This window comes from Colletotrichum chrysophilum (assembly GCF_026319265.1).
Source record: "Colletotrichum chrysophilum strain AFK26 chromosome Unknown scaffold_22, whole genome shotgun sequence".
NCBI classification, from domain to species: domain Eukaryota; kingdom Fungi; phylum Ascomycota; class Sordariomycetes; order Glomerellales; family Glomerellaceae; genus Colletotrichum; species Colletotrichum chrysophilum.
Window position 1 is genome coordinate 386,635 of NW_026517309.1, and position 123,227 is coordinate 509,861.

The 123,227-nt window shown below is 53.6% G+C and overlaps 37 protein-coding genes across 37 annotated transcripts; 19 read left to right on the forward strand and 18 right to left on the reverse strand.

Annotated features, from left to right (window-relative positions):
• Nucleotides 1-1,235: 1,235 nt before the first annotated feature.
• Nucleotides 1,236-2,867, reverse strand: ERG6_1 (Delta(24)-sterol C-methyltransferase; the record flags this gene model as incomplete). Its single annotated transcript, XM_053176760.1, has 4 exons — nt 1,236-1,352; nt 1,445-1,606; nt 1,675-2,734; nt 2,812-2,867. The coding sequence occupies 4 exons, from the start codon at nt 2,865-2,867 to the stop codon at nt 1,236-1,238; spliced, it is 1,395 nt and encodes a 464-aa protein (XP_053039370.1).
• A 2,490-nt stretch (nt 2,868-5,357) lies between these two features.
• COL26b_003876 (uncharacterized protein) lies at nt 5,358-6,302 on the forward strand (the record flags this gene model as incomplete). Its single annotated transcript, XM_053176761.1, has 2 exons — nt 5,358-5,801; nt 5,853-6,302. The coding sequence occupies 2 exons, from the start codon at nt 5,358-5,360 to the stop codon at nt 6,300-6,302; spliced, it is 894 nt and encodes a 297-aa protein (XP_053039371.1).
• Nucleotides 6,303-7,483: 1,181 nt separating this feature from the next.
• Nucleotides 7,484-9,102, forward strand: COL26b_003877 (uncharacterized protein; the record flags this gene model as incomplete). The annotated part of the gene is made up of 2 exons (XM_053176762.1): nt 7,484-7,589; nt 7,658-9,102. The coding sequence occupies 2 exons, from the start codon at nt 7,484-7,486 to the stop codon at nt 9,100-9,102; spliced, it is 1,551 nt and encodes a 516-aa protein (XP_053039372.1).
• A 4,070-nt stretch (nt 9,103-13,172) lies between these two features.
• Nucleotides 13,173-13,471, forward strand: COL26b_003878 (uncharacterized protein; the record flags this gene model as incomplete). The annotated part of the gene is made up of 2 exons (XM_053176763.1): nt 13,173-13,239; nt 13,290-13,471. The coding sequence occupies 2 exons, from the start codon at nt 13,173-13,175 to the stop codon at nt 13,469-13,471; spliced, it is 249 nt and encodes an 82-aa protein (XP_053039373.1).
• A 712-nt stretch (nt 13,472-14,183) lies between these two features.
• On the forward strand, nt 14,184-14,475 carry COL26b_003879 (uncharacterized protein; the record flags this gene model as incomplete). Its single annotated transcript, XM_053176764.1, has 2 exons — nt 14,184-14,256; nt 14,315-14,475. The coding sequence occupies 2 exons, from the start codon at nt 14,184-14,186 to the stop codon at nt 14,473-14,475; spliced, it is 234 nt and encodes a 77-aa protein (XP_053039374.1).
• Nucleotides 14,476-15,015: 540 nt separating this feature from the next.
• On the forward strand, nt 15,016-15,816 carry COL26b_003880 (uncharacterized protein; the record flags this gene model as incomplete). The annotated part of the gene is made up of 1 exon (XM_053176765.1): nt 15,016-15,816. The coding sequence occupies one exon, from the start codon at nt 15,016-15,018 to the stop codon at nt 15,814-15,816; it is 801 nt and encodes a 266-aa protein (XP_053039375.1).
• A 228-nt stretch (nt 15,817-16,044) lies between these two features.
• Nucleotides 16,045-17,418, reverse strand: COL26b_003881 (uncharacterized protein; the record flags this gene model as incomplete). Its single annotated transcript, XM_053176766.1, has 3 exons — nt 16,045-16,562; nt 16,615-16,743; nt 16,800-17,418. 3 exons carry the CDS (start codon nt 17,416-17,418, stop codon nt 16,045-16,047), a joined length of 1,266 nt encoding a protein of 421 aa, XP_053039376.1.
• A 631-nt stretch (nt 17,419-18,049) lies between these two features.
• Nucleotides 18,050-18,805, reverse strand: COL26b_003882 (uncharacterized protein; the record flags this gene model as incomplete). Its single annotated transcript, XM_053176767.1, has 2 exons — nt 18,050-18,400; nt 18,467-18,805. 2 exons carry the CDS (start codon nt 18,803-18,805, stop codon nt 18,050-18,052), a joined length of 690 nt encoding a protein of 229 aa, XP_053039377.1.
• A 5,190-nt stretch (nt 18,806-23,995) lies between these two features.
• On the reverse strand, nt 23,996-24,640 carry COL26b_003883 (uncharacterized protein; the record flags this gene model as incomplete). The annotated part of the gene is made up of 1 exon (XM_053176768.1): nt 23,996-24,640. The coding sequence occupies one exon, from the start codon at nt 24,638-24,640 to the stop codon at nt 23,996-23,998; it is 645 nt and encodes a 214-aa protein (XP_053039378.1).
• Nucleotides 24,641-25,348: 708 nt separating this feature from the next.
• Nucleotides 25,349-26,400, forward strand: COL26b_003884 (uncharacterized protein; the record flags this gene model as incomplete). Its single annotated transcript, XM_053176769.1, has 2 exons — nt 25,349-26,246; nt 26,300-26,400. 2 exons carry the CDS (start codon nt 25,349-25,351, stop codon nt 26,398-26,400), a joined length of 999 nt encoding a protein of 332 aa, XP_053039379.1.
• Nucleotides 26,401-26,966: 566 nt separating this feature from the next.
• On the reverse strand, nt 26,967-27,408 carry COL26b_003885 (uncharacterized protein; the record flags this gene model as incomplete). The annotated part of the gene is made up of 2 exons (XM_053176770.1): nt 26,967-27,142; nt 27,207-27,408. The coding sequence occupies 2 exons, from the start codon at nt 27,406-27,408 to the stop codon at nt 26,967-26,969; spliced, it is 378 nt and encodes a 125-aa protein (XP_053039380.1).
• A 1,729-nt stretch (nt 27,409-29,137) lies between these two features.
• On the forward strand, nt 29,138-29,767 carry COL26b_003886 (uncharacterized protein; the record flags this gene model as incomplete). Its single annotated transcript, XM_053176771.1, has 1 exon — nt 29,138-29,767. One exon carries the CDS (start codon nt 29,138-29,140, stop codon nt 29,765-29,767), a length of 630 nt encoding a protein of 209 aa, XP_053039381.1.
• A 1,368-nt stretch (nt 29,768-31,135) lies between these two features.
• Nucleotides 31,136-33,427, reverse strand: COL26b_003887 (uncharacterized protein; the record flags this gene model as incomplete). The annotated part of the gene is made up of 2 exons (XM_053176772.1): nt 31,136-33,149; nt 33,192-33,427. 2 exons carry the CDS (start codon nt 33,425-33,427, stop codon nt 31,136-31,138), a joined length of 2,250 nt encoding a protein of 749 aa, XP_053039382.1.
• A 2,051-nt stretch (nt 33,428-35,478) lies between these two features.
• Nucleotides 35,479-36,515, forward strand: COL26b_003888 (uncharacterized protein; the record flags this gene model as incomplete). The annotated part of the gene is made up of 2 exons (XM_053176773.1): nt 35,479-35,689; nt 35,806-36,515. 2 exons carry the CDS (start codon nt 35,479-35,481, stop codon nt 36,513-36,515), a joined length of 921 nt encoding a protein of 306 aa, XP_053039383.1.
• Nucleotides 36,516-37,381: 866 nt separating this feature from the next.
• On the forward strand, nt 37,382-39,164 carry NMT1_1 (glycylpeptide N-tetradecanoyltransferase; the record flags this gene model as incomplete). The annotated part of the gene is made up of 3 exons (XM_053176774.1): nt 37,382-38,082; nt 38,133-38,715; nt 38,766-39,164. 3 exons carry the CDS (start codon nt 37,382-37,384, stop codon nt 39,162-39,164), a joined length of 1,683 nt encoding a protein of 560 aa, XP_053039384.1.
• Nucleotides 39,165-39,348: 184 nt separating this feature from the next.
• On the reverse strand, nt 39,349-40,227 carry COL26b_003890 (uncharacterized protein; the record flags this gene model as incomplete). Its single annotated transcript, XM_053176775.1, has 1 exon — nt 39,349-40,227. The coding sequence occupies one exon, from the start codon at nt 40,225-40,227 to the stop codon at nt 39,349-39,351; it is 879 nt and encodes a 292-aa protein (XP_053039385.1).
• A 1,525-nt stretch (nt 40,228-41,752) lies between these two features.
• On the forward strand, nt 41,753-44,557 carry COL26b_003891 (uncharacterized protein; the record flags this gene model as incomplete). Its single annotated transcript, XM_053176776.1, has 1 exon — nt 41,753-44,557. One exon carries the CDS (start codon nt 41,753-41,755, stop codon nt 44,555-44,557), a length of 2,805 nt encoding a protein of 934 aa, XP_053039386.1.
• A 407-nt stretch (nt 44,558-44,964) lies between these two features.
• On the reverse strand, nt 44,965-45,738 carry COL26b_003892 (uncharacterized protein; the record flags this gene model as incomplete). Its single annotated transcript, XM_053176777.1, has 1 exon — nt 44,965-45,738. One exon carries the CDS (start codon nt 45,736-45,738, stop codon nt 44,965-44,967), a length of 774 nt encoding a protein of 257 aa, XP_053039387.1.
• Nucleotides 45,739-48,328: 2,590 nt separating this feature from the next.
• Nucleotides 48,329-50,218, reverse strand: COL26b_003893 (uncharacterized protein; the record flags this gene model as incomplete). Its single annotated transcript, XM_053176778.1, has 5 exons — nt 48,329-48,480; nt 48,543-48,746; nt 48,807-49,759; nt 49,810-49,972; nt 50,029-50,218. 5 exons carry the CDS (start codon nt 50,216-50,218, stop codon nt 48,329-48,331), a joined length of 1,662 nt encoding a protein of 553 aa, XP_053039388.1.
• Nucleotides 50,219-51,783: 1,565 nt separating this feature from the next.
• COL26b_003894 (uncharacterized protein) lies at nt 51,784-53,149 on the reverse strand (the record flags this gene model as incomplete). The annotated part of the gene is made up of 3 exons (XM_053176779.1): nt 51,784-52,125; nt 52,181-52,643; nt 52,770-53,149. The coding sequence occupies 3 exons, from the start codon at nt 53,147-53,149 to the stop codon at nt 51,784-51,786; spliced, it is 1,185 nt and encodes a 394-aa protein (XP_053039389.1).
• Nucleotides 53,150-54,175: 1,026 nt separating this feature from the next.
• Nucleotides 54,176-56,086, reverse strand: COL26b_003895 (uncharacterized protein; the record flags this gene model as incomplete). The annotated part of the gene is made up of 1 exon (XM_053176780.1): nt 54,176-56,086. The coding sequence occupies one exon, from the start codon at nt 56,084-56,086 to the stop codon at nt 54,176-54,178; it is 1,911 nt and encodes a 636-aa protein (XP_053039390.1).
• A 2,028-nt stretch (nt 56,087-58,114) lies between these two features.
• COL26b_003896 (uncharacterized protein) lies at nt 58,115-62,245 on the forward strand (the record flags this gene model as incomplete). The annotated part of the gene is made up of 7 exons (XM_053176781.1): nt 58,115-58,429; nt 58,461-60,350; nt 60,399-60,768; nt 60,831-61,246; nt 61,329-61,585; nt 61,801-61,953; nt 62,098-62,245. The coding sequence occupies 7 exons, from the start codon at nt 58,115-58,117 to the stop codon at nt 62,243-62,245; spliced, it is 3,549 nt and encodes a 1,182-aa protein (XP_053039391.1).
• A 4,121-nt stretch (nt 62,246-66,366) lies between these two features.
• Nucleotides 66,367-67,732, forward strand: COL26b_003897 (uncharacterized protein; the record flags this gene model as incomplete). The annotated part of the gene is made up of 3 exons (XM_053176782.1): nt 66,367-67,032; nt 67,086-67,205; nt 67,262-67,732. The coding sequence occupies 3 exons, from the start codon at nt 66,367-66,369 to the stop codon at nt 67,730-67,732; spliced, it is 1,257 nt and encodes a 418-aa protein (XP_053039392.1).
• Nucleotides 67,733-68,075: 343 nt separating this feature from the next.
• Nucleotides 68,076-69,976, reverse strand: RTC5 (Restriction of telomere capping protein 5; the record flags this gene model as incomplete). The annotated part of the gene is made up of 2 exons (XM_053176783.1): nt 68,076-69,833; nt 69,911-69,976. 2 exons carry the CDS (start codon nt 69,974-69,976, stop codon nt 68,076-68,078), a joined length of 1,824 nt encoding a protein of 607 aa, XP_053039393.1.
• Nucleotides 69,977-70,712: 736 nt separating this feature from the next.
• RCF1 (Respiratory supercomplex factor 1, mitochondrial) lies at nt 70,713-71,511 on the reverse strand (the record flags this gene model as incomplete). Its single annotated transcript, XM_053176784.1, has 3 exons — nt 70,713-71,257; nt 71,308-71,378; nt 71,447-71,511. 3 exons carry the CDS (start codon nt 71,509-71,511, stop codon nt 70,713-70,715), a joined length of 681 nt encoding a protein of 226 aa, XP_053039394.1.
• Nucleotides 71,512-72,421: 910 nt separating this feature from the next.
• Nucleotides 72,422-74,231, forward strand: COL26b_003900 (uncharacterized protein; the record flags this gene model as incomplete). The annotated part of the gene is made up of 2 exons (XM_053176785.1): nt 72,422-72,640; nt 72,705-74,231. 2 exons carry the CDS (start codon nt 72,422-72,424, stop codon nt 74,229-74,231), a joined length of 1,746 nt encoding a protein of 581 aa, XP_053039395.1.
• A 666-nt stretch (nt 74,232-74,897) lies between these two features.
• Nucleotides 74,898-75,397, forward strand: COL26b_003901 (uncharacterized protein; the record flags this gene model as incomplete). The annotated part of the gene is made up of 2 exons (XM_053176786.1): nt 74,898-75,164; nt 75,308-75,397. The coding sequence occupies 2 exons, from the start codon at nt 74,898-74,900 to the stop codon at nt 75,395-75,397; spliced, it is 357 nt and encodes a 118-aa protein (XP_053039396.1).
• Nucleotides 75,398-75,626: 229 nt separating this feature from the next.
• Nucleotides 75,627-76,119, reverse strand: COL26b_003902 (uncharacterized protein; the record flags this gene model as incomplete). Its single annotated transcript, XM_053176787.1, has 3 exons — nt 75,627-75,701; nt 75,792-75,932; nt 76,027-76,119. The coding sequence occupies 3 exons, from the start codon at nt 76,117-76,119 to the stop codon at nt 75,627-75,629; spliced, it is 309 nt and encodes a 102-aa protein (XP_053039397.1).
• A 398-nt stretch (nt 76,120-76,517) lies between these two features.
• On the forward strand, nt 76,518-77,389 carry COL26b_003903 (uncharacterized protein; the record flags this gene model as incomplete). Its single annotated transcript, XM_053176788.1, has 3 exons — nt 76,518-76,615; nt 76,678-77,004; nt 77,068-77,389. The coding sequence occupies 3 exons, from the start codon at nt 76,518-76,520 to the stop codon at nt 77,387-77,389; spliced, it is 747 nt and encodes a 248-aa protein (XP_053039398.1).
• A 1,543-nt stretch (nt 77,390-78,932) lies between these two features.
• COL26b_003904 (uncharacterized protein) lies at nt 78,933-79,559 on the forward strand (the record flags this gene model as incomplete). Its single annotated transcript, XM_053176789.1, has 2 exons — nt 78,933-79,140; nt 79,231-79,559. 2 exons carry the CDS (start codon nt 78,933-78,935, stop codon nt 79,557-79,559), a joined length of 537 nt encoding a protein of 178 aa, XP_053039399.1.
• A 948-nt stretch (nt 79,560-80,507) lies between these two features.
• Nucleotides 80,508-81,910, forward strand: COL26b_003905 (uncharacterized protein; the record flags this gene model as incomplete). The annotated part of the gene is made up of 4 exons (XM_053176790.1): nt 80,508-80,971; nt 81,135-81,165; nt 81,216-81,520; nt 81,772-81,910. The coding sequence occupies 4 exons, from the start codon at nt 80,508-80,510 to the stop codon at nt 81,908-81,910; spliced, it is 939 nt and encodes a 312-aa protein (XP_053039400.1).
• Nucleotides 81,911-82,326: 416 nt separating this feature from the next.
• COL26b_003906 (uncharacterized protein) lies at nt 82,327-83,773 on the reverse strand (the record flags this gene model as incomplete). Its single annotated transcript, XM_053176791.1, has 2 exons — nt 82,327-83,445; nt 83,492-83,773. The coding sequence occupies 2 exons, from the start codon at nt 83,771-83,773 to the stop codon at nt 82,327-82,329; spliced, it is 1,401 nt and encodes a 466-aa protein (XP_053039401.1).
• A 55-nt stretch (nt 83,774-83,828) lies between these two features.
• COL26b_003907 (uncharacterized protein) lies at nt 83,829-84,710 on the reverse strand (the record flags this gene model as incomplete). Its single annotated transcript, XM_053176792.1, has 2 exons — nt 83,829-84,135; nt 84,184-84,710. 2 exons carry the CDS (start codon nt 84,708-84,710, stop codon nt 83,829-83,831), a joined length of 834 nt encoding a protein of 277 aa, XP_053039402.1.
• Nucleotides 84,711-87,479: 2,769 nt separating this feature from the next.
• On the reverse strand, nt 87,480-88,180 carry COL26b_003908 (uncharacterized protein; the record flags this gene model as incomplete). Its single annotated transcript, XM_053176793.1, has 2 exons — nt 87,480-87,660; nt 87,744-88,180. The coding sequence occupies 2 exons, from the start codon at nt 88,178-88,180 to the stop codon at nt 87,480-87,482; spliced, it is 618 nt and encodes a 205-aa protein (XP_053039403.1).
• A 13,801-nt stretch (nt 88,181-101,981) lies between these two features.
• On the forward strand, nt 101,982-103,644 carry COL26b_003909 (uncharacterized protein; the record flags this gene model as incomplete). Its single annotated transcript, XM_053176794.1, has 4 exons — nt 101,982-102,038; nt 102,110-102,212; nt 102,312-103,252; nt 103,318-103,644. 4 exons carry the CDS (start codon nt 101,982-101,984, stop codon nt 103,642-103,644), a joined length of 1,428 nt encoding a protein of 475 aa, XP_053039404.1.
• Nucleotides 103,645-113,794: 10,150 nt separating this feature from the next.
• On the forward strand, nt 113,795-116,512 carry COL26b_003910 (uncharacterized protein; the record flags this gene model as incomplete). Its single annotated transcript, XM_053176795.1, has 3 exons — nt 113,795-114,075; nt 114,160-114,678; nt 115,552-116,512. 3 exons carry the CDS (start codon nt 113,795-113,797, stop codon nt 116,510-116,512), a joined length of 1,761 nt encoding a protein of 586 aa, XP_053039405.1.
• A 3,439-nt stretch (nt 116,513-119,951) lies between these two features.
• On the reverse strand, nt 119,952-122,693 carry COL26b_003911 (uncharacterized protein; the record flags this gene model as incomplete). The annotated part of the gene is made up of 3 exons (XM_053176796.1): nt 119,952-121,205; nt 121,340-122,044; nt 122,106-122,693. 3 exons carry the CDS (start codon nt 122,691-122,693, stop codon nt 119,952-119,954), a joined length of 2,547 nt encoding a protein of 848 aa, XP_053039406.1.
• Nucleotides 122,694-123,227: the final 534 nt, after the last annotated feature.

The following is a 123,227-nucleotide window of genomic DNA, read 5'->3' on the forward strand; positions in this document are numbered from 1 at the left end:
CGGGAGTACTCTTCAGAATGACTCGGCTTCGAGACCTCAGCAAGAAGCAAAATGGCAGAAGGATGGCAGAAGGCGAGACGACTTCCAACGACGATGGCAGTCTACCGTGAACGCGATCCATCGCAGCAAATGCAGAAACGGCTATTCGTAGGGGAACAGAAAGCACCTCGATAACGGGTGTCAGCTGCGTCGCCGCACGGGCAAAGGCAGCTCCCCAGCCGGCGCGCATGAACGCCGAGAAGCCTTCCAGGAGCCGCATCCAGCGTGCCTGCCTCCCCCAGGTTCTCCCCTTCTCCCCCCTCCCTTTCGCTTCGCAGCTCGCGGCGCGCGGGAAAGACGGGACGGTCAAAGGTACAGACTTTCGGTCCGGCCAGCCCAAGGCTAAAGTCCGGGGGGAAGGGGGCCGGACGAGTGCGAGACAGAGACTTTTCATCCGATATGCAAAAGAAAGAGCCAAGTGTCGCGAGGGCGGCCACCGCGCGCATTACCTTAACTCGTCTTAGCTAAGCTCTGCCCTACGACATGGTCTTCAACTCTTATGACAAGAACATATCCGCATGCTTCCCCTGCTTGACGAAATTTGGGATTTGGGTTTACTTTTGGATTCGCGCCTTCCCTGACATTTGGGGAACCGAAGGAGATATAGATATGGGAGGCTTGTCATTCCTTCCCACGTTGCTTTATATGACTGCGTCGGTGGCAGTCTTGTCACCCGATGGGAGGATGCCCGTGGATCAGACGACGACGATGGTGACGACGATGGGCAGTCGCGACATTGAGAAATCCAAACTATCGGCGCCGAACATATAACGGCAGGGACATTTCAAGTATGTTTGCAAGCCGAAGCAAAAGAGCGCATCCTTGGAACAGTGGAAGACACGCCCGCCCCGTACTCGCCGCTGTGGACGAGGTCTTTGCCGGTGGGTTTGATATCAGCACTTCTTCGGCACAACCACAGTCATGACCACCAAAAGGTGGGACTGAATTGCAATTTGACATCCGTGCTTGGGTTCGTTGGAAAAAAAGTCATCTCAATGGCGTGGGTTCAAAAGGCGACGAACAGCAGGCTTGGCGCACAAAAACCATCGTAGATGATGGTGTGTATTAGCAAGATTAGTATGGGCTCAATATTCGTGACCGGAACCGGCAGAGCAACCGCAAAACTCCTCATCAATATGTACCGTCAACAAGTCAGATGAAGCGTAAGAACAACTTTTGTTCTCGTCTGTCTGGTGTTACAGCTCCTTGTGCTCCAACGGCTTGGCCGCGTTGGGCTCCATGCCGGGCCAGTAGACGCTGTCCGACTTCCAGAGCGTGTCGAAGCGCGCACCAAAGAACCACGCCGTTCCAATCTGAGCCGTGTCAGTTGCGGTGTCGAGGTTTAGGGTTGAGAAGAGGTTGGTGAAGGAAGAGAAAACAAGCGAGAAGAAATTTTTGGACTGACCATAAGAGCAGAGACAAAAAAGAGGGTCAGCAGGACCATGCCGCCCAATATGAAGGCTTCGCCTGGGTCCATGCCCGGCTCGCCCCGCTGTTTTTGTTTCGCCGCATCTCCGAGCTTCTTGGGGTCCTGTCTCGGGAACAATGAGTCGATGAATTGCTCAATCTGTGCATTGTGTTAGCAATTGACTTTTTTTGACGCGAACAAAGGCGCGGGACAAAGCCGTCGCGTACCTTGGCGCACTGCACACTGATCTGCACGTAGTTGGGGTCGCGCGGGTCGTTCTTCTTGTGTATCCGGCGGACGTATCTCCTGAAGACGTCGCAGACTACCATCAGGTTTTGCGTTGACTCGGACATGAGCTGGCATGCGTCGCCCTTGGTGATCTTGATGTGGCTGTTGAAGATGGCGGGGTTGCGGAAGACGAGTTCGAGGGTGGCGATGGCCATGCTTTGGGGGATGGCGACGAAGTTGAAGACACTCTGATCGCGGATGCCGGCCATGTAGAAGATGCAATCCTCGGCGTGCTTGAGCGCGTTGAGGACCATCTCTGAGCTGCACTCGAGGGCTTGGCGCTGGTACTCGGGCTTGAAGAGGTCCTCCCACTTGTCTACGTGCTTGCTCCAGATCTCCTTGGGCCACCACGCGCGCTTGTCGAGGTAGTCCTCGTGGATATCACGGATGATGTTTGTCTTTTGCAGGAACTGGCCCATGGACTCGGTGAGCTCGGGACGCTCGAGGAGCTTCGGGTTGGCCAGGTCGCCCTCAACGAAGAGGCGGGTCAGACCGTCGCCGACCAGACCGGCCACGTAGTGGCAGTACAGCTCATATTCCTTGATGGTGTTGGTACCGTTCGCGTTGAGCTCGGTGTCGAGGGCGTAGTCGGCCATGCCGTTGCCCATCTTGATTGTGATATCCTTAATGATCTCGTAGTAGGGCTTCTTGAGCTTCTTCAGCTCGACAATGATGTCGTCAAAGTGCACCAGAAGTTCGCGATCCTTCTCATTGGGGCCATTGCCGGTGAATGTCCATCCGTCCGTCTCCATCAGGGTGTCAAACTTTCGCAGCAAAGGCTCCTTCTCCTTGATGTCGATCGTCATATCATCTTCGATGGTGTCGAGTCCGCGCAGGACGAGGTAGAATAGAGCAACGGGGACGAGCAGCTCGGGGTTGAGCTCCTGAATGACGGCGGAGAAGGAACGGCTGGTCTTGTTCAGGAATTCGAAGCATGATCTCAGTGTCGGGTCTTCCTTGGAGGGGTCGCGGCGGTGGACAGGCTCGTGCCAGACCTTCCTGGAGGCTAATTAGCATACAGATTGCAGAATGAGCGCATGGCATGCGCGCATCGGCAAAAGGGAGGTAGACGGTACCATTGAATGATGGAGCGAAGCTGGTTCGGGTGGAGGACATAGTAGAGGGCGCCCATGATGGCAAGCGGTCGTCGCGACGGACGGTGGGCAAAGGCAAGACTTGCAGAGGAGACGACACGGTGAGGTCTGTCAGAACGTGCGGCGACGGGCGGTCAAGGCGAGCAAAGGGCCGGGTCAGACTGTCGTCGCGGTGGTAGTGACGTAGAATCGAGAATCGCCAGTTGCTTCGTGGCCGCAAGTTCGCGCAGTGCAGACGGTTGCGGGTGTCGTTGCAGTCGCAGTTGCAATTTTCTCCAGGTACCGAGTGGTTGGATCAGATCAGTTCGCGAGGGACACGGACGCTTCTTATGCTCAGGGACGGGATTGCAAATTGCAGATTGCAGCAGGCGATCTGGGTAACCGGTGACGACGGGAACTGGAGATCAACAACACACGACGGGAGCGAAGCAGTCGACGGGGAACTGGAATAGGAGGAAAGATTTCTCCGCTGTCATCAGCATGAGCCAATCCCATGCGCCGGGTAAGGTAGGTATGTATGAACTGGGCAGCTCCTCCCCAAATTTGCCAAAATGCAACGATCTGCCAAGCTCCGGCGGTGGTGTGGTCCCCGTCCAGTGAGGTGCCCGCGCTGTGCCACCGACGGCGCTGTGGTTGCCCGCCTTTTCAGTTGACAGCTCACGCGGTGGTTGGCTGCTGTGGGCGGTGGACCGGCGCGGATGGGCGGCGAGCGGCGCCATGCTACAGTGACACACGGCGTACCTTGCCTGTGTGCGAGCCTGCCACGGGTCCAGCAGCGCAGTGGAAGCTCGCAGTCGAAGGCCCTATTGGGGAAGGCTCCAAAGGCCCCCAACTGCATCGCACTCGTAGCTCCCATTTGGCAGGCGACGGGACCAACTGGAGCACCGATTCGGCTAAACCTAAGCGAGCCAATGAGACGGACGGCGCGGCGTGATTGGCCACCGAAAGGTGCTGACTGTCAGCGATGCAGGTCCCTTTTTTTTTGTCCATCCAAGCGGGGCACGGATCACGACCCTGTTGGTACTGCCTGAGAAGGAAGGTATTGCCCATATTTCAGGGTCTTCCATCCGCGACTGCGTCGTTGAGTTGGTTCTCGCTTCCGAGTCTTCTTTTCCCTCTCTTTCTCCGTGGGCTCAGCTCGCATCAAGTGTCACTTGCACCTCGGGCGTCTTGGCGGCACCCAAGAGGCCGAGACTGATGGTCTATAAGTACCAGGCCTGCGTCCCTTCCTTCACCTGTTGACACGCCAAATGAGGTGTGGGTGGGGAGAGCAGTCGACTTATTTCACGCATGCAGTCACCTCCCAATAAACGCAGCAGCTCAGCCTCCCCCTCGCGACCCGACTATCCGAACCCTTAGCACGCGTGCGTGCGCAATCGTCTGGTCCTTGGGATATTATCTCAAGTCTCCAGCCCATCGTCCACCACGCAACTCGACAGAGATCCTTGGCTTCTATACCAGCCGTGAGGCTCTGTTTCTCCACCATTCCTTGCGAATGGCATGACGCTGGAACAAGAACAGAGACAGAAACGGAGAGCTTCTTCTCCAAGTCTCAAGTCTCAACCGTCTTCCCCTCCACCGCCACCCGACTCAAGGGAGCACGATGCGGTGTGCACCTCGTCGGCGCATGTCTCACTCGTTGCATCTCCAAGGGAGCATACTGAGCACATCTAGCCCCCTTCATCATAGGCCCACGTATCCGCGATACATGTCGTTGAGGCTCCCAACGACGGCGGTAGCAAGTAGCTACTTGTCTTTCAAGTCTCCCACTAACAATACTTTGTCGTCCCGTTGCTGTCTTCGGCTTCCGTGGCGCTGCTTACATATCCATAGCCTTGCCAAAGCTCCGCCGACTATTGACTGAAAATAGGCACGATAGGCCCGTCTGATAACACGCGCCCATCAACATGGAACGTAGCTCCTGGCAAGCTTCGTACTCGAGGTACGTAAGTTGCGCTACAGGGTCGCGCGGTGAAGGCGGTACCTCCACGCTTCCATTCCTCTGCCAGCACCAAATGTGTGCAAGCCCGCCCACGTCCAGAGTGTCAAGGACCAGTGCAGTTCCCGGAGGTGGGGGTGGGAACGACATTGAACACCTGCTGTCCAGTGCCGGTGGCAGCTGCTTGCTGTGAACGGTCCAAATGGGACAATGGGACATGGAGTCTCGACCATGGGCTGAAATGCAGATACGACTCGTACCTGAACTGAAAGTTTCCGCCTTCTCTCCCTTGGGTCACACCTGCGCTGCCATGCTTACCCCAGATAAATAATCCCGTCTCACGCCTTCCCTTTTCTCTGCTGATTGCTATCTTGTCTTACAAATTACTCAATTTGTCCTTTTCCCATCCCCTTCCCATCCCACCCCACGACTCCATCCCTTGCCGGCGAACGACATATAAGACCGCCATCAGCTACATACCGCCGCTTGCCAACTTACACCATCCCAGCGAGCCGATACAAACCCAATTCGAAACTTTCCGTCCCCGACGAACGCACCCGATAACAACCCTTTCATCAACATCATCACAATGGCCACCAACGGGCACTCCGCGAACCGCTTCCTCATCTGGGGAGGTGAGGGTTGGGTTGCCAACCACCTCAAGGTTCTCCTCGAGAAGGACGGCAAGGAGGTCTACACCACCACTGTCCGCATGGAGAACCGCGAGGGCGTCATTGCCGAGCTGGAGAAGGTCAAGCCTACCCACGTCCTCAACTGCGCCGGCTGCACTGGTCGCCCCAACGTCGACTGGTGTGAGGACAACAAGGAGGCTACGATGCGATCAAACGTTATCGGCACCTTGAACCTCACCGACGCCTGCTTCCTCAAGGGCATCCACTGCACCGTCTTCGCCACCGGCTGCATCTACCAATACGACGATGCCCACCCCATTGGCGGCCCCGGCTACCTCGAGACCGACCCTGCCAACTTCAAGGGCAGCTTCTACTCCGACACCAAGGGCCACGTTGAGGAGGTAAGTCATCAACTCTCTGTGCTTGCGACGGCAAAGCTAACCCTATCACAGATCATGAAGCACTACAAGAACTGCCTCATCCTCCGTCTCCGCATGCCCGTCAGCGACGACCTGCACCCCCGTAACTTCGTTACCAAGATTGCCAAGTACGACCGCGTCGTCGATATCCCCAACAGCAACACCCTCCTCACCGACCTGCTCCCTGCCTCCATCCTCATGGCCGAGCACAAGGATACCGGCATCTACAACTTCACAAACCCCGGCGCCATCTCTCACAACGAGGTGCTTGCCCTGTTCAAGGAGATTGTCCGCCCCGACTACACATGGAAGAACTTCTCCCTCGAGGAGCAGGCCAAGGTCATCAAGGCCGGTCGCAGCAACTGCAAGCTCGACACCACCAAGCTGGAGAAGAAGCTCAAGGAGTACGGCTACACTGTGCCCGAGGTTCACGACGCCTACAGGGCGTGCTTCCAGCGCATGAAGGCCAACGGTGTTGTTTAAATGAAATAGATTTGGAATTGGCGTATCGGGAGCTGTTTGCTTTGGAAGGAATCATGAGGCGGAAAAAATGACATAGGAATGTGGACATTGAAATGGGATAACAGTTCAAGCCAAAATGGGAGCAGCATAGCATGAATCCAAAGCAATCGGGCAAATGTCAGCGCAGAGCTCCAGTGCAGAGTGAGAGTACATCGCGAGTCGGTATGGCCGGTGCAACGAGCAATTTGCCGGCATTGGCTGGTCCCACTGGTAGTGTATGCAATAGAAGCTGGCGGAAGCTATGCCGAAGATCTGGCATTGTTCTGGAAGCTGGATGACTCGCGGCGTTGAGCAGCCTTATTAGGGTCGTTGATCGTCGAATGTGTCGGGAGAACTCCATCGCAACATCCACGTGTAGATGGTGGCTTGCCGTTTATAGGTGCTGTATCACTCCGACAAGCTTGCTGCAATCGGTTGCAACCATGTTTGCACGGCAAGTTGGAACTCTACGGTCGCGATGCAGGACGGTCGCAACATGATCGTGATGCCGTGCAACGTCATCCCTGTCAGCAGGACCCTGTCCGCGTAATCTTCAAGGCCGCAGTGGACTTCGCCAGCAACAGTCGCCTGAAGTATGACTGGCATCGCTGAGCAGTCAGCCCAACAGATGCCACCTTGCTGGGGAAGTGGCGGGCCGTCAGCGGGCTGGGCACCGGTGGACGTTGCCTCAGCCCACCAAGGCCTAGAGCACAGTTGGGAGTGCAGTGCACCTCCAACGACGTAATTTGGCGGGGCACCACCGCAAAAACGAAAATCCACCCAAAATTCAGCCCAGCAGCGTTGCTGAGTTGCGGCTTCCCGTCCGGTCGGGTGCACCTGCTGTCACCGTCACCGATATTGGGCCAATGTGTGCGTGCGTCGCCTAGTTTTCCTTGTGATTTTCTACGAGGATATTGCGTACCTGACCTACCTACCTCGCCAACCTTACCTCATCGCCAACCTACCTTGTCCACCGCTTGAATCATAATCGCTGGCATCCCTACCCGCCACCACCCCGCGATCTCTGATCTCTGCCGCGCCGACCGTATTTTTCTCTTTTTCTTCCCCTTTTCCCGGTGCGACTCTTCCATAGATCTCTAGCTGTCATCGCTATACCTTGATACCCCCTTCCAAACTTTACCCCTCCTAAAATTACCTCGACCATGGTCGTCGACACGGCCTACTACGACACGCTGGGCGTGAAGCCCGCCGCCACCGATATCGAAATCAAGAAGGCGTACAGGAAGCTAGCTATTGTTCACCATCCCGGTAAGCACCCTGTCACGAGCATCGCAGGTCTTTTCGTGGGCGCGCATCACTGACGCCAAGCATAACAGACAAGAACCCCAACGACCCCACCGCCCACGAAAAGTTCCAAGAGATCGGAGAAGCATACCAAGTCCTGTCCGACAAGGACCTCAGAGCAGCCTACGACAAGTATGGAAAGGACCATGCCAAACCGCAGGAGGGCTTCGCCGACCCCGCCGAGTTCTTCACCTCCATCTTTGGCGGCGACGCCTTCGTCGACTGGATCGGCGAGATCAGCTTGATGAAGGATCTGACCGCAACGATGGACATCACGATGCAAGAGGGCGAGGAGGGAGCCGAGGGTGCTGAGGGCGCCGAGGGCGAGTTCCCCGGCACCGAGGAGGCTAAGAAGGAGAGTATGAAGGCTGCGGCCGAAGGCGAGAAGAAGGATGCAGAGAAGCCCACCGCCAGCGGCACCGCCGCCGCACCGCCCCCTGCCGTCGTCGTCGAGGACGAGAAGGAAAAACTCAAGGCGCGCGACGCCGCCGAGGCCGCCGCCGCATCCTCCGGCACTGCTACCGACGCTCCACCCCCTGCCTACCAGAGGGAACCCTCGCCCAGCCCCTCCGGCACCTCAGGCTCGAAACGCACACAGATCCCCCTTCGCCCGGCTCTTATGGATCGTCCGTCGGACGAGGTCGGCGGCGTCGAGACCGAGGAGTCGCTGCGCAAGAAGGAGAAGAAGAAGGGCCTGACTAAGGAACAGCGCGAGCAGCTCGCCGCCTACGACAAGGAGCGCGCCCGGGTCCGCCAGGAGCGTGTCGACACCCTCGCCCGCAAGCTCCTCGACCGCCTAAGCGTATGGACCGAGACCGACAAGGGGCCCGACGTCACCAAGTCGTTCCAGGAGAAGACGCGCCTCGAGGTGGAGAACATGAAGATGGAGTCGTTCGGCCTTGATATCCTGCACGCCATCGGCCAGACCTATCTGGCCAAGGCCACCGCGTTGCTCCGGAGCCAGAAGTTCTTGGGGATCGGTGGCTTCTTCAGCCGCGTCAAGGACAAGGGCACTATCGTGAAGGAGACGTGGAACACCATTAGCAGTGCAATCGACGCTCAGCAGACCATCGAGGAGATGGCACGCATGGAGGAGAAGGGCGGCGCCGACTGGTCCGAGGAGGCCAAGGCCGAGTACGAAAGGCGGGTCACGGGCAAGATCCTGACGGCGGCGTGGCGCGGGAGCAAGTTTGAGATTCAGAGCGTGTTGCGCGAGGTGTGCGACTCCGTTCTCAACGACAAGAAGGTGCCGCTGGCCAAGCGCCTGGAGCGCGCCGAAGCCATGGTACTGATCGCGGAGATTTTCTCCAAGGCACAGCGCACGCCCGAGGAGGAGGGCGACTACCTCGTGTTCGAGCAGCTCGTCGCCGAAGCGGCCGTCAAGAAGGAGAAGAAGAAGGGCAAGAAGCACGAACACGCGGCGGCGGCAGACGTGGCGGAAGATGCGCCAAACGTTCCCAAGGCCGAGAAGGCGTAGGCATGGTGTTTTTCTGTTGAGCTTTAGATAACCGATCCCCTCCGTGTTTTTAGCCTATTTTTATATTCAACGCTGACGAGCACCCACTGCTGGGTACTCTTTTTTCATGTACTGCCGTGTAATACTCTTCAATACCATACGGCCACCGCACACGGGTCTGTGATGTCTGAGATCCCCGAGATGTCGCCCTTGCGCTCCGTCACGGATTCCACTACCCAAGTGATGATGGATGCCGCTGAGTTTAAAATCGATCTCGGCCCTGTCACTTTAAGGCGCGTGGGCCGCAGACGAGTTTAGGCATGCTTCGCTTTCATGATCGTAGCATTTCTGTCCATGACCATGATGTTCGGGCTTCACATGGTGATGGGGCACTGGCTTGAATCTCGTGGTCTACGAGTCTAACCGATGACAACTAGAACGAGGGTCGTTGAGAGCCAGTCAAGGATAGATACTTCGAATGGGGTTCTGGCGAAGGAATTCGGGGTATGTGCTGCAACCTATCTAGTCTCTGCCTCTCAACACAGCACAGAAAACCTGCTCCATCCAGGAAAGTGAAGGAGCCCCCTCCCCTCCGGCCCACGCCTTCCTTCCGCGGACGTAAATATTCTCAGCCCGCAAAACGAATACCTCAGCAGCCAACTTGAAAAGACGAGAAGAGGCAGATGGACACGACGAGGAGAGCCGGGCTAGAGAAAACAGGACGGTTGTTAAAAAAAAAGAGGAGAGAAAAAGACACAAAAAAGCTCGGGTTCGATGTTGAACCCTACAAAAAACCGACGGTCTTTACAATGTCTTTTTTTCCTCGGTCGGTCTTGACCGTTCGACCACGCGGTCTTGCGTGCTTTCTTTGGGGGGCTCTTCCCCCCGACGACTGCTGCTAGAACTCTTTTCTCCATCTCTCAGGACTTTTCGATAGGCTCTATCGGCGCTGATCATATGCACCGCCGTGCGACATACGTAACGTGCGATGATCACACCGGCCGCGGCCAAGGGCCCGACGATGGCGAAGACAGTGAACCCGTATGAAGCGGAGTGAAAAAGAGCGTTTTTCTTCCAGAGCTTTGGTGGCCAGGCCCAGCTGCATAGCCGTCAGGACAATCGCGATGTACACCGTGGCAGACGCCAGCCAGGCAAAGTTGTCACGGAAGAATTTTCCGTGTCGATACCACCGCGGAACATACGTGCTTTCCCTGAAGTTTGACCGTATGGATAGAAGTTTGTTCAGCCGGCCCCGGCGGAGTTCGCCGTACATGAACCTCTCGTGGATTTGACCATCCGTGTGTTTTGTGTTGAGCTCTGCGACGAAGCGTTTCCAGTCTGCCCATTCGATATGTTCTGGTAACAAGTAGTTGTCTTGCGCAAGGCGGAAGTCGCTTTCGTGTCGTATCAGAGCGCGGTAGGAGTACAGGAAGCCCAGGGCGGACTTCCAGAGCGTGCGACGTGAGCACGACCTTGAGGGGTTGTCGGAGCAGTCACAGCCGTCTCTGCAAGATAGATGCCGAGTCCAGAAGGCAGGCTCTAGCAAGAAGGGCGGGATCGGCTTGGCGTAGAACTGCGTGTGGGAGCAAACGAGGTGGAGGTCCATCGATTCGACGACGATGATGTCTCCGCCTAGGACGCGCTGGAAGTGCAGCGCGTTGGGTGACTTGGGCTTTCCCGCGATCCAGAGCCTGTCGACGAGTTCGTGGAGCCTGCCCTGGCCCAAATCTGCGTTGAGGGATTCCTCCGCGTCTAGTTTGGGTGGCGAGATGATATCTTTTTGGAGTGCGTCTCGTAATGCTGCGTGTTTGGCGAAATACGAGGCAGGCAAGAGGGAATCAAGATGTTCCTCTATTTTGAGCATTCGATTTTGGAAGGGAACGATCGATTGGTTGGTTGCATGTGTTAGCATATGATCTAAGTGTGACATAATTAATCAAGTACCCATTGTGTTCGTGACATGACACATCGCCTTTTTGGGTGGATTTCCTTGGGTTCATCTGTCAGGATTGCACGAGGACGAGGGCCTTAGATCTGTACATTTTCCTTCCACAGACTTTCTGCGTTGGCAGAACATGGCCTGGGGCCTCATTGGCTTCCTTCAGCTGAGGAAGTTGCTTGTGTTGTTCAGCCACCTCGTCGGGCCTTGCTCTCTCCATTCGTTTCCTCTGAAAAATCTACCCCGCTTCATACAACAGTAAGTGATATCAAGCCATTGGCTGGCTATGCATCCTGCCCTGGGTGATGCAGCTATGCACACAGCGGATTTCGGCTCAGCTCTTTCAGCCCCGGTACATCCCAAGTATTGGCTCCTTTGGAGAGTAGCTTTATGTCTTGCGGTAGTTGGACTCCAAATACAATTTGTGATATCCACCTGAGATAATTGGTCAATGTTTAAATTTAGTGATGGAATGGGGACTGGGAGACAAAAGGAGATCGAACGAGAGAAAGGAAAAGGAGAAGCTCAGGTTCTTATTTGAGCCTCAAGACAAAACGATGGACTTTTCGACTGCAGTTCTTGGCTTGAGCCGTCTGATCCCATTTTCCGTGGAGCAGAAATGGTAGATATAGCAATCCGCTTAAGCGAAGCATATATGCCTGGACATGTCAGCTTCGTTTCTGATGCCAGCCACAGAGCGAAGCATCTGATGGGAGCTTGGCTTGTGTCCTTGGTCAATGATATTTCCCCGACCCGACAAGTCATCCATGCAACTTGTCGTCATGAGAGCTGCAAACACTAACACGAGAAATACGAGACCCTCGCGGGCAAGCTCAGCCGAGGTAAAATGAAGGCTCCGTGTTGTCGAAGGAACAGAAGCCGAATCATGCCTCCCAGATCCCCATGGTTCACGGAAACTCCCGTCTGGGCACATAATCACGGCATAAACCAGCGTTGCAACGCGTCTCGGAAGAGCCCCGTAAAGATCGGCGACGGAACGATCTCGTCATGTCGTTGTGGTTGATGTACTCGGTATTAGTGCGACGTGGTGGGAACTGGAGTTGTCAGCGGCGGTCCGGACTTTTGGAGTGTCCGATATCCCGTGTCTCTGTCGTTTTATGAGGTGCTGGCTTGTAGACGAGATTGATGATGTCGAATTAAGAAGTTTCCTTCTTGGGAATGTGAAGGCTTGTATTTAAATGATTGTTGATTAAAATACGACAGCAGTTCGCGGCAACTCAAACTCAAATCATTCACTTTTTGATCGACGTTTAGTCTCCCGCTAGCCCCACCTGTCAACTCAATTGCTCTCTACAATGTCCAGACCCTTGAAAGTCGGCGTCATCGGTCCCAAAGGCCAGGCGGGAAGCTGTGTGGTCGATGAGCTCTTGGCGCGAGGCCATTCTGTGGTTGGCATCTCGCGAAGTCCTCCCATGCAATGGCCCAACTCCGATAAGGGCACTTGGTCGTCAGTGTCTGTGGACATCCACAAAGAGCATACGAAACTGGTTGAAATATTTTCGTCTGGTTTCGACGCCATTGTCTCTTGCTACGGACCGAGTCTCAAAGTTATATCGAATATTTACTCGGAGGCTGTCGAGGGCCACGGGCGGATCAAGACGGCTTTGTTGGCTTCGACGCACGACGGCCCGTTCATCATCGTTGGTGAGACGTCCTCCTCCCATTGGGACATCGAGCAAGGGCTAAAGAGCTGAATAGGTGGCGCGGGCTCGATTCACGTATCCAATCGCCATCAGCTTACCGACCAGGAGGGCTTTGCGTTTAGTTGGTGGTAAGGAATCTCATCTTCCCTGTTTACAGCGGCTTTACTCACTGGATTTCAGGTGGAACTGGCCTGATGAGCATCTCGACTACATGACGGCGCGTGGGCTGGATCACGGAAGCCGGTTCATCAGCTTGGTGGCCACGCTTGTGAAATGGAGCAGGTCTCACATTCAACGGCCGAGATGTAAGTTCTGCCCTTTCAGTCGTATGGGGTCAGCCTTGGGCAGGATCTGACGACTTTTACCAATATCAAGTCTATTCTTGGATTCTAAGCCCCTTCGTCTATTGGGCGCGGGCTTGGGTGAAAGGCGCTCTGATGAATAAGCACACCCTGGGGTTAATCACTGGTAGTCGGATCGCCTTTACCATGTGGAATGGCGTCCAGGAGAAGTCGTGGTCATTCTTGTCGCCGCCTGGTCTATTGCGTGATAAAGGTTAGTGTTCTGAGAAATTCTGATAAATGCTTTCTGACCTATTTGTCCAGGAGTGCGAACGGGAGAGTACAAGGTCTTTGTGGACAGTCCCGAGGACCCTGCGGTTGAGGCAGCGAACGGCGGTATCTACAACGAGGACATGGCCGTTGCTATCGTCGATGAGGTTGAGAACAACAAATTAGCGTATAAGCACTGGAGTTGCACCGGTTCCATCGGGCTGGGCAAGTGGTAGTTGTCGAGGGCATGCAGAGCTCATCGATAACATACAGCTCAAAATCCAAACCTCATGGCCTATAAACATTTGAGTTATACTTTGTCGGTGACAAGTCCATAAGTCCGGCGGCATTTTACTTTGGATGGACACTTCGCGGTCCGGATTTATAATCCACAAAGCTCCGACTGGAGATGGTGCCAGGGAGAGCACCGCGTCCGACCCCTCGCGGTCCGAAACCCACCGGCTCGCTCCGCGTCGAGACTCTGTCCATCTCACGCCGAGCTGCCAATGCCTACCGCATAGCATAAGCAGGAGACTTGATGACCAACCGGAGGTCCGATATTGCCAAAGAAGGTTCAATAATGCTGCGACGTGAGTCGGTAAAATCGGCGTGTTGGTGTGAGGATGGCGAGCTACCCCTCATTTTGAAAGATGGTCACTTCATTTCCCCGAATCCTAATGAAGATGGTTGAAACACTCTGGACGGGACGAACGAATAGGAATGGTTGGAGGTAAACCTTACCCTGGGTTATGGCAGCGGCGGAATCACGAGGTCCTTGCCGGTGTATTGGGCTGGATGATACATAAGAACGATCTACCCCTCTTTCAGGTGCACTCGCGTCGTGGTAATCATTTCTTTATATCATAGTGCTCACAGATCGCATTGATTAACATCAAGAAAGAACTACAATCTCATTCAAAGACCAAGAACCGAGGATTTGCATTCAACATGGCGCCCGGTGACAAGGCTAAGGCAAAGTTCTTTGCTATTATTGAAGACCCGAAGAGATATGATACCACATGTAATACGCTCCTTATTGAAGAGCGAAAAGACCGCGAGACTGATGCAAACCTTCGCAGGCTACAAGAATAGACCCATGGCGACGAGGACCCCGTCCGGGGGATCCGAGCTGACCAATGTTGTCAGCCGCCGCGAGAGCTCGAGCAGTACCGGTTCGAACCACCAACAAAGCCGCATCAGGGGCATGTTGAAAGAGTGGATGAATCGGCCGGCGTACTAAGGCAGAAGGGGGGTAGGTGTGTGTAAACAAGACCCATGAGCGGGAGATTGACGAATGGTCAGAGGAAACGGGGGTAACAAGAAATTGCAAATAAATACCAAGATTCCCCAAATGTTATGTTTTGTTGCAGATATGAGAGATATTGATGCAATGCCCCGGACAAACATCTGGCCACTGAATGGAGGCGGTCGGAATAGCGCTTGAGAGATACCGTGTCCGCTTTCCATCGATCATCCTGATGGAGACTCAACGTTTTGCTCTCAGATTTGTTTTTGTGTTGCAATATTGCGGCAGCGCAAGCGATGACCACCGACCGCAGGATATTTGGATGAGTGCATAGTAAGATAACTTGGGGTAATCTGAGTAACACCGCCACCTTCGATAGGCAACAACGTATGGCTGCCTGGAGTCGACACTGCCGCCAAGCTGACTGCACCTGCATCAGTCACACAAATAAAGACCACCCTACTCTAAAAGGAGTCAGTAGATCGACGGTAACGTTCCCAAATGTCATCGCAAACTCTCGAATCACCTACCAAGATGTCGTTGTCTACCGTGACCATCCCGCCTTTGACAGCCCACACGCACACCATCATATTTCTCCACGGTCGCGGGGATAATGCGCAAACCTTTTCGCAATCTCTGGCATACTTCACAGACTCCCGAAACCGTACTCTGGCAGACGAGTTCCCGTCATTCCGCTGGGTCTTTCCCCAAGCCGAGCTGAGCGTGCCCGTCGCCTTTCCAAGGGACAAGGTGTCGCAGTGGTTGGACGTCTGGAATGTGTCCGACTTCTCTGAGCGGGAGGAGTTACAGGCCGAGGGTCTGAAAGAAAGCGTTTCTAGGATCCGAGAGATCATCAATCGAGAGGCGGAGCTGGTCGGGGGAAGGTACGACCGCATCATTCTTGCGGGCATCAGCCAAGGCTCCGCGACGAGTGTACATACGCTCCTCAACCTGAAGTTACCAGAGGGTCAAGAGAGGTTGGGCGCATTCCTGGGATTTTCTTGTCGCATGCCGTTCCCTGGGAGAAACCTCGCCGACACCCGCGCAATATTGGGACTAGAAGACGTCCCGGGAGATGACCGGCTGCTGCGAAACACGCCGATGTTACTTGAGCATTGCGTGGACGATCCTTTGGTACTCATCAAAAATGGTCGCATTCTGCGAGACACATTGAGGGGATTTGGAAGTCAAGTGGAATGGAAAGAATACAAGGATGGAGGGCATTGGTTCAACTCACCTACTGGTATGGACGATGTGATACGGTTTCTGAAGGCACTAGGGTTTGATGAGAACAAGAAGATAGATCAAGCAAACGGTGCCATGGACCTCTCATAGACACAACGTTATGAGACGTATAGAATCATCACCGAGGCAATGTACATAGAACGAATCTTGAACGTATTGAGAGCTTCTTCTTAATCTGTATTGCAATAGCACTAATTCTCAGCTAAGCTGAGTTCCTGCCACTCAACTAAACCGAATACTCTACGGCCCACGAGGCGTCAAATCTGCGGACACACTGTTCAACGCCTTTCGCATCTCCTCGCAAAGACACCGTCGCGCTTACTGACCAAGGAAAGTGTCAGCAACATACAGCTCGCGGACGTTGGTCATGTTCACTCCGACGAGCTTCCAAGCCATGATGCCCTCGGCGATGTCCTTGTCCTCCTGGTCGAGCAGGACGTAGCTCATGACGGGGTCGGTGAACTCGGCCTCCTGGCGGAAGTAGGCGTCGTCCTTGTTCTCGATGAATTGCTGCTTGTTCTTGCCGTAGCGCTCGTGCTTGCGCATCTTCTCGACGAGCTTCTGGTCGAAGAACATCTGGCCGGCGTGGGTAGCGACGTTGTTCTGGACGGTGTCGTTGGCGAGGGCCTCTGTTCCGGCGGCGTGGGTCATGATGTGGACGTGCGGGGTGCGGCCGGCGTAGTGGCCCGGGAAGTTGGTGCCAAACCAGACGGCGCCGTCGGCGTTGGTCTTCTGGAGGCCGCGGTGGAAAGTCTTGAAGGCGTTGTCGGGATCGGAGTCGCCGGCACCGTTGGCGTTGGTGACGACGCCGGAGTAGACGCCGGTGGCGTTCGCGTCTGGGTGATGTTAGTGGGATGTTTTTGAGATGGAGGGAGTGGGAGGGCTTACGCCAGACTTCAACCCAAACGTCAGGAGCGGGCTCGCAGGTCTCGGTGTCGATGACCTGAAGGTCGAGGTACATGGGAATGCCAAACTCGTCGTCCCAGAGGGCCCAGCGGACAAACTCTCCCTCGACGTCTGTCACCATGGAGTCAGCAAGGGTAGCTTGGACTTTCTGAGTATGGGGCACTCACAGAAGGGACCCTCGGTGGTCTCGATGCTCAGAACGCAGCCGTCGTCGCGGGTAGCAAAGACCTCGGCATCAGTCGAATCCATGGTGATGCTGCCGTCGGTGATCTCATGGTCGGTCTTGAGGACGTTGTCGACGGTGCGGCGGATGAGCTGAGCGTGCTCGTTGTATTTGGCAATGCGGCGAGCGACAGCCTGATCGAGAATTCCACGCTGCTGAAGCTTGGGGATGCAGTGGGCAAGGTTGATGGTGTTGTTGATGGAGTACTCCTGGCGAGCAGCGACCTCGCCCGTCAGGCCAAGGGATCCGTGAGCAGCAGCAAGACGAGGCATCACAACCAGGACGAGCATGGCGACGACGTAGACGGCGAAGCCAACAGGGGCGATCTTCCATCCAACCTTCAGACCCTCCATGACAGCGTACTGAAGTCTGGGGAGGTCAATCACCTGATTGATGCTGTGGTAGCACTTGCTGGAGAGAGAGGCAGTCTGGTCATCGATAACGATTAAATCGCCAGAAGTGATATTGCTCTGAAGCTTGATCTTCTCGTCGGTGATTGCCATGTAACCCTTCTCGAGATTGAGATCGGTGCCGGCGGCTTGGTCGTGGGTGATGGAAGCCATTATGAAAGGAGCAAATGAGACAAGGACGTCGGAAAGTATGACCGTAAAAGAACTGTTCGAAAGAATGAATGAAGAAACGTCAGAGCGTCGAAAAGACAAGCAATCAAGCCCAAAAAGCCAAAAGTCGCGTGAAGAAGCGATTTGGTAGCGTTGTTGTTGGGACGGTCTCGTGAGGTCGGGTTGGTGGGTGGTGAGGTTATTTTTGCATTTTGAGAATGGAATAAAAACCTCTTGTGCCCAAGCTGTGGTCCGAGCTCAGTGATGAAATCTCAGGTGAGAAACTGAAGCAAATTGTGAAAGGAAGGAGCGAAGGTGGGCGAGGAAGGCAGGTGAAGTAGGTGTGTGGGGCTTTGCATTTCATGCAGGATGTTGAAATGGAAAGAGCATGAGTCTGAGGAGTATTCACCTAAGAACAAGTTAAGCGAGCTTTCTTAGTATCACAAAGCTCAAAAAGATGATGCCTGGAAGATAGAAGACAGTGAAATTCAGCAGTCCAAACCAGTTTGTGGTTTAAAGACTACTTTTAGCTGACATATTACTTCAATCATCGTAGGGCACATATGAATTTAGGAAGACAGAGTACTAATGTGGCCGTTCTTTTCCTTCACCTTTCATGATATTTGGCTTTGCCTTAGATCTTGACCTCAAACGACGGATTCTCCTTAATCTGAGAAAACCACTCCCAAGCTTTCTTGGCGATATTCGGCGGATTCCAGGTCTCATGGTCAGGGAAGACTTGACCTCCAACATTGATCAGTCCGATATGAACCCCTTCAGACTCATAAGACATGCGGAGAGTCTGTGCCAAGTTGCGCTGGGCGGCCTTCACCAGAGAAAGCGCAAAGAAGGCAGGGTGCGGGCTGTACGGGAGAACGGAGCTGGTGATGATCAAGGCTGGCGTTGATTCTGGGCTGGACTTGGCGAGTTCAATGAGATGAGGGACGTATCGCTGCGCCACGGCGTACAATGCAGAGACGTTGATCTGGAAAGGACGTTAGTCTGCCACTCGTCTCATGTAGTTTCGAAATGGCGAGAATTCCGGAATCACCTTGAAGTCATATTCCATTTCCTTCACGTCATGAACCAGCATCTCCGACATTTGTACTCTGGCAGCGTTGAAGAAGACGCACGATGGTTTGCCCAGATCCGCATCCGCTTGGTCGAGTACTTTGGTGAAGGCATCTGGGTCGGTAATGTCTGCGGTGTAGGTCTTGACGGTCGCGCTCGGGGCAGCTTCTTCTACAGCCTTTTTCTCAATCCGTAGCTGCTCCTCGCGTCTCGCGATGAGGGCAACATTGCTGTAGCGCTTTGAGGCGAACAAAGTGGCCACAGAACGCCCGATCAGCGGGCCCGCTCCGATGACGAGGAGTGTTTGGTTCGTCGCCATCTTTTCAGGGATGATACGACGACGGGGTGATTGCTTTCGGGGGGGTTTTCTTCGGAGTGCGGTACGGTGAGCGAAAGAAGGAGGTACGGCGAAGAAGAGGAGACGGGCCACGGCATTTATGATGGCTCAGAGTTCATGATGAAGTAATCCCGCCAGCCCAATTCAGACCCCGAAATCAGCGTGGTGGGAAGCGGGCGATCAGCACTAGTGCCATGCGGCTTTGATGGCTTTAGGCACGGTATGGCATGTCCAATCATGAGACGCCTTAGATCCGATTAGGAGACTGACGTAAGATATGCATGTGCGGAGAAAGCAATACATTCCTGAAAGCTGACACCGCTATGCGAGAAAGATCCCTGGGTACGACATTCCTTTCTGGTATTCAAACAGCAGCAGCACACAATCTTATAGGTCTGGTTCGGCGAGGGGACACTCAAGAAACGAGAGCTAACTTACCGTAGAACGTGAAGTAGATTAAAAGACTCATGACCACCGCAAGACGACTAAGACACTCGACTTTCAAACATCGATCAGCAAATCTCATATTAAAATTCTCTTTGAAAATGTTACCAGGGCTTGCTAATTCAGAGGCCAACCCTATTCCATTCCCGGCTCTTTCCACCATTTTGACTTATATAAAACCAGCCTGGCTGAAGTTTCCCTCGCAAATCGATCCCTCCATCCTACTGGCATATCGCCATGAAACCTGACGACTTGAAGATTCTTTAAATCTGAAATAATTCTAAAGAATTCGTCGTGTTTCCTCTCCGTTAACTTTGCCTCCCACACCTTAGTGTTGCCGTTGCTCGGCCTCGGCTCCCAATCGACGACCAACTCATTCAGATTCGTTGCCCGCCGCGTGACTTCGCCGAGCATGCCCAGCCAACGATTCCAATTGGGATACTCCATGGCGACGAGCACATACAGCCGGCGCAGACGTTCGAAGCGGAGCTTCCCATGCACGGCGAAGCCGATGCGCCGGTCGCCCCAGCCCGCTGTGTGTACCCGCATGACCGCATCCGAATGGACTCTTTGATGAAGCTCTCGATACGCGCGCTTGGACGTGAGCATCAGCGGAGGGATTGGTTTTGAGTAACCTCCCTGCTCGATGTAAAGATGCAGAGGCCGAAGGGTGTCTCCGAAGTCATCATGGTCGAATGAAAGGTAGTACTCGTAGATACGTTCCCTGATTTCCCAGGGTAGTTCGAATAGCCTGGAGCTTTCTTGGTTGGTCGGAGAAGTCATCTCGACGCCACTGAAGGATGTCAGACTCGCTTCACACATTGAGCACAGGGGCTGGTAGTGGCTGAACTTACACTTGATTGGTTGACTGATAGTTGGGACGGTTAATATCAGCCGCTTGAGAAGTTTGGATCTGCGTCGTCTCTTTTCTATCTACTTCAATATGGCAGCCTGCTGTGAAGATGTTGCTGCCTGCTTGGTGCCGCAAGTTCCGTCCGAAAGTGTCGGATGTTGCGGTTGACCCGCTTCCGGGTGCTTACGCGACGGGATTGGCCACTCGCCCTCGGCACCGATGCGGGGCTGGCCGAATGTGCCGAACACGGCTCCGTAGGTATGGAGAAATGGGGGTCAGTCTCGGTGCGTTGGGAGAGATACCTCGAACCACTTGAATTCATGCTTCAAATACCCAAGGGTTTTACTTGAAGTATTTTAAAGACAACCTCAAGTTTTTTCTACTTTGCTAAATCAATCAAGCATGATATCTGGACCGACTCCCGGACCAAATTCGTACGCCCGAATGACGGACGAGCTTCCGCATCAACCCTGTCGTAAGCCCGGTTTTGACCCACCACAAAACTAGGTACAATGACCAGGCTTCAGCTTCTGTATCTTGGTCTTTCCTCCAATGTGCCTGGCAGATTCCACAACGTCGCAACGTCTTCAGCTTCCTTAGCACGTAGGATTCCCTCGGTCTTCAGTTTGTCTGCGGAGTACACTCCGAAACGGAAGAAGCTGAATCCATTCAACGAATCCGCCAACCTGCGTCTGAATCCAAACAAGATCCCGAGTACACTAGACCCAAGGGCCCAAATGCCAAAAGGAATCACCGCCACTAACGGTGGAAGCTCCCCTTTCGTCAAGACTTTGCCTTTCTTGGACGAAGTCAAGTTTGCGTAGGGCCAGCTAGTTTCGAAACCGTAATAGTTGTCGTACATTTGGTTGAGAACCTCGTGGCCCCATGCCAAGTAGGCCGACTTCTGCAGTTCCCTTGAGCTTACAAACTTGGAAACTTGAACTGAGTTGGACTCAGTGGTCATGGCCCGGACGTTGATTGACTTGAAAATGGCCTCCAAACTGGCCGTTGTTACCACTGCCTCCACATTGGTGCCTAGCCGGCTCATTGGTCCTTCTGCATTCACTTTTCCATACGGAGTTGGTTCTTCAATTTTGAAGTCGGAAAAGCTGGATGTTTCTGCGTGGATCATTGCTGAGCCGAGGACTGACCTGACGACACAACGAACCCCGATGGCAGCAGCAACCTCGATGGTATCCTTGCCCCTACCTTCTATTTTGCGCTGTACATCCTGAGATGTGTTGCCAAAGGTAGCATACTCCTTCTCTTCGAAGAATGTCGTATTTATAACCCAGGACCTGTCGCTGACTTGCATGAAAGGGGACCCGATGCCTTGGACAATGGTGCCGATGGTATTGTTGAAGCTTTTCACTTCGACATAAGAAGCCTCTGTTCTTACCTGCCAGACAGCCCATTCAAGAACATTGGCTTGGTTGATAGTTGAGGTGAGTGGCTCTTGCTTGCCGCCAACAGTATCGTGGGAATTTTGTAATTCCATTACGTTCAGCCTGGTCCCTACCTCCGAGTATGACCATAGGTTAGTAACTTCGTCAAACATCCCAACTGTGGCACAGGCCCCTGATGATTTTGATTGAAAGGCTTGGCAAGGCCCACCCTTATGGTGACCGAGAATAGTGAAATCAGAAACGTCTTGAACGATTGAACAATCGTATGCTACTCGAAGGCCCCACGATCGGCCAGAAATCGGTCCAAGCGCCTGTGGAACGATGAACATCTCAGGAATCCCTCGGTCAGTTGGGAGAAGATTTGGACTCTCGCCTAGAGAATCGTGACCCTCGCGGTCGAAGTAGTCTGGCGTATATATAATTCCAATCCCAGGTAGCGTTGCTGGAGATCCCATTTCCCATGCAGCCTGGGCCGCGTTGGTTTTCTGGTTGGATAGTTTGTATCTCTTGTGAAAGGTTGTCGAATTACGACCGACTACCATAGGAGCCTCGTTGAGACGAACGTATCCATCGGATAGCTCCATAGTCAGACCAGAGAGAGGCATTCCGACGTACAAAGACAGGCTGATGAAGGCAAGGATGTACCAGAGTTTGTAAGTCTTTAAAGAAACACCCAAGCTGGTTCTGATACCGCTTTGGTTATGTTTGAAGGCTTTTGTGATGCATTTGAACCAGCCGCCAGGTCCGCTCCAGGTCCCTTCGCTGTGGCTCAAAAGTGCGACGAGGTGAGGCGCGCCAAATGTCTTCGTCTCTAACATAGCAACTTCAACCCCGACGAGGCCATGCTTAGACCATTCCAGGGCAAAAACACCGATGATGAACCAGGAGTAGTACACCCAAATCTCGGTTGCTGATCCAAACTTGATTATGTCGTCGTGGGGTCGGGACAGGAGGTATAACCATATCCAGTAGTAGTAGCCCGTAATGATGAGGGGTACAAGAAGAAGAATGAGTGTTCGCGCCCAATATCGACTTCTTGGGGCGGTGGGAGGTGCGACCGATGATAAGTTGCCAGTACTAATGTCCGAGTTTGGGGTAGTTGGAGAGATCAAGTGATAACTATCGTTTCCCTTGCCGAGCCAATTGTTGTGGGCCATTGCGGCGGAGAAAACAGGGGGTTGTTGAAATTGATTCTGAAGATCTGATGCCCAGGATGGTGGCAGCGTTTCCCTCAAGGCTATATGTATAATGCTGCCCAGTCACACTGACACCAATGCTATAGCTAGAAATCATTCATGCTTGTCACGCAGTCCTGATAACCTCTGCCAGCTGGCACTTTACAGCGCCAACTCGTATTTCCTGCTTATGGCTTGGGTGGCACTTTCTTCAGGCAGGTAAGCTGAGCAATCAAGGCAATCCATTTGATGCAGCCAAGACCAACTAAACCCCACCCTGCCGACACACACCAACTTATATACCAACTCTGGGAGAAAGATGGGTGGCCAAAGCCTGGTGTCTTCTTAAGCATTTCGGGAAAGGCCCGATTTGAGGCTCACCAAGAAGCGCAGATTTTCTATCGCAAGCGACATAGTGTGACAATATGCCTCTCAAGTAGACTCAAGCTTGATACCCTATCGTCACTCTTCTTACTCCAAAATCCATTTCTCTACATAACGCCACGACTTCTGCCATAGTATTTTGTTTCATAGGAATAGAGTAGAAGCTACAGATGAAGCTGGGACAGTCAGGCTCGATCGATCATAGGGAGAGCTGAGAGCGGGTTGCCGAAATAAGAATCAGGCTGCGGCTTGCGCCACCCCCACCAAATCCTTCATTGAAGCTCGGGTTGCACTTGTGACGGCAGTGAGCCTATCTTATTGATGACTCAGCCCACATGCTAGCTATGTGTATTAAGCAGGATAAATGGCGATCGGGGTCTCGCTTCTCAGGTGACACGGATAAAGCCTCGTCCGCCGCGGCCAATTCATTCAATCAGCCCGTCTTTGCCAGAATGCGCTTGGGTACAACATTTTGATTCTCTGTCTGGTGTTCAATCTCGCCACGTTCATTTTCGTACTTAGGTATGAGATATTATCAAGTCTTGTTAAAGTCTTTTCTCTTCACTAAGCTTATATACAGGAAGAATGCTGCCTTGCCCGCTCATGAGAGAGAAACATACTGGCCATGATGTCGGTACCACAGATGCCAAACCAGCTTTCGTAGGGATGAGAGGAGTTTTCGGCTTTTTTATGCTGGTTAAAAGCGCTCAGCACACTTATCCGTCCAGATGATGAACACAGCCAGCCAAGATTATACTGATGTGAAGCCGGGAGAGCGAGGCTACTCTCAAATCGGACAAAGCCCAAGTAGAGGGCAAAACTAGACAGAGATCCAGGGCAAGTAAATACGGAATAAGATCTCCCACCACACGCTCGCTGTAATCATGAAATCGCATGATCAACGCTGACATCAGGCTTTCTCCGTCGGCGCCTGCACGGCGACAAGCTCAGGAGACCCAAGCTTCATCTCCCTCACGCTGGTCAACAACTCCTCCACGGTATCGACGTCTGTCAGCCACCACTCGCTACCAGTTGGCGGTTCCAACATCAAGGCGTCGAACTCTCTCGCCGCTTCGGAGGGACATGGGTGTCCCCGAGCTACCCTCTCCGCCAGCCGCGACATCGCTGCCGGTGCCCAGATCGCCAGCAACGGCTCGCAACTTCCATCCATCGACTGGTAGCAGGTGACCGGCACAGAATCGCGCTTGTACATGAGATGATAAATGGCGTCGGGTGGGAGGAGAGGGTATTCGCAGGTGACCACGACCCAGTTAGCCCACGGGTCGTAGCGGTACGCCGAAAGGAGGCCGGCGGCCGGTCCGGCTGCATATCGAGGCTTCTCCGCTGGCGGTTCGTCGCGCAAGATCTTCACTCTCGGCTCTTTGGGCGAGTCCCCATTTTCACAGGTTTCGTCCGATTCAGCCGAGAGCAAACCATCCAGACACTCGTCCGTCTCAGACTCGGGCGCCAAAGAGATGTATATCGTCTGCGGCTCCGGGAAGATGGCGCGGAGGAGTTGTAGCTGGCGTTGATACAGGGGTGTCCCGTCGGGCATGCGGAGGAGGTGTGTTGGTGTGCCCATCCGAGTCGATTTGCCCCCTGCTAGCAGCAGCGGTCGCATGGCTGGCAGTCCCATCTCCGCGCTGGTCTTATCTCACCACCGCGAACCGCGGCAACCCGAAATCAAAAAACACCAGATTGACGAGGACAGCTTGGAGATCGCTTCCTCGGAAAATGTCCACTCGTCTTTTCTTTGGAAACCCAACGGGTACGTCGGCATAGCCATGCTGTCTTTTTGAATAGTGCTAGCCCCAAGGCCCCCTTGCATCTATGACTTCTTGATTCTCGGACGTCATGATTACGCCATGACAGCCATGTCAATGCGACTAAGCCTGACAAAGCCACTCCCAAAACATGCACTAAGTGAAGAAACCGTTTGTTTGAAGGACAGAAGGTCCGAGTGACATAACCTAGCGGCATGGCAGTTTAAACTTACAAACTCACAACGCGGCCCAGGGCCGATCCGGGCCGGCGACAGATCTTGGATCTCCTCGGAGATGCGATCCGGAGCGATGAGATCAGCGCGCCCCCGCTTCCCCGGCCTGTTGTCTCTTGTCTCTTCAGTCCAAGGGTCCGGATTATTGCCAAGAAAACAATTACCGCATTTGTAAAGCCCTTGTTGGTGACAAGAATTCAACCTCTACGATACAACAAATAACTGCTGTTGCTCAAGCTGCATGTCATCTTACACCGGAATGCAACCATGCCAATGGCTTCAAAGTCTCAAGGTCTCCCTCCACCAAGCACAAATCATGAAAGATCATGCTTTCGCACGAGCATACGCAATTTTAGCTCACAATGGTTCCTCATACCTCAGGGAACCACCATTCTCGCCGCGGTCTTGCAGCAGCTCGACTACCGCTTCAACGGCCTCGCAACCATCTCCTACGTCTTGTTAGTAATGGCTATGGTCCTTCTTCTGTGCATGGTCAGCATCTACCTGCTCCGCATCGTCTTGTACCCACGAAAAGTCATACAAGCGCTCAAACATGACGAGTCCGAGCTTGCGGGGCTCTCGAGCGTCTCAATCGCCTTCACGTCCATCATCCAGATGGTCTCCCTTGCTCTCGTCCCAGCCTGGGGCGAGCGGTGGAGCAAGACCATCTACGTTCTGTGGTGGATCGCCTTCAGCTTTGCCGTGGCTATCAGTATCGTCCTCCCGTTCATCACAGTTAAGATCTATCCCTCAGGTGTCTCACGCCTCTCTCCAGCGACGCAGCTCCCTCTCACCGCAGCGCTGACGGCAGCCGCCGCTGGCGGAGCTATGTGCAACTCGGCCGCACTCGCCAGTGACCAGCAAGTGCCCGTCATCATCGTGTCGTATTTGCTCATTGGCATGGCTCTGCCCCTGACGTTTGCTCTGGACGTGCTTTTCTGGGCGAGGTTACTGGGCAACTACCAGCCGCCGAAGAAGAAAGCGTTCCAGGACATGATCCTCTGCGGGCCGTGGGGACAGTCCAGCTTCGCGCTGCAGATGCTGGGTAGATCGGTCCTCAAGGGAAGTTTTGCTTCGTACGCGAGCGGCGTGTTCCTAACTGCGGACGCAGCGGCGCCCGTCGGGTACAGCAGCATTTTTGCCGGACTTGCGGCCTGGGGTTTGGGTACGTTTTGGTGGTTATTCGCGATCCTGGGTGTTTTGCACGCGTTGTTTGAGGGTTTACGGCCGAGACCGATGCCGTACACGTTGGCCGCTTGGGCATTGGTGTTTCCCTGGGTAAGAAGCCAGTGCATGCAAAGATGGCGAGTTTGTACTAATGAATGTTCACATGACAGGGAGTTTACACAAACGCGGCGATACAACTCGGCAAGCTACTGGATTCGAAGGCGTTCAAAGTGTGGTCTACATGCTTGGCACTCATGCTAGTTGTGATTTGGTTCTTTAATATTCTGATGACAGTGCGAATGCTTGTATTTAAACGTCGATCTTGCGTGAGAATATGACCTGTTGATCGACCTTGACCCCCACCCAACTCAGTGGCTACCTCATTCAAACAGTATTTTTAGCGTTCAAAATAGACTATGTATTTATTTCAAAAGATCCTCGCCTGATAGAGCACTAGCTAAATGCTGTCATTGAGTTCATCATGCTGTGAATTCTCTTGCTGAGTTTGCTATGAAGCTCGCTCGATAGAGATTATTCTTGCTATGCCGAATATGGGTTTGATTTTCTAGTTTAAACTCGTATAATACTACTGTTACATCTGAGTGAGGAAGCTTAACTAAGTCTCAACGCTGACATGTTTTTCGAGAGAACAAAGGGTGTGAGCGAGTGCCAAGAATAAAAGGTCTGTAGTTAGACCTTGGATAGAGCCATCTCCTCATCAGACAGATTGGTCCTCTGGGGCCTTGAATAGGGTCATCTCCTTATCAGACAGACCAGCCCACTGGATGCAGGCCGTGCCACAGGAGGTAGGGCGGACGGTGATGACGTTGCAAGAACCTCCGAGAATGGTATAAAGGTCCAAACAAGCGGGAGGAACGTTTTCAAGCCGGGCAACTGGACACAAGTTAATCGTTTCCTCTGCCATGCTTGAACCTTGCTGTTGGCATGCGATACTCACCACCGCTGGCGGGGAAGGAGTGGACAATCTCGACGCCCTTTTTCTGCTGACTCTCCTCCTGGCGGTCGCACGACTCAAAGACGTACGAAGGGACGTTACAAGAACCGAACTTCTCGACCTCAAGCTTAGGGACCTCCTTGAGACCGAGAAGATCGCTGAACACGGGGCCATTGACGGCACGACCACTTAGAACAGCGGGCATGGTTGGCTTGGGGAAATCAACAGGTGTTCGGTAATTGCAAATTGGCATTTTGGTGGCTGAGAGACCAAGGTCTAAAAGATTCTAGGAAGACGGTATTGAAAGTGATGAGGTGAGGTGAAGCTCGACGAAGGGTTGTGGTGTTGCGGGCAAGGTACTAGGTAGCTAGCTGCCTTTACAAAGCGAGCGGCTTCTTCATTTGTACTATGGGGTTCTCATAGAGGTTCCTCTGTGAAGCCAATGATATTGTGGCGCCGGCAAGTGTCTTCGACAAAGCTGTACGGCAATCAATAATTTATGCCCGCAGGCAATAAACTGCCGTACAAAAGCGTAAATAAAAAGTCAGAAGGTCAGGGTGGGGGGAACCAAATCTCAGAGAAACTCTGCGCATGATAGGTAAGACCTTGATGTGGGAGGATTGACTCTTTGTACAGTACAGGAGAAGTCTCACTTGTAGATAGCTATCGGGTCATTATATCCACGATCACCTGTATGCCAAGAAGCTGAAGGTAAACGGTCGGGCTGAAAAAAGGCAGCAAAATCAACCTTGACGCGAATGAGACAAGCTCTAATAACCGTCACACAGATCTGCAAGTTCTCTGTCTGAATAATGCATCTGGCTGTGGCATCCGGCTGACGCGCATATGGCTTTGCGTTCATAGGCCCCTTCGATCACAACCCACTGCTGAGGAATTCGATATTGATCAACATGTTTCTCATCCAGGCAAAGCCAGATGGTCGATCGATACTGCGACTTGAGCATAATTCGCCATGGTCGTCACAATGCATTCTTTTGGTCATCAACACCCCCTTCCGTGGTGTCTCTTGTCCACTGCTCTATTTTACGTGGCTACACAATGGCAGATTGGCCGACGTCGTCTGAATGAGGCCGTTGGCTTTTCAATGACGCGCAGTCGCAGATCGCGGCAGTACTATATGCATGATGTCTGCTTTGACCCCAATACTTGGTAACAAGTGGCACTAGCCAAAAGTTACACATAATTTGGTATCTATCGCATATTCAATCAATTTTCCGCCGTGAGAGACTAACACGGAAATCCCATCATGTTGATGCTATCCAGGTCTTTGATCTTACTACAACTACCTTGCAAGTTGTAACAATTGATATGCTGTGCTTGGCTTCTAACGCCGATCTTCCGATTGGAATACATCGCAATACAGTCAGATTTCCACTCCATCCACGTGTCGAGGGATACACGGCTATATTAACACGAGTGGCCGAGAAGACTCGTGTTGGAACACACTTTCCAGTCAAGTATCCACTCAATTCACATGTCAAGGAATTGACCGCCAACACGAGGAGCTGAATAGATTCGCTGGCGCGGTTTCTGCAACAGATCACTGACTAAGTGCTCAGTACCCATTGATAGACGTTCTTCCGTATCAGGCCGTTGATCGATTCTTATCGCGGAAGACCAGTATAGGCCATACCTGCCAACCAAGATACAAGCGAACAATTGTCTGTCATCCATCGTCTCTTTGTCCGCTCTATCACTTAGTGGTATTGCGTATGCATTGGCCATCATCTGAAAGACTGATCCAAGTGCGCCAGCCCCCAATGATGGAAGAGGGACATCCAAAAGCCCCAGCTTATAGCTAAGATCCCTAAGACCCTCTGCTCTAGGATGTCCAGGCTCCGCCATCATACTAAGAATTAGTACCTACGCGCACCTCTTTGTCCTTTTTTCCAATAAGAAACGGATGTTGCTACATGACAGGGATCAAGACGTTCTACTTGTGCGGTGACTTCCGCGATGACCGCTTATTCATCATTGAGATACACACAGGCTTCAGCAGAAAATCGCGTCTTGGTTCACGACCCGGAATATTGCTGCGCAACGGGACCGATTCCAAGGATCTCATCATCGCAACTGCCGGCGGCGAGTCAGAATTTGCTGCTAGAGCCTTCGCTGTCAACTCCACCACCAATATCTTCCTGCCGCCATTGGAGCCCCGCGCAAACCTCCATGACATGGACACCGAGACTATGCGCGCCTCAGTATCAGCGGAAAAGGTGGCGTTTCTGTTTTCCATTGAGGTTGGTGAGAAGCAGCAACGCGAACGTTTCGAGTGGAGGAAGCTGAAGAAAGGGGAAGGCAATGAGGCAAAGTCGGGTGGCTTCAGACTCGTGCAGGTCTCCAAAAGACACGGTAGGCCGCAGACGAGCTCCGAGATTGCTTCTGAGTCTGCCGATGGGGTACCTTCGTCTTCTCGGGCGGCAGATGAGAACCACGAGTCTCTTGCGCTGCTATCGTGGTCCTCGGGCCTGTCCAAGATGACTCGCCGATTTCTGCTACGATTGCAGACCAGTGCCGCGTCCATGGGGCATCTTTGTCTTTGAGCGCTCATGGCCGTCATAACTGATTTGAGGCTTGTAGAGATGAACGTGCAAGGAAGGACAAGTAAGGTTGGAGTATTGCTCGAAGAAAAAATTAGAGGAGATTGAAAAGACCAGACTCGCCAGCTGAGCCGGCATCTCTTGGTGTTCAAAAACAATCGGGCAGCGTTTTAAACTCCTGATTGCTGCGTGAGAGCTCTTGTGACTAAAATTCGGTGTTTATTTGCCATAACTAAAGACTCTATTCCGGACCAAAAGCTTCGGTTCGAATGATAGTGGTTCATGGTTGACTTGCCAACATCATTCGATGCTTGAGCCAGGGGAAAGGCAAGGAGCAAGAGAGCTACAAACATGATATGTTCAACGGCAACAAGTGTCAGCCAGTGCAAGTAAGATATCATCGCAATACAGTCTTAATAGCCCCGCGCATCCCCGTATTACCCTAAAGTGACCTCGCTGAAGTTAAACCAGTTCAGGTACCTTCAGAATGAGGATATAACTCGCACATTTGTCATATTCGGCGGTTGGCGGAAGCAGCGAGGCCTCCCTCGTGGCTAATTAGTTTCACATCAACCACAACGCCTTAGTTCTCAGGACTCAGCCACGACTCTGAAAACACAGAAATGTTCCTGCGTTTTCAACAAAATAGACGAAATGGCACCAACATGGCACCGTGCAATGAATGAGCTTTAACGCGAAGCAGTGCCCATGCTTACTGGCTGCGCGGTCTTCAGCCGGCAGATAATCTTCCCGCAGCTGAAAGACGTGTTGGCAACGATACGTCAACTTCCTGTCCACAGGAGACCAGCCATGCGATCCGAAGGTGTACATCATAGACCAACATATCCATCCCACAGGATATGCAATAGTCACTAGCAAAGCAGTAGGAATAATTCTTCTTAATTCTCTGTCCGGTCTGTCTGTCGGGTTGCCAACCACCCCCCCTTCCCTTATCTCCAAAAGCACACAACTCTTTGTGGGAATAAAAATTTGCTGGAATCGAGCCACCACCCCTTTGCTGTATCCTCATTGCCCGAGGAAAAGTTACATACTCTCTGAACACCAATGGATGAAAAGTAGACGAAAAAAATGAAAAAAATGAAGGGAGAAGAAACACCCCGACAAACCCACTCCGGTTTCCTTTTCCCACCCAGACCTGTTTTCTAGGCCAGGCCAAGAAGTAAAAAATGAAGTAGAACCACAATGTAGGGGCCCAAGAATGCAACAACAGCTGACCCTATGCATACAACACGTGCTACCCAACCCACCCGCTCGCCAGTGCCCCCTTTCAGAATGATGTCTAGGTTACACAAGTGCCGCAGCACTCAAAACGGTGTGTGCTTTCTCTTCTAGCTTGCTGGAATTTTGCTTTCAAGAGGATGACGACTCCGAGTCCTTTGCTGCCAGGAGCTCAATCATCTTCTCGTACTCTATATCCTTGTCCAGAGGATCGCGGCCAATCGCCTGGCAAGCCTCTCTGAAGATTTCGTCAGACTTTGTCGTGCCGGCTGGCTGCTTCTCTCGCTTCCTCCACTCTTCAAACCACTTTTTGTTGAATTTTTGAATAAACTTGGACGTGATGGGGCCCCACATCACCGACTGCTGCTTAGGGGCCGGGGCATCAGGAGCCGTGGACTCGGGTCTTGATGGTGGCGCGGCGATTTCCTTGCCGTTGTCGTCCTTCTCGGGTTCACGCTCGCCTCGAGGCAGGCGCATGGCCAAGAGCACGTATTCTGCCCGCGTCATGTTGTCCATAACATCATCCATGTACCGTCTGACCTCGTCAGGGGGTGCGACGACTCTCTGAAGATAGTCGAGGTTTCGTCCAGAGGGGGAAAATATTCTGATGGTGACGGGTTGGTAGTAGTCGAGCTTGGCGTCTCCTCCGTACTCCAGTTGGCTGCCCTTGCGGACAATCAAGAATGAGGCAACCACCTGCTGACCACCTGGCAGATACTCCAGGATGCTGTACTTTGGGAATAGGTAACGATCGCCATTCCCGCCGGTGAAGTCCAGACAGACGCCTGAGATCTCAGGTCGCACTGGCTGCGGTGGACCCTTGGAACGCAAAGCCTGCTGCGGAGGATGCTGTAATTGAGGTGCGGGCGATGCCGCCGGCGCTGGCTTCGGCGAAGGCACAGGGGCTGTGGCCGGTTTTGGGGGATGCCCGTTCGGGACGCCGTTCACTGGAGTCTGCGGGGTTGATGGTTGAGGCTGGGGAGTTTGACCGCCCTTGAGTTCCTTGTGCAATTTGTCAAGCACTGCCTTCAGGTCTGTCGCGTCGGTGAACCCCGGCTGGTTCTCGGCTATCCGTCGTATCATCGTGCGTACTTTGTTATCGTCCAAGGCCGATCTCACCAACGCAACTACCAAAGGATCACTGCCCCGAGGGGGAAGCAACTCGCTCGACTTCTGGCGCGGGTTCGTTGAGAGCACGATGTCCAGGATGGTGCGCACCTCATCAGCAAAGTACTTGACGGTCCTTCCGTCGACAAGTAATCTGTCTGCTGAAGGTCCCTGCTGGCCTCCCTTTCTCTTATACTCAACCGTAATTTGGTCAATAATCTTTTGGAAATTAGTAAGCTCATCGGGCTTTGCTTCTCCTGCCGCAACTCGCTTCATTAGATCGCGGAGCATAGGATCCTCTGACGCCTTTTCGGCCAACGTCATAATGATAGGGTCGGTGCCTTGAGGCTTGGGAGCCGCAGGTTTTGCAGCTCCTGCTGCCGGCGTCGGAGTTGCGCTTGCTGGTCGTGAGTTTGGCATAGAATGTGACGGGCCAGGCTGACCGGGAAGGTGTGACGGAGTGCCTGGCGCAGGCACTGGTCCTTGCCCAGGCGCTGCAACTGGTGCTCCGGGAGCCATTGGCCTGGGAGGAGGTGGTGTCGCGACTGCAGGTCGTGCAGCGTCCAAAGTCCTTGGTGAAGGAATTGGCTTGGGGGGCTCAGTTGCCGGCGCAGACGGTGCTCTCGATGGCGCTTGCTGGGGTGCAGGCGAGTGAGAAGCTGGTGTCGGGGCTGGCGGCGTCGGCTTCGACTCGGCTGGCGCAATAGGAGGGTTTGCATTCGTTGTCGCTGGGGTGGGAGGAGGCGGCATGGCACCATTTGGGGGCCCATACTGCAGAATTGGCCGGAACGTTGCCTGGGCAGTGGGCGCAGGCGGCTTCGGGTCCTTAATAGCCCACATGGTGGCCTCAAAGACGTGCGGCTCAATGGTAATTTGCACCTGGCCGATCTTGCTCATGGTATCTTTGGCCGGGTTCTTGGGATCCTCGGTCGCGCCCTTCCTCCTCAACGGCTTGGTCCAGTACTTCTCGAACATGCCCTCGGCCATCCATCTATGCCGCGACCGTGCAAGGGACTCGGCCATAACACCGCTGTAGCATCTGTTAGTAGGAGAACTCGGCCTGCGCAGACTGACGACGTACCTCTCCTGAAACGACTGGTAGTCCTTATTGGGAAGATCATCAGGTTGGGGGTCCTCGACGGTGGGCAAAGGCTTTCCGGGCTGGATCGATTTGGGCAGTGCCGGCGGCGGGGGCTCCTCGACGGGAGCTGCAACTGGGGTGACGGATCGATGCTCGGGAGGGGTGACGGTGCGCTTCTTCGCAATGTGCTCGACGCGCGCAGCAGCCCTTGCGGGCAGTTTCCTCTTCCTCTCCATGACTGTGTACGTCTTCGCCTTTTCCGTCTCCCTGTCGCGAGAAGTTCAGGGTATCACGGGTCGATTTCCGAGCGTGTCGGAATGGTCATCATAAGCGAGGGAATACACAGCCCTCGACTGCGCGCGTGCTCGTCGGGTTCGGTCTCGAGATGAGAGGGAGAGGGACAGTCGACAGCGGCGTGCGTGAGAGGGCGGAAGAGCGAGTCGGTGGGTTACAGCTTTCGATTTCGGGGGTCGTCGCGGAAGCAGGCTGGGGATGTGGTGGAGGAAGAGATTTGGAGACTCGGGGACGGGCAGGTTCGTGGGAATTGAATTGGGGTGGATGGGATATAGTATTATGGGAGCTCTGTCTCTGTATGGATCGGAGAAAGGTACAGGGCAGATACATGGGCGCGGTATTGAGCCCGCGCAGGACGGTTGTACCTTTGAGGCGTGGTGCGGCAGCTGAATGGTTCGGAGAGGTGAAAAGATACATGCGGCATGTACCTGAGGCTCCCAAGTCTCCGTCGTTGTTGGCGTTGCTTCGCCTGACTGGCTGGGGACCTGGAGTGGACGGGAACACGCCTTACCAAACTTAAGGCGCTGCGGGTACACGCTGCCGCTGCTGCTGCGCTGGACGTCCACTGGCCGGAGCGTCTTTCTTTCTCTCTGTGTTGCTGACACGGGGTGCAGTCAGTCTGGACTTCCTTCCATTGCAGTGTTCTCCGGCGCCGTCCAGTCGTAGCCGACGACAGAAACACAGGCGGGCTGCAAGTTTAACAAGGATATGGTCGTCTGATTGGCCGGGAAGAGGGGGGAAAACTGGGCACTTGCCGCGCCCTGACTGGACGAAGGGCTTGGCTCAGCTCCGCCTGCCACTTAAATCGCGCCAAAATCCGTCTCTCAGACGGGATGTACCTTTGTACCGCGGCACCCTTGCAGCTGGCGTACCCACCATTACTCCATATTACGTGATTACCTAAGGCAGGAATGCGTGCCGTTTTCCATGACCTTCCCATCCCAGTCGGTCCCTCTCGTTGGTCTCGCCCTCGCCCTCACCCTGCAGGCTTTCTCCCATCAATTGCCAATCTGGCTCGCTCCGGGTGTCATCGCTGCCGACCTGCTCTGGCGCCAGCGTTTGTCCAGTGAGGAGCGGGAAGGCAAACGCGGGTGGGTAGAGCGGTGTGGCTGTGAAAGCTTGGGGGCAGTGACAACCTGTGATCTGGGCAGATTCCTCTCGCATTTCGCAACACGCCTCTGCACCAGTAAATTACCTACCACCGCTGCAACCAATCCCAGGGCAGCGCCAAATGAAGTCTTGACGTCCAGCAATGCCGAAAATATTGAACCAGATACTGCACTTTCTCCAAAAAAAAAAAACCGGTTGGCTCAGTAGTCAGTCGATTTACTGGCCATGGTCAGCACAAAGAATTCAGTTTTATACCGAGGCCCGTCTGCTGTCGTCAGAGTGCGGCTGATACCGCAAATGTGGAAGGCCGCCGCATCTTGGGGACATCCTACCTCTAGTGCAGAGTACCTCCAGATGGATGTGCGATGCAACCAAACAGAAAGTACCGAATGATAAGGCACCCGGTGACACCATCCCTGCGGACCGCAGACAATTCCAACCTCAACCAAGCAACCAGTTCCATTAGGCATCCCCGAGGGTGGCCACGACATCGCCTCCCGTTGCCTGTATATAGCCCGGAACCATCACGACAACCTCCCCCAAAGCGATTCTCTCTCCTCGCCTGAAGAAACTGTTCCACCGCCCACGCCATGACGGTTCCGCTGTCTCCGATCCTGCGATCCGCCGTCTGGGTGGTCGCAGCTCCCCTAGGTCTTTACTTCACTTTTTTGGCTCTCGGCGCAACACCATTTTTTCAACGACAGTGAGGTTTTACCATTTGATTCGCTTCTCAGTACTTTATCTGACTCTCTCCTGCAGTTTTCTGTACGCGCACAAGATAAACACACTTTGGTGGCGCGGCATCAATGAACCTGAGCGGTTTGGCTTTGCTAGTCAGTCCACGTACCATCACCGCCACTGGCGACGCGCAATTAGCTGACCCATGTCTTGCATAGAGGGCCAAGTCACACCCTTCTCCCTTAACACCCCAGATGGAGTGAACTTGTATGCTTGGCATGTCATGCCCTTGCCAGCCTATCTGAAGCAGGAAGAGAGATTCTCAGCACAGAGGCCCGGCTTTTGCGAGGACTTCACCCAGACCGAGTCTTTCAAGGCGCTTAAGGAGGACCCTGAAGCCCGCGTTGTTCTATCATGTAAGCCATGCTGTCCTGTCTAAGGCTCACTCATACTAATATGCTGCAGTTCATGGTGTAAGGGGTATCCATCTGAAGCGCATTTTGACATTGCTGACAAGAACAGAACGCCGGAGATATCGCGCAAAACCACCGTCCTGACAGTTACCATGTCATCACCGACACCTCTTCCTACCACGTGTTGGCAATCGATTATCGCGGATTCGGCCACTCCACAGGCACTCCCTCTGAAGACGGCCTCATCCAAGATGCGGCTACTCTGATTGACTGGGTCATTAATGTTGCCGGCGTCTCGTCAGACCGTATCGTCCTTCTCGGCCAGAGCTTGGGTACTGCCGTGACCAGCGGCGTCGCAGAGCTTTACGCCTCCCAGGGCATCGAATTTGGTGGAGTTATTCTCGTAGCAGGCTTCAGTAACTTGCCCAAGATGCTCAGTGGCTACAAGATCGGCGGACTGTTCCCCGTTCTGGGCCCTCTGAAGGTCTGGCCTGGATTCTTAGAGTACATGGAGACCTTCATCTACGACAAGTGGCCGTCCGCTGACAGGCTTGAGAGCCTGGTGAAGCTGACCAAGCGAAGGCTACGCCTGACTCTGATATCTGCCAAGGACGACTCGGATATTCCCTGCGAGGAGAGCAGCAAGCTGTTCCGCGCTGCGGCCAATGCCACCGTTGATGGTGGGCTGAGCGACCACGCCTTTGAGTCTTGGAAGGAGGTACGGACGATCCACAAGGGCAAGAACGCATTCGTCACGACATGGCATGCGGACCACAATATCATTATTCGACAAGAAATGTTCCCATACGGAGGTAAGCGACTGGCATAAAATGGTGCTTCGGCGGGCAGTAACTGATAAGACTAGGACACAACGACATCATGGGATATGCGCCCGTAATCCTCGCAGTAATGCGGTCTTTCGATCTTGTAGGCACTGCGTATGATACTGCTGGCTCTGACACCAGCAGCCGAACATTGTAAATATGCGCCTTCACTTTCAAGACTTCAGAGAAGGAGTTGTACTAGACTTTGGAGGTGCTTTTGATAGACTTTAGTAGCGTAGACATCTGGCGCGATGCTATAGATTTAGTAATGATGAACCGATTCTCAGAAAAGCTCAGCGTCCTTGTCCTTTCGGCCGACAGGGACTGAGAGTTGGTAAGGTAATGAATCTGATGAATCTGGCGCGAAGTCCCATAGGCCGATATATGGACCTAATTTTGAACCGACCTACCGAGCTCACTTTAGGCACGAAGTCGATTTCCGCAAGACGCAGACACTAGAAGAGCGGATAAGGACACATAAATCCAAACCACAATGCCGTCATTGAATTAAGGTGAGATACGTGGCTGATCAAACGCACATCAGCAGGCAGCGACAGCGTCTTCGGACCCCTAACTGGAGACCACGCGATCGCTAAGGCGCCCTAGCGCCAGGTGGGATGGCTGCCCCGCAGTGCCCGCACACAGCACCCCAGCAGCTAACCCCGCCATGATGCAGTCACAGCTGGAAACTGCCCGGGCACATGAAACTGTCCTCTCGCCCGCCAAAACTTCTTCCCCCGCCATTCCCACCTTCCAAGCTTGTCCAGAGCTCCAAAAGCTCGAACCACGACACCACCGCCACCACCCCGCCTGCGATTGCCGCAAACAACACCCCACGAACCCGCGCGAACGAATCGACCAAGCAGCAAACATGCCTGCCGAGGAGTCCAAGCCCCTCGACCCTGCCGTCAAGCAGGCCGAGGACGCCGTCGCCGAGGCGGAGAACAAGGGCAAGGGCAAGGAGCCCGAGGTCGAGTCGGAGGAGGAGGACGATGCGCCCGAGGAGGCCGGCGCTCCTGCCTCCGGCGGCGCCAAGAAGAAGAAGAAGAAGTCCAAGAGAAAGAAGGTCAAGGAAGCTCTGACCGGCAAGCCCAGCGACCCCGAGCAGCAGATCCGCGATGCGATCGGCGGGCTCACGCCCCAGCAGCTCACCGAGCTCCTGGCGCTGAACCCCGCCCTCGCGAACGAGATTGGCGCCAGCGGCTCCGGCAACCAGTCGGCGGAGCAGACGGCCAACGCGCTCAAGCAGCTTAACCTGCAGGACATCATGACCGGCCTGGCCTCGGCTGGCAAGAACGCGAAGGACATGGCGAGCTACAAGTTCTGGGCCACGCAGCCCGTGCCCAAGTTCGGCGACGGCGACAAGAAGATCGAGGAGGGCCCGATTCGCGTCCAGAAGGTCGAGGACGTCCCCAAGGAGCCGGCGCCGATGGTCAGCGGCTTTGAGTGGGTGACAATGAACCTTGAGGACGAGGGCGAGATGAAGGAGGTGTACGAGCTGCTGAACGGACACTATGTCGAGGACGACGAGGCCATGTTCCGTTTCAACTACTCTCCTGCCATGCTGCAGTGGTAAGGATGGGTATTTTCTTTGATAGACAAGTGGAAGCTGACTTTTGCAGGGCCCTGATGGCTCCTGGCTGGCGCAAGGAGTGGCACGTTGGTGTGCGCGCTTCTCAGTCCCGCAAGTTGGTCGCCTTTATCTCAGCCATCCCCGTTAACCTGCGCGTGCGCAAGAACGTCATCACCTGCTCCGAGGTCAACTTCATGGTTGTCCACAAGAAGCTCCGCGGCAAGCGTCTGGCGCCTGTCTTGATTAAGGAGATTACCCGCCGCAGCAACCTGCGCGAGATCTGGCAGGGTCTGTACACTGGTGGTGTCGTTCTGCCCAAGCCCGTCAGCACCTGTCGCTACTTCCACCGTGCCATCAACTGGCAGAAGCTGTACGAGGTCGGCTTCAGCCCGCTGCCTGCCAACAGCAAGCCTCAGTTCCAGATCCGCAAGTATGCGCTGTCCGACAATACGTCGACTAAGGGCCTGCGCGAGCTGCAGGAGAAGGACATTGAGCAGGCGAGCGCCCTTCTGGACAAGTACCTCGCCCGCTTCGATATGGCGCCCCAGTTCTCCAAGGAGGAATTCAAGCACTGGTTCCTGCATGACAAGGAGAAGGGCGGCGAGCAGGTCATCTGGACCTACGTTGTTGAGGTTTGTATTGAATCGCCCCCTTTGTTGACGGCATGGCTGACCAAGAACAGAACAACGGCAAGATTACCGACTTCTTCTCCTTCTACTGCCTCGAGTCTACCATCATCAACAGCACCAAGCACCAGGTCATCCGCGCCGCCTACCTCTGGTACTACGCCTCCGAAATCGGCACTACCCAGCCCCTTGACAAGGAGGCGCTCAAGCCGCGCCTGAACTCGCTCATTGGCGACGCTCTCATCCTGGCTAAGAAGCACAGGTTTGACGTCTTCAACGGCCTGTCCCTCCTCGACAACGGCCTCTTCCTGGAGCAGCAGAAGTTCGGACCCGGCGACGGCCAGCTGCACTACTACCTCTTCAACTACCTTGCGGCCCCCATCGCCGGAGGCGTCGACAGACGTAACAAGCTGGACGAGGAGAACCTGAGCGGCATTGGTTTGGTCATGTTGTAAATGGGGAATCGCAAAAGGGCGAGCACGGCACCGGGAGAAACGGTATGACTGCATGCATACGGCGTTGGATGGATGCGGAGGTATCATAGTACATGAATAAAAGCTCTCACAACCTGCACACTATCGTGTATCCTGTCTCTATGTGTCTGCTCAACTCATCGCCCGGCGGATCGTCCCATTCCCCTCACGGCAAGGGAAACTGCTTCTCGACCGCGTCGATCCTGTCCACGTACCACTTATTCATCCACGCTACTCTGTCCATGATGGGCGCGTGTCCCATGCCGTCGATAAACTCAACCACACTAGGCTCCAAATGCTTCGCCAGCAACCGGCCGTGGTGCGCGTCAATCATGACATCCGCATTACCGTGGATGACCGCGATCCTCTCCCTGCCGACCGCGTCCGCCAGCTGTGTCAACTGCTCAGGCGACTTGTGATGCCACCCGGCGCTGACGAGCTGCAGGATGAAGCCGAGGATGCTGAAAAGCCCCGGCGTGCAGCGCTTCACGAGCTCCTGCGCCTGGAAGCGCTGGAAGTTGCTGTCGAACCGACCATACCCCTTCCCGCCGTCCGCGGGGCCGCACTTGGGCGTGCTCTCGTCGGGGAGCTCGGCGGCCTCGTCGGGCTGGACGAGCCACTCCGCGGGGAAGAGCTTGAGGGCGGTGTCCTGGATGCTGCGGTCCATGGACTTGGGGACGAGCATGGCGGCGCGGTCGGCGAGGTTCGTGAGGAGGGGTTTCGTGTTCTCGATCCAGGGGGCGGTGCAGAGGAAGGTGACGGAGGCGAAGAGGTCGGGCGCGGCGAAGGCGAGTTCTTGGGAGATCATGCCGCCCATGGAGATGCCGAAGAGGTGGACGGAGCGCGGGGTGGAGGACCAGCCGACGTGGGTGAGGACGTCGAGGGCGTCGAGGGCCATTGCGGAGGTGGTGTAGCGGGCGTAGGGGACGTCGGAGCCGCCCATGCCGCGGTTGTCGAGGATGAGAACGGAGTAGCGGGCGGCATTGTCGTGGCCGAAGTGTTTTGTTTGGCGCTGCCAGGAGGTTTTGACGCCGGCGAGGCCCATGATGAACTTCGAGGGGTGTCAGTGGCGAAGAGGATACAGAGGGGTAGAGGGAAGTACGATGATCTTGGAGGGGCCGTGGCCGTGGATTTCCCAGGAAATGTTGAAGGGCCCGTCACGGTCTTTGGCGACGGGACACTTTCCTGAGCGGTCGGGCTCGAGGTTCCATATCGTTGAGGGATAGGAGGGGTGGTTCATTGTGGCTTCCGCCGTTGGGAAGACGGGGACCCTTGAAGTGCATTTTGGTCAGATGAAGCCATCCCCGGGGTTGAGTTTACATTGTGAGTAGCAGCGCTTACTTGGTAGCCATGATTGCGAGTTGTCTCTTTACCCCAGGACCCTTTTATGAGGTTGTAATGCAGATCGTTTGAGGTTGCACCTGCGGCTGGATTTAGAATCGTCGTCGGTTTACGCGCATGTATGTAAGGTTGATCGCGAGAGAGAGTGGATTTTGAGCAAAGAGGGAAGTAAAAGCTCAAGGGTGGCGATGGGGGAGGAGGGTGTTACAGATGAGTTTTGATTGAGGCTGTGAGCTGCTCTTGTCTGAGAGACACACAGAGAGATAGATTGAGAGCCGGGGGAGCTTGATCCTTGAGCTCGAACCCACCCTCCTTGATTGAAAATATGCGACGAAAAGAAGCAAGCGTATTCGCTACCTTGACCCGAACCAGACCTGCGGGTTTTTGGCGATTTGCGAGGCGGTTATATTGGAAACAGGACTTATTTAACAAAAAGTGCTGCAGAAGCTGGCGTCTGTGAACACGATCATGGGATCCCACGTTAGCTCGACAGAGATGCTTCAGAGAGGACGGCGGTGACGTTGATGAGTGTCGGTGTCAGTTATCAGGATACATTTTGTCGGTATCCGAAATGGATGCTGGCCTGGAGTACATTGATAGCAGCAGCACTCAGCGGCGGCGCGGCTTCCTGTGACCCCTAGTCCCACATGAACAATGCCTCGGCCCCGGGGAGCTTCAGTCGCCGCGTGGAAGCTCCCAGCTCATGGGACGTTATTGATCCCCGTGAGTCTTGGGCCAGTCAGGGAGTTGATATACATCGGATGGCGCGGAATTCCGAAGGTTTTTAAGAGCTTAGGGTCACTCATCTAGTCTTTCACGAAAAGGTCTATGAGCTTATTGTTGATTGCAGAAAGACCTTATTCAACCATTGAAATATCCAATGCTTCTGATAATGACGGAACCCCGTCTGCGGTACGTACCTGCCTCGAAATAGCTTGGCGACAAGCCAGAGCTCGGGCCACGTGCTGACTGAACTACTTCTCTCAAGCAGCTCACCGCCTGCCTCCTTCCCCCCTCCTTACGGCAGAATCAACAGCTGGCGCAAGTCTGACCCTGTTTCGTTTGGTCATCGAACAGCTCAGCTCGACATCAAGCAACAATATTATTTCGCCCTGCGACGCCACATATCTACCGCCTTCAGAAATTGATCAGCAACAGATTACGCGTGCATGTGAACATCAACTACTGTCCTCAACATGCTACACGCATAGGTACACCTACGCTCCATCATGTGGCTCTCGGTGCCATCAACAGACAGCCTGACCCGACCGCGCATCGCAGTCGCCGTCGTCTCCGCCATCGCCGCCCTCTCCGTAAGCTACTACGCCTACCAAGCGACCCAGGACGCCTACGGAGATGGCGTCCCCGGCCCAGGCCTCCACCGCAGCAATGCCGTCCGCCGCACCCACCGTCGCACCCGCCGTGCCAACTCCCTCTCCTCGTCTGACGGCGGCGACGGCGACCACGTCCCGGACGAGAACGCCGCAGACCTCGACGCGATCCGGCCCCTGAATGACGGCGACACGATAGTCGACGGCGGCACCGTCGACGAGTGGTGGAACGACCCCAACGGCATGCAGCCCCAGGCCCGCGCGGGGCACAACATCGTCAGCTTGCTATTTAGGGTCTCGGAGGACAATGCGAGACGGAACGCTTGCGTCCATCGAGGCTGCGCATGTAACGCCTGCGGCATGGTGCCCATACGCGGCGTCCGCTACCGCTGTGCCAACTGCGCCGACTTCGACCTCTGCGAGACGTGCGAGTCTCAGGGCGTGCATATCAAGACGCACATTTTCTACAAGATCAAGGTCCCCGCTCCGCCGTTTGGTCCTAGGCAGATGCAGCCGGTGTGGTACACTGGTGATCCGGAAGCGTGTATAAGAAATCTGCCGCGGAGTTTGATGGCCAAGCTGAGCAAGGAGACTGGTTTCGAGAGGCCGGAGATCGAGGCCTTTTGGGAGCAGTTCTCGTTCATGGCTAACACGGAGTGGCGCGAGGATCCGGACGATTTGCAGCTTGCTATGGACAGGAAGACGTTCGAGCGGTGCCTGGTGCCGTCCGGTGGCTCTCGACATGCGACGCCGAACTTGATCCACGACCGGATGTTTTCATTCTACGATACCAACAACGACGACCTCATTGGCTTTACTGAGTTCCTGCATGGACTGGCATACCGCAAACGAAAGGACAAGCTGCGCAAGATCTTCGAGGGTTACGACATTGACGGGGACGGCTTCGTCAACCGCCGCGACTTCTTGCGCATGTTCCGCGCGTACTATGTTCTCTACAAGCAGATGCACCGCGACATTCTTGACGGACTGGATGACCAGCTCATGGGCAGCACTGAGGCAATGCAATTGGTGGCCAGCCGCCAACCTCTCAGCAGTCTCTTTGGCCGAGAGGGGCGAGTGCCGCGCGCTGATGGGGACAACCGCAGCGAGGGCAAGATCTTCCACCCCAACGGTGACGTCGAACTGGAGCCCGGCAGACAAGGTGCTGTGAGCGAGGATAAGGGTGACACGTCGGCGAGAGAGGACGTCTTGACCCGACTTTTCGCACCGTACATCGGTAGCCCCTGGACCGTTCAGATGCGGTCTCCCGACAGTGAACCGGATACGCCTTACTGGGATGCTCTGCTGAACCCGCCTACAAGTATGGATGATCTGCCGGACCTGCTGAGTGGACAACGTCGCGAACGCAATGAGCTGGACTTTGACTTTGAGCTTGAATTGGGCAGCTCGGACGGCGAAGAGGATGGAAACAACAACTCGGACGCGGAAAACAGAAGCTCCACCGGTGCTGTTATTGGCCAGCCGGACGAGTCGGACAGCAGGACCAGAAGAGTCGATTCAGAACAATTTACTAGCACTATGCCCACAGAAAGCCAACTCCGAGCGCAAGTCATCAACCATAGGAGGCAGCTGGCACCGGATATTGAAAGAAGACGGCGACAAGCCGCAAGGAAGCAACTACACGACAGGTGGAAGAGGAGACAGTTTTACCTCGACGAAGAAGAAGGCGGCCTGGCTCCCGATGGATGGCAGTCTGATGAAGACGTGCTCGTCAACAACCGCAACGGCGTCGCTGAGAGTTCCAAGGCAGCGCAGCAGCAGGTTCTGTCCCCACGCTCGAGGTCATCTTCAAAGGTTCGCTTTGCGGAAGAATTGGACGACTACGAGATCAGATCCAACGCATCAGCGTCTTCTAGGAGCGTCCCCGAGCGCTGGGGTGGTATGGAGATCCCAGACGAGGAGCGGGACGCGGGCAAGGAGATTCTTTACCAGGTCACTCAGCAGGCATTCAACGAGCTCCTCGACGCCATCTTCAAGGACAAGGAGGATCTGGCTATTCAAGCGGCCGCGTCCAGATCTCAGAGAGAGACGCACAGAGCTCTGTTTGAGAACCTCACCGTCGAAGAGACGAAGCCAAAAGTGATTGAACCGCGACAGCCACGTAAGGCGCTGGATGAGAGCAAGCCCATTGCCGAGCGATCCCTAGAAGAGCTGCTCTTGACTAGTGGCTACAGAGTTGAGGAATCCGGCGAGGGTGAAGATACTCATCCTGCGGTAGAGGTCGAGCGTGTGATTGAAGAAATCGACGAAACGGATGAGGAGGGTGCCGAGGAGGAGGAGGAAGAAGAAGAAGAGGTGCCGGTCGTTGAAGAGGTCGATTACCGTGACCCCACGATGCCCCAATTCCGTCCCAACAGCGACGCCTCTATCGAACCCCCCATCCCATCACTCACACCATCATCTTCGGCCGAATCAGTCAAAACCAAAAAGAGGGATGCCAGGGCAGCTTCGAACAAGGATCGCGAGGGCAAGCGTGACCGCGCTGCCAAGGAAAAGGAGGGAATCTTGCATTCCAAGCTTATGGAGTGGAAGCGCCTCGACATTGCAGAGAAGGAGGCCGCCGACCGCGGCGGCTGGGGCAAGCTCAGCTTCGAGGAGTTTGAGGACATTTACAAGAGCCAGGAGAACGCCGGCAACAGGCTCGACTACCTGGGCAGCTGGGTCGACTTCTGCATCCCCTAGAACGGACAAGACGACCCTGTCCCGGACAGGATATTCGAAGACGGCATCTGGATCTCCGAGATGGATACAGATGACGACGACCTGACTATTACCACGATTGAAGATAGCGAGAGTTCCGATTCAATGCGCTAGTTGAACCCCAAGGAGGCGGAACTTCTTGGCTTGATTGGGAGTGGGAGGTCTTCCCCTGCGGCAATGTTATGGTGATTGAGCGTGGGAGGAGTCGAGATGGGAAAGGGACCGGAGCGCCCTTGTATTTTAGCCGTTCAAAATGGGGATGCATGGTTCTGCGCATGGGTAGGCGTGGGCGGACATAGCGATAATGGTAAATATGCCTATGACTGAATTTTCTCGTTTACTGTGAGGCAGTAGGTGGCACTGATCTGACATCACACAACCAAAACCACTCAAGGGGCTAGAATCCTCCCTCCCTCCGTGAACAACGTCGTACCCGTCACATTCCCATCCTTCATCAGATACGAATACGCCTCCGCCACATCCTCAGGCCTCCCGATCCGCCCCGTGAGACACTTACTCCGGAACAGCTCCACCGTCTCCTCCGGCAGCGTCTGGAATATCTCGGTGCTCACCGGCCCGGAGGACACGAGGTTCACACGCACGGGCGCGAAGTCGACGGCCAGGCCGCGGACCATGCCCTCCATCGCGCCGGCGGCGGCGTCGGCGACGGCCCAGCCGGGCATGGGGCGGTGGGACGAGGAGCCGTTTGTGAAGGTGATGGAGGTGTCTGGGCTTGCTTCGATGTGTGCGTGGGAGCGCAGGATGGAGGCGAGCATGAGCGGGGCGTAGGTGCGCATGGAGAGCTGGGCTGTGATGTCTGCGACCTGGGTCTCGGGGAAGGACGGGAGGGGGGCGGCGCCGTCTGCGGTGTAGATTATGTGAGTTATTTTGTTGAGGCCGTTGGAGGTTGCGGTGTCGAGGAGGGCGAGGAGGTTTTGGCGGAGGTTGGGGAGGTCGGAGAGGTCTATTGTGGGGGTCTGGATTGTTGTGGAGGAGGGGGGGAGGCGGGAGGCTGCGGCGGCGAGTTTGGTTGGGTTGGAGGAGACGAGGGTTAGGATGGAGGGGGAGGAGGTGAGGAGGATCTGGGAGGCGGCGGTGTGGCCTAGGCCGGAGGAGCCGCCGAAGATTAGGATGTGGGTGTTGTCGAGCTTTGAGGGGGGCATTTTTATGGTGGGGGTGGTGGGAATGGTGAGGTTTTGGAGATGGTGAGCATGGTGGTGTTGGTTTACTTGGGGAAGAGGTGATCATTTATGTATTCGAGAACTGTGAAGTAGTCCACCGAGACGGACGAACTAAGTGATGAACATCAGATGCTCTGATCCACTGGATCGAGAGAGGGGTTGATGTTTGTTTGGTGTTCGGGTTTACTCCGTCCCATGTTGATGGAGCAGTCCGTCGTGACGACGGCATCTTAGAGCCAGCCAATGTTGGGCGCGGGCTCCGTACGGACGAGAAGTTTAGATAAGTATCTACCTCAATTCCAACTGACAGTAATTTCTCACATTACTGCCGGCATATAGAACGTAACACCCCGGTGTAACTTAGACATTGCTTGCCCCGCGATGCCGTCCCAAATCCGGGCGTCGGCCCCGCGCATCCCGCGGAGCGGACGCCGGCCCAGGCCCGCTTTGCTCCGTGAAAGCCGCTGAAAGTCCACCAAAAGTCTGCCCTGCACGGAGCAGTAGGGTGCTGCATGAGGAGATAGGGCGCGGCGGGTAGGAACATCAAAAGCACGACACATCCTCCGCTACCCCTTATTTGCACGTTCTGTTACGTCCTTTCTCGAGAATTGGAAGGATCAGCAGGACCTGAGCGGATCGCTCAACTCATTTCTCACTGACCTAGGCCCTATCCAAGGGGCTCTCTCTGTTTTATCTTAACATTCTTTCCTCTTGCCAGCTAGACTATGAAGCCTTAGCATTCACGCACATCAGTGACGCTGACATCTTGGTAGCTTTTTTCTGGCTAGCCTTCGCCATGGCATTTCTTATGGAGCATCTATGCTACACGACAACATCTTACACGAGACGAACTCTAGTCTCGATGCTAGCAACGCATAAGAAGGGTGAACCGGGCCCCTATCTACACGATACCACGCCGCAGACTTGCAACCCGCCGTGGACTGTCCGCCGGGAAGAATCTCCCGCATACGTCAAAGAAGTCCCCGAACCAACGTATCCTGAGGCCCCAACATATCAGAGTAGCACAATAAACTCTGGGACGCGTCGCCAAACTACTCTAGCGTCCGCAGCCAGCCAGGCAGAAACCCGCGGTTACGGACGTCGCGGGACGATTAAGCTTAACGCCAAGCCCGTCATGCCTGCATATGCCCACCCGAAATCTTCACCGCGCCCTGAAATGACTCGCTCGCAGCGGCCTACACTGTGGGCACACGATCAGCTTCTCTAGAGCATTGAATATGACGATTGCAATAATCGACTGTGATATTGGGGTCAAGAACTTTCGCAATGTGCGCCTTTGAGATTCTGCGGGAGTTAAACGTCACCTATTATGCGTTCGTTACAGCACCATACGGATGAGCCCGATTCAGGAGCGTGAACGACCTACCGGCACTCGCACACAACACAGCCACGGCTTAAATTATATCTCATACCAGAGCCAAGTCCCCGGAGCAAACCGTGCCTGGCAGCGGATAAATGAGTTCAGATGAGATCGCCCAATCGTCTCCACAGCCCACCGGTTCGATCTTAGTGAGGGACTGACTCGGCCTGCGATGCTTCACCGTTCTGAGGAACGGAGAAAACAGAAGGCCGCCGATCCGCGATCAGTCCGAAGGCGCTGTGAAGACGGTATAAAAGGCCAGAACTATTCTTGGACGCAAGAAGTTACAACAGGCGTTAGACCAAGTCACTTTTCGCAGCACCCGGCCCACGATACTTCAATATGCAGCTTTCCGCCCTCCTCCTCGCTATTGCCCCGGTGGCCGTCATGGGCTGGTCTCACCCTGGATGCAGCAAGTCCGGCAACAGCTGCTTCAACTCTGCGCTAGTTGAGTACAAGGTGAGGGTCACGACCTCGTTTCGTACCATCACGTAGCTGACTTTCATGCCCAGTGCGGTATTTCTGAAGCCGAGTGGCCTCCCTTCCCTCCCTGCGAGTCTGTTGACGCGGTAAGTCGTATCTGACGCCACGTTTAAATGAGCTCTTTGACTAACGAGATTTCTCAGGCCGTTGGCTACTGGTGCTGTCCTCCTTAGGCTGGGCATGCCACGGAGGAAACTGGCTTGATTCATGTATATCTTCTTAGCAACGTACAAAGACAACACAGGAGACTTCTTGACTGCATGAACCTGATCCAACGTTTTCATATTGTGTAATCATCGCCTCAGTGATGGATGTTCTGAGCCCTGGGGGCTATGGCGCTATACGAGCGAACATGCTAAGTGTAATCCGAGCCATTGATTAAGAGACCGGCTCATTTTCCTGTGTGCTCGCTATCGTCGTTGGTATTGTAGTCGTTACTATTATTGCTACTATCATCGTCGTGTATCGTCTTCGTCCTTTATTATCAGCGTCTATCGCCGACGCCCCCCGTCGTCATCCCCCGTCGTCATCCCCCGTCGTCCTCCTTATCAAAGTCATTAAGTACACATGAATAGTAGTCGCTTTGGGACAAGAAGAATAGGCGATCTCTTGAATCAAAGGGGTAACATGATTACAAATTTATTTCTTGTATCAAAACTATGTCTACGTAGGGGCGCTAGACTGTTTTGAAGCAGGGGTAACGGAAACTTAAAGCTTCTTGCTGGCCGCCGTCGCATTCGTGGGAGCCGCAAAGTTGCCTGGAAGGGCAGTGAACATGACATCGGATGCCAGATCTGATACGCGGCCTAGAAGCTTCTCAAGCAGACGGTAGCCCGCACCCTGAGCGTACTCCGGAAGTTCTATCACAGCATGTTAGTCACCATGAAAGACAATCCCAGGAAGGATGTCCAGAAAAGCTCACCATGTCCGGCGTTGAAAACTCTAGCAAAGTTGAGGCCTCTCTGCTCAACCCAGTCGCCGATCTTGCCCGCGGCGCTCTGCGAGGACAGGTCGCTGTACGCGGTGGGGAGGAAGAATGTCTTGCTGGGGAACTCGTCGAAGCCCTGTTTTCCGTTCCAGGTCATGTTCTGCAGCACATAGAGTGTGCCGTTGGTAGGTACGCGGTCTGCGGGTCGCGATGTCAGTTTCTGAAAGAGCCATTGAGCGTTACCTGGTAAGAACTCACAGTCGAGGTTGCCGCTGGCGATGATGAAGTTGTTGGTGTGCTCGATGACTCTCGTCAGGGCACCCGAGGTGAAGGGGTCCTCGCTCTGGTCACCATTGGGGCCGAAGGGGTCCGCGTCGGTGCACTCCTGCCAATCCTTCTGTCCCTCGGGGATGTGGATCGCCTTGCGCATCTGGGGGATGTTGAGGTATCCGTGCCAGTCCTTCTTGTCGAAGCTGAGCGGCACGCTGGCGTTGTCACCGGCTGAGGCCCAGAGTAGGGGGTCGGAGGGGTTCGGGCAGCCCTGGGAGATGTGGTAGATGTTGGAGCACGGGCTGACTTCAGCCAAGCCGTCGTATACAATGGAGGAAATTTGGCAATCGTTGCTCATGTTGCCGGGAGGGAAGGGGCCTGCGGGCGGGAAGGTAAAGTACTTCTCGCGCATCTCTTTGTAGCCACAGGCCTCGTCCGCGGCCTCGATGCGGTCCCAGTAGTCGCCGACGTCGGGGTACAGGCCCATGACGTTGTTGTACTCCTCGACGAAGGGCTTGGTGACGATGTGCTGCTGGAAGTCGTTGGGGACGCTGCGGATGTAGGGGCTGAACATCATGGCGCCGGAGAGGTTGTAGTCGGCGGGTTGGTTGGACTTGATCATGGCGTCGCCGATGTACGGGATGTAGTGGCCCGCGTAGCTCTCGCCGGTGAGATGGGTCTTGCGGCCGGTGGTGTTGAAGGTCTCCATCCAGTTGTGGTAGAAGCCAAGGAACTGCTGGGCGATCTCTTCCTCGGTGGTGGCGTCCGGGGAGCCGACGGAGAAGCCGGTGCCGGCGGGCTGGTCGACGTAGAGCATGTTGGAGAGCTGGGACCAGGAGTAGATGTTGTAGACGGGGCGGTAGGCGGAGGGGAACCAGGTGAAGGGGCCGTTTTCTTGGACAAGCCCAATGAAGGAACTGCAGCCTGGGCCACCGTTGAGCCTGGTATATGTTAGAATTGATGAGTGCGATGTGTCGTGGGGAATTTCTACCAGATGGTGACTTCGTTGGAAGCTTCCTTGTTGGTGCTTGGGAAGTACCAGAAGAACAGCTCGCGCGTCTCATTCGACTTTTTGGAGATGGGCATCAGACCGGCGTAAGACTCGCCGAGGTCCCAGTCGACGAAAGGAATGTCGGTGCCGTTGACAAGATACTCTGAGATATCATTAGCTTGCTTGCTGGGAAACACAGCACGCCCATATGAATCTCACTCTGAGTCTTGTCAGTCAAGTACTGGTAGTCACCGCTGACATCGCGCTTTTGAATATTGCGACGATTCGGGCCACGCCTCTCCTCCGCCAACGCCTTGACGGGGTTGTGACCATCAACACGCCAGTGGGCCAGGACGGTGCATGGCAACATCGCCAACAGAAGAGCGCGTAGAGAAAGCGCGGGAGCCATGGTTATTATCTAGAGTGAAACGAATGAAAATGGCGAGTGTCGACGCTTGGGAAACCAAACGGCCATCTTGGCAGAAACTTGGCGAGAGGGCCGATAATAAATAGGCAATCGTATTTGGCGTGATCGGTTTCCCCTGAGGCACTGCATCTTATTGCAACGCTGATTGAATGTGGCATGGATCACCACTCTCTAAGATGAAGAGAGAGTTAATAATTAGAGTAGCTCAGCTGCAGTGTACCCTACAATTAACTCGGCCGCACCGTCTTGGCCGGGGTGCCATTGCAATGGCGAACGATAAACATAGGTGCCGGCAACTGATGAGCATGACTGACATCGCGCAATTAACCGTTTATTAGGGAGAAAAGCAAATTCTCTTAGTTTGAAACATTCATATATGTCGTGTTCCTTGAGGCAATAGCAAGTCTCCAATTGGCGGGGAATCTCACAGCGACCCATCCGGCATCGAAAATCGACCCGAACTGCATTCTGAACAAGCTCCCGAGCCGACCGAACGGATGCGCACTTTTGCTTGCTTGACTATAGCTCAGCAGCATTAATATAACTTTAACCCCTATACGGGCCGCAATAAAACCTTGTCACCCGCAGAGCAAAACAGCTCACAATGTGCTAGAAAGAACGGTCTTGACTCGTTCATTCAGCAAGTCGGCCAATACACCTAAAATAAGCTCGATTTTCATGGGACGAACTTGGGCATGCTGTTTGCCAAGATAGATCGGATGCAAAGAAAGCTTGTCTTTCGCATCGCACCGAGAAGAAGGCTCCGCAAGAGCTTGGCTCGGCGATCAGCCCGCCATATCAGGGGTTGAGTAGCCACCGTGCGACACAACGAGTCCCGCAATGTCCGGGGAAGAAGTGATGAGGTTCCAGTTCTGCGGGCTGTCAATTGACGCCATGGCCCGGATTGGAATGTGCATTGGGGGAGGAGCCGTGATAGCCGTCACCCCTGAAAACCTACGCTGGCCGTCAGGAGCTTATCTGGGCGGAATCCTCGCACCGACGTCCAACCAAACTTACACCAATTCAGCCCTTCCTTAATAAGTTGGTCTGTTGCTTGAGTTTCGCAGAGTTCATAATGAACTTGGCTTCTCAAATCTTACATAGACCGAGCTTCTTAATGAGACAATTCTTGCGTGCTGCTGTTTTATGGTCTAGCAGGGAACCTCTGTTTCGATGTCCCATTCCTGCCCGATTTTCTTAAAAAAAGCAATATTTAAAAGATTATTTCCAAGGAATACTTGAGTTCCAAGTTCCTACTCGTTTTCGGGATTCATGGTTGTCATACATTCTCCCACGAGTAGACGTCCTCCCCTGTGTAGTCTGCATGCTGCTAATTCAACATTGAAGTGTGACTCCCGAGCTTATGCAGCAAAGAGCCATTTTGCGAATCCGACTTTGATTTTATTCTTTGAAAGAAAATGTGGTCTTTGGTTGGCTATATACATTGAGTTCTCACATTTGCTAGATGCTCCCGCATAACTCTTGCTTCTCGGTTGCTTCTCGGTCGCTCTCGCGTCACAAGTTCCTACCGCTTCGACTGGCTTTTTCTACTCGTCATAAATGACGCACACAACCTCGCCAGCGATGTCAATGTTCGCGATGAAATCCTTGAGAAGACCGGTCTTGACATCTCTGCTGATGATCACCACACGTCCATCTGACTGAAGACCAACAGCGACCTGATCGCCGGCCTTGTTGATTGAGAACTGGCGGGGGAATCTGCCACCTGCAGGGTAGAGCTGAGTGAAGTTCAGGTGGCCCGTCTCCTGGTCGATGGCGAATATGGCCAGCGCGTCGGACACGATCTCGGTGCTGTTGGTCTTGTCGAAGTTGGGAATGCTGAAGGTGCTGACGTTGCGGGAGGAAATGACCAGGTACTGAGAGTCGGGCTGGGACTGTGGTTAGTCGCCGAGATTCAATCATTTAAAGTGTGGTAGTACTCACAGAGACGTGGATCTCAGCTGCTGCAGCTCCGACAGGGACAACGTTGTCCGGGCCGTGAGTGCCAACGACGAAAACCTCTTTAAATTCCAGAGTCTTGTCCTGGTTGTAGGTGACCTCGTAAGACGTGATGGTGTTGCCGAGCTCAGCCAACAGGAAGAAGAATGTCTTCTTGCCGACAACAAGGAATCTGGCGTGTCTTGGGCCGCTTCCGGATGCCGCGTTGAGAGGGGTGCTTGGCGTCAATTCGTATGTCTCCTGGTTGATGTTGAAAACCCGCACCAGGTCGGCTCCCAGATCCGGCACCAACACGAACTCCCCCGTGGGGTCAAGGATGGCCTCGTGGGGATGCGGGGCATTCTGAGCGGGCTTCGGGCCTGGTTGGCTCAGCGAGTACGTCCAGGACTGCAACCTCTTGATGTCGCTCGGGTCAGCTACAGAGAAGACCTCGAAAGAGGATGCAGGGCTAAACAAAATTTTGTCAGTTCCAATATCCATGTTGTTTTCCAACATTACCATTTCACATTTATACCCCAGCTCGACTTCTGACAGGGGTTCTAATGCTAGCGCAGCACGTGGGCGATGTACTTACTAAGACGCCAGCGCAATTCCACCGCCATCCTTGCCGTAGACAACAGAGCTAACGGCACCCTTGATGGTCTCCAGTTTGCCAAGCGGCGAGAGGGTTCCGTTCTCAGATTTTGAGAAGGAGACGAGCGTGCCGTTGGGATTGGTGAGGCCTCTGTCCGCGCAATAGAGCAGAGACTTTGACTGGTCGAGGGTCAGCCAGGAAGGGTTGGCGGCGCATTCCGTCGTTGTCGAGATTGCATCCAAAGTTGCCCCGGACTCGGAAGTCTGAAGGTTGAGAGTCGTGACGGTCCCCGCGTGGGAGGCGGCGTAGAGCAGAGTCGACGAAACCGGCTTGACGGACATGACGGCCAACAGCCAGGCAGAGGTGAGTTTGGACAACATGACTGGCAACTGGAGAAGAACCAATGAACCCGAGAAAGCTGCTCGACTCCATTTTTGAGCACTGGGAATCACGCCTCTTTAAGAATTCAAGGTACACATGTCGGAAATGCGACTATGCTTGCTCCGCCAAGCTCGTTTTCCGTGCGGGGTCGGGATGACCCTGGAACCCCGGCGGATTTTCCCACCTATTAATCTAACTGGCTGGGTAATTAGATCACTCTTTCCATGGAATTGGTAATTGCTGGTCGCACGTGTAAAGAAAATCGCTGCAGCGCACTGTCGGTCTGCTTGTGTGCTTCTTCTTGGCAGGGGTTGCGGATAAGGTTTGAATAAGGATGGGCTTGGCAGCGTTGTTTTTAAAGGGGAAAACTGGACGATTTGGGGTTTGGGTTCGTCTAAACCAATGATAAAGGTCGCGTTCCGCACTAATGGTTCATCCCATCGGTAAAGCTTCGACTTCGCCATCCATCCCACCGGTAAGTCATCAACTTCACTTCTCGACGCCTCTCCGATATAACGACTTGTCTTGGCATTTATTCCACGTTGAGGGCGGACTCCGAAACTCCATCGCCAAATTCTATCAATTGTTAGCGAGCATGCCAAGACAAGTAATGAATGATGATTTGAACTTGATTCAAGCTGCCTGGTCTTCCGAAGGCAGATTGCTTGGCTGATTTGATGTAAGGCCATCAAGGTACTTGTATCACGATCAGCATGCGTCCAGCGCAGATATCCCGGAAGACTCGGTGCAGACATCAACGTTTTAGCGATCTCAGCAGTTTCCGTTCAGATCATTTGTTTACTTACGCGGAACATGGTGACAACGAGCCTCACAGGGCCTTGTCTAGTAAAAAGCCCCCTCAGCTTAAGTTGTGCAAATGATTGGTTTGCTTTTGAACCCAAACTCCTTCGATAAGAGCATACAAGCACCAGTGAACACAAGGCGCATAGTGGGATTGTCAAAACACGTATTGGGGTATCTACTCAATTTATATACACACAAAAAAGCAGACAGTGGCATGAAGTTCAACCACTAGCACAAAGCCTTTTTAACCAAGAAAAGCATGAATTCGGCTCGACGAACAGGGGCTCCAAGAGTTTAAATCTCAAGTTATCAACCTCACCATCATTGATGAAGTCGCGCGTGTTGATGGTGATGACCCAGTCGAGGCCCGACTTCTCCGATGCGGCAAAAGATCGTGCTCCCGCGAGCGTGCCCTGACGCTTGCCAACAGTACGTCCACCAGTACCCCAGACGGCGTGCTTGCTGATGAACTTTGCAATGGTGCTGGCGCTAGCGGCGAGCGAGAATGCGGCATCGCATTCCTCTTTGACAGCCCCGTCGCCTCCGAAAACGTTGGACACATTCGCTATGGAGTCCGGTTGCGAGCCGTCGAGGCCAGTAAAGCGGGTGTCTTGGATGATGCGATCGACGGCGTGCTTGCTAGCGGCTGTCTCGAAGACACGAACATCCAGACCTTCCAGGATATTCTCCTTCAAGAAGTCTAAATACGGCTGTTGAGTAATGTTGCTCACGACGTAGCCCAGGAGCATTGAGCCGTAATTTGCATAGACATATTTCGAACCAGGTTTGGAATCGAGACTTTTCGTGAGCTGATATTCGATCATGTCGCGCAGAGTCGCGGGACGCGCATTGTTGTAAAAGTATTGAGAGGCCTTCCGAAACTCGAATCCAGGATCACCCGACTTTGAACGATCAAATCCTGTCTTATGCGTAAGGAGATGGTCGATTGTTGTAGTGAGAGCCCGCGGATCCTTAGCTTGTTTGTAGCCAAGGAGGTCGTACACGCGTGTGGAAAGCTTGAGCTTTCCAGCCTGAATCAGGTTGTCAATGGCAGCATGGACGAACATCTTACTCAGACTAGCCAGAAGGAAAACGTCGTCCGGTTGGACAGGAGCTCGGTTGCGCTCTGCCCAAGTATAACCGCGCTCAAAGACGATATGACCCTCTTCGGCGCCTGCGACTTGGGCCTGACGCACGCCGTTCTTTTTCATCCATGTTTCCATAATGGTATCGAGTTTCGCAGTCATGGCTGGGTCGCCCTCTTTGCCGGTCACCGTCCACTTGCGGGCCTCAGGGATGTCAGTCTCAGCGAAGATGACAGAAAACCGAGTGTCCTGTCCAGTGCCGGCGCCGTCGATGTGAATCGGATAGAGGCGATTTTGGGGCTCCTGCGACTTGAGTTCGGCGTCCAGTTGTTCCGCGGTGAGGTCAGCTTTTGCCTCCCACTCACCAACCCAGTCGCTAGCAAATTGGGGTGTGATTCGTTGATCATCGGCGACGAAGAGACGTTTCGGTCGCCAAAAGGTCTTTGTGAGTTCAGAGTCGTAGATTGCAGCGAACTCCTTGGGCCCAGGGGTGTCGTAGAAGATCGTTTCCATTGCGTTGCCAATGTTCTCGTGGACAATTAGGCAGTAGCGACGATCATTAGGGGTGCCGTAGGTGCTGTAGTCCTTAACGACGCCACTTGTATTGGTCGCAGAGTGAAAATCTCCTGGTTTCGTAATGTCACATTGTTGGCTCCATTTCCCAACATTTGTCCTCTCCATGACGGCAGCGAAGACGGCACCATCAGCCGGCCCCGAAGCGGAGACATGCGTTGGAGCATAGCCTTTGGATTTCCATGAGTCCATCCAAGTCCGGTAGCCATCTATATCCGCGCCAGAAATCGTTACTTGGTCGCTGCCCTCCCGCTTGACCCAAACTGCAGCGTACTTGTCGTCAGGAGGAGTTCCATAAGAGCTGAGAGAGATAATACGGTAGCCAGAACCCTTGAGCGCCTGGGCCTTGGCCGCATGAGTGGCACCGTCGATATTGAAGTAAGTCTGGACTTGGGGTGGTGGTGTTGCGGCAGCAGAGGAGACAGAGTACAGAGCGCAAAGGCTGAGAAGGGAAAGGACTGAGCGAAATTGCATAATGACGTTCAACATCAGCCCAACGGCCGGCAACAGTCAAATATGAGGTCACAGCTTACAGCCAGCGATACATTCTGGGATCAACCGGGCTGGGAGTGTTTTTATGTTCGTTCAATGTTGGCTCTGGATGAATTATGTGTGGGTGTTGATCATGACAGACAAGGATTCCCACAACCCCTCAATTATTGTTCGGGGTAGCCGATTGGGGTACCAGCAACTCATTTCAACAACTACCGCCCAATTAATGACCACATTAAGCACGAGTTGCTTTTTGTCGGTCATGCTGAAGGTGCTGCGGGCGGAATAACCCTAAAATTCTTATTTAGGGAAGCAGATCAATCCACAGACCAGCGCTTCAATCCAAGTGGACGCAAACATGGACACCATGGGGAAGGTAAGGGCCGCGACTCGTTTATTAAGGTTAACAACCTTTCCCCAATGAAAGATGGCAGAAATCATCCACTGACGTGACCCCATCCGAAGTCTAATGGTTTTAGCAACGCTTCCGATAGCGTTGTCGACACTCTGAAAATGAACTTCAGTCACAACTCGGGGAGATAGGGGCGATTATTCATCGCATAACAGGAGATAGTAACGGCGAACTCGCCACTACCGAAGCTCTTGCTTTGTGGTGCAGTCAGTTGCCACGTCTTGGCATGCTTAAGCTGCGAGGCAGCGGGAGTCATGACCTGCCATGATTCCTTTGAGGGGATAAAGCGACAGTTTTCCCGCTGCGCAGATCAATCACACCATCGTCTAAACATAGCATTCGTGGTCGCCCCCAATGATACGCCGCGCAGGCGAAAGAGTGAGGTGTGTATCCGGGGTAGTTCTGATCGAACCAGGCGGTATCCCACTTTGATCGTCCAATCAGACTAATTACCCCGTCGCACCCGCGCCAGCGCCGCCAACTATATAGTTATTTGTGTTGCAGTTGCTATTCGTAGTCAATTTGATTGCAATGATCAGTTCTGCATAGTCGTTAGCAATGCGCAGTCAGTTCCAAAAGGTTGCCCGCGGTTTAGGTGCACCGCGCGGGAAACCCTTCCGTACTTGACTTTGACGTGGGATACCGCCCGGCCAGCAGATCGCATCACACAGTCTTCGCCCCCTAGACAACCCCATCAGAAGGCCTCAGGGAGTCACGAAAGACGCCGCTGGCGTACATTGGAATGGGGCTATGGTTTTGCAAATTCAGTAGGAAGTCCCGGCATCACGCGGAACGCCCCGATTTATCACTTTGGTGTCCATGAATAAGATAATTCGATGCCACCTACGACAGCGGTGGCCGAAGTTGGCCCAACCAACAAATTGAGCTGCGACAGACAGAAGTTAAAATTGAAGTTGGAGGCCAACGAGTCTTGGCCATGGGGGTCGGCTTGATGCCATTGGATCGTTTCGTGGTTCATCACGTGTTGTTGCACCAACGTCTTTGTTGGTTCCTGCAGGTACATGCAGGCCGTTGGTCGGTGACGTTGTAAATTTGCACCAACAACTACATCTGGGCATCACGAGACTCTGTTGGAAGCAAGCCCCCAAAGATCCACCCACTCAAGATCGTCACCATTGAAGGTCGAGCAGTTGGTCGGGCCGGGTGAAAGCCTACATGAACTTAGCCGCCATTGTTTCGTGTCGTCGCATTCAAGAGATAAAACCTGCTCTTTCAGCCCCCGAATTCTTCATCTCCAACTTCGCCCCCGATGAGAAGTCAGTATTCTTCACCCAACTGCGTCTGAATGACACATCGTCTCACGAACTTGGTTGGAAACTTACATTTCGATGGCACATTGCGTTGGAACTTTGCAAATGACGCTAGATGGAGTGAAACGAGATACTTACTTTCGGAGGTAGAACTTGAAGTGATGCATTGCACCAACGGCCACTTCCATTGATCCAAAGGACAAACCAAAGCTGCGAATTTATTTTCTATAAAAGCAGGTAGCTGGTCAGTAGTATCTCTCTCAATCTTCAAGCCAGCCACCATCTTGATATCCTGCTTATTCTACTCCTTGCATTTTCTCCTTCACCATGCGGTTACCGCGGACCAGTTTCGTGATCACTCTGCTGATGATATCCGAAGCATCAGCTCTACTTCCGTACAGCTTGCCTTATCTCAGTGAGTCGCGAGAAGGCCTTTGGAAACAGATCATTGCTAACTCTCGTAGCGCCCGGCAAAGAGTCCCGGACGGCAGAACCGCCCCCAGGACGTTCAGTCAGATTCGTCAGGGGTGCTACGGGCCTTCCAAGTGGCACTGGAATACCCACGTCCCAACCGTCGTCCTCCTTCTCGACTCACAATACATCCGCCTCTGCTTCTACCTCCACCAAGCCCACCAGCCTAGCGTCCGCCGGAAATTCGCTTCCTCCGCCAAAGTCAGTCTCAACGTCCTCATCTGGAACCAGCTTCGCGCACTACTCCAACAGCTCATCACCTACCGTTGCACCAAGCTCCGGCACCACTGTCGAGAATACTGCCACAGTCACTCTTACATCGGCCACGGTCACCAGTACTGTCACAGTTGTCAATCTCAACGGATCACCCCTTCCGCTTGACCGGCCGGTTGTCACCTACGCCCCGCGAGGAGGTTCCCCCATCACCATCTCGTCAGGATCCATCGCACTGGGATCTACGACTATTGCTGTTCCAACAAAACCAACAACGTTGACCGCTGACGGCACTCCGATCACCTTTGGCAGTCTGAGCACCACCCAGCAAGTTGTCACCTCAGTGAAACAGCCACCGAAGACCACGAAGCAGGAGACCCAGGAAAGCCCTACCCGGACATCCAAGGCTGTACTTACATCCTCCATGCCTCCCTCTGAGACTTCCTACATGGGCGAGGGGAACTCCCCCTTTGACCATACGTGGGTTCCGCTTCCGGTTGTCGTTAAGCTAGACGGGATTGAGTTTTATCCCCCAACCGAACACGAAAAGCCAGTTGAGATCTTTCTCAAGGACGGAAGCACCGCAACCCTTTCCTACAAGTCCTTGAAGATCGCGGGCAAGACGGTCCAGATACCTCAGGAAGTTTCATCTACAAGTGTCATTGATGGTGTGGAGTTTTCACAACGCTCTTTCGACTCTCCCGAAGGTAGCCCTGGTGGCGGTGGTGGTACCGCAGCCGGGGGCAGCGCTGGTGCATTTGGTGCTATGAAGGGGATTTTTGAAGGGCTTTCCGGATCTGCAGGTCCATTGGCTGATGCCGTAGCCGGCTTCAGTGGCAAGGCCATGCGTCTGGCTCTCAACGCACCTGGCGGGCCCCTATCCGGCACACAGTTTGGTGAAGCGATTGAACTGGCAGATCTCACCCAAGATGCCATCAACCTTGCGAAGCAGACATCTCAGTTTCAAAATCAAGCGGAGTCTGTCCGAATGAATCAAGGAAATCAGCCAGACGCCTTTCGATCTATCAACGGAAAGTTCTTTTCGGCTTACGCCCATTCACGCAGGTTTGCGGCCTGGTCATCGTCGACTGCCAATATGCTCCAGAACCTTCCCAATATTCCCACGGCGGTGCACGCTACAATCATGGAAAGATTCGGAGACTTGTCGATTCTTGGGATGGCAGCTTTGAGTTTCGCAGCCGATGCCTACGACGCCTACGCTGTTCTAAGCGCCGTCAACTGGGCCGATGTAGATGACGTGTTTGCTGGAAACCCCCAAGAACCGCCAAATTCGACGACTGTATCTCAACCAACCTCCACGACTATCTTTGCCGATCCCCCAAGCAAGTCTGGTACGCCGAAGAAGAAGGCTTCATGGCCACCTATTCCTCGAGGACCCACTGACATGTTCATGATCACCGCCAAACGCGGGAAGGTCAGCACTTCTGTCTTCAAGAAGTTCACCAAGTACCTTGACAACGACGCTGGAAGTACTCTTGGTGCCGAGGAATGGCTGCCCACGGAGATGGCGTGGCCTGTATACACTACCAACTTGACTGTGCTCAAAGCTGCAGGTATCGCTCAGATTCCCTGGGTGAGAAGTGTCACTCTTGATATTCCTTTCGACGTCCAAGAGTACGAGAGGGCTTCCGCCATAAAGACCTCCGACTTCACGACCCCGATCACGACGCCCGGCAGCACTCCTACCCGAAGCCCACTATACAAGCGGCGCCCTGCGCCTCCTGATGTCAGACCAAACAGCCCGGCGCATCTCAGGATGATTTCAGGAGATTCCAGACAAGACTACCGGTATCATTCCTCACTGGGCCGAGGCGTTACCATATTCATAATTGACACTGGTTTCAATTTGGGTCATCAGGTATGGAATACAAGACATGTGGGTTGAACAAGCTAATAAAAGCTTTAGGAACTCGCTCCAGGCTCAAGAAAAGTCAAGGACTACTACGTCAAAAACGAGAACGCAGTCGACTTGTCCAAGGTTGCACTCGACAAGCTCGCACCGGATAACTCGGAGGACTACTTTCACGATGGCCAGCGCAGGATAGGACACGGTACCTCCGTAGCTTGCGTTGCTGGAGGCACCACCTTAGGCGTGGCATCGAATGCTGATCTGTACCTCCTCAAGTGGAAGGCGGCACAGAAACGAAACAACGGCAGCTACGGGCCAATCCAGAGCCGACGGGTAGCACTCATTGATGCTTTTAACCACATTCGAGCTCAGATCCTGCGTGCGAACCCTTCGCTTAAGGGCAAGGCGGTTGTGAATGTCTCTTTCGGTACGTATTCCCGTGATCCCAGTTATCTTGGCTTCGTGAGCAGTTACCTAACTTTTATTCAGGTATCAAAAGAGACATCGCCCTTTTTGATGACATCCAGGCCGACTTTGAGGCGTTCATCGAAGACCTGGAGGAACTGGGTGGTGTCTTCGTCATGGCTGCCGGGAACGCCGCTCAATCCCCGTCGCCGGACAGACTAGGGGACCATCTTCCGCAACTTCTTGGAACACAAGAGAACTCACTTATTACCGTCGGAGGAGTTCATGCTGATGGATCACTTCAAGCGACCTCTGAGCCAGAAGGGAAGATGAAAGGCGACCCGCCAATGCAGGATGGCAGCCCTCATCCCAACGCTAATCGTCGTGGAAGCGTTACCATCTACGCACAGGCCGAAGATGTGACGGGCTGCATCGGTGACCCGGCCGACACTAGAAGCACTGTGAAGATGACAGGGAACAGTTTCGCTTCTCCAGCAGTGGTAAGTGAAAGTTTTCAAGCACCCTTGACGAAAGGTTCACCAGAGCTGGAGCCATTACTAACATGCACACTCCGAATCATAGGCCGGCTTGGCAGCCTACCTCTTGGCACATCCCGATTTCAGTGACGTTTTCGAGTACAAGGAGAAGTCACAACGAGAACCAGACTATCGCAGTGTTGGTCTCCAGATGAAGCAGGTCATCGAAGCGTTTGCCTCTTTCCAATGGGTACCGCAAGAGGCGGTGTTCAATCGCTTCAGAGAGTATGAACGGGAGGAATATGAACTTCCCAAGCGCGTCCGGATTGCATACAACATGGTGGATGGTCCGAAACGCGACGTGTAAGTTCCCTCTATTTTCGTTTTCGTACGGGCAACATGGGCTTGGACGCTAAGTACAGGTTCGAACAGAGATGCAGCGACTCAGCCAGCCGATCCCAATCGACAGAGGCTGCGCGAGAGATATCACCGCTTCTTGGACCGTTTGCAGCAATGCAACCCCATGAAGGTCAAGCGAGACGGCACTACTACTGAGATCGATTTCTGTTCTGCCACAGATACCTTCACCCGCGTGTCAACTACTGTGCCTCCCACATCCATGGCATCGACGTCAACTGGCGAGGCGACGCTAACGTTCAAGCCTACCACATTGACCGGAAGCACCTCAACGACAGCGACTTCCAGCCCAGTTTTGACCTGCAACGAAGACAGTGAGTGTGACGGTCTCACCTGCAAGTCAACGGAAGCCAAGAAGTGCAAGGCAAAGTCGGCAGTAGCCGGGCCTATCCCAATCAAGTACTATACCAACGAGCCCCCCATACGTTTCTACAACAATGACTAACAACAGTGAACAGACAATGCGAATGCGTCGACCCGAAGGAGGAAGACAACGTTCCCGCCGTTTGTACTGTTGACGAAGACTGCAAGGCCCTGGCCTGCGATGCCCCAAAGAAGAAGTCCTGCGTAACGACTATCCCTATGGGTGCATTTGCCATCCGGTAAGATATTCTGTAGAAGGTTTGAACTTGCACGCACTGATGGCATATGTATCGTAGGCAATGCAAGTGCACCGATCCCACGCCCACCACCACATCGGTGGCGAAACCAACCACGGTTGCGCCCAAACCGCCGTCGACCACCGTCAAAGCCCCGACTCCAACATCTCCAGGTAGGCATACAAGATCATTTGCTGCTTTAGTTTGGGAAGCAGAGAGTTGACACAGCTTCAGCGCTTATGGAATGCAACCTTGACCAGGCAGTCAACTCGTGTGCCGGCTACAAGAACTGCCGGGAAACCGAGCGTGGAATCTGCAAGGAGCACAAGACTGATGCCGGGAAACATTCGTAAGTTCTTTCAAGTCCTTGTAAGCGTACAGTTATGGTGTTCACATATTGACAATAATACCCCCTCTCAGCCACTGCGTCTGCGAGGAGATCCCCCCGGCAGCTCCAGATCCCGACCCTGGTTGCTCCCGGCCACAAGGGCCTTGCGAATGAGCTCATGTTGATCAATTACTGAGAATGCGAGTACATGAGTACTTGAAAGCAGACATGGCAATGGAGCGCATTGGGCGATCACTGATGGGCCCAGGTCTGAGGTGGGGAGAAGCCTAAAACGTTCCATCGATATTCTCCATTTCGGATCTTTTCAGATTGTGCGGTTTTTCGACTGCTAGGTAGCTGAGGATTTCCTTGCGACATTCAACTTCGAGAGTTACTGTTCAACAATTTTCACGGCCGCGCAAGAAGATTATGTATCATCGTGCCTTGACGCCTCAATATTGACATGCACCCACCGCTGGCTTGCTTCTAACACAAGTTGGGAAGTGATCTTTGCTGCTGCAATATTTTCATGTATCGGGGTAGATAGCGTATGCCACCAAGGGATTTAAAGACTGAGATGAATTTGAGTCGTGATGCACAGGGGTGTGCACTTTGAACATTTCCGGTCGAGATATCGGTTCAGGATATGGTGCCAATCCCAAATTTGGGTAAATAAGATTCGGTTTAGGCTTGAATTGAAATGCCGAGATCGTCTCCGCTTACCGTGGTCCCAGGAAAGGCAACGTATGGCCACTTCCGACCCGGTTCTAGACAATAAGCCCACTGGAGCCGGTCAGAGGTGTACAGCGAGATATTCGGCTTCGAGACTCGTCCCGTACACACTGAGGACAAACCACCCTACGATATACCTTTTATTTCTGGGTTTGTCTAAGAAGATGGGATGAAGGCAAAAGAAGTAGGATCTCGAGAGCGTAATGGGCTTGTAACCATCGATCTGGGCGTTGAACGTACGTCTCTCCGCCAGATCTGAACACCAAAGTTGGAAAAGCCGAATCAGACACCTGAGACTCTGATGATCCATGAGATTTGGGAAAGCAACTATAAATGCAGATGCTCCGGTCCGAGCGATTACTCAAAAGTCTCTGAACAGTACGCACAGCACTTCTTCGCAACGGCAGCGCTGCCGCAAGTGCAAATATTTACCAACCCTTCCAAGCAAATCTAACCAAAGGGAGTCCATCGCCACGCCCAATTAAGCAAGCTCATACCCCTCAATTGACTCGAATACCTTGATTGATTCACCTGTTTATAGATTAGCCTATAGGAGGCTATAGATCCGTCTTAGCCCCATTTATCTAGGTATGCTGGCTATGAGGGCATTCGCAAGGGGCCCTTAAGAAGAGGGGGGGCTAGGAAAGAGGGCTGTGAGGGCTGTGAGGGCTGTGAGGGGGACTATGAGGCTGTAGATAACTTCAAAATTACCCGATTAGGAAGTTAAAAATGACGTAGTTTTATACTATAGTTGAATTATTTTAATTGCAATTAGGCCAATTAATCAAACCCTTGCGAAAAATTCTCATCAACAGCAAGTTTGGGGGTCCAATTTGCTTTGATTGCACTTGCGGCAGCGCTGCGCAACGGCTTACCTCGGAAAGAACAATAACAAATCCGGCCAAACCAAACTCAGATACAATGCGTGTCCTCAACCTTTCTCTTGTGGTCGTCGCCATGGCCTTCATTCACTCCGCCGCGGCCAAGCCCAAACTCTCCGGAGGCAACATGGAGGAAAATGGCAAATCGTACTAGAAAGCGATGTTGGACGGGAATGACACCCAGCTGGACATGGAAGTCCCGTTGGACGAGAACAACTGGGTCAACGGGGATGAGTCCGCGGTACCCATTGCAAATGAGCAGCAGGGCGAGGCGGTCAAGTTCGAGGCCTAAGTCTCGCGGGATGATGCGTGAGAGAACCTCCCTGACACAACAGAAATGCGCTTCATTGCTTGCCCCCTTTGACTGCTACATTGGAAGAAAACAACAATTCGCGAACGAGAACAACCGATAGAAATCCGCGCAAGCCCAGGTGAATTCCCTTTAGTGATTCAAGGACAAGCGTTTCGCTAGCGGACCAAGCTGGAAGAGGAACCCTTCGTTGTCGGACATCGAAGCTTATTGAGGAATGGTGATTCGCACATGGAATTGCTCAAACTTTGAGGGTATCATTGGGGGGGAACTTCTTTGTTGTGCTGTTTTCTTTGGGACGAAGGAGAGAAAGTTACGTGGTGTCGGGAAAGATGGTGTCTGTTTGGAATCTGCCTCCCCTGGAACTCGGAGGCGAATTGTCTATGAAGGCAAGGATCGGGATTTGTTTCTTATGCCCTGGCGTAAGAAATGCTTTCATATGCTGCTTGATAGTCAAGTCAATTAGCAAAAACAGACAGTGTTGGGCCAGACTCCCATTTTCCCCCTCTTCTCTCTGATCTGTGATCGACACGAAGCCGTGTCTGCGGCGCAAAAGCTCCTTCTGAATAGTTATTGAGATTTAAAAAGGCGGAGATTGCCTGATTTTCCTGTGCCTACGCGGCTACATTTCTTGAATACTTGATACCCGTACATTCAAGGCTTTACTTCGTTGAAGAGCGCTTACATGGATAGCAATTAGAGAGAGACAACAACAAAGATACTATAACAATAGCAGAAACGAAGATATTAGAGATGGAGGCAACGACGATGACGATTGCGAGCACAAAGGAAAGATAGTCGCCCTAGCGCGGTAACAATAGGTGGTCTCAAGAACCAGAATGGCTACCAAGCATTCTTCCCGTTCCAGAAAAACACCAGAGATACATCCCCGTCGTTTTTGGAAAGAGGCTGTCAATCTGAAGCACAAGGATAATTGTCTCCTGGCAGCGCTGCATACCTGTCAAATACAATCAAGCGAATCGAGCAATCAGATATACAAAATGAGGTTATTCAGACAATTCAGTTAATCCTAAGTTCGAGGGGGGCATTTTGATCCGTCTGGCCAAATCGCGGCGGATCTTCATTCGTTTTCCCTTCCAACTTTTCGTTTATACCTTCGTATGGCAGGTTACCGGCCGCGGGCACATCCCGTTTTTGGAATAATTCCTTTGTGGAATTATGTATGACTAAAGGAAACATAGCCGTTTTTCATACCTTACAGCTACGTGCAGAACTTCCAATTGTCGGATCTCATGCCAGGCTTGTCGGGAGTGTTTGTCCTGTCGTCCGTGTATTCGTTCATCTTTGCTTGAAGCAGGGAAGTTAAAGCCAGCCACATCTGACATATGGAAGATGGGAACAGCAATAATTGCTAAACGTTTCGATGTGGCGTTGAATGTGGACCCAATGAGCTTAATCAAATACCTTAATTGACGTGAAGATCGACATGAAATTCGATCAGAGGTGGCACCAACTCAGAATGCGCCGAACTTGTGCACCTTTCATTGGACTTGTAGTTCGTAACACGAGAGCCTAATTCAACCACAGCCTGTATATAGGAATATATGAGAACTCTATGCCCGCAAATATCGAAAAGTGAAATGCTTCCCTGCATAAGGTTGAGAGCGCCATCACATCGTCAATAACGCCCAACCCGGCGCCTCCCCGGAACCCATCCCTCCAGGTGCCATAACGACATTCGCCATGCTATCAACCAATCTCTTGTCCTGCTCGCCATCCTGGATGAAGACATATAAAACAAACCAAAACTGCACAGGTTCAATCACATTTCCTACCTGCTTCTTCATCCACACACACACACACTTACAAACATACGCTCGCTTCTCTCGCTACAACCCCTCAACCCACCTATCAAGATGAAGCCCTCCTTCATCCTCCCCGTCGCAGCCCTCGCCGGCTCGGCCCTCTCCGCCGCCGTGCCCCAATCCCAGGGTCTGGTCCCCGTCCTCGTCCCCGAGTTCAGCGACGCAGCCTTCACCCCCGCGGACCGCGAGGACGCCGACAAGGCCTACTCCGCCCCCGGCACCTACCTCGACGGCGAGGAGGCCGCCTACCTCGCCTCCGTCGACCTCGACACCGAGGGCGCCGCCGCCTGGGCCAGCGTCCACGCCGACCTCCGCGCCGCCCTCATCGCCAACATCAACGTCACCAACTTCACCGCCGCGGACGCCGACCCCCACCCCGTCACGCTCAAGTGGGCCGGCGCCCACGTCGAGAACACGAACAAGAACAAGACCGCGGAGCTCGAACAAGGCAGAAAGGTTGCCCTTGGGATCGGAGCGCTAATCCTCTTTTTCTTTAACCCCGTCCTTGGGGTCCTCGCGGCGGTCCTCGCCGACAATGGCACCCAGCCCACGGGCGGCCGCCCCAAGATCCCCGACTTCCACGTCGGCCTCAACGCCGACGGCGTCTGCAGGTACTTCCAAGGCGCGGCGTGGAAGGCCCAGGAGCTTCGCAGGCCCGTGGAGCAGTTCTCGCCCGAGTACGTCCCGTGGCTGGTTGAGAACAAGGGCCCTTACATCGTGAGAGCATTCCTCCCCCTGGTGTTGATGTCCGATGCTAAAAGTCTGATCAGTACGTCCTCGACGGCCTCCGCGAGATCGAGTGGACCTTCTGGACGCTCGGCCGCGCCCTCGAGTACACCTCCTCCTTCACCGAGGAGGAGCAGTTCAAGATTGCTCGCTGCGTCACCCTCGTAAGCCCACCTCAACACCCCGCTCCGCTCCGTGAAAGCTAACAAAACCCTCCAAGTTCACCGGCTCCAACCTCCAACTGACCACCGTCCCTCAACTCCCTCCCACGGGTCGTCCCGGGCCAGTCGTCCCTCCCCGCCCCCTCCCCACCACGTCCACAGACACAACCGTCCGCCCGGCCCCCGTTCCCCAAACCACCTCCCTCTCCCCCTTCCCGACACCCACCATCCTCCCCCGCGACAACGAGGCGAAGGCCGTCAACGTGCCCAGGTACACGCACCTCTTCGGCTTCCGCTCCCTCCTTCGCCTGCTCGAGGAGAAGGCGCCCATCTCCAAATACCAGACGTACGCCAACGTCCGCATCGTCCGCGTTCTCGAGAACCTGGGTTTCTCCCTCGGCAGCGTCCGCGACTCGGTCGACCGCAAGCTCACCAGCCCCGCTGTCGAGGTTTACTTGCTTCGCAGCGATTACCACGGCATGTACGAGCAGTTTGGCCACACGATCTGGGCCTTTGAGCGCAACCTTTGAATGCAACCGCCTGCTGGTTTCCCTCAGATGAGAGGAGGGGGGCGTGTTTGGGAAGCCCAGAGAATGTAAACTCTGGCCCACGTCGTGGAGGATATTTGGTTCGCCCTGTTGTAAGAGCCGAGAGACGGCTCGCCGTGTTTTGGTTTACACGGGGCGAAGAATACTGGCGCAGTGGCGCTGGTATCCGTAGTTGCGGTAAAAAAACGTCTATTTATGTATCCTGGTCCTATGAGTTTAATGACGCCCTATCCCAAAACATCGTACCCAATGGTGCGCCTCAATGCGGTATCAATACCGTCTCGCACCGTTCTCGTAAGCTTTCGTCCACAAGGGTGCCGACTTACTATGCAGAGCCGCCGCTGCGGTTTTGCCCAACAAGCCCAGCCATCTCCAACAACGCGCGATCAGCGGCGATGTCACCCGATCCGAGGTTGATCTTCCTCCGCGCCTCCGCTTCCCGAGCCTCCCACGCCCATCGCTCTGCCTGGGCCTTGGCCTCCTCGTCCCCGCCGCATCCCCAGACCTCGAGGCTCTCGATCTCAAATCTGTCCTGGAAGTCAAATTTGCGGGTCACGCTAGTCTGGAACGCGCCGCCGCCTGCCGTCCAGTCATGTGTAAACACGCCGTACTCAAAAGAATCGTCTAACAAAAGGGATACCGAGCCGAGGGACATCATTGTGTTTCGTCGGTGTGCCTGTGTCGATCTTGGGTGGGGACATCCGACTCCCAGCATGGGCCGGTTGGCTGGCTGCTTCGTGAAAGAGACGTAGTCTGAGTTGTATTTCGACGCTGGGAAGACGTCATGGATAGGTTCCAATTGAAATAGCACCGTATCCCTCTCGCCGAAGCATTCCTTTGAAGTATGCTTCCAAGGTGTGCTGAGGTACACACCGAAGGTGAGACGCTCTCCTTTGCTGCCATGAGGGAAGCGGCGCGGGGGGATTGACGCCGCAAACGTTGCTTCCTGGCCACCCTGAGGTTCATCGTTGATGCGGCTGCCACGGACGAGTAGGATTGTGGGTGCTCTCCAATTGAACACCTTGGTTTCGAAGCTGCCCATGGAGAAGCCCGCGTCATTGCCGGAGTACAGGAGCCTCAATCGACGGAAGAGGTCCGAACCCGGGATGAAAAAGGAGAGTTGCGAAAGGACGTTCAGGTTCATGATGTCTGAGCTGTCCTGGAGCAAAGGCTGTACGAACTCTTCGGGCTGTTTCTCTGCTGCCGGGTCGTCGCCCTTGTGTTTTGAAAAGTCGAGGTTCTTGGAGAAGAGAAAGTGCTCGAATAAGGGGTTGAAGCCGTTGAAGAGATACGGAAAGCAAACGGGTATCACGCGGTTGAACTGGCTAAACTTGATTCCAGGTGCTTTTTCGACGTTCAAAAATGCGGCAAGAATGTTCTCTGCGGTCGAGCGGAGGCTTTCGAGCTCATCGCCAACAACGCGGGTCGCAAACATTGACAGCCTCTCCTGAGGACTCAGAGGAGCTATGAGAATGAGCAGCATGAGGAGCTTGCGGAAGTTATCGGCTGGTATCATGGCTCCTTGGACCGTTGGGGCATCGCCTTGTCGGACCGCATCGTTGATATCGAGCAGCTCGAAAGCAGCTATCTCGAGGTCGTCATCTTCGTCCTCTTCTTCTTCCACAGGCTCGTCGACGGCGAAGCCAGCTACGTGACTCCTGGCCGGTTCGTCCTTGACCTCAACTTCAGCGTCCTTGACCTTCTCTTTTGATTCGTCGACTACAGCAATCGAGGCTTTCCGGTCGTACACGGCAAGACTCTTGAACAGAAGCTTCGCCCGGTCTTGGGCGCCCTTTGCCAAGACCTTTTTGTACCTCGCCGTCATGATGACGACCACCATGATCATTTGTTCGAGGCCGAGGACGGCGGGGGCGTCCTGGAGGAAGGGAAAAGCGCCCATGTAGGACACCATCTGGAATATGACGGGCGAGACATGGAGGATGTCGGGTATCTCGAGGAAGCGGGCGATAGTGTCTTCTTTTAGGTAGTGGATGTCGCTCTGGGTATCTGCTAGGCTCTTGAAGACATCCTTGAAGGAGTAGAGCTCGAGGTTGGTGAAGCACTTCTCGGCGAAGCGGCTGGCCTGTTGGTGGTCATGATCAGCAGCCGTCTCTACGATGCTTCAAGGTGGGCTGGAGGGGCACAGAGACGGCGACTTACCAGTTCACGGGTGAGCTCCTCGTGCGACAGCTGCCGCGGATTCTCGTCCGACAGTGCTTGGCCCATGATGTGCTCGTAATGGGGTATCAATAAGCATCAGTGAAGGTAGTTGCAGTAGTGTAGCAGGCCGTGTAGCAGTCATCGACGGCCATGGCCATGTTCTGGGGAAGATGGACGTAGATGAATGGCGGAGGCCTGGGGTGCATGAGCAGCGAACGATTGCATAATAATGGGAAACCCAGCGCCCAGAGCTCAGCTGCAGGTGTCAGATCAGGACCCCCCTTCCATCCCCCAGGCGCCCAGCGCGTCATGTCTTGGGGGTGACAGTCTGGAGGCCAGGGGGTCAAGCCACTGCGGCGAGTGGGCGAAGCGCCCCGCAACGTCACTGGCCCGAGCTCCCCTGCCCCTCCACATGTGATGATCTCCCGCCCAGAGCATGTTCACGCATAAAATCATCGAGACCTCAGACCACCTGGAACTTCGCAGGGTAACAAGACATTGCTGTTAGTCATTTATGTAACTCGATGACCAATTTGAAGTTTGTTAGATAACGAGAACCCAAGAGCGTGCGTCAAGTGACTCTGCAGCCAAGCTGACCATGCAAACCTGCACCATTTCACCGGCTTCATCCAAATCAGATGATCTATTCAAACCAATTGCGCCGCCTATTATTGCCCAGTGCTTTTATGTACGACGGAGGGGAGTCTTCAATGAGACGTCAAGGTCCGTCCTCGATGCCAATGCCATGCCAATACTATACAACGCAGCCGTAAGTCGATGCAACAACAAATCGTCTCTTTCCTCATTTCTTGGGCTCATCCGACGATCCATCCGACGGCTTCCGTCCGTAGAGCTCGCCAATAACACCAAGTGAGCTCTTGGGGTTCTCCTTCTTGTCCTTCTGCCCCTCGGCCGTGGCCGGTGCCTCCGGCGCCGCACCCTCGGCAGGCTTGCTCCAGCCCGACAGGCCAATCGCACCCAAAACACCGCCGCCGCTCGCCTTCTTTTCCGTCTCTTCCGCAGCAGCACCGCCGGCACTCCTCGCCTCCGCCTTGGCGCGGCGCTGCTGCATCAGGCTCTTGAGGGCCTTCTCCTCCTCGTCGCGGGCCTCGAGCTCGCGGATCCAGCGCTGCCTCTTCTCCTCGGCGTCCTTGGCCTCCTTGATCTTGCGCAGCTCGGCGGTGCGCTCGCGGTCCTTGTTGTAGTACATGCTGCCGGCAATCATGGCGAGAACGGTGAAGCCTTGGGCGGCGACACGGGCGCGGAACATCTTGTTGGCTTGGACGGCATCGCCGCGGCGGGTTGCGCGCCAGGCGGCGTAGAAGGCGTAGACGGTCAGACCGCAACCTGGTGGTTGTTAGACTGCGATTGAAAGGAGCAAAGAGAAGAGGACGTACCGAGAGGAATGAGGGGCTCTTCCTTCAGCTTGCGGAAGACCTTGTGCATGATGCGCTCATCGTAGAAGTCACTGTTGGCGGGGTCGACGGTTAGCAAGACTTGGGTCTGAGCTGTGGTCCCTGCTCGCGTGCAGCTCACTTGTTCTCGTCAAAGGACGAGGGCATCTGCCTGTCCATGACTGGAAGTCTGTCGTCGCCGGGCATGTTTGCGAGAGTGCGATTGGGTGTTCAACTCGTTGTGCCGGGGTGGTGATTGTTGACTATTTGCGATCGCAGAGTCGGCAGCGCAGTCATGCGATTTGCAGTGGTCGGCGAACTTCGATGATGAAATGGACTCTCGGGCCCTTTGATTTTCGGGGTCTGGCGGGCAGTTGGCTGGACGCGCCGCCGGAGCTCGACCCTTGAGCACATTTGCGGCAAATCCCGGCACTTCAGGCGGCTTAGGTAACCAAGCAATTGTGCCTTCCACCTCTTAATCAAGACATCTGCGCCGAAACCTCAGGCAACACGAATGGTAACTGCCGCACGGACCAAGCATTCAGAGTTGAGGTCACAGTGGAACTCTGGCAATCATCGCAACCTATTCATTGAGTGAGTCTCTAATAGTGGATTTCACGATCCATCTCAATGACCAATTGCTCAGCGTCACTTCAGCAATCAACTCAATTGCACTCTCTTGAACATATTCCACATCAGTTACTAACCATTTCCTTAGTAACAACTACCAATTCATCCTGAGTCACAATTCAAGAGGTTGGACAAACTCAATTTGGAGACGCAAACCAACCGATGTCGCCCAGAGACCCAGCCAAACGCAGGGGAACGGCAGCCGGCCTGCTGGCACCGCAGCACGAACAGGGGTCCTCCAGCCAATCCCAGCGCCGCCAATAGCGCACCTCACCGCAAAAACCGTCCGATTTCTACCCCGCGACACCGAATTGAGCTCCGATGTGTGCCCCACTATGAACAAATTTCCAGTTTAATCCAGGCCATCGCTGTCGGTGACTCTTCGCCCAGGCCATTTCTTTTAGTTGAAGCCTCCCGGCCACGATTGTTGTCGTCGCCGACTCAGTCCCGTCCTCTCGTTCATCCTGCAACAATCCTCCTCATTACCATGTCCGAGTCGACCGAACCCCCCGTCGTCGCCGTCATGACCAACGGCACCCTCAACGGCGTCAATGGCGACCACGCGCCCCGGCCTCGCACCCCGCAGCCCAGCGGCATGTCCCTGACCGAGTACAGCGCCAACCCGTCCACGCCGCCTGAGGAGAAGCGCAACCGCATCAAGACCGTCGTCCCGGAGGACTACCTGCTCCCTGATGGCAACCCAGACGTGAGAAACCTCTTTGCGGCCCTCAATGGCTGACAGGAAATAAGCTGACACGATCCCTTCACAGTACCTCCGACTCATCGCCGCCGCAACCTCCCGCGTCTACGAAGCCTGCAAGGTCACCCCCCTCCAGCCCGCCGTCAACCTCTCGAACCGCCTCGAGTGCAATGTCCTCCTCAAGCGCGAGGACCAGCAGCCCGTCTTCAGCTTCAAGCTGCGCGGCGCCTACAACAAGATGGCCCACCTCGACCCCGCCGTTAGCTGGAAGGGCGTCGTCTGCTGCTCCGCCGGCAACCACGCCCAGGGCGTCGCCTACTCGGCCCGCAAGCTCAAGATCCCGGCCACCATCGTCATGCCCGAGGCCACCCCGAGCATCAAGCACCTCAACGTCGCCCGGCTCGGCGGCCACGTCGTCCTGCACGGCGCCGACTTCGACGCCGCCAAGGAGGAGTGCGCCCGCCGCGCCGCCCAGGACGGCCTCATCAACATCCCCCCCTTCGACGACCCCTATGTCATCGCCGGCCAGGGCACCATCGGCATGGAGCTCTTCGGTCAGATCAACATGTCCAAGCTCGACGCCATCTTCTGCTGCGTCGGCGGCGGCGGCCTCATCTCCGGCATCGGCGTCTACGTCAAGCGCATGGCCCCCCACGTCAAGATCATCGGCGTCGAGACCTACGACGCCAACGCCCTCGTCCAGTCCCTCGCCAAGGGCGAGCGCGTCGTCCTCGACAACGTCGGCCTCTTCGCCGACGGTGCCGCCGTCAAGACCGTCGGCGAGGAGACGTTCCGCATCTGCAAGGACGTCGTCGACGAGGTCGTCCAGGTCACCACCGACGAGGTCTGCGCCGCCATCAAGGACATGTACGACGACACCCGCGCAGGCCTCGAGCCCGCCGGCGCGCTCTCCATCGCCGGCCTCAAGAAGTACACCGCCCAGCACCCGAGCGACCGCAAGCGCACCATGGTCGCCGTCACCTCGGGCGCCAACATGAACTTCGACCGCCTGCGCTTCGTTGCGGAGCGCGCGACGCTCGGCGAGGGCAAGGAGGCGCTCCTCGCCGTCAGCATCCCCGAACGCCCCGGCGCCTTCGCCAACCTCATCAACACCATCATGCCGCACTCGGTGACCGAGTTCTCGTACCGCTACGCGACCGAGGAGGTCGCCAACGTGCTCATCGGCATCTCGCTCACGGCGCCGGCGTCGCAGCGCACGCAGGAGCTGCAGACGCTCCTCGAGCGGCTGCGCGCGAGCGACATGGCCGTGACGGACCTCTCGGGCGACGAGCTCGCCAAGAGCCACATCCGCTACCTCGTCGGCGGGCGCTCCAACGTGCCGCACGAGCGGCTCTACATGTTCAACTTCCCTGAGCGCCCCGGCGCGCTCGAGAAGTTCCTGCGCACGCTGCGCCCCAAGTTCAACATCAGCCTGTTCAACTACAGAAACTACGGCGGCGACGTGGCCAAGGTGCTCGCGGGCATCGTCTGCCCCGACGACGAGGTCGCGGATCTCGAGACGTTCCTGACCGAGATTGGATACCCGTGGGAGGACTGCAGCCAGTCGGGCGTTTTCAAGACTTTCCTCCGAAGCTGAAGGGAGGTAAACCTCCGAATTATTCTGTTCATAGACATTTGCTTCTGGTACATGATCCGGTTCGGCGTCGGGAGTTTTTGATTGAGGCGAGTTGGGGGTCCAAAAAGGTAGACATTGGACAAAAGGAAGAGCATCATTATAGAGAAAAGTGTTCAATTTTTAAGCATATGGAATGAGTCCCAGTGATCTTTCTAAATATGTCCTATTCGTCGATGGCGGATGCCCCACCAGTTCCGACAGTATTGTATGCAGTTTCCCGAGATGACGGACGACCGATTTCTTGCACGAAGTGGTTACAAAGTCGCCCTACTCGTAAGAGGGACCGATACTCAGAAAATCTTGCTTGTTTACGACCAAATCATGTCGCAATGCCCAAATTCAACGTGAACCCGTCATCTGTCGTCCGTCACAATCCAACTTTTTCATCCGATGTCGCATATCGCGATAAGAACCAACACGCGATAAGCGCACAGACACCCACTCACGTGACACACCCAAAAAAGCTCCCGCGATGTCGAAGCCATCCAGGTCATGCAACTTCGTCGTCGTCGTCGTCGCCAGCGGAGCCTCCCAACCGACCACGATCCCGCCGTCCCGTCGTCTGCCGCAGCCCGCAGTTGACTCCGAAACCACGAGCCGCAATCACCAAGCGCACCTTAACACAGAATGGCCTCCCTCGCCGCCTCATTCAGGGCGCTGTCCCTCGCGACCGCCCGCCCGCAATGCTGCGCCGCCGCCGCCGCGAAGCTCGCTGTTGCTCGCTCCATGCGCGCCAACATGTCGACGGTGATTATGACGAGGCAGCCGATGGCCAAGACGGGGGCGCTGTTTGCGAAGAAGAGCGGCGCTGCTGCTGTTGCGGGCGCGGTGGCGCAGCAGACGAGGGGGATGAAGGTACATTCTTCGGTGAAGAAGAGGTGTGAGCACTGCAAGGTGAGCTCTTTTTCTTTTCTGAAGTTGGGAGAGGGGAGAGGGGAGGAGGAGAGGTGGCGTGATTTGTTGGAAGGAGGAGACGGGGTCAAGATGGAGGCGGGAGAAGGGTCAGTTTCTGGGGCTAACGGGATGTTTCTTCACAGATCGTCCGCCGCAAGGCCGGCAAGCGACACAACGGATACCTCTACGTCATCTGCAAGGCGAACCCGAGACACAAGCAGCGCCAGTCGTAGTCGAACGAGGGCGGGGTTTGGGGATGATCGTGTACACTACGGAGGCAGATTGGTGCGAGGACGTGTTGCTGCATAGACGAGGCTCCGACGTAGCCTCTTTACTTCACGAGTTTGGGGTCATGCGATGAGAGGGAAGAAGAAGCGACCGTCACGGAGAATAGACGCATTGAGGCAGAGGCCTGTTGTATTATACAGATCGGGATATTACAAAAAACGCAACAACTAAACTCTACATTCCGTCAATGTATCGCTCCATGCCCTGGAACTCTGTTTTGCCGGTTGAGATGAGGTAGCGGATGTGGTTCTGGGTTGGGGTTAGTGTTTGAATGTGCTTGTCAGAGATGACAGATAGAGACGGAGACGCAGAGAGAAACAGAGATCAAGGTGGGCGTACAATATCCGTCACATCTCTGTGACGCTCAAACTCATCACGGGCGTAGCGGCGGGATTCGGCGCGGGTGGTCGGGTCCGCGATGCGTTGTGTGCCGCGCAGGATTTCGCGGTAGAGAGATAGGACGCGGGAGCGCTGGAGGAACTGTATACCGTGTCAAAATCCATGCCTTCATTGTCATTGTTGGCAGCTATGGGCTAATATATGGCATGCATATATGAGATGGGTGGTAACATACATGATCCAGACTCAGCGTCTTCCCGAAGCGCGACTTGGCCGGGCCATTGGAGTAGCTGCGGATAGCGATCCACAAGGGGGCGAAGGGGGGCATTTGTGCCGCGGTGGAAGGGCGACTACATCTGAAGCCTTTTTATGATGATGGTCTCAAAGTGAGCCTCTAGCTTGGCTTCTCAAGGTGAGCCAATGGTGAATGACTGGAAACTTTTTGGGTGGATGAGGTCAGGACGGGGAAACTTCGGGAGTGTGCCCCCCGGGGGATCGAAGTGCCCCGCGGCCCGGGGGGGTGATGCATGCTTTAGTGGACGCGTCGGGGCGCGTTCAGCGGGTTGGGATTCTGGGATTCACAACGATGCGAAAGGGGAGGACCTGAATAAGGTCACGGATCCTTTATCTTTGGCAGGGAGAATATTGTTCTGGGAGTTTTGTATGAATTTGTCTTTTTTCCCATCGCCTTACCTTCTGTGGTCTGTTGGTGTTCAGAAGCTCAATATGCCCGTCAAGCGGCGGAGGGCGCCTACAAACCCCATCGAGTCCGCGAACCGCAAGAGGGACGAGGACTTCATCAGAGACCATCTGCAGCAACCCAGGTTCGTACGGCACCTCACGCATCACAGCCATGGACGATGCTTACCATTCAATAACACAACAGCGCAGACCGGACATCATGGACGCACCCCGCGACCAAGAAGACGTACACCCTCGCGCTCAAGTCGCCGGCCAAGATGTCGGTCGACGAGATGCAGGCGTGCTTCGACATGGTGGAATACACCAGCGGCGCGGACTACCGCGCGTCATCGTGGGGGTGGAAGCCGGCGGCGAAGATCAAGGAGATGCGGAGCCCGGAGCTGCGGTACGTGCTCGTCAAGGAGGGTGACAGCGAGAGGTTGTGTGGGTTCACGAGTCTGATGCCGACGTTTGAGGAGGGCGAGGCGGTGGTGTATTGTTATGAGATTCACTTGTTGGAGGAGCTGCGGGGGTAAGTTCTGCTTTTTTATGGTGTTTGGCTCGTGATGCATGAAACCTGCTGACGGCGATGTAGCACGGGAATGGGCCGCAAGCTGATGGACTACCTCGTCTCCGTTGCGGAGAGCATACCCATCGTGGAAAAGGTGATGCTGACGTGCTTCGTGGCCAACAAGGCGGCGCGGGGGTTCTACGAGAAGCTTGGCTTCGAGAGGGACGCGACGTCGCCGGTCGAGAGGAAGTTGCGATTCGGCAAGGTGTTTGTGCCGGACTATGTGATTATGAGCCGAAAGATTCAGCGCCGCGAGGGCGGACAGGTTGATTCGCAAGATGGTGGTGGGGATGTTGAGGCCGAGGTGGTTGATGGGGTGAAGAAATCCAAGAGGAATGATTCATGATGCACGTTCTCTGCTTTCTTCACCCGATTAGGGAACTTCATGAGATACCAAGATACAGCGAATATTCGAATTCGGAATCGATAGACGAACTAGTCTGGTCCTGCAGATTCGCTCGTTGATTTGGGGCAATGATGGTGGGTTGAGGTTACATACAGCCAGCCAGCTGAGGCTGAGAAGGAACATACAACTGCCTGCATGGGCCAGGAATAAGCTCGAGCAGGCCAAGTCCCAAGTGCCACACGGCGGGCAATTAACAGTGGGCTTTTATTTGCTTTGCCCGCCCTGCAGGTGGACATGCCGTGGGCGGCGGCAGGGAAGCTGAGCCTAAAAAGTACCTCACCTCTCGCTTCCACGGCTGAACATTCCTTCATTCCACCTCACGCCCACTTGGCAGGACCCGACTTGCTCTGACGGCGACGATCACAGTAAGCGCTGTCGAGGAAGCATCCACTTGGAGTAAGGCGACGAACTCCGGGAATCCTGCCTGCCGAGAGTTTATTCCCTTGAAGACTCCTGCTGTTGAGTTCAGGGTGTTTCTTCACTTCAAGACAAGGTCAAACGGCAGCCGATGCTCTCAACCCGAAAGGGGACGATGCTCTGGATCGTGTTACACAAGACTCATCTCACCACATGCCAGCTCCTCACCCCAGATAATTACTCAAGCCAGTGTTGGGCTGACTTGCTGAAAATCTGCAAATGACGAAAAAAGAAAGGGAAGGGCTTTCACTTCCACCCCTGCATCAGCGTCCCCAGCTACACAGCCCTCCAAGCTCAGCCTTAGGACGCCATCGCTTCCTAGCGGCGCCCCTCCGGCTGCTGCCTCCCACGTCTTCCACCCATGTTGCCTATGATCACAGCAAAATGGGTAGAAAGCCACAGGGGCGGGCTCGTCAGGCAGACTCCAATTCCCAGCTGTGTACAGTGAAGGGTCTGATCGCAGCTCTCCTCTCCGCCGATCTGGTTCGGCACCACGAGAGCGCCATATGGGTCCGACAGGAAGGATTCAGGCATCGATATATGGCATGAGACGAAGCGGCCGGCAAACATGCCACCACGAGCCCCGTCTCTCCAGACGCCGATTGGGGCGCCATCTAACGGTTTAGTGCGGACCTTTGGTGTTGAGGTAAAAAGGTTGGCTGAGTCTTTTCATTAACCCTCCGGCTCAGCTGCTGGCCGGGGTGAGAAGCTTGGTGTGACGTTAAACCGCTTCCGGTCCATTTCTCGAGCTTCACGCAGGCGTTGCCCGACTGTTTATTTCCCCTCCCCCTTCTGCATCCGTCTGGTTGGTCTTTCCCACATGATTGTCTCAGTTCATTCCTCCTTGGCTGATTTACTTAATTAGTTCCTTTCCGTTTTCAAACGCAGCTACCTCCGGGGGCCGATTCATATATCAACGTGTCCCCCCCTTGCATCTCGTTCCCAATCCGTCTGAACGACTTCATTTTCCTGCCGTCTGCATCATTACAACACTTCGCTCGCCTTTCCTATACGCTGCTCAGGTTATCATCGTTATAGATTTCAAAGCTCCTAGATCAACGCCATTATGGATTACCAGCAACAACAGCAGCAACAGCAATACCAGCAGCAACAGCAAATGCAGCCGAATCCATACGAGGGCCAGCCCCAGCAGCAGCCCATCCAACAGGAGTATACCCAGGGCGCCGCCGTCCAGAACCAGGAATGGCAGGCCAGCTTGTGCAGCTGCTCGCCCATTGACAGCTGCTGCTTGGCCTACTGGCTACCATGCATCCGTACGTCTCCCTCACATCTGCTGACGCGCGCCTCTCGTCGACGACGGCTCTTTTCATCGTTGATCAACTATGACTAACACCATCCCACAGTCATTGGCAAGACCACAGAGCGCATGCGCGACCCCACGATGCAGACGTACGAGGCCATCAATACGGACTGCCTGCTCTACGGTGCTATCCAATGCTTCACCGGTTGCGGGTGGATCTACGCGCTCATGAAGCGCGGCGAGATCCGTGAGCGCTTCGGCATCAAGGGCTCTGGCGCGAGCGATTGCTGTGTGAGCTACTGGTGCTGCTGCTGCGCGCTCATCCAGCAGGACAACGAGGTCAAGGCGCGCCTGTCTACGGGGCCCATCGTCCAGGGGTACCAGCCGCAGAAGGAGGGCATGCACATGCCGCCGCAGCAGCCGCACAACTAAGCGGGATGGTAAACATGTACGATAAAATGAGGGGGTCTGAAAGTTGGCGACGAGGGAGGGTGCTGCTCGGCTTTCTTTTTGTTCATGGACATGGTTTAAGGATATGGGATACCCGATGGATTGGGGCAACCACAGGCGACTGGATGGAGTCGTTGGGGCACGCACTTACCTACAAGAATTCAAGTATAATAATTCGAAGAAGAGCTTATTGGCCCATCTGGCATGAGACACAGCTATGAATCACTTCAGGTTCCTCGTCGGATTGTTGACTTGTTGGCACGTTAGATCGAACGTCGGCTCCAACGCGATGGATCGTCGATACAACGCAGGGTCTTTGCACCATCCAGTCGATAGCATTGCTGTAAGGTTTTATATGTGGGGGGATCGGTTTCAGACGATGATGAGGGACGACGACCACCGCCACGATGACAGATTCGACATTAGCAACAACGAAAACATAGACGTAGGTGAAGTCGACCCCTACAAGAATAAGGTTCACCAGCAGAGAACAGTCTACGAAGGCGTACGCCGTCGCCGGGGACGTAATTCCTGTTGTTCTGACTGCCATACGCCAAACACTAGACCCCTAATAGGCGTCGAGAGTGACATCCGGAGCAGCGCCAGTGTAGCCGAGCTCGCTGTCCTGGGGCGTGATGGTGCCTGCAACGAGGGTTCCATAGCCCTGCCAGGTATCGATGGGGTCAACGTCAAGCTGAGTGAGGTGCATCAGAGCTTGACAGGAATTTGAGAACCTCTCTCGACCATCACGAGGCGGCGGACAAAGTTTACCGGCAGGGCCGCTCACATGGAAACCAACGGGTTGTTCAGCCATGTGATACAAAGTGATAGTCGACAGGGGTTCTCAAATGCCTTCAGGTGTGTTCTTCAACCGCTTATATTTTCCTATATCCAAAACACTTACCCATCAACCCTTCAAAACAGAAGACGATGAAGACGATGCGCCGCCTCCTCGCCAAGCTCCAAGGAACCACCCCCGACCCCTCCCCGACCATCCGCTTCCGTCGCGATCTCGTCCCCCACAGCCCCCCCAGTATCCCCACCGGCTACGACACAGCATGGCAAACCCGCCGGCTGGAGAACTACTCGTCCAACCCCTTGCTCCGCCTCCCCAACGAGCTGCTGCTGGAGATCATGGAGTGCCTCCCGCCGCCGGACCTCTACCTCGTCCGGCAGGTGTCGCACCTCTTCGCGGCGCTCTTCCGCTACGCCGCGTTTTCAGAGTACCACCAGCAAACCGCGGTGATCGACCCGAAGACGGCGGAGCCGAGCGTGCACCGGCTGCTTCGCGCCTATCGGAGGCTCAGGGGCAAGACGGCGCCTGGTCCGCATTTCATCCCGGGGGCCGAGTTCAACTTGGATGGGCTGCGGGTGGAGGAGCGGGATGGCCTCCGGTACGCTTTGCGACGGCGGACGTTTTGTGCGCGGTGTTTGGCTGGTAGAAGTCAGGAAAGGCAGGGCATCTACCCGCTCTACACCCGGGGGGACTGGTACGTTGCATGCGCCGCTTGCAAGTGCTCCCACCATCCAAGCTGGTTCTCCCCCGCTGAACGACAGCGTCGAGATCGAATCTGCATCGGATGGGAAGGTATGCTGCGGATCTGCCCGCATACCCTGCTTTCTTGGCCACGTGTCCAGGGCTGGATTGGCGTAGAGTCCAGCAGAAAGAGGTCTGTTGTGCGTTGCCGGGAGTGCGCCGATGCGTTCGGGCGACACGGCGAGGCCCCTGAAGTCACCTATGAACCCTCGCGGACGGGGGATGCCGCAGGAAAGTTGAGGCTTGGATGGAAGGCGCCTGTTCACACTTTGTCGAGCGGGGAGATCCTCACCAAGGAGGTGATGCGTAGAGCGCTCAAGCGATTCGACCAGCGGCATGAGGGATTGCTGTGCCCGCACGTCTCATTCGATTTGGAGAAGCTGATGAAGGTGTTTTACTGGCACCGGTGTGTCTGCTTCAGACAGCCGTCGGCCTTGTCGCTGGAGTACCACAAGAGCGACGAGAGAGACGAATGGTTGTGTCTTTGCTGTGCAGCCAAGAACACGGCCGACGAAAGGCGCGTGGGCAGGTTTCCGATATCGCCGGGTTATGCGAGCATGCTGTGCCACTCCAAGGTGTGTCGGCATTGCCTGTACCATTACGAGTGGACGTCAGACGGCAGAAGCATCTACTTGCGCGGCTCTCTGTTCTCGATAGGCGCCACCTCCAGGATCTCGACGGACGAAAACGGGCATGTCAACAGACGGAGGCCCTCGAGTTACTGGCTGAGGACGATGGATCCGTCAACGTACCAGCAAACGGAGGAGTGGCGCCATGTGAAATGGTGTCCGGATAAGTCCTGTGCGAATTCAACCAACAGGAGCACTTGGTATTGACGTGGAGCGTTGCCCGAGAGCTTGTCTGCGTGGGGTAGGTTGTCGTTCTTGAATCAGTATTGATGTGGGAGGTCCAGAGGTGGGCTAGTTGTTCCGACGCCAAGCTGAGAGGTTCAAATATTCGGACAGGTAGGTCTGGTTGCTCGACCACATCGTGATTGTGGACGACGAGGACGACCACAAGGATAACGACATGGCGAAAGGTCTAGGGAGAATTATGACCATAAATGGTTGAGATAATTCATAATCTAGTTGTAAGATTGTGTATAAATATCATGGTATCCGTAACCAAACCGCCCAACGCCAGGGTTATGCTAAAAAAACATCGCTGATCCAAAAGACTTGGCTATCCGTCTAATCATCTAATTCTCATCTCTTACCAATTGAAGCTCTCCTGAAAGTACTCGATCCTGGAATACCCCCGTCCAAGCATCTCAACGACACTCTTCCTCGCGTCGTCAGCCATGACGTTTGGCCCGCACGCCACGACCGCAAGCCGGCTCTTCTCGGCCGCGGTCGCGGCGTCCTGCACCTCCTCCCTCACATCCGGGCGTCCGTACATCAACCTGACGTGCTCGGGCCAGTCGTCGGGCCGCACGGCGTTCGTCGCGAGGCTCGTCTGCGTGACGTAGATATCCACGGCCAACTTGCCGCTGTCCAGCGCGTCCTCGAAGTCCTGGCGGAGGACGTCGGCGGCGAAGCTCAGCTCGCGAACGGCCCAGACAATCTTGACGGAGCGGGCGCGGGAGGCGGCGCGGCAGAGGTGCTGGAGGTGCGCTAGGGGGACGACGACGCCGCTGCCGCCGACGACGAAGAGCAGGTCGTCGAACTGGGAGAAGGGCTGGGTGTGGCCGTAGGGGCCCTCGACGAAGACGCGGAGACGGGCAGGGCGCGGCCAGGGGGCGGCGGCGGCCTCGCGGAGACGGGCGGTGAAGCTGTCGTAGGGGCGGATGAGGAAGGTCATGGAGGGGGTGCCGGTGCGGGGGTGCAGGTCGACCTCGGACATGGGCTCGACGGGGTTGTCGTCGGAGGCGACGAGGAGCGGGGTCTGTTCGGAGGAGAACTTGCGGGTGTGGTGGGTGTTGAGGGTGGTGCAGGCCATGGTGAAGGGGTGGCTCTCCCAGGCGCGCTTGTCGGAGAGGACGTGGAGGTAGTAGTAGGTGCCGGGCTTGGGCTCGTAGAAGGAGGTGGGGTAGGGGATGCTGAGGCGGACGATGTTGGAGGTGGCGTCGTAGGTTGCGAGGGCGAAGGTGTTCCAGAACCTGAGGTTGAAGGCGAGGGTGCGGGACATGCGGAGGAGGCGGTCGGCGACCCAGATGTAGAAGGGGATCCAGAAGAGCATGTCGAACTGGTGGTTGAAGATGGAGACGTGGCCGAGCATGGTGACGAGGGTGAGGATGGAGAGGAGGATGTGGAGGACGAGGAAGAGCTCGTACTGCTTGCGGCGCATCCAGAAGACGGAGGCGACGAGGAGGAAGACCATGCCGAAGGTTGCCTGTGGGGGTTAGTGATGGACGAGTTGATGATGCGGGGGTACTTACAAACCAGCCGGCCCACCAGAACATTTGCGTGAACCACCAGAGGAAGTATGTCCAGCCACCCTCACTCAGAATAAGCATAACGTAGGCAGCGGTGTGGATGACAGCCTGGACTGTCGCAACGCGAGCAACCCAGCGGTGGAAGTTGTTATATGTGCCAAAGTCCCAGCCGGTCACCCACATGAGCAGGTTATTCCTCATGCCAAACAGCCAGATGATGGGGAAGTTGGCAAAGGAGATGATGCCGGTTCGGTCGGCGACGTAGCGGCCTATCTGCTTCGACATATCCGGCCAGCTTCTTGAGTAAGTATAGTACTGAGATGTTGAAAGGGTGGACCTACTACATGTGCCCCGGGAGGAGGGAATAGCCGTAGCAACAGTACCACGTGTTGACGGCGATGAAGGCGAAGATGGTGATGCTCTGGATGCGCGGGGGTATTGTGCACCACCCCAGGTTCTGCGAGCAGCGATAGCCAAAGGTTGCCGGGATGGTGATGTACCGCTTGAGCCAGAGCGCAGCCCAGTGCAGCGCGTTGGGCTTCTTCTCCGAGTTCCATTCCTGGCGCTGGAGACTGGCGATGGCTCCGACAAGACGGGTCGCCAGACCGAAAGCGCACACAATGACCCAGAAGACAATAACATAGAATCTGGGATCTTGTCAGCGGTGCTTCATCGGCTCGAGGTGATGCACATACCCATATCGATAATGCCGACTGTAGGTATACTCTACCGATTCCAAAGAATCATACCAGATCTGGTAAAACGGCTCCGCGGGCAGCACAACCTCTCCCAGGACCGTCTCCGCCGTGCCCTCCTCCTTCGTCAGCCTCCTCAGCCCCTTGATCTCCTCCTCCGAGTACCCTCCGATAATCTCCAACGGCGGCAGCGACACGTTCATGTACTGCTGACATGTCGCGTTCTGCATGCCCAGTCCAGCATCCCGGTGCGGCGCGTCGCAATGCAGATGGGTGCAGAGGTACAGCGACTTGATGTGCAGCAAGCTCTTGCACGATTGCGGGAGCTTCGACTTGGCCGGGGCGGTGTCGTTGAAGTGCGGCTGGCGGATGGTGTTGACGCAGGCGTCGTAGCAGAGGCCGCCGACGGATACGGTGGAGGCGGCGACGGAGGTGGCGAGGAGGAGCGCAGTCGCGGCGACGACGGTGAGATTGAGTCCTGGGCCTCGTCCGGTCGCCGAGGACGGCGATGACCACGGTGCGCGCATCACGGTCGGGAGCTTCGCATCTGGTCGCTCGGGCCGTTGGCGGGGGCTCGCTGTGATATGGGAGCTGCTGCTGGGCGATGGTGATGATGCGAAATGCCTTTGGAGGGGTTGGTTGGAAATGTCTGGAGCGAGTTGCAAGGGGACGCAGACGCAAAGACTGGGCGGCTCACGGCAAGTGGGAAAGAAAAGGCGAGGTGAGGTGCCTCGGGAGGGACAGCTCGGTGCTCCGAGGGGTTGAGGGAAAATGGTACTGAAGGATTCGGGGGTGGGAAAGTCGTGAAATTTAGGATCTTATCAGATCATCTGATTAAGCGTCCCCACTGGCTTAGGTTATCGCGATTATCCACCGGCATCGGCACGCCCGTGACCTGGCCCCTCTGTGCCGGGTCACCCCTTACAATGGTGTAGATGCTGCAGTGGTGAGTTGTGCTGGTGCATGACACTCGTGGAGGAGGACAGGCAGCCAACTGGGACGGATGCCTTGGCTGGGCGAGAGAGTGAGGGGCTTTGCCTTAAAAAGGGCGGCTATTAACCCACCTGACGCTGGCCACGCAGCGTGTTGTCTCACTGTGAGAATCCCACGGATGCATCCCGCCGGCCGCTGCTTTTGGGCGCCGCCGTTTCCGAGACTTAACTTTTATCAAAAATGCACTCAAACACTCTCATAGAAAATAGTTTTTACAATCAGCGCCGGCTGCTGCGCTCAAACGTCCGATAATGCCCTCTGGAAGTAAGGCCCGTGATACGCGGGACCACCCGCTAAGCTTTCGGGAGCCCGGCTATCAGGCGGGAGACCTGCGCTTAAAGTCACCCGCCATCACGGAACTCACTAGGGCATTTCTCTCCCTCCAAACGAATTTCTGGCTCTTCAATTCCATCTCCTAATGCATCCTGCATGAAATCCATTCAATACCACTCTGTAGGTAAAGCAGCGACGATCCATCAAATGCCCCCTCAGTCCACTCCCGGGAGCAGCAACCGAGCAGGGCCTACCCTTGAAGCACCACTGCGACTTCAGCGGTGCCCGCTCTCCCCCGCCGGCGGTTCAAGGACCTTCCCTCCCGCGCTCCCGTTGACACATCACCACCCGCCGAGTCGGAACCGCCGCACCGCCGATGTTCGTCCCATTCTCAACCACACGTCACCAGCAATTTTCGTCCAGACAGCACAGAAAGATTTGGGATGGATGATTGAGAATTTTCGGGCGTGAGTCACCGCGACCGACCTAAATAACGCAACTGCCACTTTTCAGTACAGAAATGAATTTACAGCTGTCCCTCTCAAATCCACCCGCCACTAACAGCCTCCCCATCCCTACTCGGCCTCCCAGGAACATTCAACGCCGGCGGCACAAGCCCATCCGAGCCCCTCTCAACGTGATTCCCAGTGCTATACATCGATGAAGTACATCTCCCCTGATCAAAAACTTCCATGTCATACACCCCCGGGCTCATCGGCGGACGCGGTGGGGCAGACGGCGGCGGCGGGAACTTGGGCGGTAACCCGCTGACCATGTACGGCCCCGAGATCGCCATGCTCCCCCTCCGATTGAGCCCCGTGAACCCCTCCCGTTTCTTCTTCTTCTTCTTGTTCCATATGTACAAGTACACGACCCCGCCTGCGAGGAGGCCGAGGAACGCGAGGGCGCCTGCGACGCTGGCTGCGATGGCACCTTTTGAGGCTTCTTGCTGCGGTTCCTGCGTCGATGTTGGGAGGGGACTCGCGGTTGCTGCCGATGGTGTCTTGGATCCCGTCAGAATTTTGGACGTGGGGTCGATGATGGTGGTTAAGGTGGGGCCGGGCAGGTCCGTCGGAGATGCCAGAAGGTTACCTGTGCCGCTTGTGGAACTGCATTCGTAGAGGGTGAATGTTGATGCATCATCAGTTGAGAGCCAGGTGTAGCACGCGGTATCGGGTCGGTATTTGCTGTTTAGGACGTTAGCGTCGTGAACCACAACAGAGGGTCAACATCTGCCTGCTCACCAGCACAGCTCGCCCTCTTTACAGCCGCCCGCTATGGACTCCGCGGACGACCCAAGGCATTTTGTCGGTACAGGGGAGCGGCAGCCTAGGAATGAGTTTGACGATATGCACGGCCCGGGACATGTCCACGCCTGGTCTTTTGGGGATATCCTGTGAGGCGATTAGTACGTGTAACGGGGACCCCAAGTGGCAAGACACGGCCTACGTCGGTGTAGAAGTAGGAGAATCAATGAAGCCGCAGGTGTTCGGCTCCTTGGTGAAAGGAAGCTGGACGGCAGCAACGCCTTTGGTCGTCGAGGATTGAGACTCGGAGTATGCCATTGCTGTGGTGAAGTGAAGTAATGAAGGATGGACGTAGATGGTCACACAACAGCGGAAGATGATTCTTCACGATCTTTTTATCGTGAGATGTTGCCAGAGTTTGTTGTAAAATTTGCTGTGATTTACTACAGTATGGCTTGTAAAAGACCAGACACGAACAGCCTCGAACTGATTCACCACCTACGGGATCATTCTAAACGTAGTGAGTCACAAAGCGACTGGAAAATGTAGTTTGACGACTTGTTGCACGCGTAAAGCAATGCGGTCATAAGTCAATCGTGTTTTTCAACCATGTATTCAACATGGCGATATCGGCGGCAAGGAGTCGGTTAGAGTTCTGCCAAGTTCCTGACGCTACAAAACGAACAGGGAAATCCTGTAGAGATGGCATAGACACTGTCATTACTACTCATTGAAACAAATGCTTAGATTGGGCTTCCACCATCCGTTGATGTCTTTGCTACGTTAGGCCGTTCGTTTCCTTTTCGCCGATTCTGAGGACTCAGTCGCCTTGAAGACAGAAATCTTTTCACTTTTCTCATCGTCGAGCAATTCGTCCATCAGCTCGCTCTTCTCGTCCAAGGCAGCCCACTTCGGTCTGCCGTCAGGTAAATCTACCACCCTCTGCTTATAAAAGATGTGCATCCTACACCATGTCAGCACATCCGCATCTCAAATCGCCTCACCCAGCTCATCACCTCAATCGAGTGGGGAGGCAAAGACACTCACTGCACATCAAACTTCTCCCTCTTCTCCTCCTCATCAAAATGCAACAACCCCGGGAACAACAGCACCATATTCCTCCCCTCGTCCATGATCCGGCTCCCGCAGTGGCCGCACGATACTTTGCATGGCAGGTCGTGATTGGTCTTCTTGGAGCCCGAGTTGTAGAACGCGAGGCCGTCGACGCCGCGGTCGAAGGCGAGGTCGGTCTTGTGGAAGATGGCGGCCCACTGGAAGGGCGCGCCGTGCATCTTCTGGCAGTCGCGGCAGTGGCAGAACTTGGAGGCGAGCGGACGGTCGCGCGAGAGCCAGTAGGAGACCTGGCCGCAGTGACACTCGCCGCGGATCTTCTTGTCGAAGGGCTTGCCGTCGACTTCGGCTTGCGAGGAAGGCAGGTAGGGGGCGGCGGTTTTCCAGTCTTGGTCGAAGGAGTTGGAGCCCATTTTGGAGGTTGTGGAGAAGTGGTGATGGGTGGGAGTGAAGGGGATTGGTGATTTGGTATTATGATAAATTGGGGATGCGATTGGGACTTTGAATTGGTGAGATGTTGTCGCTTTTGAGGAAAGGAATATGGTTGATGGACGGAGGCCGTGATGGGGTAGTGATGACATCACTTTTAGGGGTTCTGCTCGATTTAGGGTAGAAATGTCTATGATGCCGTTATTCTCAATCTAGAAAAAGCAATGGCACAGATGAGTGTCAAAGGGAGTTTTGATGCACGGACGAGGTTGGTGTGGTTGTGGCTTGAGCTTTTGTTCTTGGGGCCGTTTGAGGTTCTGCACGAAATGCGAGAACGATGGATTATAACAACGGACTTGGCTCAAATAGCTTGACGAAGGGTCCCATGAGGAATATACCATTGTATATGCAATTGCTGAGATCATTTCAGGGTCATATCCAGCATTTGACAGGACTATGGAGATGGTGTGCCCCTGACGGGAGTGCTTGGACTGGTCATCGAGCCATCATCGATCCGATCTTCCCCACAAACGGCCGGCGAATCAGATGAACTAGGGACCTGAGCGCCCGAAAACGCTTAATTGATTCTAGTTGCCAGTTCGAGCAACTTTGAACCTTGCCACGCGTGGTGCAAGTGTGATCAGAAGTTGACGTCTATTGGACTAAGACACTGCTCTTCACTCATGCTCGGTTAATACTGTTCTTGAACCCAGCATGCTGGAGTGTCGTAAGAATATATGAACAATTTCAGACATCTCTAATTTCCTGGTCTCTCAACCCAGTGGAAAACAGGCATGACACAGTACCACACGATGCGGGTAGACGCTCCGCATATAGCGATACCCGATTCCTAGGCCATGATCTCATTTTCCATTCTGCGCGTGTCCCATGGTGTTCCAATCCTTTTGCCACTTCTCAAGACCGCGATGCATCTTCTTCATCCTATCCTTTGTTGTTTTGCCGCGGGCAATGCTTTCGGTGACGGTTGGAGCGCTAGAGAGGTATTCTTCGAGCATCACGGCAGGTGTCTTGTTTCTGCGACTGTCTCATTGGTCAGTAAAAGCCCATGGCCAAGCGCTTCCGGGATTGGATGTTCAATTGACCTGCTGCTGCCGGTTGTGGCCACCGAAACGTTCGAATGGGATCGCATTGTTCTCTGGAAAATTGCGCCTTTTCAGACAGGGCTTATGGAAGACTTCTCACGTTAAAAGCTCTTGAAGATGTCGAGGCTATGAAATGGTATACAACTGAAGCCTCTTCAGATCATTGGCGTCTTCCTCAGAGTCCTTTTATTACTTTGACAAATATCACGATTCATACGGATGAGGCCACTGTTCATTGCATCGTGGCATCAACACGGACTTTCAACAACACTGAGCGGTCAATATCACCATCACACTGGTACACCACCCAACACGCATGGCGCAGAACACAGAATCCATCACTGGTGTGTAAAACACGGCTGTGTCATTCGATTTGATTGGTGGTTGTTCACAGACGTGTGTCTCACTCATCGTTGGAATGAGAAGGGGACGCCTTCTGCTGCGCCGCCCCGTCGTTGCCTTTTAGGCATCAGTGCGCATCCTCGTTGCAGGCAAACCTTCTTGTCAGCTTTCCCCCCTTTCAACATCGCGAAGCTCGGAGAAGTCAATCGGCAAGTGGTAGCTGGAGTTGAATGCTCCTGTCGAAAATACCACTTTATCGGTGTAGTCCGAGGTTGCTGACCATTGGTTCCATGTATTCCATCCCAGCGGCCCTAAAACCATTCACAACCATAACAGCGAAGGACGAATCTCTCTCGGATTCTCCTGAGCTGTTGGGTCATGGGTGCCCGGTTGTGAGTTCTTTCCTATCATCAAAACCTCCGCCTCTTGCAATCTCGTCTTCTCCTCAGTCGGCGGCAAATGGTCACGGTCAAACTCTGCTCGCTCCGGCGCCTCCGCCCCGAAAGAAACACGCTTCAAAGCCAAAGGTCAGATCGGGTTGCATCACCTGTCAGATCCGGCGAGTCAAGTGCGACGAGGGCAAGCCTGCATGTAATCGGTGCGCAAAGGCCGATATCAAGTGCCATGGCTACGTTAAGGATGCCGCCGAGAGCGACGCCGTGTTCCGCGCGCCGCAAAGGAATAAAGCTCTTCTCCCCCGCCCAAACGCAGCACAAACGAGCGGCTCTGTATTTATCGGTTCCAAGCCTCGCCGCAGCATTCTTTCGAACCAGCGTCACTCTCCCACTCATCCTCTCGACAATACAGAGGTTGGTCATGAAATAAGCTGGAGCGTCAAAAACTCCCGCGATAGAAGAATTGTTCATGAACTTTCCAACGATGCTCTTGGATTCGGAACCGGTAGTGAGTGTGAGCGGGAAGGCGGAAGCAAAGTGAACACGATGGACGAGAAGATGTAACTGTAAGGTTTCCCCAGTAATTCTGGTGGAATTGATCATGCTGACCATTCTAGGGGGGGCGACGACGACGGCGATGAAGAAATGACCGATATTGGCCTACCAACGTACGCAAGCACCATTTCAGAGAGCAGGTCATTCAGGAGGCCCCTCCAGAGTTTAAGAAACGAAGAGGTGCTACAAGACCAGGCAGAGCTTGAAGGTTCGAGCTCTAGGGTCAAATTCCGGCAGAAGTTTCTCCAAAGTCTCACCAGAAGAAGCACCAGCTGGTTCCTGCCCCTACAAAGACATACGATCAAGATGAGAATCTTGAATTGGGCCCTCTTTGAACACAAAGAATCCGGTGTCAAGAATAGTACTTCAAGATCGTTCGACTCGATGGTTGTCGCATGTTGCGGCGGCAAATTACAGGCGATCTCCATCGAAGAGTACATGGCACAGACCTGGCCATTGACCTGGTATCAAATCCTCAGCTTGATACGGGCTACTGAAAACAACGCTGAAGTGTTTGTCAGTAAGTGGTTTTGCACACGGTTCAGGAACGAGATGTTATTTACTCAAAGTTTTATAGCCAACTTGCCGGACGGCACACGTGTAGTCGCTTCCGCTGAACACGGCCACCTAGTTGTGGGTGTTTCAGGGCCCTTCCATACGATTATCGAATGCGCAGAACAACTAGCTTGGTTGCATGCGGCACTACAGAGTCCCAGTGTGCGTCTAGATATTCAGCAAACGCCTACTATCGCCGATCCAGTCAATGTGATCGATTCTTCCCAGGATCAGCTTTGGGAATCAATGCAACAATGCCTGGGGCGCCAAGCAGATCAATGTTTTGATGTAAAGTTAAGCGCTGTCAACCACATACTACCCATAAATCACAGGCAATTGGAATTGATGTTCCCACAAGGACTTGTAATAGTTGCAGGCTACCCCATTTTACGACGTCCAGAAGAATGCCACGGATTCGAAATCTCCCCCGAATTCCTGCTCCAGTCGTGGCAGCCTCACCCAATCGACATGAACCGTTGGGGTGCAAAGATCCCATCTACAACGCCTCTATCGCTGGTCCAACAGGAAAATGGGTTTTATATCTGGCATGAAACTCAGAGCCCCGGACAGATTTGCCGCTGCGGCCCACAAAATAGCCGCGAGTTCGATGCCAAAGACGATGCTTACAGTGCAAGAAAACTGCTCTCTGGTCGTCACTTCGTGGAACGGTGTAGTAACCAAGGTAGGTTCCGGTTCACCTATTATCCATCATAGTTTCTAACCTGTCCTGAACAAAGGCCGAACCCCTGAAATATCGTTTGGCCGTTTCCCAGACTTGATTCGTGACTCCTCCTCTATCGTTGCTGCCTCTTTCACATGCAAAGAAGTTGACATAGAGGAAGATTCAGATGACACTGAGTATTCGGCGGATTCGGCCGAATTTAGCGACTTTTCCATGGACAAGGCTCTTCTCCACGTCGAGAGTCAACTAGACCTAGCCAATTTGGAGCAGGCGGAGTGTTCAGAATCGTCCTTCGATTCTGATTGGCTTCCATCATCTGAGTCGTCTGGGTCGACAGAGTCGTGGGACGATGACAGCCCGATCCCCGCCACCTTAGAGGCTGTGATTAATCGGATTATGATCGCTCGGCCATCTTCAGGGTTCCGATCTGTTGCTGGAGGTCAAGCCTCTACTGATGGTGACGCATTCGCTAGCACGGCGTTGTTCTTGCCATCTGAACAATCGGAAACCTCTACCTCAGGAGGAAGAAATACTATGAAAAGAAGGAGAGACCGAAACGACGATCCGGATTCTGACGAAGACGAACAAAATAAACGAAGCAACAAGTCGTCAAAGTTAGAATCAGCTTCGCCTCGATCGTTTGCTTGTCCATTTTGGGTACTTGAGCCCAGGAAGCATACCAGATGCATCAAGTACAAGTTATCAAGAATCGGGGATGTGAAGCAGCATCTCAACAGAAGGCATATGCTTCACTTTTACTGCAGATGCTGCTTAGAAGTCTTTCCTGACAAAAGACATCTTGACCAACACGCTCCACGAGCAGATGGCTTCGATTGCCAGCTTGCCCCTCCTGGCAGAACTCTTCGGTTTAAGGGAATCGTACCTGAGATCTCGAAAAGTCTGTCGAAAAAATCAAAAGAACCCAAAAGTGAAGATATCAATGGTTTGCCATATGGAATATATTATTTCCTTGGCAGCCGCAACCCGTGTCTCCATACCTAGACTATTCTCTCTCTGAAGAGATATGTTTGTTGAGAAGAGAAGTTTGCTTGAACGGGGGCGGAATGATTCTACAAGAGCTACAGAAAACCAAAGCGTTGGAGAAACTTACTCCTCAAGACAGGCGAGACTTGCGCAAAACCTTCGACCGGGATACCGAGTTGATGTTCGAAGAATGCTGCATTCGCCTCTTCACGAATTCGGAACTCAGAGGTCAACAGAGCGGCATCTCAAGTTATCGAGACTCCAGTTCAGAATCGAGATATTCTGGAACACCTGTTGGATCCTTTACTGACAGCGGTGTCGGCATGGAAATATTTCCCAAAACCCTTGACAAGCAACCGACAGATCTGGCGTTGCCTATCAGCAAACAAGAGCCGAGGCATCAGCCACAACACAATGTATTGCCAACAGCCAATGATGTAGTGGGGCTGGAACAAATTCCAGAGAAAGACAAGGCTCGTTTAAGAGGTAGTAGAACGTCGAAACCGGGTTTCTCAAACGGCATGCAGTATGTTCAGACCGGCAATTGCGGGGTTGATATCCAAATAGAGGTGACGCCGAATAACGAATTAGAGGAAGATATTGGGACTCAGCTATGTAGGTTCACTCTACCAAGCGGCACAAGTGGAGATGGGCAGGTTCCTATTGATTGGAATGAACATATTGTCGGCGATCAATCATTCTTGGGGTTTCTAGGTTTTACAGAAGAAGGCCGCCCGCAAATTGATGAATCACAGGCTCGGCTTGAATATTCCGATGGTTTTGAACTTTTGTAGCTTTTGTAGTTGCAGTTTACACATGCACGCTTTGGGGGTGGGGGAATGGGGCATATGGCGAAAGCGCAAAGATGATTTCACAACACTACAAGGTGTCTCCCACAGCCAGCGTCTTTAGCCAAGGAAGCTCGCCATTTTAACAAGAAACCTTCCGAAGAATGCAAATCTCTACCCATTTCCAACCAAGTCACGCCGTATCCCACAAAGCTGTTGGGCCAACGCCGGCTAGATCCCTCCCAGATAGATGAAAACCATTAAGCGACCTTGCGTATTGTCCTTTTTCAACATGATGCAAACGACTCTTGGGTCGATGTGCATTCCCGGATTATGAGTCTCTGCACTGCCTTCAAGTTGAAGCTGCTCATTTGCTGTCCGCACTTAATTTCTGCCAAGTGACTTGCCAATCATCGACATATTTCCTCGTTTTATCTTCCCTGCCTTGTATTCTTCCTCTACTGGCCAGCGTTTCGGTAATAGTTGGAGCATTGGAAAGGTACTTGTTCAACATGACAGTAGGTACTTTGGTTTGACTGCCGTCTCCTTTATTAGCCTTGCATGTTTTCATGGGCGGACGTTTTCGTTGCGACCTGCCTATCACCACTCGTAGTGGCTACGGAATAGTGCGACACTGTCGGCATTTGGGTAATAATTTGTACTGAGGAATATGATGTTGAAGATGATTCTTATGGATATTGCGTCGAAGACACTCAGAGTGGAATATCCGGCATGGAAATAACTTGAAGGACGGGGTGAAATTCATGCTTAATATATTTCGTTATGGGGTTGTGAATTTGTGCTTGATTTTGTAACTCATTCTCTGCTGCTCAAATCTTCAAACCCAACACTTTAACATTGTGCTCGTCTACCAACACGCACCAACGATACCACGGCAGCAGCGATAGCACTGCTGCACCAGAGGGAACTCCAAGCACCAAAAGGCCAAGCACAGCCGCTTACCTAGCTGCGCGACACCGCCGTAGTGCTGTCTGATATGATTGGTTGAAATCCATCGAACCTGAGCCTGGTCATTTTGACGAATGGGCATAGGAGCATAGTGCGGTGTCTGTCTGTAGCTTACATGTCATCACAACCGTCTCTTTCTAGTAGCGAGGAATGTCCTAATCGGCGTCCTCCCTTGTTTGTCGATCTCGCGGTGGGCTCTCGACTCATCCATCTTAGAAGGAAATATCAGGACCAGAATGTTGAATCTTTCAAAACTTTGAGCCTACCCTAACCAATTTGATCACCAGATCTCCAAGTTCCTCCAAAGCAGAAGACGTAGCGCCTCCAAAGCAAGACGGAAAGTGATTGATGATTAAGTCTTTCGCACGAAAATCTAAAAAATGACCATCAGCCTAAGCGCTTAAATCATCATGATGCATCATGCACATTTTGTTGTATCGCTTGCGACAACTTCAGCTGGATAATGCTACGTAATTTGTAGACAGATGGAGGCCTGGAGGTAAGAATAGATGCTGCAGCTCAATTCCAGCAAGAGATACAAAAGCATAACATTCGACCTCTTCGAAAGATTAGCAATGTCTACACGTTCATCAACCGTTCGAATCAGATAGGCCTGCATCCAGTACGTCCGGCGTTTAGGTGGAAAGCGACTCTGCGAAGCTGGTATGTTTCCCGCGCGATTCCGCACCTCCTTTGCCGCCTCTCCGAGCACAATCCTTGAAAGCACCAAGTACCCTCCATCTTTAAAAGCACCGGTGTGCCTTTCTCTGTAATTGGTTGGGCGTTGAGCAGCTGATACGGCATGTCGGGAACTCAACGAATGATACGCGATAGCACACGGTGCTCTCTGGGCGTAGCCTGACTTGGCAAGGACTGCCACATTCCACATTTGTAAGCGATTATCGCTCGATTCTATCTCTGCTGGAACTCAGTCTTGCATCTGGGTTCTGTGTTCTCATTACAAGCTATTCGGCGTCCTCGTTTTTCGCAGGTTATTCCCAGCGCCAGGGACCACCCCTTCAGTATTTGCGTCTAACACATCACTATCTGGTTTTCATCATCCCGCATGGACACAGCTTCCTACGACCGTGGTCTAGACCCGTCATTCCAGATGACTGAGCTAGAAGACCACCTTTGCGCCAGTCCTAACATCGACAATATCTGGAGCCTCACGTCTTGCAGCAATGAAGGATGTGCTGGTCAGTCACAGATGCTGCAAACCACTTCCACAGACGATTCTCGCTACAACGCAGGCGAGGCTTCACCTCGATACAAGTGTGCTACTGATGCTACGTCACGGACAAGTGACCCTGCGCTACTTGACGACTCATCTATGCCCATGGCGGACTTGGACTATTGGCGTCCGCCCATCAGTGAAGCGGGTTCTGCAGCAAAGATGCATTCATTGGACTCTAGGCTTGGCTCTACAACTCTCCCACAACTTGGCTCGTATGCAAGCATAAGCAATATGGTCGATGAGTACACTCCTAAATCAGTTCCCACTGACATGGGCCATGGAAGCCCTCCATGGAGCATCGACCAGACGCACTTCCTCTCGTCCAGTATCGACGATATTGATTTCTATCCCACGAGTCTGATGATGCAATCTCAGACAAACATACATCGGGCGAGCCACCAATCACCGCCCGCCAGGAACTCTGGAGGTCGCTCCAGGTCTCTACCCATTCGAGCGCAACGAACTCAGGTGTTGTCCAGTACGCGCCGGACGCCTTTGAGAAAAGAGTTACCACCTTCAGGAGAACAAACGGCCCCAGGAACTGCACCATCAATACGCGGAACATGGAATACAACTAGGCTGGGACGAAAGGCACAACCTCTGCGACCATTTAGAACATACCAGCCAACGCCTTTTCTCGCACCCTATAGCTCTGAATCAAGGCTAAACTTCCTAGCCTTGAGGGGTTTTGAAGGGCCTACCAATGTCCCTGCTGCGATAGATTGGAAGAATCACCTAGACGGAACAATACCGGCATGCAGAAGCTACATGGTTCCTAAATCATACATGCGATCAGCCCCAGATATCCATGCTTCGTGAGTTCTGTTTCCCTCGGAATGATCTGAGCCTTCAAGAACGTTGTTAATTGTACTGTAGCGATTTATCGTACGCTGAACCTCTTGTCAATTGGAGTGTTGTACCATTGGGAAGTAACCGGACCGACGAGTTGCCCGATGAGATAGTCGGTAGTGTTTTCACCCCAGACTCAACGCCCAGTACGGTTTCGTCGATGCCTACTCTTGCACCATCATTGACTGATTGGGGAGACGCGACAAACGAACTACCTGATACTTTGCTACTTACTCCTGGCTATAGTAGTCGCGACGATTCCCCCAGCGTATGCAACGGATCATTCCCTTCCGAATACTTGACGATGGATCAATGCACATCTTTGGTACTTGATCCCTCTACTGGAGGACAAATGTATCTTGAAGGATATCAATATCCGAGTCAAACAGCCACTCCGACCGTTTCCCTCGGTGGAGTTGACGACTCGCAACCCTACCATGTTAACACAGATTTCCATTCAGCCCTTTCTCGGCTCGAGTCGGCCACTGAGTCGTCGGGTCAAACAATGTTGAGACATTATGTGTCTTCCGGCAATTCTAGCCTACCGGTACCTTACCATTCGACTGGCATTGATGACAACGACTTGGCTACGGCTCAGCCCATAGAGGAACCAAACAGCATTGGATTATCTTCAGCACGGCGAACTGTTCCAAGTGACGAAACACAGTACATTTTGAAGTATCAAGAGCTATCGCATGACAAAAAAGACGTACCACCTACTGATTCCGGCTACGATTCCGTCTTTCATTCTTTGGGTCTGCAAACCCCTTCTGCTGAATGCAGCAGCGGAGATCTGGTGGATGCGTGTCATGGCAAGAGACCCGACGAGCCCGATTCCGATACTTCCTACTCTGCTACAAGCGTTAACGCCAACGCGCAGCAACACATTGCTGAGCTTTGTGGGAACATCTACGGAAGAGTAGGACCTTACATCAACCAAAAGAATTGGCCTACTATCAACAGCGGCCTAGCCGACCTTATTAAGTCATTTGCATTGACACTTGGAACGGAGTCCACCTCACAGATCAATCGAGACATAATGTACTTCGTACACAAGCGCGGTCGGTCAGTTCGTGTTCCTCCACGATACCACGTGTGGATTCATAGTACCGTATTGACATATAGAAAGGGAAATTGCAGAACGGCTGACCACGATGGTCGCGGGCAGTGATTTGCAGTGCGAAGTTGCCGCGGAACCCCCAAGGGACAAAGGAAATGAGATGTCCATCTACGAAAAGATGAGCTTGTGGGACCAAAACGCAAACGCGACACCTCCTTCGAGAGTCTCGCCTGACTTTTTTGAAGGCGTAATTGACTCAGAAGACGATGCGTTTGATCTATCGGATCTATCAAATTACAACGAAGTTGTGCTAGAGAGCACTGCGTTCTCTTGGCTTGTCGACGTCCTGATAAGAGATTTATCTCTCACTTGGGACTGTGCCAACCCTGAGGGCACGAGTTCAGGCATGGAAATTCGGCGGAAAATATCAAGTATTCTTCCATCCGGATATATCAGCAAGAAACAGCAACCTCAATTCCATGAAGCGAGATTCCGCTTTCCAGAATGGACGCTTTCCAAGCGCAGTATACTTGGAGGGCACCGACTTACAGAGAACGCAAATCAAGATATGCTCACGTATATAGTGCTGGCGTATCACAAGACAGATGCCCAGGCAATGTCCGTTAAGGATTACATGATGCAGACGTGGCCTTCTACGTCAAGACAGATTCTTGGATTGCTCGAAGCCATTTTCAATGGCACAGATGAATCCGCACACGTCGGTAAGCAAATTTTGGAATGCAAGGTTTTACGAGGCTATTCGCTGAATTTTATGCAGCAAGGCTCCCTTTCAATACCACATTGGAGACTTATATTGACGCTGGCGTGTTGACTATGACTGCTGTCGGTGCAGCGAACATCATTGCCGAGTGTGGAGAGCAACTTGCTTGGTTCTGCGCTGTATACCTCAGAGACGAGAGAAAGAAAATCGTCCGGCAGGCGCCCATCGTCACTGCCCCTATTCCAAAACGCCGATCAAAGAGACGGTTAAAATATCGTTCAAACACACAAAACGAAACTTTGGATTTCGACTTCAGAGCCGAGGAGACAACGCAAGGATCCGACTGGGCTCAAGAACAGTGGTGGTTGGGCATCCTGAAGGAGAAATTGACCATCGTTCAAGGTTACCCAATCCTCCGCAGACCAGAACAGTATCATGGGCTAGAAATCACCTCCGATATTTTTCTCAAGGCAGTGGGAGTTGGACTTGGAGACATTTGTTTGAAAAGAACAAGGAGAGGCGTACGTCTGAATGGCTCGAAAAAGTCTCTCGTTCTCGTTGAGCGAACAGGAGACATCTTCCTTTGGCATCATACTTGGGGCATTGGAAGATGCCCGTGTCAACCACCAGTCATGCTCCCACCCAGCTATGACAAAGACGCACAGAGCTTAGGCCTTGATGACTTAACGTCAGGTCGTCATATTATCGAAAGCTGCGCCTACGGTATGGAACAAATAGGTATGACACAATATCTCTCACATTCACTGAAGCGTTCTGATCGCATCCTAGGAACATCTGAAAACAACGAATCTGCCGCCAGCGATGCGGCTCCTATCGGCCTTCAAAGCCATGTTCTTGGCGTCACCTGGGACCTTTCATCCTCACCTTGCGAAGAGAGCTCCACGGATGGCAAACCGGGGATAATTGAGACCAAAAGCGTACGGCCCGCGTCTCATCATGTCCGAACCTATTCATCAGGCTCTCAATCAGGGATCTCACCTTATTCATCGCTAGATTCAGACCTGCTGTCGATGTCAGATGCTTCCGAGGAGCTTGAGCCCTTGGAAAATGACGACCCTCTCAAAGAAATTTTCAAATCCGTGGCTTCTCAGCTTGTTGATGGTTATCGGACAGCTCACGAAGGTGAGACTCCGTCGGATAGCAAAGTTCCAAACGTGGGGACATCCCGTGGAAGTCAAGGGGCGTGCACGACATCGAATTCGCCTCCAAAACAACGAAAGGGGAAGCGAACAAGGACAGACGAGGATGATTCAGAGGACGATGTGACCCAACCAAGGTCTTCGAAAAGATTCAATCGAGAGCCTGAGAATAGGCCATTTGCTTGTCCCTTCTGGAAAGCAGAACAGCACAGGCACCAGGAATGTTTCAAATTCAAACTATCACGGATACGGGACGTGAAACAACACCTCAAGCGAAAACACACTCCGGACGACTATTGCAGACGCTGTCTAGAGATCTTCCCCGATGATTTGAGGCTTCAGGAGCACATTTCACAGCCCCATGGTTTCGTTTGCGAGCCGGCGAAGGCAGGTGTTATTCTGAAAGGGATTTCCCCAAGCCAAAGCAAGCAGCTCTCACGCAAATCCAAATCCACGCTCACGGAAGAAGAGCAGTGGTTCGCCATGTGGGACATCATATTTCCAGAGCAACAGCGCCCTTCATCCGTCTACCTGGAACCTGAGATCGTCAGTGAGATTTATTCATTCCTAGATTACTGTCGCCTACACAGCGGACCTCTCCTTGCGAATATGCTGGCTGCTGCAAGTCTACCAGGCCCTTCCATGACCCCAGCCATGCAAGAGAAGCGCCTGGGCCAAATCCACTCAGATGGCCTGGATATGATGTTCCACCGTTGGTTCGCAAATTCATCATTTCATTCGGCTTCTTCCCGAGTGTCGCAAGAAAGCCCTCTAAGCAGCATTCAAGGCATATCACAACAAACTCCAGCTCTATCCAACAATGACAGTGGGGTTGGACTCGGAAGCCAAGTTACAAATTCCAATGTACACCTTCACGACACTATGCCGCATCGTGGACTACCGCAGGGGTACCACAATGTGGTTGGGACATTAGATGGTGTTCTCAAGAGCCCGGATCCTTTCCTTGACCCAAAGGACCATTCTAACAGCCCCACCTTTGGCATCAATGAGGGCCAAGATTTTGACTTTGGAGACATCAACTTCGACGATTTTGTACAGCCAGCAGGATTTGCAATGTCTGACGGGAACTGAGCGGCCTAGTTCAGAAGTTCGATAGTAGACAATTATTACATCGTAAAGATGTTTTCGAAATGCACATCGTGACTGGCAGCAGCTGACCATGTCATACTCAGCAGGACACTGTGCTTACAGCGCAACTGTCACCGTGATGTCATTTACGCACTGAGCATGGCAGAACGTAGTTTAAGACCACCAACATCATCCAATCACAAAGAAATTCAATTTGGGCGGTTACCTTTGGCAACAGAGGCGGAATGGCTAAACAATCATCTAGAACAAATGCTAAGCAGCCTCATCTTACATCCAAGATCATAGACAGGCGCATGGTGACGTTGCTAGAGCCGGATATGGCAGCGTTGTGTGAACCAAGAGGTTGTAGAAATCCATATCAGTAATGGAAGGAAAAGCGAGGCATGCAATCGCCAAATGACGCTTCTAGGAGCCCGGTAAGTGTTAGCTCACTAGGTTACTATCGCAACTGGCATAATAAAATTACCAAGGGCGATGAACGACGTTCAGTCTCAAAGTGATATTGCCAATTTTCGTTATTAAATTTTAGCAAGTGAGGATACAATGGAATATTTCATGTGACTATGAGTAGGACCTTGACATATGTCTGATCAATGACAATGTACCGTCCATAGCAGTCATTTACAGTATTCCGTTCGCTTTTGGGTGATACGCGGCTGTGAAGATACTCGCTGCAATGAACTTTTGGCGAGCTTTGTCGTTTGGAAACGGCCTGTGGCTCCTGGTACCATGCTGTCTGTAACAGCTTCCGAAACCATGTAGCCCCCTCTGAGCGCAAGCAAATTATAGATCCTGTATTGCAGATAGCGGATTAGTAAAACTTCCCCGGGGGTGTGTTGGCTGACCCCGTCGGGAACTAGGACCGACGATACCCAAAAGATTCGCTGTGCCGCTTCCTTTCGCTTCAGAAGCAAACAAGCCCCACTCTTGATACACAAAACATGGACACGCAAGGGACTTCTGATGCTTATCCCCTGGTGCAAGCTTCTGTGTTACGTTTTGACAGGGGTGTAAGCAAAAGGACCCTGGTGCCTGGTCTGGCCCTCAGCTTGTCAGGGATCGCGCGGGGTTGGCAGCAATCCCGTTCGAGACCGACAATCTTGCACAGCCTCACAGGTGTTTCTCAGGATTATCTTCTTTTTGATAGCAGTCTCGCCCACATTAGAATCACCATAAAGGACTGCCTTCCATTTAGTCCTCCCCTTGACCTCCTCATTGCTGTCTCTCAGAATCACACGCCGTCGCTCAATTCACGTTTGAGGTCTAATATTCACCATGGCGTACCCTAACAATGTTGGCATCAAGGCCATGGAGATCTATATCCCCGGCCAGGTTGGTGATTTCATAGCAGCTCTCTGCAGCATCATACTCGTTTTGGTCCAGCAACTGATTTACATTCTTAGGCCTTAGACCAGTCACTCTTCGAACAATATCAGGGCGTTTCAGCTGGAAAATACACCATTGGCTTGGGTCTCAAGTACATGAACTTCTGCAATGATCGTGAAGGTAAGAGCTTGTGATGCGACAACCACACTGTCTCTGTTGGAAGCGCGATTGCGGAGCGGTGCTCCCAATGTCCATCAACTACTGACACCATGACCTAAGATGCCACCTCCCTTGCTCTCACGGCTGTTTCATCACTCCTGAAGAAGTATAGCATCGACCCCAAGTCCATTGGTCGCCTAGAGGTCGGCACAGAGTCCCTGATCGACAAGGCAAAGTCCATCAAGACTGTGCTGACCCAGCTCTTCGAGCCTGCCGGCAACACAAGCCTGGAGGGTATTGACACCATCAACGCATGCTACGGAGGCACGAGTGCTCTCTTTAATGCCGTCAACTGGGTCGAATCTCGCTCATGGGACGGCCGCGACGCCATCGTGGTGGCCTCGGATATTGCGCTCTACAAGGAAGCCTCTTCCCGGCCGACCGGCGGCGCCGGCTGTGTCGCCATGCTCGTGGGTCCCGATGCGGTGCTCTCGCTGGATCCGGCGCTCAAGGGCACGTTCATGACCCATGCCTACGATTTCTACAAGCCGGATCTCAAGGCAGAATTCCCCGTAGTCAACGGGCATGAGTCTCTCCGATGCTACACCTCCGCGCTGGATGGCTGCTACAACCGCCTTAGGGAGAGAGTCGAGGAGGCTAATGTGAAGGCGAACGGCCACGGCCCCAAGACTAATACGCGCAGCCTGTTGGACATCTTCGACTTCATGGCGTTCCACACCCCCAACTGCAAGCTTGTCAGCAAATCCTACGGACGTCTACTGTACAACGACTACAAGCACGGTGGTGATGAGGACACCTGGGGGAAGGTCCCCACCGAGCTCCGCGAGCTCAGCTACGAGGACTCTCTCAAGAGCAAGGAGCTGGAGAAGCTTTTTGTTACCTTATCCAAGGATCGTTTCAAGTCGCGAGTCGAGCCTTGCATCGCTGCCCCCACGCAATGCGGCAACATGTACACAGGCAGTCTTTACTGTTCCCTCATCAGCTTGATCAGTAACATCGACCTGAAGGATTCAGTGGGGAAGACGATTGGCATGTTCAGCGTAAGTGCTCATTTGGACCTTGCGCTCTCAGAGACTCTTTTCGTACTAATTTTCATCCCTATCAGTACGGCAGCGGAATCGCCAGTACTCTGTTCGCACTTAAGGTCACAGATGATCTTACCGAGCTGGTCCAAAAGATTGATATCATGGACCGATTGAGTCAGCGCAAGATATCAACTCCCGAAGAATACGAAGAGGTAATCAATCGTGTCGGATATTATGATTTCAAGTATTTGCTGACCGTATACAAACAGGCTTGCGCCCTCCGATTGAAGGCTTACGGCGCCAAGAGCTTTGAGCCCACTGGCAGCATTGTGAACATGGCCCCAGGCACATACTATCTCAAGGAAATCGATGAGTCGTACCGTAGAACGTACGTCGTGAAGGAGTAGAAAGAGAAATGTGCTGATGGAAACGACCTCCTTTCGTTGTTATGCGCGGCTCCCATCTAGAGTATAGGTACACCAGATGAAATTTGGGTACCAAAGATTAGACAGACATAGATATTAGATCGTTCAGCACCTTCGAATGAATGAATAAAATCTAAGTAATGGAATGAAATATTTGCTTCTCTATTTGTTTTAATCTTAGTCACACCGTAGCACGGGCGGACTCATCCAGCAGAAGTCGCTCTGATTACCGCACCACCATCGGCGTGATACGCCGTGTGAAGGATGACACCAAAGACCTGTCATGTGTCGATGAACCACTTTGCCTCGACTCCAACTGTGTGGAAGACTTGTCTTCCTGCACGACTTCCTTCTTTGACGCCACTCGCAACGGCATCGGTACCGCCGGAACCCTGAATTCGCCGTGGTGACAGTCCATTCTCGAGGTTAGTGTTCACTCTACCTGGGGAAAGGCTTGGAGTAGGTGTCAACATTGTTGGTACGGTAGAGGAAATGACGGAGGCGACGTCAGGCGTCGCACTGAAAGAACAGGCAGAGCTCTGGGCGGGGGACGATGCTGCTATTGTGGAAGCTTTGCTCGAAGAAGACGAAGAAAATGACGAGATGGCCGATGTAGATGATGAGGCAGAAGAAGAGCTGTGCAGAGAACCCTGCGTTGCTGATAGGGTCGGTGTCGGTGAAGAATGACACACAGAGGTTTGACAAGATGACAATTAAGCACCTAGTTGAGGACGATGAAGAAAATTTGAAGGTCGTAAGGTCGCAAGGCTTGTGGCAGGTGTTGTCCCTGTTCGGCTTGTAGATGGCGCAATCGTCAACCTTATGAGGATGAGGATGATAATAACCTGCTTGTTTACATGGAGGGTTTGATGCACCGACCGTACTTCGCTTGGCACGAAGTAGGGCTGCAATGGTCGATTTTGTTGCCACACTGATCAAGAGATACATTAGAACAAGGCCATCGGGGTAAAGTTTCACGGAAGGACTTACATAGTTGTATGAACTACAGCAGGCTCCCCAGTCGCTTCCCAAGCATGTTTGCCCCCCGAAGCTGGCACCACACCGACCGTCCTGGGAGACTTTGTGCGTGGTAGACGGCGTTGGAGAACGAGATGAAGCCGCAGGTGTGGGAGTAGAACTCAGCGAGGTCGTTGTAGAAGTCGAAGATGAGCGCGTGGAAGTCGGGGAAGTACGAGTAGATGAAGACGAGATATAGGGCAAGGAACGCCTCTCTTTGCATTTTCCATACTCAGGTTGACATCCTATATTGCAGTAGTGAAATTTGCTCCCGCTATGGTCTGGGGTAAGCGTTGAACGGGAGATGTAAACATGCAGCCTTACTCACCACCAGCCATCCTGTGAGCAACATGAGCCAGACGTGCTGCTCAGGCATGTTTTTCCGAACTTTTTACCGCATCGAGCGTCTGGCGGTGTGCTCGCAGCGTTGACAAGGAAAATAAAAAGAAGGACTGCCAGGATTGAAGAATGCATTGTAGGCGTGCAAGTGGTGTAGGGAGAGGATATCGACCGGGTTGAGTGATGACTTCTGCCACAAGAGAACTGCGACAGGCAGTTTATATCTAGATGACTGTGAAAACTGAAGTCGATGCCGAGCGCAAGGATCAAAAGTGGCTTGCATATCTAGGCATCAATTAGACATTCAATATTTTCTGAATCGAGAAGGAACAGGCCCCTCAACGGACCCTCAACAATTTATTACCAAGCCAACAAATACTTTATTTGGATTGATTTCTTGATGGCTCCCACTTGTTTAGCGAGAAGCCTTTCTGCTGCCCCAGGTACTGAGTTCTTTGTTCAGAGCATTAACTGCCTTAAACCCCATCACGCAACTCTGCTCCCATTACCACTTGATCTCAACGTCTATGCTTCTGGCACATTGACGCCAGTGTTTAGCTGAGTGTTGCCTCATCGCAAATGTGTCTGGGCGAGAATATTACAAGCCCGGAATGAGATGTCACAAGGGACTGATGAATGCAATGATGTGTCGACCATCAGTTGAAATATTTTAGCACAATGTACAACAAGCGGCTCTTTTTCATTCACTGTGAAGTCCTTCGGGTGGGGTAGGAACTTCTTCAACACAACGGGCATTTCTTCAATCCGATTCTAGGGAGCCATATTGCACAACGGAGCCAGAAGCTGCTGGAATGGCTGAGAAATGTGGCGTTTGAGCTTAAGCCCGCCAGCCACATCTAACAGAAACCAGATATCGATGAGCTACGGAAGTGCAGTAGTTGACTTGATGTTTTTTCCCGCCTCATCTCCAATATCTGAAGTTACTAGCTTCGATCGGAAACAGTCTCCACGCAATCGGAGCACGAGCCATTGGTTCGATCATCGGAAAGATCTTCGGACCAAACGTACATGCATGGCCACAGCCGTCGGCCCTGGTTCGCAACCGTATTGGTTCGAACAGGCTGCTTGCTTCAATGAGCACCATCGCAGAACGCATTATGTAGCGACGGCCTGAATTGCCGGGAATTCTCATAGATTGTGAACGAAAGCGGGATGCGACTGATTCATTAGCATGGCATGAGGCGTGAGGTTTTATGTTCCTTATAGGCTGACATCAAGCTACTCTTCGCAGACCGTAGAATGTGGCCTTTCTTCCTGGTGCTTCAAACCTGGTGTAGGGCCAATCCCAGGGAAACTTGAAGTTCTGTTGGCCCTATATCGCAGATGCTCACTATGACACCCTTTTGGTAGCCCGTTCAGTATTGATCTTTCAATTTCTCACGGCATTCACGACATAATTAGTGACCTTGGCATACCCGCGCGTAAATCCCTTGAGTCATCTTCAATGACCCAAAGCTTCAAAGCAACCCTTTTAGAGGGGGAACTTGGTCGTTATCAAATAATTGCGCCAGCAGAAGCAACTAATTCTACCTTACCTTCGTCGGCATCTCGTGTCGCGGGAAGATGAAGAAGAATCTGGGGTCTGGAAACTGGTGTTTCCGAAATGTGGCCTCACTGGTTGGTTTGAAATCTCTTGCTCCATTTCGGTGACCCGTGAGCGAATCAGGTGCAAAAGCACGTCGGTGCGATGAGCGACGACTTGGCATGCAAAGTCCAGGGTGTCGTGCGGTTGCATGACGAACTTCCCAGCCTGATTTTGAAATTCCCAACATTCAATTTTCAACACCAGCAACAACCTTCATAATTCTCACGCACCGCTTCTAAGTACGCCTTTCTACTTTAAGCTGTCTCACCCGTAGACCTTCGAACGCTCCTCGAGTTTTGCCTTTCATCTTTGAGTCGAGGTATACCATGACTTGGTGTTGAGGTATCACCTCCTCTGTCTAGTCAGTAAAGTCTCAGCAATCTGCACTGACGTACTTACTCCCATGGCAGAAGTTGGCACGCTCCGTTAGCCCAGCCAAAAGCTATTGTTTCGTTTCTTCACCGGCCGCCTGGGCTTCTACATGGGGTTGCCTAAGACTAAAGGCTGATTAGAGATAGCCTGTATCTCGGTCAAAATGTCAGCTCTTGACAATCCAGACATGATTATTGCCGACGATGCACTGCCAGACGGAGGAACTCTACTCAATTTATTCAGCCCTGCTACTAATCTTGACATCAATCAAGATATGCAGTATCTTGCCTCCTCGAACCAAGAAGTTGAAAGAGGTGGCAATAAACATGATAATCCTTCAGAAGTAGCATGCAGTGATGCGACCACCACGCTGTCATCACAACAGGCAGATTCCACCCTCGCTCGACAATCTACCGCAATCGGATTCAACAGATCAGGTGCCACGCGAACATGCCCACAAACGGTCTCTGGTGCAACAGCAAAAGGCTCACGCTTTATATCTGAACTGTGTCTCCTCATTCACACTCGGATTGGTAGCGTGGAGATCAGAGACAGAGCATGGCTCTCAGACGTGATACGGCGCTTCGCCGTCAGAATCGGCCTTGAGTCTTCAGATGAGGCCAATCAGGATATCTTTTGTTTCGTTCACAAATGTCACTTGTAAGCTTCTATCATTCATTTGGATATTTTAGGTGGAAAACTAAAGGTACCCAGATCTATCGCGACTTACTTTGAACTTCTCGGCGCTATTATTCGACTGCATGAAAAAAGCATGGAGCAGTACGTGGATGTATGGGAGGACTGGCTTTCCGATGATCGTCATGGAAGCTCGTCCTTCAAAGAGAAGTTGACTTCATGGGGCATTGTATCTCGAGAAAACCTTCCGCCCATTCCGAACTACTCACATGAAGACGACTCACCAATTCCTGAATTGGCAGACTTCAACAGAACCATTGCCGAGAGCAACTCATTCATGTGGCTAATCGCCAGCATTCGGGAAAGTCGCTCTACGCTTATGAGAGTCACACCAAGCAGGACTTTCCGCGAAGCAGTATTCGACCATCTCGTTCCAGCTATAACCCCCTACAGATCCCAGCTCAAGAGTCATGGTGAGGCCTTGTTTTGCTTCCTTGACTGGCGCCTGTGGGACAATACAAGGCCAGAGAGACCTTTGAACAAACTCTTTCCTTCAATAGTCATAACGCGCTCTAGCGATGACGCTGAAGCGGTGTCAGTCGATGATTACATCTTACAGACATGGCAATCAAGTTGTAATACCACGATCTTCTCGCAACTCAAAAGCTTATGTCCATCGGAAAAGGTGACGAAGGAAATTCGCGTCGGTGAGTGCCCAACATGTTAGCTACCATATCATACGCTCATGTGATGTCTATTAGCCGAGTTGTCGGACGGGACGGAAGTTTTCATTTCAACGAAAGGTAGAAATGTAATTTTCCGAGTGCGCGGGCCACTCATAACAATTGTGAATTGTGGTGACCAGCTCGCCTGGCTTTATGCTATGTCTAAAGCCACAAATATCGACGATGTTGTCCCAATGGAACACATTCCGATGATTACGAAGGTCTCCAAGGGTCACGCAACCTCAAATAAACAGTCTATGAGGGCTGTGTGCTTCGAAATCATCACAAAAGAGACATCCAGAGGCGCATCGGTACAAGAACGACAATTGTGGTCTCGAATACTCGGAAGTGACTTTTCTGTCACATCCGGCTACCCGATTTCTCAACGGCCAGCAGAGTATTCGGGTCTTGAGATAACTTCGGCAATGCTATTCGATACGATTGGAGGAGGAGTCTCCTTGGAAGATTCGGGGTATCATGTTGTCTTACATGGATCTCAAAAGTCTTTAGTCCTGGTGACTTTTGGGGAAGGCACCTATCTCTGGCACGAAATCTGTGATGCTGGTCCACCATGCAGCTGCGATGTCGACTGGGCCAACGATATTGGCTGGACTGGCAATATTGACCTTGTGAGTCATGATTTCTGCTCGAGTTTAGAATCAGGCCGTCATTTTGTCCAAGTTTGTGGTCAGCAATCATTTTCAGGTAGGCGACATACTGTGTACACTTGAACTAAGCGCTGAATTGTTGGAATCAGAAAACGTCGCCGTGATGGAAGAGTCTGCTTCTACGTTGGATAGGAACATCGGTTCCATTCTGATACAAAATCCCGCTCCTAGTTTGGATGGAAACATCGATTCTGTTTTGATGCAGAAGCCTGCTACTACGTTGGAGAGAAATACCGACTCTATCCTCATGGATAAGCCTGCTCCTACATTAGATGGAAACACAGATTCTGGCTACGCCTCCCGCCATACGGATGCTCGAAGAGAAGAGCCTGGTATCAGTGTCTCTCAATCTTCTGAAAGCGTGGGGTGGTACAGTGATATGGATGCGCAAACCTCATACTCTATCCTAACTGAGGGGCACTTGAACTCTGTTGAAAGCCATGTCTCCAATCTTTCGGACAGTCTCTTCCACAGCATAGGCAAGTATCTGGATGCAAATAGCTGGCCGTCTGTTCTCAAAGTTTTACCTAGACTTTTGAAAGCATTTGCAATGCAAATCGGTATGGAGGCTTCGACGCAGGAAAATAGATACATCATGTTGTTCATTCATCAACATCATAAGTATGTTGATCTTTTTCTTTCATCACCTTCCTGCCATCTCCGACTAACTAGACGCCATCAGAAAAATTGTCGATCGAATAGAAGCCATCTTCTCTGAGTCATGCGACCTCAATCAACCGGGGCGCATCGAGCCCAGACATGAGATCATGCCCCTCAATGAAAAGTTCAACAGGTGGAACGTAGATTTGGGACATAGCCCTCGCCGAATGGAAGAAAGTCTGTTCGCCGACCCATCTTTCGCGCATTTCTTCCCAGACGAAGCAGATTCAGGCCATATAGGACTTGGAGAAGGCCCTCGTCTCCAAAATAACGGCGAAGATTGTCCAGAGAATTCAAATTCCAAGGGCAGATCTACAGCATTGACCTTTGAAGCGGACAAAGACGAGTCCCAAAGCTCAGAAGAGGAGAACCAGTCCGATGAATCGGCTTCCGAAGAGGACGACACCGACGTTCAAATTGGCCAGAAAACCTACGAAAGTATTGTTCTTAAGAGTGAAGCTTACCGGAGACTTGTCTTGGAACTCAGAAACCTCTCATCTCTAGAATGGGGAGATCATTCAGAGGCCTCCTATACCAACGGTGATGTTCAACAGACCATTCTACGGAAGTTGCCGACGGGGAGAATAAGCCGTCAACATGGGCCTCGTGTGCATGTCGCTAAGTTTTGGATTTCTCGAGAACAAACTTGTTGCGAAATCAAGCAAGATGAGAACAAGGACAGTGTCTGGGCGGATTCTATGGTTGTGATAGGCTGTGGCAAAAAAGCCCAGGCTATCTCGATCAAATCCTACGTCTTTCAGACATGGCCTGCGACTGGGCCGGCTATTCTTAAGCTATTCCAGGATATGATAGATGGCAACTGCAAAAATATTTCGACCTCCGGCTATTTTTCCGTTGTTCCAGAACTTCGTCAGCGATTCAGTCTCATTTTGCCGGACCAGACTGGCATCATGGTCACGTGGGGCAGTGCAAATTGGGTCGTCACTGTCACTGGGCTGGCACACGTAGTCGCAGAGTGTGGTCAGCAGCTTGCTTGGATGGTGGCAGCGATCCATTCTACGAACTCAGAAGCCCCGAAACGGGTCACACCGGTACTCGTTGAGCGCGTCGGTGAAGCGCCTCTCCCACAAGGTTTCCTGAGTCAAACGAGAGCCAACGCAGTGTCATTCGAGTTGGATACTCGCCACGCTGGTCTTCCAGAGTCTCAAGGCAAAGGCCCCTCTGATAGTATCTTAGGGGATAGCCTGTCTGTCATATATGGATTTCCCATCCGTCGACGGACTGTGAATTCTCCTGGCCTTGAAATTCCTGGCGAAAGTTTGTGGAAACTAGCAAGGGCCTATTCCATTACCACTCACGACAACCGAACCTGGATTCGAGGAATTCAGATAACACTCACTCTCTTCAAGCGCACGCGCGATACCTTGCTTTGGCACAGAAGCACCACTGCTCATGATCTCTGCGAATGTTACATCCAGGATAAGGCTGTTCATCGAAGCGCTTCTTTGGGACTCTCTAACCTCAAGGAATTTCGTCACATCATCGACTACTGCACTTCTGAAGAATCAGAAAGCGAAGGTAGGCTTTCAAGACGCTGCGCCTGCCCCCTTCTCGAGCTTGTCATCTAACTTTCTTCCAGCTAGCCATTGTAGCGCCAGAAGCTTCAACCTACAGGAAACTCACATTCTTTCCCGAGATTGTGGCGAGTTGCAAGAGTCTCCGTGCAAAGCGGAACAGTTCAACAACGGTTTTGAACCCGAGTACTCGAGTTCTTCGCTAGACTCCGACTTACTTTCAATGTCAGACTCATCAGGAGAAATTGATCTCCCGGACGAGCACGACAAACTAAGGCCAGTCATTGACATCTTGGTTTCAAGTCTCATAGCAGGATATCGTTCCTTTGCTTGTGGAGACTCTAACAATAGCAACAATCAGAGCTCGACCTTATTGAATCAGCACCAGAACGCCACATTCTTCCAAAATACGACGAAGAAAGTCAAGGGGAAACGGCTTCGAAGCGAAGGGCCAGATTCTGACGAAGAAAAGAGCCAGCCACCGCCTCCCAAAAAAACCAAACTTGGGTCATCCAAACCATTCTCTTGTCCATTTCACAAGATGAGCCCAAGCAAGCACTCTTCCTGCGCCAAATACACGCTCAACGGGATATCGCGTGTAAAACAACACCTTTTACGAAAGCACACTCCCACTGCGTATTGTAGACGTTGCTTCGCCACCTTTTCCAACGATAGGAGCCTTACACAGCATATGTCTCGGCCGCAGGGGTTTCACTGCCAGATTGCAACCCCCGGAACTCGGCTTGAAGGGATTACCTCCGACCAGAGCAAACTTCTTTCCAAAAAGTCCAAGAAGGACCTTTCTGAACAGCAACAGTGGTTTGCGATATGGGACATTGTCTTCCCAGGGCTAGAACGGCCAAGCTCGTCTCATCCTGATCCAGGATTAGAGACTGAGATTTCAGCTTTTCGTGAATACTGCCGAGGGCATGAGGAGGGAATCATTGAGAACCTTCTAAATAGCGGCATTGCAGATCATTCAATATCTAATGACACGCGCAAACAGCTCGCTCGAACGGTTCTCGTTGAGGGCCTCGATGAGTTGTGTGGCCAATGGAGCCGAGCTCACTTCTTGGGTACTGTGCCACCTCAGCACACCGCAGCCCTTCGAACACCTGCTACGTCTCTCGGCGATAGTGCTTCATCTTCGGGCAACTTTTCCAACCCCAATTTGGTCCATCCTGTGCTGTTCACACCATCAGAACATGCATCAGAAGAGTCTCAGCCACGCTCTTCCAGCGACCTACTACCCTCCATGAACAAGCCAGAAACACCTCCAGACAATGACGAAATATGGATAGGTGGATTTCAATATTTGAACAGCTTCCCAACTGAGTCATCGGACGAATTTACCATCGAGTCTTATGCCGAAATGTTCTTAGGGACTGACGAGCTGGGCACTTTCTCGTTTGATATGCCGGAGACACTTCCTTCCGATATTGAGCAGGCATGACGCGCTACTTCAACAGCTCTACTATCAACACCGCGACCTCTTGCCATTTTCAATCTCTAATCCTCCTCATCACCCTCCATCAATCTCTACATAGGTAACCCAACAGCCCTATCCGACGCAACAAGTAACCTCCTATGCTTGCTCCCAGATATCCAGCAAGGCAGCTAACGGCTCATTCGCGATGCCTGTGAGGCTTACCTTGGCTGAATGGATGGTCACTATTTATCGGCAGCAATCACCAGTCAAAAGACCGTCAACACGCAATACTATGAGAGACATAACGGAACACACTGTAAGGTCAACTTGAGAGATGTTACAAAAATTGCAGGCCAGAGAGGAAATTGGGCTACAGTGAACTCAAATCATGTCTTTAGCACCGTTTATGTAATCACTCACTTCCATTGATATTGAGCTAAGGTTCGGCCCATTTCGCAGGCCAGTGAGGTCTCCAGGACCGGGCATTTGGGGCCTTGGACGGACGAGAGCGAGTGATTGCAATCGATTCTCTGTGGGCTACGGCCGATGTGATGATCGGAGACATTCCAGATGTAAAATCATTTCCATAGCTTGCCAACGGGCTTGGATAGATCAAAACCTTATGGAGACTTTCACAGAACGTATTGTTTGCAATCATGGACGGGTGCTTCCTTTCAACCACGAGGACATCTCTCCCAGATCATCCCTAGGGCGCACAACGGGCGCAGAAATCCGCTTCAGAGACGACCATCGGATTAACCCCATGTTGTTGTACACCGCTGACTGCTCAACTCACGAGACCTTCGCATCCCGTCGGGTGTAGTTCAGTAATGGAGACCCCACGTGTGAAGCGCGACCAATCATGTTCAGCGGTAACACTTTCCATATCACGTTAATTAAAGCACAAATTGAGGTCAAGCTCCTTTCGGAGAAAATTGTAGAGAGCAGATTTCCGGGGTTAGACCGATTTGAGGATTCTGACTCGCGCAAAGATAAGGAGAGGAAGTTCTAGAACGTGATGAAGGAACACGTACCCGTCTTCGACTTACGCACTTGTTCCCTCCTCTTCGTTTTAACAGAGTTCATGAAGCGCGAATCACGGGCCAGGAGGAACCCAATCGCCAACTGTCAGCAACAACAGCAGCATGGCTACCCACGCATCAATAACAGTAGACATTCCGTATGTCAAAAGAAACGATGACGGAAACATCCCGAATCATGCGCAGATGTTTTCCCACGATGCCGAGTTTCTCGACGTTCAGCCAGCAGAGGTTCACAATGCCCGGACGACCAATCGAGAGTTTTCGATATCAAGCAACGGGTTTCAATACGCGCGACTGGATGAACAGCCTCAAATAGACTACCTGGACGAGGACCAAGTCAAGAAAACATACTTCCCAGAGCTTGAGAAGTTGCTGAAGAAAGAGTAGGCTTTTGGTGTCTTCTCCAGGCCAGCCACGATGTTGGCCTATTATATGGAAATGCTGACGAGTTGGACTCGACCTCACAGGCTTGGCGCTTCTGAAGTAAAGGCTTTCCATCATGTGGTCCGCAACGTAACCTACGAGGACGGGATGGCCTATAACCGAAAGCACCGCTGTCCAGCTCGGAGACCTCACGTCGACGTCACCGACAAGTTCGCGCCGATCCTCATGAGCTGGGACTGCCCGGACATGCATGCGGATGTGCATGCCAACGGGAAGCACTGGCAAATGGTCAACGCGTGGCGGCCACTGAAGACGGTGCGCAAGAACCCCGTGACCGTCGCTGATACAGCTTCGATGGCGTGGGAGGACTACTTGACTGTCCCACAGCCAGAGGTCGGACCTGGCGTTGAGGGATTCTGGCTGCAAAGACCGCAGGATGCAGACCGGAGGCATGATTGGTGGTACATGGCGGACCAAACGCCCGAAGAGGTGTTGCTCTTCCTGCAGCATGATTCCGAGGGTGCTCAAGTGGTGGCTCATACATCATTTACGCAGCCAGGACCGGTTCCAAAAGAGCCGAGAGAGAGTATTGAAGTTAGGTTGTTTGTTGTTTACTGATCATAATTGAAGGATACCACATTAGATTCAACATTGAGAACTCATGGTACACCACTTGTCTTAAGTTTTGACTGATCGTCTACGACAAGCTCTTCGAGAGCATTGGTTCGTTGATAGCTCTTGGTTGCGGGATTGGCTTTGTCATTTGGGTCAGTTGAATGACGATTGACGACCTGAATGCTACCTATGGATGAATATCAAAGGCGGTTTTCCGCCTGTTCTATGCCAAAGTTGAGGTTGCTGGACCTAGGCATGGTCACTAGGTTTGCTGCGTTGTCCATTTGGCGGCATGTGTCGAGCGCCATTCACGTCCCGAATTGAAAGTCATCCTTCAATTCTTTCAAGTCTTGCAAACATCAATAGGCCGTCTCAAAGAGGTAACCTTTGATCAAGACTTGCGTAATAAGATCCAAGGTGGTAGACTCTCATCGAAAGGCCTAGAGGCGGTCTTTGTACCTTACGACTAGAATCAACCAGAGTCGGTTGCCTGTAGTTACAGAGATCTGCGACTGTTTAAGGCAACGAGTCTCGGCAATCTTGAACTTCAACTTTTACTTCTCATCTCCGTATCGACAACGCTCGCGGAAGCCAAGATACTCGCCTTACCAACAGAAATCGAACCATCACCCCATGGCTCCAGCATCCCGGTTTTCCCAGCTTTGGGAAGACCTGCTCTTAACTCCACCGGCTCCTGTGTCCCGGTTAGACCAGGTTTGGGAAGAGTCACTCTGTCCTGAATACACAATCCGCAGAGTCGCACGCGCAACAAGAGACACGCCACAGCCGTTTAGATTTGTCCCCCTGGAGTAGGTGTGTCTTCAAAAATGTCTTGAACGAGTAGCTAACAGGTGCAACAGCGACCGAATAGACGTACACGCTGAAATTGACTTCGCGCGGGAAGAAAGTGAGCGCCGAGCCCGCAGCGCCGTCATCCAGGCGCGGAACAAAGCAGATCTAGAATCCCGCATCAGCCAGTTGCAAACCCTCTGTAACAGCAACTCACGCTTCTTCCGTGTGCCCAAAGAGGTCAGGGACATGATTTACGACTTCGTTCTGCTGGACATGCCTCGACAGGAGTTCATCGACCTGGAACTTGCCAACACACGATACTCGCGTTGGAAAAGTTCTCGACTTCGACGCCTGCTTGAAGTGTGCCGTCTTTTCAAGGACGAGCTCCTGAGCCGTTTTCTAGGTCTCAACATCGTCAGAATGTCGCTGTATGCTTCGGACTTCTCCGACAAGTTTGGCATCCGCAGAGGGGCCAAGATCGTGGCATCAGCACATGTGTTCATGACGTTTCTGGAACGAGTCAGACGTTTCGCTTTGCATCACGAGGGAAGCGACAGGCCGTTTTGGAAGGACACGACTGCTAAAACAGGCCTGTTGTTGGCGAACTCGATGCCTCAACTCCAGGAGTTGACAATCTACCCGACGGAGGAGACGACACATATCGATGGCGACTTCTTGTTCTTTGTACTGCAGGTTTTGACGAGCCCCAGCCTCAACAAACTCATCTTTTTTGACACTTTTGACGTTGTCAAAGAGGGTGACTTTGAGTGGGCGAGGAACAAGGAGTCGACATGTCGGATCGAGGTGGCCTGCCTGCGGCCCGACAAACGTGAGCCACGAACTGGACGATGTGGGCCCTATATAGCATTTGCTGGTCCGCCCCGTTATGAGGGCTGGCGTACGCGAGAAGAGCCGGGCATCAATGACATTTGGCCGTGGCGGGAGAGATGCCTCAGCATGATGGGGATTCAATTCAACACCCAGCCAAGTCTAACGGAGAACAACCGCGTCAAGTTTGCTATCGACTGAAACGTCGACGTTTTGTTTTGGCTTCACTAAGGTGGCTTGCTCGACTTTTGCACGGATGGACTGTGAGACAGTTCGTCGCATGTTGTACACGGGTTATGGTGTACTGTGAATGATAGGCTTGGTTGTTCGTATGCTAGCTTCAGCCCGTTATGATATGCATTGTTGAACACATCAACCGAAAGTTGCGATCTTTGACTTAAGATTGATTCTCACCTTGAGAAAGCTGTTCCCTATCTTCAATGTGTTTGAAATCTGCTAGATGCCGGAGCAGCTTGGCCATCTTGGCAGGCAACTTCGGAGCCTGAGTGACTTACGTCCGGCAACCATTCCACGTGACTTGCTGAGTCTTCTTGAACATATCTCCCTAGCCAGTCCACAAGAGCAGACTGGAATGAACGAGCCGAGGTAGAATATATCAAGGTACAAAAGTGGAAGAAACACCAAGCTGGAATTGATGAGCATCACGTAATCAACATGAATACAACTTCCCCACGGGGTCACGTCCACAGAAACACGACACGCGTTTGGCCAAGGAAACTGCCGAGCACGCTGACAGGTCGCCTTCACAGATAAGCAACGCGGCGCAAAACTCTCTGCGGCACAGACTGCAACGCTTCAATGCCCGCTATTACTCGTCATCACCTCCCCCCCTCATCCATTCGTGTCAATATCAACAGACTCGAGCTGAACGCGGGGTTGTGGGAGCACTGAGCAGGTCTGTGTATATCATCCCCACAAACCGGGTGCGGATTGCGACGTGGGCAGTCTGAGTTCCACCCTGTCGTGATTACATCATCACCAAGAGAGAGAGAGTGACGATCATCATCGTTGCAGTCGGGTTGCAGTTGTTGCCCGGGCTGGCCGGGGTCCGCAGTCGCCCGCCCGGATCGACAGAGGGGCGCGCGACGGACGGTTCGGTTGGGTGGTTGGCCCTGCCGTATCGAACGCGCGGAAGCCGTTGGAGGCGGTGGGATACCTACCCTTTGCTTTTTCCCTCCAGACGCGTAGAATTCGGCAACCACTTCGTCAAAGATTTCGTGTTTCTTCGAGTGGGCTGGGCGGCGGGTTGAGGCTGACCGCTGGGGGTCGCATCATGGTGGCCACTCTACATGAAGCAGCATCTGGAGAAGAAGCAATCTCGTGTGAGAGCTTGGCCTCGAGGCGGTCCGCATGTGATGGACAATCAAGTTGGGGCCCTTATCAACGCCAGATTCGCTGCTGCCGCCGCCGTTGATCCGGGTAGCAGCAGCAGCAGAAGTGTGGTTTTGTGTGACCGCGTGGCGCGACATAAGCTCATCTGTAAGATTACCTAAAAATAGAACCGTGTTGGTGGTGTTTTTTTTTCTCCTACGTCGCAACGAGTCGTAATAAAAGTCCCGAGGCCACCTGCGAGACGCAGGAAATTGGAGAAGAAAGGAAAAAACGAATGCACCGGGTACACCCACGCCGTAATCGTATGTAATCAGATCTTCAACGATATACAGCCTGATGGCACTGCACTGTGGCAATTGTGTACGAAAGACAGGGCCAAGAGGCAACCTAGCCATCCATCACTTCGCTCGTTGGCGAAAAAACAGGTTCCTTGCCCCCTGACAAACCTTAACGACTCAGGGGGGCGCCGCACTTGGCGCCGTCGTTGACGAGCAACACTCAGACTACCAAAACTCAATTTGCCTTGTGGCCGCGGTTCGTCTGAAGATGCTTGGCATTCCGGTCTTGGCAGGAAATCTTGGGGCGGTCAAGAAGGAATATAGGATGGGGATCAACAGAAGAGGGAATGATGGAAAAGAACACGGTTGGGCGGTCTTTTTTGACACACGGGACGCGGACGTCTTGTCCTTGCGAACGGGTGCTGTCCACGAGGGAAGAGGAGCAACCCGAATTTCAGTTAAATGACACTGACAGTATGACACTGTGTTGTTTATTTCATCCAATGTCCCAGAGTTCATGCCGCGGACGTAGCTGCGCACGGGGATGGATGGATGATTGGGGTGTGTGGTAGGTTGCAATGTGCGCGCAACACCCCCACCGCGGCGACGCGGCAAAGCCGAAGGCAAGGGAGGGAGAAGAAGGCGAATGGAAGGTAGGCGGCCCTCTGCCATTATCCACCGTCCATGCCAAGGGTTCGATCGAGGCAGCCCCCGGGAATCCGACATGGACCCGTCCGTCGCATCCTCGCTTTCTCTCTGCGGCTGCACTGCGGCGGCGGCCTGGAGACGGCTGCGGTTGGCTGCTTGCTTGCTTGCTTGCTGCGTCGTACGGTGAACACAGGCCAGTTCGACCGAAGCCCCTATCTATGAGACCCCCAGCAACCGCTGATACCGGCGGCCGTTCAGGGCGGCGCTGCTGCTGCTGCTGCTGCTGGCAACGGTCGAGCGACCGACCGGCACATGGGAGACAAAGGAAAGCAGAGACAGAAGAGAGAAGAATGGGCGGGCGGAAAAGAAGGAAGAGATGGCTTGCGGCACCATTGGGGCGCAGATCTCGCCGTTCCGTCAAGCCAGCCGGATCGGCGTTTTGTCCGGACGCAAATCCTCTTCCTCTTATTCGTACTTGGGATAAGTACGAACACAGTTGGTGTTAGCTTAGGTAGCTTATAGCTAGGGGCGTATCTGCAAAACGAGGAACACGGGTGATTTGTGAGACGCGGACGTTTTAGCACACATGTTCGAGCGGACGAACGAACTGATGCCGGTGACGAGTGGGATACAGGCACCTGTGATGCTAGTGACACCTTGTCTTGGACCCAGCCTCCCGCAAGCCACGACCGACAGGCAACTGCACCAGAAAATGGCACCGGTCGCAGAATCTATTTCGACGCACTTGAAACCATTGAGGAAGCCAGTAGTAATGAGGAGCATTTCTCGGGGGGATGACGAGATGGATAAGGCCACTGGAAATATTGAACGGACTTTGCCAAGAACTTTCTAAAGTGGCCACATTTTTTGGATGGAAAAACGAAAAGTGATCACTGATTTCTGAGACAAATGACGATTTTATGAAGTTTTTATGAGTTATATTCTCAGTTTTGAACAAAAAGATATTTATGAATGATGATGTTCGTCCTCTCTCATCCCTTCCAGCAGGGTGTGTTGGAAGATCATCAGCGCCACCCGTTTCCGCCCCATTGGTTTGCGTAAATTCTATACTGTTCTATGTGCAGTAGTTTACAGGCATTACATTATCGTGACAGTCATCCTGTGGTTTTGTACGTTGTGTATGCCGCATTGTTGTGTGTGATGTGTGCGTTTGTGCATGCTTTGTGTAAATGCGTCATTTGTAGCCCGCCCCTCTCCCAAATTCCCGGTTTGGAGCAACATTTCGCTGCCTGCGCCCATTTGTGTAATTTGATAAAACAAAAATGCGTATGTGTGTGTGTTGATAAAAAGAATTGCAACCGGTAAATGTTTTCGCGGCAGTAACGAAGGAAGAATCCAATCTAGAAGAAGAAAGAGCAGACGAAGATGAGGATGGTGTAGGCCGTCGTGATGGTCAGCTCGGTCTCGAACCAGGCGGCCTGGCCGCCGAAGGCGATCTTCTTGCTGCCGGGGGACGGGTGCGCGACGAAGGTCTTGGGATCGCGGTCGAGCAGGGCCTCGCGGTCGGGCATGTTGGGCGGGTCGATGGCGTAGGCGATGGGCGTCCACAGGGAGCTGCAGATGAAGATGAAGGTCAGGGGCGGCCAGAAGGCGTGGGTGATGAGGCTGATGAGCAGGTCGCGCAGGTCGCTGTTGAGGTAGAAGGACTTGTACGAGGTGAGGACGACGCCGACGAGGGTGAGGTAGACGAAGGACAGGTGGAAGATGGCCATGTAGTTGATGAGGACGCCCCAGAGGCGGCGGAACATGTTCTTGCGGGTCTTAGGGTCGCGCTCGTTGAGGGCGGAGCCGAGGGAGCCGGTGGGCTTGAAGGCCTGCGTCTGGCCGCCGAGCCAGGTGGGCAGGATGAAGGAGCGGATGATGCAGAGGGCGATGTATGGCGACATCCAGAGCTGGTAGCGGGAACCGCGCTGGCCGGTGTGGTAGCCGGCCGGGATGAAGAGGGCGAACTCGCAGAGGCGGTTGGAGACGGTGGTGGCGAAGCAGGCGCGGATGAGCCAGCGGAGCTGCTCGTAATTGGCGTAGGCGACAAGGGGCTTGCCCATGACCAGGATGATGGGGATGGCGAACATGGAGATGGTCAGGAGGATGGTGTACAAGCTGAGCGTCGCGTACAGGAAGCCAGAGAAGCGCTGGGCGGCCGTCATGTTTTTGACCTTGTCGCCCCACAGGCAGAAGTTGAGCTTGAACGAGGTGTCGACGGTTCCGATGGCCCAGCGGGTGCGCTGCTTGAGATGGCCGCCATAGTCCTCGGGGACGGTGCCGAATTGGAGGGGCTCGTGGATGTAGGCCGTCTTCCAGCCCTTGCCAAGCATCAGAGTCGAGGTCGCGACGTCCTCGGCCAGGGAGCCGAGAGGGAAGTTGCCAATCTCATCGAGGGCCTCGCGGCGGACGACGTAGCCGGAACCGGTGCACCAGGCGACGCCAAGGGCGTCCTTGACGGGCTCGATGACGTGAACGAAGAAGTCCAAACTCTGGGCCAGCGGGTCGGAGGGCGGGGTGTTGTAGAAGAGCTGCGGGGGGCAGGCGAGAGCCACCTTCGGGTCGATGAGCATGTGAGGCAGAATGGCACGGAGCCAGTCGCGCTCGGGGATCTGCAGACACGGAGTTTATTAGTTGGTGTGAACGTGGGTAGAAACATTGGCTGAAAAGCTTGTTGCACGGATGAGGGGAACCGGGGCCGTTGAGAGTGAGAGTGAGGGTGAGATGAGATCAGATGAACACGTACCATGTCGGCGTCGAGAGCAGCCATGAACTGGCCGGCACCTCCGGGCATGGTGTGGACATAGTCGAGAGCGTGGTTGAGGTTACCGGCCTTGAAGTGGTGAGGAACTCCGGGGTACTTCGGGCGGGCGAGGTAGAAGACGTTCGGGTAGGTCATGGCCAAGGCGGCGATGCCGGCCTCCAGGCCGGCCGACTTGCCGTCGTCGCACACGATGACACGGAACCGGTCGCGGGGGTAGTCGATGTCGCAGGCAGCGCGGACGGTGTCGAGGACCAGGTCGTCCTCCTCGCCGCAGCATGTCACCAGGGCGTCGACCGTGGGGACCTCGTCGCCCATGAGGCGGAGCTTGGGGCGGTGGCGCTTCTTCATCGACCACATGGTCCAGATGTTGTGCATGAGCGAGGGGATGGCGACGGCGATCTCGACGGCGATGAAGACCCAGGCCTGCGAGTAGATTTCCTTGGCGATCTGCTGCGCGGAGATGACGCAGTAGATACGCAGGGCGAGGTAGGCGAGGTACATGGCGGTAGCGAAGAGGATCAGGAAGGGGACCAGCTTGAAGAGCTTGCGCTTCCAGCCGCCCCAGATCTCGGAGTCGTCGCGCTTGTGAAGTCTCGCGATCTGGTCGCTGCCCTCCACCCATTCCTTGTTGAGCACCGGAGACGCCTGGCCAGGGAGCAGAGTCTGCAGACTCTGGTGGCTCTGGTTCTGTTCACAATGTCAGCCGACACGACTATCATAAGCAACAATTCTGAAGTCATTCTCATACCATTGGGCTGTTCGGTGCAGAATCAGTTGACCACGGATGCCTCGGGGCGGGGAGGTAGTCGAACGGCGTCTGCTGGCCACTCTTCAGCGTGGGCGTAGCCGCGCGAGAATCGACGGGAGTGTCCATCCCCGAGATGGAGGGCCCGATGGACGGTGCGCCCGACATGCCGATGGAGTGACGGTTTGCCCAGCCTGGAGGACCGTACTCGTCGCCGCCTGCGATGGCAGGAGGTTGCGCGAACTGCGGCGGCGGCGTCTGGAACTGCTGCTGCTGGGGCTGCGGCGACGGGGCGTTGCTCGTGAGGGCGCGGGCGAAGGGGAAGTCGGGCTGGGACTCGTTGAGAGTGCTGGCGTAGGAGCCTCCGTACGGGTTCTGGTTGTACTCCTGGTACTGGTTCTGGCCGTACTGATCCTGGTGGTACTGGTCCTGATGGTACTGCTGGTTCTGGCTCGGAGAGGAGGTGTTGTTCTGCTGGTACGGTTGTTGATATTGTTGCTGGTGAGGGTGGTGATGGCCTTGAAGAACATCGATTTCCACCATTTCCCCCTCGTCATGCCCCTGCTGCTGTCCTCCTTGTCCCCTCATCATGGTTGCGGTGTTGCCCAACCGACGGCTGGAATGAACGAGTGAATAGTGTCTCTAAGGGCGGAAACGTTTGTGCGGTGCGTGCCTTGTTGGTATGGCGGGCGCGTTTTGTGTGTGAGTGTGTGTGAGCCGGGAGCGTGTGTAAGAGGCTGATCCAGGTGTAAAACAAGGCAAAGCGATTGTGGTTGTCTCCCCGCGCGCGTCTCTCGCTCTCCCTTTCTCTTCTCCTGCCGAGCCTTTGGAAGGTTTGGATATGTTAAACGAATGTGGTGTGTGTGTCTAAAAAAGACACAAGAAGAATTAAGAGGGAAGAAGAAGATGGGGGCCCGCTAGCAGAAGAGCATCGGCTGGACTAGTATGTCATCGAACACGAGCTGGAGCTAGTGCAGGGAGGGTTGCAGGTTGCAGAAGAGAATACTGACTCTCGAGCTTGCTTTCCCAAGAAGCCTTGACAGGAGGAAGTGCCGTCTGGGTCTCTTGGGGGGGGGGGGGGGGGAAGGGAAGGAGGACAAGAAAAAGAGCCTCGAGGAGCAACAA